We start from the raw sequence: 131,339 nt of genomic DNA, 5'->3' as shown, positions 1-131,339 counted from the left end.
ACGTGTAGGATTTTTCTTGTCACTGTTCCTTAAACAATGCAGTATAACAACTGCTTACATTGTAGTAGATACTATAAATGATCCAGAGATAATTTACAGTGTGTTGGGGGATATGCATATTTTATATGCAAATGCTACACCATTTTATATGAGAGACTCAAGTACCTGCAGATTTCGTATCTGGGGGTGGAGGAGGTCCAATCCCCTGTGGATACTGAGAGGTGACCATCTGCACATGTGAAGCAGTAGGAGATATTTTGTTCTGGCCAGTTCTCAGCTAACGACAGAGGCTTTTATACCAAGACTTACCAATAATTGAACACACACCATGGACTGAACACTGGGCTAAGCCTTCAACTGATACAGCTTGCATCTCACAGTATGAGTGACCATTGGAAGTAGGCCTTTATTATCCTCATCTTACAACTGGAAACTGAGGCCCAGAGGTAGATGGGTACCCAGGATCACATAGTCAGTAGGAATTGGAAGACCCAGGGCCAGAACCTGATCATCCCAGACTATCAAGCTCTCCCAGGCCCCTCTAGCACACACTTTCTGTCTCCCATGACTCCATGGCCCCTGCCCCACAAGTGAATAAATGAAAATTGACACTGAGGCTACAGTCAAGGGTCCATTCCACTCTAGAGAAAGGTCCCTTTCCTGCAGCTTTGTTATGGATGTTCATATTTATGGCTCCTCCATTACTTTTCCCCCCTCTAATACAACATTTCCAAGAAAGTAGGATCATCTTAACGATGGATTATCTTAATCTGGGCTCCCCTAAAAGTAGAGTCTGAGGAAAAAAAAAGCTTAAGTGTGGGTGATCCTCTAAGGAATATGATCCCAGAGAGCAGGAATGAAGGACGGGGTGAAGAAGAGTTGGAGGGAATGCCACTGAGTTGACCACCCCATGGGTGTCTGGCTGCTTCAGCCCCAGGACCTCCTGAGGAGCTCCTGAAGTATGTCTCAGAACTATTCACTGGGGGAAGAAAGGGGAAAACATTTGCCTACTGGCTCTATCCACAGCATATCAGAGAAGCCTCAGGGCAGGAAGCAGGAGACTCCAGATTCTATCAGATTAAGGTCTGTGTGGAACTGGTCACCCATAGCAGTGGCTGGAAAGACAAAGAGGACTGGAAGTGGAGCAGAGATATGTTTGACATGCAGGGTGAACCAGCATTTGCTGAGTTTTAATGTGCTGGCTCATGAGAGGGATTAAAAAGGCAGTTGGGGTGAGACCAACTGGACCCAGTGTGTGTGTGTGTGTGTGTGTGTGTGTGTGTGTGTCCTTGCTAAGCTTGAAGATCATGTACATGGGTGGAGATAAGAACTCACTCCTTCTGGCCACCAGAGGGAGCTTCAGTTTGCTGGGAAAGAAGCTGCTTTTTGAGTGGTAAACAAGAACAGAGAAAGTAGAGGGTATTTGGCAACAGCCTGAATGGAGCTAAGACAGATGGCAACCAAGAAAGGGACATTTTCATCTACTTCAAGTGAGGTTCTTAACCAGGGCCCCACAGATGGGCCTCAATTTTGCTTTCATTATAGTGTGGCTTTAAAGATGATTGTTGCCTAGGAAGAGTTAATAGCTTTCACTGGATTCTCAAAAAGAATCCAGCACACAAAAATGTGTTAAGAACAAATGCTCTGGGAAGAATCTCAGCAAACACATTCAGATAGGCAAAGACTCATCTGGATTCAAGCCTCATTTCTCCATCCTTCCCATCAAGCCAGGGTGGCAGGAAGGTGGCTAAGAGAGAGAAAAGATTAAATGGCTGTTTTGTGTGTGAAATTTCTAGACAGGCCTAAGGAAATTAACCTAGGTTTTTCTTGCCTGGAAGCTACACTTAGCCCAAGATGGCACAAAATCTCTAAGCTGAAATGGACTCATTTATCAGGACCTTTGTTTGGGGCAGGAAGTATGTGTATGTGATCACAAATAGCTATGTGGTTGTGTATATTCACACACCAGTGTGTTCACCAGGTGTCTTAGTCTGTTTCCTGCTGTTATTACAGAATGCAGAGACTGGGTGATTTACAAGGAAAGAAAATTATTTGATTTGTGGTCCTGGAGGCTGAAAATCCAAGATCGAGGGACCACATCTGATGAGGGCTGTTCCTGCATCCTAGCATGGTGGCAGGCATCACATGGTGAGAAGGCATGTGCAAGTGAGCAAGAGGTCAAACTCACTTTTGTAACAAATCCACTGGAGATAACCTGCTTCACAGAAAACGACATTCATTCTAATCACCAGTGATTAGTCCCACTTCCCGAAAGCATTGCATTAGGGGTTAAATTTCCAACACACGAAATTTGGAGGACACAAGCAATAGCATAAGTGTAGGTATGTGAGCTGTGGGCTGTGAAGGAACGGCCTTTGTTTGGGTCAGTATGTGTGCACCTCAATGTTTTGTGAATGATCTGCACATGTGTGCTCACCCATGAGTCCTTCAGGTCTTTTAATGAATTGAGACAGACTATGAATAAGAATTTCACTGGATAAGAATATCCGCAGACATGCCGCTCACACCAGAAATCTGGGAATTCTCCACGCCTCTCTCTCCCTGATCCCTTATCATCCGCTCAGTCCATACCACCCCAGCATCACCTTTCCATCACTGCTCCCTGGACTACTGCTCAGTCCTAATGGCCTCCCCTCAACCCTTCTGGGAAGCCAAAGTGGTGGTCAAATGAAGTTTGGGTCACAAGCTGCCTTCCCGACACCAACAATGGCTTTCCTCGGCCTGGGGATACCGCGCATCTCGCAGTGGTGCTCACTGAAGCCTGAGCCCTGCTCCTCGGGGCTCCCAAGGCCCCGGCCCTGGACGCGTCAGTCCCTCCGTCTGGTCCTATCCTACGCCTCAGGTTTGGCCTCAGAGGCCTCGCGTCCTTGGGGACCTACCGCCCTGCCCCTAAGTCCCCATCGCTGGGATTAGCACAGGATGCGGTAATGGCCACATCATGGGCAAAAACTGTCCGTCAAGTCCCACTCGGTAACCCCTCCCCACCCAACCAGGAGCCAGAGAGACCACGGTTCCGAGTCGGGCACGTCTCTCGCCCACGCAGCAAGGCCACGGAAACGCGCCTGCGCGCGGGGAACAGTAGGAACTACGACTCCCAGGATCATCTTGAGCAGGACTCCATTTCCCAGAAGACTGCGCGGGGCGTCAGCCCCAGAACGGCCTGCGTTTTCGTAGACGGAAGGTGGAGCGAACCTGGCGGTTTCTGGAGGGTTGCAACCGTACGGGCTTCTGCGGAGTGTCTACCTCCAGGGGTCGCTCGTGAGTCAGAGAACCCGGACTTTGGAAGGAAGGGACTGGCCGCTTCCGATCTTAGCTGCGAGGCGTCGCGGTGCCTTGTGGAGCACGAGGCTTGCCCCAGTGTCACCCCGCGGCGGGTGCATGCTCCCTACGCACCCCTAGGCGTCTCCAGGGGGTAGAGGTCGATGGCCGGATGGCTTCCGGCCTCCCTAAGCCCCAACGCATTTCCTGTTGTCTTCCTAACTCAGGCGCCCATATCCCACGGCATTTTTTCCCACTTGTGGTGGCTGCAGGCAGAGGGGACTTGTGTGGAGAGTAACTGGGAGGAAGCAGATCTGTGGTTCCTGTCTCCAAGAACCCAGATTTCTTGTGTCCTCGGTCCACTCAGGTCATATTCTCAAATGCCGGGGTTCTAGAGGTTGTCAGCCTTTTTCCAAGACCTCCAGACCCAGTTTCACAGTCTCATTCCTCAGACTCCAGCCTATGTAGGCCCCTGGGCTATTTTCACTTTTCTCCTTGCTCAAAGCCTCTGGCAAGGAAGGAATGAAGGAAGGAAGGGAGGGAGGGAGAAGAAAGGTACTGGATTGTGAAATAGGAAAGTTGAGGTACAGGGGTGAGAGAGTGAGAGGGAATGAGACCTGTCTTCTCCATCACTGTATCTCAAAAGGAAGAAATACATGTGTCACTAAGCAGGAGGGTGAAGACCATATTTTTCAGAACTATGTTTCTTTATGAGAAAGACAACCTATAGTATTTTAGTGTCTATCTAAATATTTTAAACTGTGCACTTACCCAATCCCTCCTAAAGAGTGACAACCACTAGCAAGATTGTACTCTATCAGACAGGTACATGAGGTACAGACTTTCCAGAGGTATCTACACTTCCTCTGTTAGCAACAACAACATGGCTTTTCCTCCAGTATACAGTGGACTTGCTCTATGAATATTTCCTCTTTTGTCACATAGAATATTAAAGGACATATAGTCAAGGATCAACATTGAGTAAAACAAATACTCTTCATTAAGGATGTTCTTAAGTGAAACTGACTTCCCCACCCCCCATCCTTGCAAATATACCATCCCTCCCTGAGTGGAGATTCCTAAGACTCTTCTAGGGCATCTATGATGTCAAAATCATTTCCACAATAATATTAGTTATTTGCATTTTTCACTGTATTGACATTTAAAGTGGTGGTAAAATTACAACTGCTGGCACCTTATCAGGAATCAATCAGTACAGTGGCGCCTAACTATGATGTGACTGTATTTTTCACTGGTATACTTTTAAGGGTGGGGAATAGGGAAGCCAGTTTCACTTAAGAACATCTTTAATGAAACTGTAAAGAGTATTCACTTTATTCAATTTTGAACCGAGTACATGTCTTTTTAATAATCTGTATGACAAGATGGGAAATATTCATAAAGCAATTTCATTGCATACCAAGGTCCTATGTCTTGAAGTAAAGTAATTCTGTTGTTTTGAGTTGCTAGCTAAACTGGACCCTTTGACTTAAAAAACTGGCAAGAGATGTCTTGGATGTGAGTATTTAGTAGAATTTTTCTAAAAAGTGAACAAAGTGAGGACATTGCTAGAAGGAAACCAACTGACATGATATAATGCCAAAGACAAAATTTGGACTTGCAAGAAAAAAATTAGAATTTTGAAAAGTATCTGCCACTATGAGCTTGACAGCTTCTTAAAATTAAGACTTTTTGCAAATGAGTTTAGTGAGTTGAAAACTGAATAATGAAACATGCAAGTATTTAGAGGATCTGCATAATTCATTGTGTTAGATATCTTTTGTTGCATAACAAATTACCTTAAAACAATCAAGGTTTATTATCTGACAGTTTCTCTGGGTCAGGAATGTGTGAGCATTTACCTAGTAGTTTCTAACACAGTTAACAGTCAAGATGTCTGCTGGACTGTCATCCTCTGATGGCTTGACTGGTGCTTACCTGGCTATTGGTAGGAGGCCTCATTTCTTATTGGCTGTTGGTAGGAGGCTTTAGTTTCTCACCATATGGACCTTTGTATAAAGTTTTGAGAATCTTCACAACATGAAATCTGTTTACCCCAGAGCATGTGATCCAGAGAGAAGGAGCGAGATGGAACTCTCAGTGTCTTTTTATGATCTCAGAAGTCACACTCAGTAATTTCCACCACATAATCTTTTTATTAGAAGCATGTCACCGTGTGCAGCCCACTATCAAGGAGAGGGGGAATTGGGCTCCACCTCTTAAAGGGAGGAATATCAAAGGATCTCTGGACATATTTTAAAACACTACACTTAGGGAATCAGAATTTTCCAAATGATTTATGCATCATGTTACAAAACCATAATGCATGGGTAAGAAAATCTATTCTAAAATCCAGTCCTGTGGATTTTTAATGCGCTGGAATACAAAAAGTTCATTGATGTAGTTCTAGATTTCACATTACCACTAACCTTTAAAAAGCTATCATTTGTTGAATTTTAGTGTAGTATCAAAAGAGAATGCCCACAATTACATTAAAAAGGCTATTAAAATACTCCTTCCTTTTCTTTTCTTCATGTATTTTAAAACATCAGAATGGACTGGAATCCAGCTGTGTTGTGTTAAGCTAAACAGTTAAAAGAGATTTACAAAAAACATCTGGTACCTTGGGCCTGCATGTGCATTGTTTGGCTCTGAATAATTTTGTGCACATTTCACACTTATCTGAGTCTGTCTCTGTAATATATTTGCCTTGTAACCTGAGAGTCCCCAGACATCTAGCCACATATGCAGTCTCATCACATTGCAAATGCACTCAGTTGGAAGCACACAAAGTTCCTGTTGTGGTTTGGAAATGAGGTGCCCCCCCTCAAAAGCTCCTGTGTTGATGCAGGAATATTCAGAGGTGAAATGATTAGATTATGACAGTAGTGACCTAATCAGTCCATCTTAGTCTGAATGGACTAAACTGTAGGCAGGTGGGTTGTGGTTGGAGGAGGTAGGTCATGGGTTTTCTCTAAAAGCATTCATCTTCCCTGTGGCTTCTTCCCTGCTATCTGTTTGCTTCCCAGCTACCATGAGGCAAGAAGCTTTTCTCTGCTGCTGCCCTTCTGCCGTGATGTTCTTCCTCACCTCAAGCCAAAGCAATGGAGTCTGCTAACCCTGGCCGGAACCTCTGAAACTGTGAGCCTTTCTCTAAGCTGTTCTTCTTGGGTATTTTCGTCTCAGTGATGAAATGCTGAGTAATATAGTCACTCATGAAAAGACCTCTGCATCTGTCTTAGAATCAGGCAAGATGTCTATCTATGTCTTTGTCTACCAGATTCTCACCTAAATCCCTCATAAGAGTAGATGTCTAGTAGGGGTTGTCTACCAGTTCTGCAAAAGTCTTACTCGGAATCCACTTAAAACCATTTTTTGGGACCTCATACAAGCATTTTCTAAATGGCACCCCACAACAAGTGCAAAGGCAGCCCTCACACACCAGGCTGAGTGAGGGGACCCTCTCCCAGTGTGGTCACCCAGTGTGACTCCAAAGTCCCCCTCTCTGTGAAGGTCCTGGGCCTATAAGAGCAGGGTTGCCTGATTTCTCTTTCCTCTTCTCTTAGTGGAATTTTCTTTGAAAAGAACAAATGGAGTAGCCAAATTACAAAAGGAGTCCAATGAACAGGCTAAAGTGGATATTTGAACAAAACCTAGTCTTTGACAACATGGAAGACGGGGGAATGATCACTGGGTAGTCATACACAAAAATATCTGCCTCAGTTGTCTCTCTAAATGTGTATTTAAAATTTTTCCATATAAATAAAACACTGTCAGTGTGATTAAAAAAGAAAAATAATGACTACAAGGGGGAAATTGACATATAAAACTAAGAAAGGTTGTCACACCTTGAGGTATTTTAGGCAGATATGCTGATAAAAGAAGCAGACCTATTTCCTCATCAACCCACCATATTCACATATCTTGCATATTTATAAAGTTTATACCTTTGTTGCTGAATGCTTTTCTTTTAACAATTTTTAAAAATATTTCTGCAAAGTTTTAGTTGGCTAATATGTCTGCGTAATATTTTAAAGAATATTCAGTCTGTCTCAATATTCTGTCTCAACCCTTCTAATATTCAGTTAAGAGACAAGGGACACCTAGAAGAAAAATATTCACAATATTTATAAAAGATTAAAAGAGTCTTATTAATTAAATATGAACAAAGAACATCAAATCAAAATCAGAAATATAATTAACCAATAAGCATGCATGGAAAGATTTCCAGCATTACTAATAACTAAGAAAGTACAAAATAAAGCAACAGTAAGATGTTTATTTTTCACAAAGCATATTGTCTGATAGTGAAAAAGAGAAATAGTATTAGTGAACATGTATCTGAGATCAGCTATTTCGTAGAGTTTAAAGTCAGGGTGAATGTAAGTTGGTACATTGTTTGTGACAGGCAGTTTGGCTGTATTTATCGACATTAAAATGCATTTGTCACCCCTGAGGTAGTTGGGAGCTGGGGAAAAGGGGGAAGGCCTGTGGGAATGGGAGGTACACTGGAATGTAAAGAGGAATCATGGGGTTGGGAAGGATTTGGAATTGATGGAGAGTGAGGGAGAGGAACCAAGAAGCAATTGGTAGGTTTGGGAGAAATGAGAACGAATGAGACAGATTAACAACAACTATAGAAACTTGACGAGACAACCAGGAAGGGATGGGTTGGGACTGGCAAAGACTACAAATGTAAAATGGAAGCAATTGGCTTTCAGTGAATGGACCTAGGGCCACTGGCACACAGGACCCATTAAGATTGAGCAAAGTAGGGGCTGGGAATGTGGCTCAAGCGGTAGCGCGCTCGCCTGGCATGCATGTGGCCCGGGTTCGATCCTCAGCACCACATACAAACAAAGATGTTGTGTCCACTGAAGACTAAAAAATAAACATTTTAAAAAATTCTCTCTCTCTCTTAAAAAAAAAAAAAAAGATTGAGCAAAGTACCTGGAGAAGAATGAGGTTTGTTAGCAACAGGAAACACTGATTTTCAAAGTCATACTGACTGTTCCTTGCAGAGTTCTTTTACTTCCTCTCAAGGAGGCTCCGTTATTACATTGTATCTTACTTCTGAAAGGCAGTCCAAGAGCTTTGAAGGCTCCTTAGTTTCAAGCCTCATGGCCTACTGGTTTCACATTCCCCATGAATGATTTTTTTTTCTCCTTTGATGCTGGGGATTGAACCCAGGACCTTGCACACGTGAGGCAAGCATTCTACCAACTGAGCTATAGCCCTAGCCCTTCCCATGGGATCTTAAGGTACAAATAAACCTTCAGCTGTCTTTAGTAGGAACTTCCTTTCTCTCAAAACTCAGTAAGCCTTCCCACATTCTGGGAGGGTGGTAAAGGAGGCTGTCTGTGTAGCAGAGTGCAGATATGCTTAAGACGTACAGGTCCTGAGACTCTTGGTTTCAAGTAGGTATTCCTTTAGAAGGCAGAGTACCCTCTAGTCCTCAGCTCTCTCTGCTTCATACAGTTTCCCACACAGTGAATCACAGGGCAACCAGAAAGCAGGAATATGCAGAGGGCATGCTATTATGCATTGAACTGTGTCTCCCCAAAATTCAAATGTTGAAGCCCTAACTGCCAGTGTTTCAGAACATGAGTGTATTTGGAAGTAGAAACTTCAAAGAGGTGATTAAATTCAAATGAGGTCATTAGGGTAGGCCCTAATCCAATATGACTGGTCTCCTTAAAAGGAAAGTTGGGGTCTGGGGTTGTAGCTTAGCAGTAGAGTGCTTGCCTAGCACGCGTGAGGCCCTGGGTTCGATCCTCAGCACCACATAAAAATAAATAAATAAAGTTATTGTGAGGTATTCTGTCCAACTACAACTAAAAAATAAATATTAAAAAATAAAGGAAAGTTGGACACACATGAGACGTGCTAAGGATGTGGGCACAAAGGAAAAGACCATATAAAGAGGCTGCAAGAAGATGGCCATCTTCAAGCCAAGAAGAGAGGTCTCAGAAGGAAGTGAACCCTGCCAACACCCTGATCTTGGATTCCAACCTCCGGAAATATAAGAAGATAAACTTTTGTTGTGTGAGCTACCCAGTGTGTGGTATTTTGTTTTGACAGCCCTAGAAAACTGATGCAAGCCCTCAAGTCTGAAGGCTGGGGCCTTGGGAAAATAGATATTAATTCACGTCTTCTGGTTAACTCTCACTAGGATTGTTTGGAAATATTCCCTTGTTGTGCGGGGGCTCTGACCCAGGGAACAGATTTGGGATCCTGGCAGGTGGAAGAAGATGCAAGATACAGTTATGCTTTATTCAGAAGTGGCATCAGCTTCCAGCTTCAGTGCTAGCCCCCAGCCAGTTCCATTTTGCCCCCCAACAGCATCAATTCCATATTTTTCCCTTTTTATATACTGTCCAAACAAAGAAACACTGCCAATAGACTATAGAGCCAGTTACCAGTAGTGAATTGGTTTATAAAGCACATGCTCACAAATGTTTATGGCCTCAAGTATGTGCACTGAATCAGAGTGTGTCTGAGCTTGACTACACACTAACCATAACATAGCCAATTCATGGCCTTGGCTACATACTGAAAACATAACATAGCCCGCCAGAAGCCTCTGTGAGGGAACCTAACTAGAGCCATTTGGACCTTCCCCAACACTCCATAAGTGTGGAAGAGTCTCTGTTACACCCCCATATTCATTTTTAATTGAGTATGAAATGGGAAGTTTCATTTTCTACCCCTCTAAAAAGTTCCTGGGTTGAGCCAGTTACCAGTAGTGAATTGGTTTATAAAGCGAATGATGCCCGGCTAATTAGGCTGGGTCCCTCAGTTACTGAGTCTTCTAACTGTGTTCAAGGATTTGGTCCTTGGCTTTGTGAATTCAAAACTTTTTAAATTCAGATCCAAGCAAATAATTTCCACACTGATTCTAAGTAATTTGTTGAGATTCACTGGTTAACAATAAGAAGACTGAAATACTCACGGTAGACTAGTCCTCAACAAAGTTTTTCCATCAGGAAGAGCTAAGTGAAGACCAAAAAATAACGCTACCTTGGAAAGATTCTTGTTCTTTAGGACTCACTGAAAGGTTGCATTCCACGGAGCCCTTTCTTTTGCTTTTCTGGGAAGCCATGGATTTACTGTGCTCTAAGGTCCCAAGGAACCTTATATCAGAAACCCTGAACTGAAGTATTTTGATTAGTTGTTTATATACCTACATTTCCCATTAGACTAGGAGCTCCAAGAAGGAAGGGATGTGTCTTACCTATTGATTTACTTTCTGTAGTATCTAGGCTACATACAGCATGTGTTTAAAAACTAAACAAAACTAGGAGAACAAATGAATGAATGAAATTATGATGTCATATGTCTTTTCAAAGGGACATTAATTCTCATCACTAAACTATCTCCAAACCATAAGCCAGGAAGAATTATCCCTGGGAGAGTTTACTAGAAGCAACGTGTTTCCTATAGACCAAGATGCCTATCAACTAATCCTCCTGACCTGGGCTCCAGATAATCAACACACATTACTTTGGGGTTTGCTCACCTGTATTCGCAGACACTCTAAACAGACTATCTCAGCTGGCGGCCTGACCCAGTTCTCCGGAACAAGGTTGGGGATTTGAATGGGGTCATGTAGACTGATAGTAAATATCCAGCTGGATAATCCAGGGACATGAACCCAATATTTAGAGGCCAGAAGCCATGAAAAAAATAAAAAATTCAAGAAGCTGATTCCTAGGTAAGTCTAAACAGCAGAGGGTCTGTGCTCCTTGTGAGGGCAAAATGGGAGGAAATACAGATGGCCTGAACCTCAAATGTAGATGCTTACATGGTCTTACAGACTAGGCAAAGGATGAAGGAGCAGGTGACAGCTTGTTGTCCCACTGGAAGTTTCTTTGGGCCCTTGTATTCTAAAGAAACTCGCCACATTCAGCAGACCCAAGCTTCAAGATTGCGTCTTTCTTTGCAGAATCCCTGCCTACATTCCAGTTGGTTGTTCAACATGTCTCCTGCGTACTGCTGAATTCTAAGCTCCATGAAGGCAAGCTCACTGCTCTATTCCCCAGTCCATCACCTAGGACAGTGGGACTCAGCAAGTATTTGGTGAATGGATCAGCAAATAAATGCATGAGCTGATGCATGTGTGGTTAGACAGGTGAATGAACAAATCTGTATTGATCCATTTTACAGCGGGCTTTCCTCGTTCCCTCAGCGTTTTGTCGTGCTCTTTGTGATAGGTTTCTTTGCCCAGCCACCTGCTCCTTGATAGCCCTGAAAGCCCTTAGTCATTTGCCTCAAATACCTTACCTTTGGAGACTAGCTTCTTATTAACTAAACCGTTGCACCATTCGCTCCTGTAGCCTTAAATTAATTTGGGTTAATTCTTAACTGTTTCCCTTCTGTACATGTGTCATTTAATGGTTTGCCTTTATCTGATTTTCCCCAATTTCCTGTGCATTGTGGTTTTCTAACAGGAGCTCTCTAGCCGAGGCCTCAGGCAGCCACACCAGATGAGTGTGGGCACTTGAGCTTTCTAGGAGGCCTGTCCTGCTGCCCTGGGTCTCACCCAACTGGTGTCCATCCAAACACTCCACCCAGGGTTGTTTATGTTGCAGAAGGAAGAATGACCTCCCCAGAACCAGTTTTTGAGGAAAAGAAGGGCTATTGATATAGCCAGAGTCCCAGAAGAAGATCACTCTGCAACAGCTACAGGTGGGTTATAGATTTTTCCTCCAACTAGTAAAGCTGTCCACCTTAGCTTTCTTTTCCATGGATTCTATTAGTGTATTTTCTATAAATGTCTTTTGGGACAGGCAAGAAGGAAAGAGTTTAAATTAATAGGCCAAGCTTCATGGAGACCAAGTTTATCTGTCACTGACTCCATAGCATATAACAGAGTGTCTTACTTGTTGATGCTCAATAAATGTTTGCTGTAGGAAGAAAAGAGGGAGGGAAGAAGGGTGGAAGAGAAAGAAAAAGTATTTGCCATTGGGTGTGAATGGAAGGAGCATTGATGTATTATCCAGAAATAACATGATGATAACAGTCTTGTTTTCAAAGTTAATTAGGCACCTTATCGCTAACACCTAGAATCAGTATGCAATTTAAGGCACTTTGCAAAATGAAGAGTGTGTTTATAAAGATAAAATGATAGTAGACAAGCAGAATAACAACAACAACAAAATGTACTCTTTAGAACAGGAGTGGTTATATTTCAGGAAAAACTCAAACCTCTGTAACCTTACCAGTCATTTGTTCTGTATCTATGCTACTTGTCAAAAGTAAATTAAAACAACCAAAAAGAACTCAACTTTTAGTTGGCAAACAGATGTTTTACAGAAAAATGCAAGCTGATCTCGGAGGTGATAGAATTGACTGCAACTGGTCCGTTTGGTATTTAGGAAAGGTCAACTAATCAGAAATGGTGTGCTGAGGAAATTTACAAATATCTAAGCTTCCTGCTGTTGAGAGAGATTAACCGCACAGTAATTCAGCAAACGCTCAGAAATATTTAATCATGTGTCAAGGAAAAACATCTCAGTGCAGGAAGAAACGATTAAGGGAATTAGTGTGTTTTTTTAGCATCAGTTTTTCATTTATTTGAGGTGGTGCAGCTACACAATTCAGGTCCAGCAAGCTGACTTTGAAGAACACACACATTGCAAAAGAACATGCTACCACAGCGGAGGAAGAAGAAAGCAATCAAGATGTATAATTTTTACACAAACTCTTAAGACTAAGAGATTACTTCTTCAGCAACCCAGATAGCAACATATATTAAAGCCGTCAATGCAGGGAAAATTCACCATAAATTTATAGGACCTTAATTTGAGGAACATAAAATGTAGCCTAGGAGAAAATCTAAAAATATCTCCAAAGCAAATTCAGACAAACCTCCCCTTTGGCTCCAGCTTTGCAGAGATTACACTAAGGAAGCATGGGGCTCAGCAAGCTGAAGGTTTTGCCAGAGCAGTTCACACTGTCACCATCAGCACAACTGTGCTGGTGACACAGGTGGACCATGGCTGGCGACTAGTGTGCTCTCTTAGCTGCTGTGGGTGTTGAAATCAGATGACTGAGGCTTCTCATGAGCTGTCAGTCTCACCTGGGAAATTGGTGCAGGCAAGTGGTTGGTTAATGGGTCCCAGATGTCACCAGCAAATGATCATTTTGGCCCTGTCTTTGACCACTTGGACTGCTTACTATTAGAAATGATTTTTATTTAAATCAAACGTTTTTAGACTTAAAATATTTAAAAGGAAATGGTGGGTAGCGATACCTAAAATCATCTTTAGTAGGCTTTTTAAATTTTGGGGGGAAAACACTTCAATAACCAAATAATAAGACTATTTTGAAACTGATTCTATGAGATAGAGACATTCTGGTAGAGAAGAAGTCAGGCTCCTTAGAGCTCATGGGAAAATGTTGGAGTAAATCATATGCTCAGAGGACAGTTTGCTCTTTGTGGCTTTGTTTAAGAAGCAAGTTAATGTTTATATGACATTAGGCTTCAAAGTCCAGGCAATAAGAAGGAAGAGAGAGTGAGAGAGAAAGCAGTCTGTGTGTTTGCTCCTTGCTCCTCCCAGGGAGAGGAGGGTGGCGACACAGCCACTGGAAGGAGGTGCTTATCTTATCACGATACAATAATTTTTTATTAAATTATAAAAATTTATTATGCTAAGACACAAGTGCTATGTTTCCTAATTCATGGAGCAGTTATTCTTCCTGGAGTTCAGGCCTGTTTTTAAAGATAATCCTCTTTTCCACAATCTTGAGTGTGAAACTCAGGGCCACACTTTTTTAGGTAGCACTTAAAAACTTTCGAGTGTGTTGTGTTACAGTCACACTCTTTTGATTTATAGGCATGAGTGCTGTTTGGGAAACAAACTAGGACTTTATTTATCTATGTTAAACAACACAGCATTACTCTTTCAGATACTTTCTTTCTGATTCTTTCCTCTTGTGGGGGGCAAGGGTCACTTCTTCCTGACTTCATGGGTAAGCCGGTCTCATTTATAAAGTCAGTAAGGTAGATAAGGCATGAGGCTCTGCCAGATTAGCCATGGACAAGGCATTCTTCCAGGTTTGTTTCAACCTGCATTTTAGTCTTAAGATGTTGTGTCTTGAGGTATTGCATATTTAGGGTAAATTTAAACATGTTGTATACCATGAAAGATCCCTTTAAAGTCAGGATCCATGGTTGACAGGCCTGTGTGTTCTTAAATAGTTCTCCTTCTGCTGGAAGTCTGCAGAAGGAGCTGGAGAGAAGCTTTCTCCTGTGGAGACAGGGCGAGACTCAAAATGCTCTGCCTCCCCTCAAGGAGGTCAAGCAGAACCCCCACTGCTTTGGTGTAGGCAGTGCATAGTGACTGCCTTCCTGAGGGGACAGTGTGGACAAGGAGTGGGGGGAATAACTTTACTAGGAGAAACCTGACAAACACTACACCAGCCTGGTAGTCAAGGTCAATGTCAACAGATAACTCAGATTGACAGTCTGGACCCTGATAGGATGTGATAAGACGGCACCTCTGTGATCTCTCTTCCAAACCCATAACCCCTGTGTGACCTTGGGGAAAGCATCAAACCCCGATAAAAAAGCAATTCTGTAAAGACTTGATCATTACTCCTCAAAACTGTCTAGGTCATCAAGAATGAGGAAAATGTGAGAAACTGACAAACCAGAGGAGGCTTAGGAGACATGACAGCTAAGTTCAACTCTAAGGTGATAACCAAGATGGTTTCCTAGAACAGACAAACTGGTTTAAGACCAAGGTTTAAGGCTGAAGCCCAGGCTTCAGCTAATAATAATGCATTGTATTGGTATTTGTTCATTAGTTATAACAAATGTCCCATGCTAATGTAAGACGTTATCATCGGGGAAATGGGGGTCAAGTACAAGGGAATTCGTTATACTATCTTCTCAATTGTTTTTCTAAATCTAAAACTAGTCTAAAATAAAAACATTATTTCAAAAAAATAAAAACACTAACAGCTAAGGAAACCATGGATTAAAAAACTACCAAGACTCTGCCACTTTTAAGATTTCCTGAAAACCCTTGAGAAACTTCATAACCACTTCCAGAACTGGGTTGTGCCCCGAGTGGCCATCACCCAGAGTTAATGGGGACAATTCTAGTTGTGCAGCCTAGTTCTTGAAGCCACTTCAAGAAGGGAAAGCCAGAAAGAAGAGGAAGGTCATTAAGCTTTCAGTACATATATCTACCATTTGTTCACATACCTCTGCATCAAGACAGCAATCTCCTCTCACCCAGGTAACTGCCCCTGTCTCCTTCCTGGACTACTCTGTGTCTGTCCACCCTGAGGGGGTCTCTCACACACTTTCCGCACATCACACCTTACATTGTTCTGCCCTTGCCTTCCTCTATTGCTTGGTTGCCAACAGTTCTCTCATCTATAAGTAGAGCCACCTGACATGTCCACCGGGCTCTCCTGCATGCACAGCAAATCTGCAGAGGTGCTCAGTCCCCCTCCAACCTTGCTAAACCCACTGCTCTTTTTTGGGGAGGGAGTGAAAATTGAACCCAAGGCTTTAAGCATGTTTAACACATGGTTTTCCAGTAAACTACACATCCAGCCCCATACTCTTTTTTATTCAATTCCTCTCTCTCTGTCTCTCTCTCTCTCTATCTCTCTCTCTCAATGGATTGAACCTACAGCACTGAGATACATCCTTGAATTTTTCTTTATTTTTTCATTTTAGGACAGGGTCTTGCTAATTTTTATATGGCCTCATTAAAATGCTGAAGCTGGCCTCAAACTTGCATCCTCCTGCCTCAGCCTCCCAAGTCAGTGGGATCACAGGTGTGCACCACCACACTGATCTCACCACTCATCTACTCAGATCAGGGACTTACCCTGGGCTAACTGTCCATTCCACAAAGCTTCTCAACCGCCATACTATATAAATTCTAAGTCTTAAGTGTTTCTGGGCCTTGCCCTCCAACCTCAGTCCATTAATCAGTGTCATGTGTTTCACCACAGAGACAGCCTCAGCCCCCTAGTGGGACCCCCTTGTTCCACTCACGCTGCCCATACAGGGCTGTCTCTACAACACAGGCCTGACCAGGCTACTCCTGGGCTGACAACCCCCAGTCACCTCTGGGACAAATCTGGGCTTCTCAGCCTGGAACACTGAGTTACCCCTTCTTGTCATTCTTATCACTGACAAGAAGATGTCATTCCACACCTGCTGCCATGTTCCCAAACTCACTTTTGCTTCCTCCCAAGTACTGGGAATTCCCTGCCCAGTTTCTCACCCCTCATCCCACCCCAGTACTGGGACTTGAACCCAAGAGGCTCTTTGCTACTGTGCCACATCCATAGCCCTTTTCAATTTATTTTCTTTTATTCTGAGACAGGGTCTCACTAAGTTGCTGAGGCTGACCTCGAACTTGCTATCCTCCTGCCTCAGCCTCCCGAGTGACTGGGATTACAGGTGTGCTTTTCCCAATTTCTTCCCACGTTCTCCTCCTCTTTGATCTTCCACAGTCAACCCAAACTCTCTTTGGGGATTCTCTGAGGCAGTGCCCATCGAGCTTCTCCTTAGTGTTTGTTCTTTGAGGGGCCACACCCAGCCTCTGCCCACCCTCCCTCCACCCTGTTCAGTGCTGGCTCTGCACTCATTCTTTCCTTCAGTGATAAGCTTGTCTCAATGCCATAAATGCAATTGTGAGCAAAAGAGGGGAAAAAAAATCCCTGCCTTTTGGGAGCATCCACTCTTCACACACCATCTGATCTTCCGGCCTCCTCCCTTGGAAGGCCAGAACGTTCTCATGAATCGTAAGTACTACCAAAGCGCTCGGTATTCAGTCGCTGCTCAGAAAATATGACTAGACACAGGAAAGAAGGTCCTGGTTTTGTTCTCCTGTCCTTCATGCCACTCAGTCATGGGAATTAGAGAAATGCCTTCAAAATGCTGAGGAAAAGTGACTCATATGCACTCCATCCCCTCAAGACCTCCTACCAATTTAAGCTTTTCTTTTGTTGTTTTGTTTTTGATTTTTGTTTTGGGGGGTTTTGTGGGTGGAACTCAGTGGCTAGGCAAACACTGAAGGGGTGATGGCATGTTTACTTTGGAGAGAGGGGACATAGGCCCAGGAGAGGCTGTAAGAGTTCCATCCTCTGGTGAACGGATCCTGTGGATGGCAGCCAGTGGCCCCAGAGGGGACGTCTGGCCTTCCCATCAGAGCTGAGTCACTGGCTGCAACTGTGGCTGACAAGCACCGCTGACTGGCAGGCACCACAGGTCGCCCCTGCCTTGGCCCCAACGTTTCAGGGATGAACTCTGGGAAATTCTGAAGCAGGTCCTGGGAAGTCCAGCCCAGCCTTCCTCCACTGATGGGGACATGCAGTGGCTGTCCTCACCCCTATCCGTGCCCTTTTCTGATGATGTCTTTCTCACCTGCCCTGTGGAGTCATTGGGAAGAACAGTCTCTGGAACTCAAGGACCAGGGTGAGAGGGCCACGCTCCATCTTGTCCAGGGATCTTGTGCCTTTATACCCCTGTTCCTGCCACCACCATCCCTCCCCATGTCTTGGATTCCTATGAGGAAGGAAAGAGAGGACATGTGTGGAGTGCCCTGCTAGCTACAGCAGTCTCTTGGTGACTGCATCTCTTGAACTTTTGCTCATGATCCCTCCCATTCCAACCCTATGCATATGAGTGGCGTCAAACCTGATGTCTAATTTGCTTCTGTATTGGCGTGTACATCCAAGCAATGGCGACAGAGGGGAATGTGTGCCTTGCAGAACCAGATGGCTTACAGCCCGGCCTGCAGCTGAGAGGCGAGCAATTGGGCAAAGGCCTCAGTCAGGGGCACACCTGGAAAATCCAGTTCTCTCCAGGCCACCACTGGACAAAGTCAGGCCACTGACCATGTAAGACAGAGAAAGGAAACAGGGACAGAGCTGGCGAGCCCAAATGTGTCACCATGTGGTTGTGTCTGATGAGGGAGCCTGTTGTAGGCTATCTTTCCCCTGGAAGCTGGCAGCACGGGTGTCTCCCAGCAGGATGCTCACCAGCTGCCCTCACTTTCACAGGCCCAGCTCGGCCCAGCACCTCACAGCTGCTTCAGGAATGACTGTCTGCGCATGTGCGTGGGGGCTAGGAGGGGTTTGAAGGTCAATCCATCCCACTCTGGAGCCCTTGCGGGTGCGAGTGGCCCAGCAGGCCGAGCTGGGGAGAGCTCGAGGTGCCCTTCCTGGGTTTGGGTGGAAGGAGAAAGGCCCCAGAAGAAGCCCCCATCTGCTTGGGACGCTGCCCTCACTGGCTGCTGAGCCAGTGTCTGCTGATGGATCATGTGTCCCTGCTCGGAGAGGATTCTTCTGGGAAGGCCAGTGAGTCAGGGCCCCAGGGAGTCCTCAGCTGGGTGACTTCAGATGAGTCACGGACTTCTTGAGGCTCCCAGTAAATGGAAGATAATGCGGCTTGCCTTCACCAGCGGGAAAGCTCGTGACCGTCCTGGTGAGGGAGGGGCAGCCTGGAGCAGTGTGTCACCCACATCCACTCAGCCCGCCCCTCGCCTTTCCAGAAAGTCCACGTCACCAGCATATGTGAGCGGCGTGGTGTCTCGTTTTTGCTTTTGTTTTCCTTTCTCTTCCTGCTGGAATTTTTTTTCTCTCCCAAGTTGAATCATTCAGGGCTCTTGATGGTCTCTGAAATGTGCTCAATTTTCCTAGCCTGTCAATTCAGACTTTGGCTCTATCCCATTTTCTGATTTGAAATGCCCGGCAACTCCAACCAAACCTGGAGTGTCCCTGAGGACACTGGGACATTCCCACCCTTGCTCCAGTCTCTCTTCTTGTCTGGGTGCACCTACCTCTTCCACCCCTCAGATTTGACTTCCTCTTACTGTGAAGTCCTGCTCAAGTCCCCCCTCCTCAGTGGCCCTTCCTGAAGTACCAGGCCCAGGCCATTCCTCCCGTCTCTGCGCCCTGCAGCCCTGGCTGGCCCTTATGGCACCTTCCCAGCTGGCACAGGCTCCGGTTCATGCTTGTTTTCGTCTTATCTGGCCTGCCTGTTCTTTTATTGGGAAGTCTTTTATACTTTGCTGTATTTCCAGGGCTTGGGTCAGGCTGTAATCATGCGTGCTCTGTGATGTTTGCTCTTGTTAAGGATAAAAGATCTGCCGCCCTGAGCCGTGCCCTATATGCTTGTTCCAAGGGCCCCAGGCTTCTAGAGGGAGCAGGTGGCTCTAGGGAATGCAGAGAGAAAAAAGCCAGAGGTCCGCTCAGTCTGTCTCTTCTGTATCAAGGTTTTGAGAAATGCTAATTTAATTTCTTTTTTAAAAAAAGGATGCTGTGCCCAAAATTTGAAAACCACTGGACACCACTGTTGTTTCTATGTCCAACATAATAGACAGCAGAGGAAATTCATACCCATCACTGACAAGTGCACCTTGTAGCACAGAGAAATCATCAGGAAAGGAAGAATTTGGACCAAGTGTGGGCATTTATGCAGAATACAAAAAAAAACAAAAAACCTGTCGTGTGGAAAGAGTTTTCCCGCAATGAGCTTGCGCAGACCACTGGAATTCCCGCTGCAATATCTCACCCACAGAACCCCCTGGCTCTACAGCGAGCAGGGTTTTGCACCCACATCTGCGTGGCACCACGATGCTGCAGTGGATACGGTCACAGTTTCCACTGACAATTGTAAGGCTTTCGTTTCCTCCTAGAGCCACAGTTGAGAGTTTCTTCCCCACCGCGTGAATTTGCTGCATAGATTAGAGTCTGGTTGGCAGGCTTCTCGGCTTTGGCGAGAGGAAGCCAGGAAACATGAGGCCTCATGCGCTGCGCACTTGCATCTGCCATCAAGCATAGTCAGCACGTTCGGCGAGATGCGTGTAATCAAAATGTGTCCTGAAAACGCTCTAAATACTCACGGACACCCGTCTTTCTCAGTAAGGCTAACACAGCATTTTCTCAGCACCAGGACAGAACATATTTTGGTTGAAAACTAAGCGATGTGGTCGTTTTGTTCTCAGGAGCATGTTTTATGAAAACTAAGTATTAGGTCCCTTGTCGGCTACAGAGAGCCACATGCCACAAAGGCCCATGGTAACTGAGTGCCCTGGGAAAATGCGGGTGCCCTCTGACATCTCCTCAGGGAATGTTGGAAAGATGCCTACAACATTAAATCCCTGCCTCCCTCCCCTCCTCCGTTCCTTCTTTTCTCTCTTCCTTCCTTTCTGCCAATGATACAGGGTGAAATTGATGTTAGTTGTATGTGGAACTAGATGCCACAGTAAAAAGATGGCACCCCCATCTGTCCCCCTCCTTTTTAGTGCTTATACATCTTCCTCTATATGAGCATAAGATACTCTTTCAGGTAGGGACAATGTCTTGTGGTCTGCAGTGTCCCCAACCCCAGCCACCACCATCCCAGCCCTTTGCATGCCCTGCATCCTGCTCCAATGAGTGGATTAGGTTCTGTGGCTGATCCTAACTCTGCCGAGCTTGCTTCCTTACCTGAAGCCGACTTTAACTGAGGAGGGGAAAGGGTGCGTACTGCTAGAACTCTCCCTCATCTTGTACAATAGCTAGGTAGAGAAGCCTAATCTTTCAGATTATCCCTCCAAACACGAAAAATGGACTAGCTCAAAGGTGTTCAAACACGACTGTCAGTGCTGGGCGCAATGGCACATTTCTGTAATTCCAGTGACTCTGGAGGATAAGGCAGGAGGATGGAAAGTTTGAGGCCAGCCTTAGCAATTTAGTGAGACTCTGTCTCTAGATAAAAAAGTAGCTCAGTGGTTAAGTGCCCCTGGTTTTAACCTCCAGAATAAATAAATAAATGCAAAATTTTTTAAAAAGACTGTCCATGAGAGGACTGTTTCTGATTCAGTAGCTCGAGTCAGGTCACAAGTCTGCATTTTTGTTGCTGCCAAGGCCACCATGGCTGTGTTCTCCTCACCCAGTGCTGACAGTGCCTGTAGGCCAGCACCATGCTGCAGACCACTGGGTCAGTGCTTCGGGAAGGCCTTGAAACAGCCCCAGCACCGTCGTGCACAAACTGAGGGTAATAGTGACGGCCATGTTGTGTGGATCTTTTGTGAGCAGTAAAGGACTTTATATTTATAGTGTTTCAAACTATGCCTGATACAAAGTAATCATAAGTGTTTTTAGTAACAAAAGTGTTAGAAACCCTAGGCCTGGTACCCTCTAATCTGCTACCTTGGAAACAAATGAAGCAGCTTCCTCAGTAAAATGCTGGGCTGAGATGCAACTGAACACCTGGGCTAAGAGACAAAATAAGAAGTGCGGCTGTTACTTGTGATCATTTCTCCCTGCCCAGGAGCCCAGCCAGCCCACAGGATCTGGAGCACACATGCTGTTTCAGATGGCTGCCACCATTGCTCCCAGCTGCACATTCTCCTCCTCCAATGACCTCTCCAGGGGTCTCTGCCAAATGCTGTCACATGCTGGTGTCAGGCGTCTCTATCAATCATGTTACATCCGTTGTTTCATCATGGCAGTTATCACTATTTAAAATGATTCAATCTCTGTACATCTGTTCGAGATGTCTTTCCCCTAGAATGCCAGCATGTGTCTCCTTCCCTGTTACACCCCAGCTCCCGACACAGTGCCTGTCACAAAGTAGATGCTCAATAAATATTTGGTGACAGCATCAAACACCATGGGGTTGAACAGGAAAATAGGACTCATTCTTTCTGTTTTAACGATCAGTACCATTCTATCTCTTGCAGCTGGGAGCTGCCCCTAAGAGGTGCTGATCTGCAGGCAGACTGTGCTGTGTGGGACTCGATAACCATGGAAAAGGGACCCTCCCCGCTTCCCATGAAGGCTCTCTGTCTTGCCTGACAGCTGGCCAGGGGGACATTTATCTTCATCCTGTGGAAAGCAGCAGGGCTAAGTACAGAGGTGTGGGGTTTGTGCCTGGATAAGCCTTATTCTCAGAAATAGCCATATATTCTAGGATATGTGATAACATAGGAGGCACCACACTCATGCCAATAGCTCTCTTCAAACTCAGGAACCCCCAGCAAGAGCAACTGGCAGAGTTTTCAGTTTATTTCTCTTGACCATCAATTCTAAAATTAATGATTTTTAATTTTATATGTTCAGATGGAACATAGGCTGGGTATCTCAAAGTTCAAACCTAAGACAGGAAAACAATTCTTATTTGTGAGCCAGAGATGAATTTATAAATTCAACCAACCTAAGCTGGGCATGATGGTGCATGCCTATAATCTTAGGAACTCAAGGGGCCAAGGCAGGAGGATTGCAAGTTCAAGGCCAGCCTGGGCAACTTAGTAAGACCCTATCACAAAATTTTGAAAAGGAGGTGGGGTGCTGAGGATGTAGCTTAGTCATAGAGCACTTGCACAAAGCCCAGGGTTCAGTCCCCAGTACCTTAAAAAGACAAAGGATTTATGCAGTTTCCCAAAAGGGCCTTTGTTAGCATCTGGGCTAGGATGCTGGGACGCTGTCTCGTAGTGTGGGACTTTGCCACAAGAAAGGACATTTAACCTTCCCAATTCCTGTGGGATTAAATGCCAGTAGCTCCCTGTCCCAACAGCAACAAAAAGCCCCCTGGCATTCTAAACACCTGAGGGATAAGATAATCATCTGAGAACCTCTAGCTGGGGAGGGAGGTAAATTGCTTCCCTTTACCTCAAATGTGGTATGTTCTAGCATCTCACTTGAGTAGTTGAAAAAATTAATTTAATTACATGAGTAATACATTCTTTTGCAAACAAATATTATAAGTAAATCTAAGTGTCCTTTGATGCCCATTTTCAGTTTCTATTGCTCCCCACATCAGAATATAATGATGCAGTTTCAAGCCCTCCCACCCCCTTTCTATATGTTTACACAGGGGGAAAATCCTGTCTGCAGGTATAATGGAGTACAGTGGATATGTGTGTACTATGCATTTTATCTGCAACTTGAGTTTTTCACCCCCCAAATATGTGTCAAAGATTTTTCCATGTCAGAACACATAGATATGCCTCTTTCTCTGTAAAAAGTATATTTTAGGGCTGGGGCTGGCTCAGTGGTAGAGTACCCACCTTGCATGTGTGAAGCACAGGGTTCAATCCTCAGCACTACATAAAAATAAAATAAAGTTAAAAAAAAAAAAAAAAGATGTACCACATCAATGGGTATCTTAGTGGAGAACTACAAAGGAAACTACTACTCTAGACGAGGCGCTGCCTGTGGTCTGGTCACAGGACCAGATTAGAGAAACGCTGAGCTCATTTCTGAATCATCCCCTGTAGCCCTGCTGCTTTCCACAGGACAAAGCAGGGTCTGGGCTTGAGTTAAAATGCTGTGTCCCTAGGCCTGGGTATTCCAGCCAGTATATGAGCCCACTCTCTGGGTCTGCCACACTGCAGTGAATTCATTTCCTTCCGTAGCCTCTAGCATGGTGTTTTAAGTCAAGAACTGTAGTTCTAAGAGTAGATTTGATGCCTGTCTTAGTCTATTTTCTGCTGGCTGTAACAAAATACCTGAGACTGGGTGTGGTAGTCAATTTTCTGTTACTACCACCCATACATGAGATAATCAACTTATTTTAGAAAAAAGGTTTTATTTTGGTTCACATTTTGGGAGGTTCCAATCGATAACTGATTGACATGTCGCTTTGGGTCCTGTAGCAAGGCAACACATTCATGGCCGGGAGCACATGTTGGGGTGAAATCACTCCCCTCATGGCCTGCATGCAATAGGAGGAAAAGAAAGAGGCCGGCTACCAGGATCCCCATAGGGCATGCCCTTAAAGAGTTAAAGACCCCCGTTAGGTCCTACTTCTCAGAGGTCACCACCCCAAACAGCGCCTTTCAGGGGACCGAGCCTTTACCAGGTGGGCCATGGGGTACACATGCCCTGGGCGAATTGATTTTGCTAGTCTTGGTTCTGGAGGCTGGGAAGTCCAAGTGCATGGTGACAGCATCTGTCAAAAGCCTCAGTGCTGCCTCATGACAGTGTGGAAAGACAAGCCAGCACATGGGGGGGACACAGAGAGCGCTCACTTTTATAATAAAACCACCCCTGTGATAACAGCTTTAATCCATTCATGACCTCATCACCTCTTGAAGGTTCCACCTCCCAATACTGTCATGGTGGCAATTAAATTTTAGGATAACTTTTGAAAGAGACACTCAAGCTGTATCAATGATCCCTTTTTTTCTTCAACTGAGTAAAGCATAAAGGAAGATATTTTCTCTTACGTGGGATCCTAGGTCTATGAATTGAGCACCTAGGGTCAGGAGCCCTCATCCCTTATTTCCAAATCCTCCTGACTGTCATTGACAGTGGCTCTAGCTAGGATTTTTATAGGTGAGAAAACGGAGACCTGGAGAGATTACCCTGGGTAAGCCATACAAATCCAGGGCTTGCTCTCTGATGATAACCTGTGATGCCAGCAATTAATTTATTCACTCAACAGTATTCATGGAGTATCTATAATGTTCTGGGAATGGCACCCAGCATTAGAAGTACAGCAGTAAACCAAGGTGAGATCTCTGCCTTTACAGAGCTGGCGTTTTAGTTGGGGAGACAGTTAAAAAGCAAACAAACAAATACTACAATTTAGGGGACATTAACTGAACATAAACAATAGGTCAGTGAGTAGCAGGAGGGGCTTTTGCTTGTCCCCCAAGTGTGACATTCAAGTAGATACCTGAATGAAGTAAGGAAGTAAGCCAGTGAAATCCTAGGTGAACCAATGTGGCAGAGATCAGAAAAGGCAAAGGCACCATGGAAGGTCATGCTGGTACCTTCAAGGAACATGGGAGGCCCGCAAGGCCAGAATGGAGTCATCCAGCAGAGAGCAAATTGCTAAGATCAGAGAGGCGCCAGACCCAGTCACTTGTGCTTTTCGAGCCCATGTTTAGGACTGTGCGCTGGTTCTGAGTGTGGTGGGAAGTATTTGGAGAGTTTGAACATGGAATGATATGACTTGCTTTAAGTTTTTAGAGAATCATCCTGACTTGTATGTGAAGAAAAAAATTGTAGGTGGGTAGAGGAGATTCAGGACCATCAGGCAGTAGGCAACTGTAGGAATCCAGGGAAGTGAATATAATGGCCTGGGACAGAATGATAAGCTGTGGATTAGAAGTGGTCAGATGTGGGTGTTTTGAAGCTAAAACTGTTGAGACTTTTTGATGAATTGGATAATCTTTAAAGAGCCCCAAAGAATGACTCCCAGATTTTCACCTGAGTGTCTGATTGGATGTGGGACCATTTTATAAAACTAGGAAGCCTGATGTGAAGCGGAAAGAGGGGGAGTGAGTTTACAGAGGGGCTGGGAATCAGAAGTTCTGTTTTTGACACATAATAATTGTGAAGCTTACTAGACTGTCAGATGGAAATATTGAATCAGCTAATGGATCTATCAGGAAGAGTCCAGGAGAGAGATACAAATTTGGGGGTCATTAACATCTTGATGATCTTTTCAGTGTGGCACTTAATAAGCTTAATGGGTATTTAGTTTATTAACTACTTTGTAAAGGTCACAGTGCTTTGTGCTGAAAATACAGCAGCAAGAAAGCAGACAGTGATTATTCTAAGTGGTTTGCTCTGAGCCCTTCATGCCACCAGGAGTGGCCTTGACCTCTGTTATTATTAAGCTTCTTAAATGTTAGAGAAGAAGCAAGCTTAGAGATGATAGAGCACAAACTCTAAAACCTTTATCTAATTTATAGTTGAAGAAAATGAGGCCAGGAGAGATTAGGTAATTTGTTAAAGTCAATTATTTAAAAGTCACTTATACTTCAGAGTTTTAAATTGCTATAACTTGGATGTTAAATGTCCCCCAAAGGCCACCATGTAATGGTGCATGCTATATTCCCAGAGACTCAGGAGGTTGAGGCAAGAGATCACAAGTTCAAGGCCAGCCTTAGCAAGACCCTGTTTATAAAAAATAAAAAGGGCTGGGGATGTGGCTCAGTGGTTAAGCACCCTTGGGTTCAATCCCCAGTGCCAAAAATAAATGCCCCCAAAGGTCCAAGTGGTAAAGGCATGGTCCACAACACAGTGCTATTGGGGTGAGGTGTAAAGTTTAACAGGTGGGTCCTGGGGAGAGGTCTTCTAGTCATTAAGGGTGTACCCTTGACATTGAGGCCTTTCCTCTCTCTCTCACACTCTCTCTGCTTCCCATGGCCATGAGCAGCTTGCCCCATCCTTGTCTCTCTGCCTGGATGCACTGCCTCCCACAGGTCCCAAAACAAGGAAGCCAACCAAACATTAACCAGAATTCCAAAACTGTGAGGCAAAATAAACCTTTCCTCTTTATAATTTGATTATACCAGACATTTGTTACAGTAAAAGAAAATTGACTAACAAATAATGCATATATCCGATCCAAATTGTTCATATTCATCATTTTTATTTGTATTTCTCTTTTGTTGTAAGAGATAAAGCAGAAATTGTGTGGTGAGAAAAATATGATTGAAGACTTTGTCTTAAAGACGTGAAGAATTCAATTGAATTCAGTCAATATCGAATGCTTAAAACTATGCTGGAAACTATGCATATAAGAATGATTACAAATCATCCTAAAACAGCTCACTGAATAGAAAATATTAAAAAATCATACCTATTAAATGAAACTTGAATCTAGACAATTTTTAAAAACTCAATCTTACAACTCAATAATAAAAAGACAACCCAAGTGAAAACTTGGCAAAGAATCCAAATAGACATTTCCCCAAAAAAAATATACAGATGATTTAAAGGCCTGTGAAAAGATATTCAAATTAGCTGGGAAATCCAAATCAAAACCACAGTGAGATATCACTTCGCACCCTCTAGGATGGTCAAAACCAAAAAATACAGACATAATTAGCTTTGGTGAGGATGTAGTGAAATCAGGACCCTCATTCATTGCTGGTGGGATTGTAAACCAATACAATTGTATTGGCAGTTCCCTAGAACATTCCACATGACCCGGCAATTCCACTCCTCAGTATGTACTCAAGAGAAATTAAAACATAAAGAGCTTATAGACAAATACAAACGATTGTATGCCAATACTGTTCACTGCAACTTTAGCCAAAAAAATGGAAACCACCCTAATATCCATCAGCTGATGAATGGATACACAAGATGTGGCAGAGCCAGCAGGGGACGGTAGGGGCATGCAGTGGACTAGTGATGGGTAAATTGCTTAGGGAAGCAAGTTTTAGGTCAGAATGAAGAGCAGACTGAACCCTGTGAAGCACAAATACTGAAAAGATACAGAGCAAGAAAAGGTCTGTGAAAAAAATTAATGGCTGAGAGTGGACCACAAAGAGAGAGTGGATGTTATGGAACACGAGGGAGGGCTTCTAGAAGGATCTGCTTCACAGAGGCAAGTGTTGCAGTAAGGCCATGGTGGAGACCAAGACATCCCCCAACACAGTGAGCCCCTATAACTGCAGCCTGTCTGAACACTCCAGATGGAAATACACCTCAGGACAATTAAGAGGAACTAATACTATGGAATGCAAGTACAGGCTGATATCATGGAATTGTTGTTGATTTTGTTAGGTGTGATATGATACCATAAATATGTAGGAAAATGTCATTATTTTCCAGCAATGCATACCGAAATATTTCAGAGTATAATATCAGAATGTTTGCAATTTATTATAATAACGCAACAAAAAATGGATTCAGATAATTATGGCAAAAGGCTAACAATGGTTAAATCCAGGTAGTGAATGTATGTCTTTTTTTAAAATATTTTTTTTAGTTGTAGTTGGACTCAATATCTTTATTTATTTATTTTTATGTGGTGCTGAGGATCGAACTGAGGGCCTCGCATATGCTAGGCGAGCGCTCTACCGCTGAGCCACAACCTCAGCCCTGTATGTCTTTATTATACAATTCTCTCTACTTTTGGGAAATCTAAAGTAATCCACAACCTGAAAAGAGGCCATGGATTAGGCAATGAGGAGATGCCTGGTAATCCTGGGGACAAAGTGGAGAAGAGGGCCCCACCCAGATCGCAGGGCATTTGATGGAGGACAGAGTTCAGCCCTGAAGGAGAGCAAGAGAGAGAGGCAACAAGGGCAAAGGGAGATTTGTGCACAGGTAGTGGGAAGAGGCCAGGGAGCAGGTGGAGACTGAGGGCTGTAAGAGAAACGACAATTCACTAAGGGATAGAAGGAAGATCTCAGGTAAGGCCTTTAGCTCAGGAAGAAAAAGAAACACAGGTGGGGGTGGGGTGGGGTGGTAGGGAATTATTTGATGGGAATAAAATTGAATGAAAGTGAAGAAGGCTGCATGTGTCCATGGAGCCGTGTCCCATCTCCATGGGGAACAAACACACACCCATGGATTGTTGACCAGAGTGAATGTAAAGTCCGACACAGAGCCACCTTCCATTGTCTCCTGCACCTCAGGAATGACAAGCTGCAGTGTCAGGATCGGTTAAGAGAACACCAGGTGTGGGGTTTGCTGGGTTGGAGGAAGTTTAGGGCAAAGAAGTGAGCGGCTGACCACAGGGGAGCCAGGGAAGGTATAGTGGTAACGCTTTGCACTCAGGGACTTGGTGGGCCATTCCCAGCAACCAAGACCCAGAGTTGGGCCAAACTCCAGTTTAATCTTGTGAATACCTCAGAATCCCAGGGAGTTTCCATCCAAGGGAGCAGGATGGTGGCATCATTGGGGACTTCTGGGCTCGATGTTAGGTCTTGACAGTCACTGTGGTAGGGAGCATCAAGGAGCAGACACACAAGTCCCGGGAGGTGAGGTGATGTAATGAGGCTAAACATGAGTCCTTTCTGGCTACTCCACTATAGGGCTGGGCTCCTCCAGGAATGGGGGAGAGAGGATTGGGGTGATACTCTGAGGAAAGGAAACCGAGCAGGTGGAATATTCTCCCTTGTAGTCAAGATTCCAGCATGGTACCTAATGCATAGACTTCTTGTCCACAGAGGAATTCTGTCTTCCTGTCTACACCAGTAGAGGAGCTATTCTATCCCCTGTTGGTTGAATATTCCAGGCCAACTGGGACGGTCACAGAGAATGCACCAGTATCTTGAGCAACTTCAGTGGAGCTAGGACTGGGCAGAGATCAAAGCATAACCCTCTTTCTGGGTAAAGAAATATCCACAAAATCTCTGCTTTAAACATGGTATAATCTTGAGATGGTTACATGGCTCATATTAATGGAGTTGTCGCTCTTGTCTTCAGGCCCTAGTGACAAGTTCCATTGTGTAAATTACAAGAATGAGGCCACCACTCTCTTGTCAGTGATTCTCAAATTTTTCTACTCAGGGACTTCTAAGGGAAGAGGAGAGAAAACTGGGATCCTGAGAACCTTGAGGGTCTTGGATCTAAACAGCATGAACAATGCACAAAAGCTATCCCATGCTGCCTCCTTACCCCAGGAACCCAGGTGGACTTGGTGTTCCAGTAACAGCAGGAGGAGATCCTCCCTCTGTGGTCGGCCTCAGCTGTGGTTTAGTGAGCTACTGAATTAGTTTTCTGTCACTGCTATAAAGAATCACCACAAACCGTGTGGCTTAAAACACACATTTATTATCTGACAGTTCCATAATTAGAAGCCCAACACAGGTCCCACAGTGCTAAAATCAAGGGCTCTGCAGGGCTGTGTTTCCTTTTGGAGGCTCTAGGGAGAAGCTGTTTCTAGCAGGGTTTCTAAAGCCCTCCTCAGCTTGTAGAAACTACCCCTGTTCCTTGGCTCATGACCCCCTTCCTCCTACTTGAAAGCCAGTCAAGTTGCATCTGTTGGATCCTTCTTCCCTTGCCATGTGGTCCTCTACTGAAAGGTTCTCTGCTTCCAAGGACTCATGTGACTACATTATACTCACCTAGATAACCCAAGCAACCTCTCAGTCTCAAGGTCTGTGATGTTAATCACATCTGCAAAGCTCCTTTGCCATGTAAGGTAACACACTCAGATTCTTGGGATTACAACATGGACATCTTTGCTGGTGAGCATTACTTTGTCTGTCACAGCTGCTATGGCGAGAAATCCTCCTATACATCCTAGGGAAGAAATAAAGTAATTCCCATCTTCCCGAGAGGATAGGCAGGCCTGTTGCATTTCTAGATACTTCTAGAAAGGATCTAGGTTTACTGTATATTGCTAAGAGTTATCAGCCTTACCCAGATTGATACTGAGAACCATTGCAAGGAAAGAAGCTGGATCAGACTTGGTATTCACGTGGGTTGAAAAGATAGGGCACCCATTCTGCAGGAGAGGAAACTGGTGGTTTCTGTGGGAAAGGAAGACCCAGTGTTCCTGGATGGCAGACTTTTTTTTTTTTTTTTTTTTAAATAGTTTCAAGAGGGTTGATAAGGATCAGACCTGGGCATGCAGGTGTGTAATGCCACAGAGCTGCCTCTGGGAATGGATGCATGACAGCTCATATTGGACTCCCAAGAGGGAATTGGTAAACTCAGGCCCTCAGGGATTCAAGGACATTGTATTAAAGAACACTGAGGTTCTGCCTGGCCCCCAGCTCATTCTTTCCTTTAATATGGAAAGCTAAGCAGACCCCATGCTGCGAGGATAGCCTTCTTTTCCCTTCTCCTCCATCTTCCTGTAAGATTCAGAGCGCTTCTGATGATTCACCTTTGACCCCATTTGTTGTGAACTAATTATCCTGGACTGATTATGCAGGGAGAGTACTCTCCATCTTCCCCCTGGACCCTATCTCTGAGCTTCCCTGTGGGAGCACATTACTTCTTCTTAAGCTCAAAAAGACTGCAAAGAGCATGGGGGATGTGTGGGGCAGGAGATGGGTGAGAGCTGGGAGCCCTTCACCTCTCTTAAGTGCCTGCTGAAACAATCTAACATGTAATAGGTTCCCACTGTCAGTTTCCTTCTCTGTCCCTCCCTGGCCTGTTCGAACAGCTCAGTTTCCTCCTGGGTCCTCAATCACCAGATCATTATAGCAACTAAAAACACCCCCACAGATTTCTCAAAGGCCCCCAGGGGTCAGAACCTCTGCTCAGAGGGGCATGAGCAGAAGGCCCAGCCTGCCCCCAGCAGGGGTACAGAGGCAGTTTCTGGTTTAGGGAGGCAGAAGAAATTTTCCTGCAAAAACCTCCATTTGGGCTTCGCTGCTCCAAATAGTGCCTGTGATTTCTTAGCAGTAAAAGACATTACCTCTCTCCAGAATTCCTACTGTCAACCTTTGGCACTGCTGTGCCCAGTGGGGGCTCACCTCGGAGACTCCCCACCCTGGCTGCACACAGAAATCACAGGGACCCCTTAAAGAATACTGAGATCCAGGTCTCACCTCAAACAGTCTGTTCAATTGTCCTGGCCATCTGGCTATTTTAACACCCTAAGGATTAGGTCCGTGACTTACCTAGAAATTGGGCAGGGTAAGCTCAGGGGAGTGGGCAGATGAATGATCGGCGGGGAAGCTTCCTCATTAGTCCTTTCCCTTAATTTATCCTTTAATTTATTTTTCTCCTTCTCTCCCTTCTATTCAATCTTGTCATTATTTAGAATGAATCATACATTTCTCTTCCCTTCATCCTAATTCTACACCATTGACGCAAAAGCCGAAGGTTGGGGGAGGCAACCCCGTCTACAGCTCCGTGTTTTTATTTCCTTTTGGATTAAAGTCTTCTGAGCAAAGGGAGAGTTGTTCGGATGAGGGGAACTAGGTAGGAGATGAATCAGTGCCCAGCTGGGCCTGGCCTGGCCCACCCCACCCAGCCAGCATTAGACCTTCTAGAAAGCACAGGCCAAGGCGCCCTGCTGCCTCACACGCTCTCTGGGTTTCCTTTGTGGCTTGCTGCTCACATCTAAGAAGGCCAAGCCTCCAGCCTTCTCCACAGGACCTATGGATTCCAGAATCTCTCAAAGAAGGAGCTGTCTACCTCAAATGTTTCATTCTGCCATCCGCTAGGAGAAAATTAACAAGGACAGACAGCACTGGACCTCCATCATTAGCTTTTTAAAAGGCACAACCAAAGAATTATTCTTAGATTTCAGAATGTTATTCTTTTATATTCACATGAAAATTACTAAAGAATATGGAACTCAGATGCCATTATGAGTCGTATATGAGTGGCTTACAGGACACTTCATAGTTGTGGGAATGATGTACACCCCAGGGTTAAGACTAGAGACAAAAATAAGAAGGAAATGGTTTACACATCCAAAGGTGGCTGATTGATGTGATTCCTGGTTTAAAATGTTTTAAACATTATTTATTTGGTAGCCATATTAACAGTACTCATGGCTCATTTGACCTCAGTTCAAACAGTGCTACAGAGCTATGCACACATATTTATATGTAGTCCCTTATGTATATTTAACCTAAAGACGTCCATATTATGTAGAATGCAATGTCTACATTGCATATATACAGTATTTGCTTCAGATCCATCCTTTACCCTTTGCCTGCTCTGCTCTTATCTCCTGGGACTGACCTCTGTGTACTGTTTTCCCAGGCTTCCAGCTCACGTAGGTTACAGCTGGGCTCAGCCAATGCCAAGGAGGAAAGGGAAGGCCTTGTCATGTGTCCTTTCCTAAGCATTCAGCTTTGAATGGTGCCTCTGATAGCAGCTGGAGCCTGGTTCCAGCCACCGCCAGAAAGGCCCGCCCCATTCCAGCTGCCAGGGTGACCCCAGTGATGATCTGATTGTTCCTTTAAGCCAGGATTGGGTGTGACTTCCTGCTGTCACTTCCCCATGCATCTCCTATTCTCTGTCACCTGTGTGACCAATTCTCTATATTAAATTCCCTGTAGTGTACACATGTAGTGGTTTCTGCTGCTCTAATTAGAACTTGACTGACACATTGACATGGTTAAACTCATTTTCCTTTAATGTGGATTAGCTATTAGCAAATACCTTCATCAGGATTGTGGTTGCCAATCTCTTATTATTTCTAATTCTTTGTTTGAAGGGTAGTTCTTTTTTTTAATTTATTTTTTTTTTATTAGCTACACATGACATTATAATGATCTTGGCAATTCATACATTTGAATCATTGGGGTATAATTTCTCATTTTTCTAATTGTACAGATTGCAGAATCACACTGGTCATAGAGTCACCTATATACATACAGCAATCATAATGTCTATTCTATTCTGTGAAGGGTTGTTCTTAATTTAATGAAGTATTTACTTGCCAGTTAACTTTCAGAATGCTTAAATGTCATAAATGCTTATGACTTCCACCAACATGAGCTCAAAGCAGTGGCTTAATTTTACACAATATGCTCACATGATAAATGTCATGGAAATAGTGAATCGTAAGCCAATAAATGATGGTTATTCATAATGAAACTTCCACTCTATTTTTAAGAAATAGCCCACATCCATTCTTGAAATCTCATACATACCAATTTCCAGCAATTGGTATTAGAAGGGAAGAAAGAAACTCCTAATTAGCATCTTAAGAGAAATTTATGTGTCATGGAGGAATGATCTGGTAGTTGTTAGAGTAAAATAAACGCTTGTAATAACTTTGGAACTTGGAAGTAATCATCTCTCCCTCTTTAAGTAATTCATTTTTATCATTACTCATATAATGTCTTTCCTGAGCCTTCGCCTAAAATCATTTTCTCCTTCTGACTACAAATTTGAATCAACTATCAACTGTATCTGAAGTGAATGCATTAGCAGCCCATGTCCCAAGCGCTCTCAATGAAAGCAAGTCACTGTGACTACAAAGTCCCTTCTCCCCTCCCTTCCTCATCTTGCCCACACTTAAAAGACTGAAAACCAAGAGAAAAACTCATAGAAGAGCTAGGATTTCAAACATGCAACCCATCCCTATAGCCATGGGAGAGTATATGAGTGTTTGACTAAAGATGGCAGATAAAGTGTGCTTGGTCTGTCCCCACTAAAACCCCCATGGAAATCATAATGAAGGCCTTTGAAAAGTGATGAGCATCCAGCAGGGGTAAAGGAGCTCTTAGCAGGTGGTGACTTCTGGAAGGTTGGTGGTGGATGGAGGAGTGATAGTAAAAGAGGATAAAGGAAACCAAAACCTATACTTCATGAGTGAGGGCTAGAGAGGTCAGAACTGGGGGGAAAGCTTTTACAACACAAAACTGAAATTCATAAACATCAGCTGGGTGAACGGTGAAGCTGATACTAAGGTGATTAATAAAATAGCACACAGGAGCAGTTGGTTCCTTTCCTACTGGCAACAGATAAGCCCTCACTTGCTTCTCCCCACCTCACCCAAAAGAAAAATGAAAAAACAAAAGCCCTCAACAACATTGCACCCTCTCAGAGATAAGACCCATGATACACTGTGATACCTAGCTAAACAGCTGGGTCCCCACCAAGTTACTATAGTAAAAGTAATAGAAGCAGCAAATGATTACAGTGTACCATCATGAGTTCATTATGTTCTAATTCATTGAATGCACTCAAAAACTCTAGGAAGAAACTAAAGCATAGAGTGATTCATAACCAGCAGAGATAAATCACCTCATGGTAAAGTCCCCAAGTAACAAGCCCCATTTAGGTACCATGTTGGTTAATTTTGTGTGGCTGTGACCAAAATAACTGACAAGAACAACTTAGAAGAGGAAAAATTTATTTTGACCTACAGTTTCAGAGATTTAGTTTGTGGCTGGTCAAGTCCATTGCTCTGGGCCCAAGGTAGACAGAACATTATGGTGTAGTGGAAGAAAGCAGCTCAGCTCATGGTGGCCAGGAAGCAGGGAAAGAAAAGGGAGAGAGTCACAGAGAAGATACATCCTTCCAGGGCACAATCTCAGTGACCTAGCTCCTCCAGCCATGCCCCACCTGCCTGCAGTTACCACCCAGTCAGTCCATTCAAACTAGGATGGAGTGATTAGGTTACAGCCCTCACAATCCAATCATTTCCACTCTAAACATTCCTGCATTAACATAGGAATTTTTCTGAGGGGACACCTCATATCCAAACCACAACAGATACCAAAAACAAAAGTTAGAATCTTATTGCCTCATTCTGAAGTAAAGACAACTGAAGATGACCAGGTATTTGAAGAAAGGCTAGAACATGAAATATAGGTTAAAAGTAAACACAGGAATACTCAAAGAAAGAGTAAGGCAGGAGACAGAAGAACAGAGGGAAGAAAGAAACTCCTAGTTAGCATCCTAAGAGAAGTTTAAGAAGATGTTGCATCATGAAAGAACAGGACTCAATGAAAACAAGAATACCAGAAAAACTATGGAGACCATGGATATTTAAAACACATTTGTAAACTGTGTGTGTGTGTGTGTGTGGGTGGGTGGGTGTAACAGAAGCTTTGAACTCACAGAGGGCTAATCCAGGATATTGGTACACAAAAAGAAAATAGATAATGAAAAAAAGAAGATACTTCTCACAGCTGAATGATATGAATCTCTTAGGCATAAAGTCAACCTTTTTATATATCAGAGATAAAGAAAAGATCCTCTATATATTCAAAATCTGTTCTGCAACCAAAACTAAGTCTTTTCTATTCTTTCTGTAATTTATCCTATGTGTTGAAAACAAGTAACAGGGTTTATATTATTGTAGCCATGAAAAAATGTTATTTAATGTAGAGTTAGTAATCATTCTGATTACATTTCTTTTCTATAAGCTTTTTGTTTTGTGGGTTTCTTTCCCTCCGGATTTTGAATTTGCTTTCCTGAGAATCTTTGCTATTATTTCATCCCTCAAGTTTATCTAATCTCTTTCTGTAGTCACAAATCCCTATCAAATCCTCTTCTGTGCTCCTGAAACCTCCCCTACTTGGACAGCTTGCTCTCTTGTAGCAGTATCTTTACTGGATCTGACTGCTTTCTGGAGCCTACATTTGTCCCTTCTGGTCTTACCCCCTTTATTTGCAGAAAGAGTGGCTAAGAAAGTGGGGGATGATGGTGCTCATGGGAGGGGGGAACTGGGAAAGGACTTAAAGCCAGAATGAATTCCAGATTTCCTAATACATGGAAAAAGGAGTCAGCCAGAAGGCAGATGAAAGGGATGATCTTTACCACGAAGCAGTTCTCCAAGCAGGGAAGAGGGTGGAGCCCGTGTTTTCCTAGTTAGAAGAGTGGCCGTGCTGAACTAGGTCACTTCCTTCTGAAGCCATGAAAATCACATCCCTGGCCATGTCAAGCTCACAGGACAAAGAGCTCAGCTATCAAACATACACAGACAAAGCCGTCTGAGGAAACTTGACTGCAAAATTGAGCGTGACGCAGCACCCACAAATACTGAACCGTCTTCAGTATTAGTAATGGTTTGCACTAAAATTTGTGCTGTTACAATAGAATCCCACAGAACAGGTGATTTATAAAGAACAGAAAGGTCTTTCTGATAGTTCTGAGAGCTGAGAAGTCTAAGATCAAGGTGCTAGCATCTGGCGAGGGCTGCTCTCTGCCTCAAAAATGGTATCTTGAACACTGTGTTCCCTTGGAGAGAAGAAAACTCTATACCCTCACATGGTGGAAGGCAGAAGGGCAAAAAAAGCCCATCTCCCTTCATCAAGCCATTAATCCATCCATATAGGCAGAGCCCGCCTAACTTCAACACCTCCCCAAAGGCCCGTCTCCCAACACTATTGCTTTGGGGATTAAATTTCCAAGCATGAACTTTAGGGGACATATCCCATAGCCCCTCTCCAATTCCCACACCAAAGCCTTGAGAAGTAGCAGCATGGCATTGGTAGAACTTCCTCCAGATAGGGAAGGGTCCCTCTCTCATCCCTTTGGTCTCCAAGGATGCTCAGACTCAGACCTTCTCTCTTCCTCTCCCCACCCATCTCTGTCTTTACCACTTTCTCTGTCCTTCTTTCTTTCTCTTCTCTCCCTCTTTTTCTTTCCCTCCAAGACAAGCTTTCAAGCCCCAACCCAACCCTAATCGTCTCCTTTCAGGGAAACTTAAACTCTTTTTCTTCGGGTTGATTCCCTTAGTCTCTTACTTTCCACTTTGCATCCCTAACCTCTGCTCAGCCAAATCAGAGAACTTCCTCCATGTCACTCCCCTTGGAAGGTAGGGAGAAGAGTTCTAGAAGCTTCTTGTTGAACATCTTCATTCTGGTCACTAACCACAAAGCAAGAGTTGACATTGGAGCTCGTGAATGCATCATCTACCAATACAACCGATATTTCGGTTTTCCAGAGGGAATGGGGTGTGGGGAGGGGAGAACAACGGCTGCGAAGTGCCATCGTCTGTGTGTGCGCCTACCTTTCCCCACTGGCTTGTGGAGACCACATCACATGATGCTGAAGCCCACATCTTCCATGGAGTCTTAGGAAATATAAATGAAGACTATAAATATAAATGAAGAAATGAACATGGGAAATGAGGTGTCGAACTAATGGGGTTGCCCACAGGTGTCATGGGACTGTCCTGGCTCACTACTCACCACTGTCTGAGCTGCTTTCTTGGAAACTATCTTCAGTTTCTAGTTGTCCTCAGGGATGCTGTGAGTGTGGTCTTGGAGGACAACCTGATCCTCAGCCAACTTCTGCAGTGACTCATAACCACCTTATGAAGTCAACACTTGTGTGTCTTCTTCCAAATCTCTTCAACCTAGATCCTCCTGATTGGACTTGTTCATTTATAAATCAATAATCCCTTACTAATAGTGTGGATTAAGTCATATCAATGTATAAACCCCTTTAGAAGTTCTACATAAAATACATGCAATACCTCCAGATCAAAGTCAACTTTAAAAAAAATACCATAAGCAGCATTACAAAGAAATCATTGCTAGCCCACAGAACCCCCAACACTGCTATCTCCACAGGAGATTCCTGCTAATCCTCCTTTAACCCTGTGGAATTCCCGTGCAGAAAACCCAGCTGCCTCGTGTCTAAACTCCTCTGCCCAGTGTTGAAAGCCCTCCTCTGGCTAGTCTTGCCCTTCAGGCCCAACTCTGTCTAATTCCCCATTCCTTCCAGTACCCGTGGGCTGCCTCCCAGTCAGGCAGTGACCATTCTCATCTGTGTCCCCTTGTCCAAGTCCCTTCCCCTTCTTTGGAGCAACCCCTCTTTGTCCCCCACCTGTCTCATCCACCTGACTGAAATCAAGAAGTTGGATGAGCAAAATCAGGCAGTGTCCCCCCCAGGGCCCTTCCTCCATGGAGACCTCCCAGCTTGCCCTGTCTTGTGACCATCTGGGCTCCCCATGCGTTAGCTTGTCAATGGTCAGCCCAGCCCCTTTGTGCATTTCATGGCCTATCAATATCTCTCTCCAAAGAGGCAATACCATCCTTCTGGAAGGACCCATATATTTTACTTCTGCCTTTGAATTACCTAACACATTGCTTTTTGCACAGTGGTGTTACTTCCAAAGTCTAATTGAGTCAAAGTAACCCAATCCACAAGGCCTTCACTTCCCTGTTGCTTCTCAGATGATTCCTGAGGAGCACTGGGAGACTAACCAGCCTAATCAAGGCTTAGATCTAGGCCCAGTTCTAGTCCTCATCCGTGGTTCTTCTTGCAGACCCCATTTCTATCATTTTTTTAGAATGTGGAGGAAGCATTTAGCAAGATCCTAAGGACTCGTGTTTCCCCTAAAGTAACATATGTATATTATAAGCTGACCTCTACATGCTGTATAGACAAGAGAGGCTTTCTAACAGGGGAGTTAGAGAAGCTGCTCAAAACGCAGGAGCCCCTCTCTTGGGGAAATTTCACAAATGACATCACAGAGAGAGATGTGGTTAACAGGTAAGAATGGCTCCATCAGACCCAGGTGTGAGGAATGTCCCTTTTCTATATTTGTCTAAAATCGCATTCAGTTCAGCTTCAGTTTCCTCACTCTCCAAGACTGGGGAAGAATGCAGTGTCATGATTCCTGGCTCTCTTTGTCCCCTCCCTGGGAGTGTGCAGAGGCCCCAGGCCTCCATGGGCCCAGGGAAACGGGGTATTCTGATTCACAGATCACAGAGGTTGCCACGAGTGTGACTACTGCATGTGCTAGATTTTCAGCCAGGCAGGCTCGGGGGGCCAGCTTGGAGGGGCTTCTTTGTGCTGCACGCCCATCTCCACTGGCCACAGGTTGTCATTCATGGAGTCCCCTACCCAGTCCCCTACCCAGTCCAAGCCACAGTGTACCATGCCAGCCTCCATAGACAGCCACCTGTGTTCCTGTGGAGATGGTAGGACACAGACCCTTGCCACCCTGGAACCCACTCCCCTCCACATGTCTGTGTGCACACACAGGCACGTGCTCCCCAGCGCTCACAGACTTCTCTGGCTCAGGGGTTCCACAAGTAGGGCTGGGCCACACTCTCTCCTTTAATCACAGTGACTGTCTCTACTATCCTGAAGAAGTCTTTTAAGGTCTGGGTTTCAAACAAAGATCTGAGTGGAGGGACTTTATCCTGGGAACCCAGGAACGTTTCTGTTTTAAAACCTTTGAAGTACAAAGGGCTATTTTTCCCCTGCTAAGGAAAGGGAGCCAGTCCAGAACTAAGGACTCAAGGGTATGGAAAAAAATGACCTTATCACTCTTTTTTTTGCTGATAAAGCCAGAGCAGTAAAAAAGCCCACAACACCAATTAACTTCTCTGCCACTCTGTGCTTCATGGGTGAACACTCAGCTTGTGTGTGTGTGTGTGGGGGGGGGGGGGTGTATGTGTGTGTGGCGGAGGTGGGGGTGGAGTGGCCAAAGGCATTAAGGTTTGGAACTGATGACATCACTGTAAAAGAGAAGCTGCTAGAAACCTGACTTGAGTATCCACAGCATTAACTGAAGTGGGTGTGGCTGAGCCTTGGAAAGGAGGAAATGGCGGTTCAGAAGGTTTCCTGTGCAGCAGGTAGATGGGGCTGGGGTGAGGAACAGCACTTCTAGACCCGTGGCACGGGGCGAGAGGCCTCAGGCTAGCCTGCATGAGGCTGTCCCTAAGGGGGACAGCCTAAGGGCTGTCTCACCTAAGGGCAACAGGGCTGATGTGGCCCTGTTCAGGAAGGACAGTGGGATCAGGGACTAGGCCAGGTTTGAGGGAAGTCTGGGTATTTGGATGACCTTCCAGATTGGTGAACTCCTGTACCTACATCCAACCTTCCGTTCAAGTTCCACCAAGCAGCCAGCAGACAAAAAGCATTTACACGACTGGATGTGGGTCAAGGGAAGCCAAGGGAGGGTCAGATAATGACAATCCCCCATCTCTTGTCTTCCCATAGAGGTGGTGGGTCAGTCACTGCCACAGTGCAGAACTAGCCAAATATGGCTAACATCAGCTCAGGCAACTATGGGGAATTTTAAAAATAAATCCTCAAAGAATTGGAGTAGGGCTTTTAATAACAAAAAAATTCAAATCCATTTGTATAAAGGTAGAAGATCTTTGCAGCCAAGACAAAAAACCTAACAGCCATAAAGGGAAGTGTTCAGCTTCACACCAACGTGAATATGTTATTTATTTAAACACATACGACAGGGGCTGAGATCGTGGCTCAGTGGTACAGTGCTTGCCTGGCACATGTGAGGTATGGGTTTGATCCTCAGCACCACATTAAAAAATAAAATAAATAAATTAAAGGTATTGTGTCCATCTACAACTAAAAATTTTTTTTTATAAAAATGCACACTACAGTTGAAGTCAAAAGACCAATGGTAAAGTGAAGAAAAGTGTATATTCACAGCACGTATATCACACAGACCTAAATATCCTAATACACAATGAGCTCCTGCAAATTGGTAACAGACGAATGAGTCCATAGAAAAGTAGGCAAATGACACATAGATGGTCAGTAAGCCCACAGAAACTATTTGAACTCACCTGTAACACTAACCCTGATGTAAAGCTCACTATCATTCAGGTCTTTTTTTTAGACACATCAACTCACCCAGTTTTTGCAGCAGCTCTAAGGGGTGGACACCATTATGATGTCCATTAAAATCTTGATTTAGACGCTCAACCAAGAAAAAACAGCCATTAAGTGGCAGTGTTCGATTCAAATCAAAGGATTTGTGTTTCAGAGTAACTACTTTTAACTACTGGACTTAGTCAGAAAAAATGCAAATTAAAGGGAAAGTGAGATGCCAATTTTTACCCCATCAGATTGGTAAGACTTAAAAAGAATGATAACTCCAGTGACATCCAAGATGTGGGAGAATATTCCATTTCATATATTGCTCGTTAGAGTATGACATTTCAACATTTTTGAAAATGATCTGGAAACAATCTATTAAAATTAAAAATACACAAGATAATTTGGTCTGGAAACCTCACTTTGGACAACGTATTCTATAGAAATCAAAGTATAAAAGTCAGGATATTCATTGCAACATTGTTCTAACAGCAAAGCAATTTTTTAAAACAACTCCTGGGTGAAAAAAAAAACCCTATTTATTTATCAATTGAGAATGATTGAATGACATATAATCAGCCATACCAAGAATGAGTCAGAGAACTCCTTCCAAACTCTAATTAATCTTGTACCATTAGAACACTTTTATTGGAGTTGTCTCTGGTTTTTATATAAATATGTTATAAACTGAAATTGTACACCCCCATGCTCAGTAAAAAACCAACCTTGCCTTTGTATAATAGCAAGTATCTATAATCGTTGATACAAAGACAACAAAGCAATGTCATTAATTTCTAATGTTGGAAGATTCTAATCCTGAACCAAGCTCTTTATAAAAAGATGAGACCTCAAACATCAGAGAGGCACCAGAGACCACCACGTGACTCGGTTCCCTTTAATGATCATCATGGGTCATCTTGACTTCTTGGAGCCCACAGTTCTGAGCATCCCAAACATCTGGGAACATGCAGGAGATCATTATCTTCAATCTGAACAGATGTTCCACTAGTTGAACTTTTAAAAGTAAATTGTAATGTGTGTTGTTGAATCCCAGTGAGAAAAGTCAAAAGAATTCTCCTTGTCCGCGTTGACCCTGGTCTTCCTGGGTACCTGGAGTGAGAGATGAACATCTTAAGTATAGCCATGGGAAACTTCCAGATTTATAAGTCTAATGGTTTAAGTTGGAATTGGAGTACAGTTCAACCTCCTAAACACCAAGAATATTAACTCTTTTTTTCTTCGTGATGTTGGGGATTGAACCCTGGGCCTCAGGCATGAGGGATAAATATTGTACCTCTGAGCGACATCCCTAGCCCAACACTGATTCTGGGAAGAGGTAAAGGAACAGAGAGTCCTTTCAAGTCTTTTATGACATTGCTTTTATTGATGAGCATGTATTACTTTTGAATTCTGAATAATTCTAATTTTAAAAGTTTGTAGAGGAATCAAAAAAAAGAGAAACCTCCGCATAAGCCGTAGAGGAGCCACCCATTCCCTGGGCTGTTCTCTCCCTTCTGTAGCCCAGGGTATCTCCACCTGGCTAGCACCGACAGCTTGGGCTGGATCATTCTAGATGAGGTGGGGCTGTCCCTGGTTTCTCCACACGCAGTAGCACTAACCCCCACACACCCTCATCCAACAACAAAAAATGTCTCCAAATGTTGCCAAAAATCCCCTGGGGGACAAAGTCTGTCCTTGTTGAGAACCCCTGTTCTTGTCTCAGGGGACACACAGAGCCAGCGCTCACCAAGCTTCTCTAACTGCGTCAACACAGGATCTGTCGATCTGTTTCCAGAGGCTATTTTCCTCCAGAGCCACTAGGGGGAACACTCTGCCACACAAAGGACAAAAGCAGACAACTTTGTTTTCCTCTGCTCCCTGGCTGATTTCTGTTTGTGATGACCCAGTCTTAACTAATAGTATTGGGAGTGACAGTGCCTGTTCCCAAGGCTTGGCCAACTATTTATCTTGTGTTTTGTGCCATAAAAATCAGTGTTTTTAGATCTGATGGGGGAGAGTAAAATGGTCTTTGCTTTTTAAACATTCTTCCTAAGGCAGTTCGATGAATCATACCTCTAAAAAAAGCAACGTGTTTCCGTGAGGAGAACCCGTGGAGCAGCTAGACTGGGGGGGTGAAAAATCCAGTTCTCCTCCTGGCCTTGCCAGTTTGCTCAAGCAATTTGCTTAAGGTCACTCAGTGAGTTAGGTAGTCAAGTGGGGATTTGGACCTGACCTAGGGACTTCATGAAAGAGTTGTGAGCATCAAGTAAGATGGAATGCGTGAGTCTTAAAAAATAGAAAATCCTGCACAGGTTCAGCATGTAGATTTGCAGACTTTGTGGGAATGAGAGGAGGGGATGGCTGAGAGGTGGCACATGGCCAACAGCCCAGTCCTTCTCCAAGGGTTGCCAGGTTCAGGAAGAGACCTCAATGGACCCACATCCACTGATGGAACTTCATCCCTGGGACTCAGTTACCCTTCCCATCAGAATGCACAGATGGTTGCTGAGTGTTTCTTCACACCCTTACCGGTTATTTAAACACCAGAATGAGGCTGGGTAGAGTGGTGCCCTCCTCTAATCTCAGCTCCTTGAAAAAAACGGAGGCAGGAGGGTCACAGGTTCAAGGACAGCTTCAGCAACTTAGTGAGACTCCACCTCAACATAAAATTTAAAAAATGGACTGGAAATGCAGCTCAGTGGTAGAGCGCTTGCCTAGAGTATGTAAGACCCTGGGTTCCAGTCCAAGTACTGAAAGGAAAAGAAACAAGAACAACAACAACAAACCTTAATAAAAGATCTACTTCAATTCTGTTTCCTAAACATTAAAAAAAAATAACCTTTCAGCCACAGTAGGAAATACATTTCTCAGAGACCCAGCTCACATACATATCATAAAGTTGAAACAAAACAAAAGTTCTACTTATAATGGACTTGGATATTTTCTATTTTGCTTTCTTTCACTCTGTCACTTGAAACTAAAGCTGGTCCACTAAATAATGGGTCCTGACCTGCAGATTATTTCCCTTCTTTCTTTCCTTTTGTGCTGGGGATGGAACCAGGGACCTGCTCTTACAAAGCAGGTGCTCCACCACCAAGCCACACCCCAGCCCCAGACTGGAGCTTCAAAATCACGGTACTAGAAGGTTTTGTGAGAAAAGAGGAGGGAACATGAGATTCTTATGCTCAGCTGGGGACAAAGCAAGAGATTCGGCCACCACACATTATTCAGGGAGCCTCAAGCATGAACTTTTCACAGTTTTCCAAGGGCTGATTCCCGTGATTCAGGAAGAACAACAATTCTAAATTCAAACTCTCTAAATGTACTAAATAAGTGAGGTGGGCTATTGGGTAGCAGCCCCCAGGCTGGATTCTCATGGGGGTCATGGTCTAAACCCCACATCATTCAGATGAAGTTTAGATGGACATAATGCAACAACCACAGAATTTTTTTTTAAATCAACATATATTGAGTCCTTACTGTATATCAGATACTGTACCAAGCGCTTTATAGGAGTTAAGGGACCTAAGTTTGTTCCCTGATTTTTCCAGCTCAGTTTCTTCTCTTTCCCCATCAGCAGAAGAACTAGATAGGCGTAGAAAGACCAGGGTGCATTGGTTAGGACTGGGAAAAAAAGTTTTGTAGGAAGATTGGGGAGAAGAAGTGGAGTCAAAGCTGTGGGATGCAATGGGGTTTGCATAGAAGATTTTAATAAGTATCACTGGGGTCTGCATAGTGTTTGAGAGGTGCAAGTATTGAATAAAAGCTAATTTAAAATTTCTTTTTGGTGACTGGATCACAACAACACCCTAAGACAGCACCGCAGGATTCAAGATCACAATAGTAGTACATACACATTGCCTTATTTAATCTGCCTAATAAACTAATGGGGTGGTATTATAATTTCCTGTTTTTTCAGATGCAGAAAAGACTGACATAGGCAGAGTAACCTTAGGGCATCCAGCTAATCAATAGTGGAGCCAGGCTGGGATTTATGTTTTTCAATAGCCAAAGGATAAGCTCTTAGCAGATCCACAAATGAAGATGATTTCCACTCTAAACCATATCAACCAAGAAAAAAAAGTATTTAGAAATAGATTTAACAGAAGTAGGTGCAAGATTGCTACACTGAAAATGGCAAAACATTGTCAAATAAATTAAAGATGTAAATAAATGGAAAAGCCTCTCAGGCTATAAGGTCAGAAGACAATATTATTAAGATAAGAAGAGACCCTATTTAATTGATCTATAGGTTCAACACAACATCTGAATCCAGCTGGACTTTTTGCAGAAACTGAGAAGCTCATCCTAAAAATCATATGGAACTGCAGGGGATTCAGACTAGTCAAATACTTTTTTTCCCCTGCAGGGTTGGAATCAAACCCAGGGCCTTCCACATGCTAAGCAAGTGTTTCTACCACTGAGCCCCATAGCAATCTTGAAGGATTCAAGATAGAATAGGATATAATAGGGATAGAATGCTTGCCTAGCATTCTCAAGGTCCTGGATTTGATCACCAGTGCCACATAAAAATAAAAATAAATCCTGAAAAAGAACAAAGTTGTTGGATTCACACTTTCAAATGTTGAAACTTATTATGAAGCTGCAGTAATCAAAAGAGTGTTACCAGCATGAGAATAGACATCTAGATCAATGGAATCAAATTGTGAGTCCAGAAATAGCTGGACTCTGTGGCACACACCTATAATCCCAGTGGCTCAGGAGGCTGAGGCAGGAGGATCTCTAGTTCAAAGCCAGTCTCAGTAACTTAGTGAGGTCCTAAGCAACTCAGCAAGACCCTTTCTCTAAATAAAATATTAAAAAGGGGTAAAGATGTGGCTCAGTGGTTAAACACCTCTGGGTTCAATCCCCAGTGCCAAAAAGAATCCAGAAATAAGTACTAATACTTATATTTATTGATTTTTTTTACAAAAAGACCAGTATAATTCAATAGAGGAAAGAACAAATTGATTATTTATTTATTTACTTACTTACTTACTTCTTTATTGTACCAGGGATTGAACCCAGGATGTTTAACCACTGAGCCACATCCCCCAACCCTTTTTATTTTTCATTTTGAGACAGGGTCTCACTAAGTTGCTTAGGGTCTCCATAAATTCCTGAGGCTGGCTTTAAACTTGTAGGAAGACTCTCCTGCCTCAGCCTCCTGAGCCACTGGGATTACATACCCAGCTAGATTATCTTTTAAATAAGCTTTATTTTAGATGTACAGAATCATCATGAGAATATTCTTTTCAACAAATGATTCTGGGGCAACCAGATATCCACATTGAAATATGAATTTGTATTTCTACCTCATACCAGAAACAAAATTACCTTCAAGTGAAACACGGGCCTAAATGTAAGAATGGAACCTATCAAACTCTTACAGGAAGACTCAGGTGTAAATAACCTTGAGTCAGACAACTGTTTCTTAACTAAGCCCGAGTGATAGAAATGGAGACCAATAAGTAGAACTTTATCAAAATCGAAAACTCTTATACTTCAAATAACACCATCAAGAAAGTGAAAGCACAACCCACAGACAGGGAGATAATATTTGTTAAATAGTTGTATCCAGAATACACAAAGCACTCCTACAACTCAAAAACAAGAGGACAAAATGCCTGTTTAAAAGATGCACAAAAGATTTGAATTGGCAGTTCACCAAAGAAGGCACACAAATGGTCATTTGGCTCATGAGAAGACACTCAACTTCCTTAGTCATCAGGTAAATGCAATTCAAAACCGCAAGGAGTAGCACACCACACCCACTAGGCAGACTGGACCCGTGCTGGCTAGGATGTGGGGAGAGCAGAACCTTCACGCATTGCTGGTGGGGTATAAATTACGTGGCACTTTGCAGAACAGTTTGACAGTTCCTCAAAATATTAAATATAGAGCTCCCATGTCACCCAGCAACACTACGTCTTGGTTTCTGCCCCAGAGACGTGAAAGCAAAAGTCCACCAAAAAACTGGTGTGTGAATGACCATGGTAACATTATTCATGGTAGCAAAAAGTAAACAAATGTTCAACTGATATAAAAGTAACATGCCATATATCCACCCAGTAGAATATTATTTGGGCATAAAAAGGCCAGGCACAGTGGTGCGTGCTTATAATCCCAAGGGCTCAGGAGGCTGAGGCATGAGGATTGCAAGTTCAAAGCCAGCCTCAGCTGAGAGGGAAGGTTGTGGGGCAGCATTAATGAGGGTGCCAAAAGCGAGGCATTAAGCAACTCAGTGAGACCCTGTCTGTAACTAAAATACAAAATAAGACTGAGGATGTGGCTCAGTGGTCGAGTGCCCCTGAGTTCAATTCCCAGTACCCTGCCCCCACAAGAAAGGAACGAAGTACTAAAATATTCTAAAACATGGCAAACTTTGATAGGTTAGGCTAAGTGAAAGTAACCAGATATAAAAGACTGTATATTATATAATTCTATTTGCACAAAATGTCCAGGCAAGGCAAATCTATTAAGCTGAAAAAGAGATTCACAGTTGCTTAGGGCTGGTGGTGGGGTGATGGCTAATAGGTACAAGGTTTTGGGGGGGATGACAAAAAATATTGCAGAATTAGATCTCTGCCGCAGTCCAGCTGCAGCAAAATAACCGGGGAGTGATGAGCAACTTGTGTAGATTGATACAGCAGGAGTAGGAGCCGTTTATTGTAGGACAGGAGCAGTATTTATACATTCCACACAGCTTATCTAATTAACATAAACTAGATACAGCAGTCAACCAATCAGGAATCTCCACACTTAATGGCTCGCTGGCGCCACCTCACAAACCACTCCCTCTGGCAAAATGCCAGGCGCCATCCTGACTTGTTTATAGAGCTTAACAGATCAGAGGTCACTCAAGTCTGTAAATATATTAAAATCCATTGAATTATGCACTTATGTGGGAAAACCTTATGGTATATGAATTTTATCTTCACTTTTTTCTTTAAGACTGGATGAAATGATAACAGGTAGACGCAACAAGTTTAGACAAGTGTTCTGAGGAATTCCTTGAACTTTCAAAGGTTTTTAAGAAAATTTCTAGTACACAGCTGCATTTGTTGTAGGGAGACAAGGTTCCAGATGGGGTACGGGCGAGGAGGTGCTATGGTACCCTTCTCTATCCCCAAGTGCACGGTCTGCCTGACTCCTGGGGTTGACCCTCACTGTTCATGTCAACCCCAGTGTATATAATGCAAGGATCTGGGTCTCAAACTTATCTGCTCTTTTCCTGTTTGCATTACCCTGCTGCTACCAGGTAACATGAAAATTAATCAGTCTCTATTCATCCTCTCAGAGAAATAAATACCTGCTTATATGAAGCAAGCAAGGCCACCAGGCCTCTGGGGAAACAGAGCTTGGGAGGCAACCAGAGGCATTTTCTGCAGAGAGGGAAGAAAAGAATAAACAATCCTTCTGCCAAAAATGCCTGGAACTTAAAGCACTTTCCTCAGCCCAAGGTCAGGCTCTGTGTGGATGTTGATAGTGAACCTGATCCCTGATCGGTACCACTGCTCCCTGGATGAGAAGCTTGTGGCTTTCTCTCTTAGGAAATTCACCTCTGCTAATTCCACCTGCCAAGGGATTCAGACCCCGCAGAGCAATTTAATTCCCCAGAATGGCAACTGACAGAGCTCCTGGGAATGAGGTAACCGTGCAGTGTCCCCTGTCATTAGAGACATCGACTCCCCGAGCCAAGAAGGGGTCCCCATGGCCAGACACCCCACCCCAGAATGTTGAGGGAAGGTTGTGGGGCAGCATTAGTGAGGGTGCCAATATCTCCTGACCCCCCTCCCAGAGGGGCTGGAAGTCCCTGGCTTTTGTCTTCCTTTTTGGAAGGAGACATTTAACCCCAGGAGAATCACAGAAAAGTACCACCCACAGAATCAGACACCACAGTGGGAGAGGGTACCTCCAAGGTCACCCTTGTCCTGGGCCCAGACACCTCCCCCACGTGGACGGTCCCCGCTCACCATCCCCCTCCTGGCCATTGTCAGGACCCTCACTCAGACCAGGAAGCAGCTGTCTGTGGCAGGACAGTGAGAAGGGCCGGAGACTGCTCTAGATCTGCCAGGTCTACATCTGCCCATTGCTCCTAGCTTCTCTTCCTACCCGGAACCACACCTTCCTCCAATGCCTTCCCAGGTCTGCATGCCTTTGAGAAGGCTACCAGGTCTTCCTTCCCTTGGTCTTCTTGCTGTCCCCAGACTTACCCTTTCCTTTCACAGATCCTCCCACCCATGGCATCCATGAGCCCAGGGCAACAAAGTTAAGCCTGGGCCCCCTCCAAGGTCCTGTCCACTGCAGCTTGTGGACCCTGAATCCACCACACACAAGACCGTGTCCACTCGGTCTTTTTCTCCTGGCTCTAGTTTCTTTTCCCCTCTTAGACCCAAGGATAGACTTGCCCTCCAGTCCACCCTGAGTAGCCCCCTACTTGCCAAGTAGGCCAAGTGTTGGACCATCCAGAGGCCAAGAGGCCAGCTTCACCTAGATAGAACACCCTGATTTGCTTCCTGAGAGGATCTGATTTCAAGTCCTATCTTTGTTTTTATCTTCCTCTCCCATCATTCATTCCAGCTGCACAGCATAGTGGTTAAGAATGTGGATGGAGATCAAACAGTCCAGACTCTGACACTAACTATCTGTGAGGCTTTAGAGAAATGTCTTAACCTCTCTGAGCATCCATTTCCTTTTCTGTAGAATTAGGAATCATAGCTTTGTCGTGATAAACCAATAAATAATCTTCATAAAGCACTTAACATGGAGGCTTAAACATCCCACTGTAAGAATTCAATGTATGTACTCTATTGTTTTATTTTAAAATGATCATTTATTCGTTCTTTGTGTAGCTGAGTCTCCTGCCATACATGGGGACCCCCTTAAATCTAGGAAGAGCTGGCTGGTATTGGCACTCAGAGAGGGAGCTGGGGCCTATGGCTCTAGCACGCGGCAGAGAAGAGCGACCAAGCACGGATGCCGCCCAGGGATTGTGACAAGAATGGTGTCACCTTTCCACATCTCTAAACACCACTGGATTTCCTGGGTCAGGTGGGCACCACAAGGAGGAAGGCAGTGGACAGAGGGGAAAACCCTCTTCTTCCCTGCTTCTGTCTTTGACCGAGAGCAGCCATGGCTCTCTTGCCCAGGAAGGTGATGTCCTTTGGGGAGGCCTTGTGGAATCTGTCTGGACTGTTCCGGAAGTAGGAAGGGCAGTAGGGGGTGGGGAGGCAGCAGGAATGTTCTCCTGGCCCGGGAGAGTGTGCCGAGAGGAGGGCCTCTGGACATCAAAGGTTCCTTTTGTCCCCTTGCGAGTGGCAGGGCAGCCCGGCTGCTGGCGATGACTCAGGCCAGGCCCTGACGTCACCCAGGCTGGGCCACTGGCCTCCCTCGGCAGCCAGGAAACCGGCTGGGGAGTGGCACTCACAGCTGCAGCAAATCTCAAAATAAGGAGGCCGCTGCGTTCTCCTCTCCATCTCCCCACAGCACACCTTTCTTTTCTTCTTCTTTTTTAAGACCTCATGGAAGGTTTTACTTGTAGATCAACTTTCCAAACCTAGGAAGTCAGAATGAGTGACATCATCAGAAAAATATGTGGAGCCAGTCTGGACCAGGAGTGAAGACCCACAGCAGGAACACGGTGGTACCTCCTGAGCCCAGGGAGTGGGCAGCGTCTGGGCTTCAGAGGAGCCAGCGCCTCTGAGTAAGTGAAGGCCCACCCTTGGCCCCCTCACTCCGCGCCCTTCGTTGTGGGCGCCATCTTGTTCCCTGACACCCGAGGCCTGGCAGGCCCAGATTAGAGGGGGGAGCGGGGACTGCCTTTGGGAGACCTTCTCAATACAGGTCCAAAGGGAACTGATCTCTTTTTTTTCCCCACTGGACCAGACAAGAAAGTGGGGGGGAAAACACACACACACACACACACACACACACACACACACACGCTGAAACCCTGGGAAAAATATAGCCCCCCATCAAACCTCTTGTTTTGTCTCCTCTTCTTTCTTCCCCACCCCACGCCTCTGTTTCAAACTGCCAGAATGTTTGTGCAGAGTTCTGGACTGTTTGCTTCCTGGATCTTATACCGACCCGTCAGACATAAAAATAAACCTTGTTCTAGGCAAATATGTGCCCTGTGCGACCAAATGGTATTTCCACACTTAACCTGGTAAAAGATGGCAGCCCTGGTGGGAAACTGTCTACAGCACTTATGTTTTACAGAGTATTTTCTGGTGGTCCTGGTATGTGCACCTTCATTATCGCATACCCTGTTTACAAAGGGCATTTTTGTCAGGGCAGGCGGTACTGAAGATTGAACCTAGGGCCTCACACATGATAGGCAAGCACTCTACCACTGAGCTACATCCCAAGCCCTTTTTATTTTATTTTGAGACAGGTGTTACTAAGTTACCCAGGTGGGCCTCAAACTTGCAATCCTCCTGCCTCAGCCTCCCAGGTAGCTGGGATTATAGGAATGCGCCACCACACCGGGCTCAGAGGGCTTATTTTCATTCCAACTTGTGTCATCGCATCTGGGATGATATTAAACTCAATGTTTGTTGTAATTTTGTGCAAAAACTCTTCCATCTTTGCATAGCCTATAATTTATGAGTTCTAGAAGTTCCTACTCAAGAAATTTAAGTTTCTGAAAAAAAAAAATAGTAAGGCACACATGAGAACTGCAAAGCACATAGGATGATTTTCCTGGCTTCTGAAGTCATCCCCTGAGTCAGCATCTAGTCTTGTATAGCTTACTTAGCACAGTGAATGTGTTCTGCATAAAATCTTCATTAAATTGATGTGGGGGTGGTTTAAAAACGAGTCTTATTTTACAGGCAATAGAGAAACTTGTCATTTACAAGAAAACAGTGGTGAATTCCTTCGTGAACTAGTGCTCTTTGAAATCAACTACCACATTCTAATATATGTTTTTCTTTTTTTTTTTTTTTCTTTTTTAGTAGATCAGTTTGTCGCAAAGTGAGGCCCTGCCATACTTCTGTTCTTCTGGCTGCGTGATCTGAATGCTGTGACCATTAATTTGGTGAGTGTTATTTGTCCCTAGTGGCTGCTTAAATTCAAGTCTACTATTTCTACTTTTTTGTTTTAGGGTAAGATTTAAAGAAAAGAGGAAAAGGCACAGAGATGTCTGCACTTGACAACTGCAGGTATATTAAAAAGGACTGGTATTAAGGAAAGACAAATTGCTATAATAGAATCCAAAATGTACAATGGCTCAAAAACAATAAATAGGAGATTATTTCCTGCTCATGAAACAGTACAGGTCAGTGGAGCAGCTCTCTTCAATGCATTCATTCGGATCAGGGCTGGGACTGCAGCTCAGTGGTAGAGCACGTGCCTGGCACGCACAGGCCCCTCAGATCCATCCCAGCACTACGGGTCAGGATGGGCATAAGGAATGGTCAACCAACCATACAACAAAAAAAAAACATTTGAGATTCACAGATTGAGAGAAGTTCTACCTACTGCAACATGTGGTTTTCACAGTTACCTGGGGTGTCTTCACTCCTGGATGGAAGAAGAGAGTGTGAAAATGTGCACGTGGGCCACGCACGGTGGCCCATGCCTGTGATCCTAGAGACAAAGGAGGCTGAGGCTGGCGGATTGCAAGTTTGAGGCCAGCCTGAGCAATTTTTGAGACCTTGTCTCAGAATAAAAAATAAAGGACTAAGGGTGTAGCTCAGGGATAGAGCACCCCTGGGTTCAATCCCCAGTATGAAAAGCAGTGGGTGGGCAGATGGGAACATTACACAAGGGAAATTTTCATGGGCCAAGACTAGAAGTATAGCATTTCATATCTCCTTACATTTCATTGGCTAAAACTCAGTCATGTGATCATAACTAAGCACAAAGCTGTCTGGGAAATGTAGTCCCTTCGTCAGGCAACCGCTTCATAGTGACAACTATGGAGAGTTCTGGAGAAGAAGTTGTTTTATCTGGCATAGAATATGAGAGAACCTGGAGATGCTCTAGGATAAGGTTGCAGCATGGAGCAACAGGAAAAATGAAACTTTATCAGATATTTAGAATTTTCTAACTGACCCTCTTAGATAACATCTGGCCTATGGGCAAGGAGCAGTGAGGCTTCTCAAGGTGCATCTGTCCACTGCGGCCCTAAGACTTTAGGTGAGCACCTGCTGCTGGGAGGCCTCTGAAACAGGAAGAGCATTCTTCCCCTATTTTTCTTTCCAGGGCCTCTTGCTCTGGGATCCTTCTGGTGTGGTCTCCTTCGTGTTCTGGATCCAAGCATACCATCTGAAATTGTTCAGTGCAATCCTGCTCCCCAACTATAAGCCATAGTGATTTATTGGAAGTCTCCTTGTTTCCTTAACACATATCTCTGTCTGTTCCTGGGGACTTTGAGAGATTATTGTACCTCATCTGTTCCAGATCGTAAGGGGAAATTTTCCCTAAGGAGAAACCTTCAAACCAAATTATTAGAGAAACATTTTAAAGAAGGCTGAAAAGGGCCTAGGTCAAGATATTAATACGACACCCCAAAGGAGTTGATACATAACTCTAACTTTTTCTGTTCAGGAAGTTTCAAAATATTTACTGAAATAATGTGAGGTTATTAAGCCCTGTTTGGAGAACCCTTGGCTCATTTTCTGTTTTCTGTAGGCTCTTAACTGTTGTTGATCTGGGTTGAGTTTTCCGCTCACTGGTAAGTTTCAGTAACCACATGGTAGGTGCCTTATGATGCCCTTCATGTAAAGGCCTCCAATAACAACAAACTTGAGCCTTTGTCTGAGCTGCCAGGTACCTACTTCTCTCATTTTGTCCCCAATAGCTAGCTAAACAGTCTGGTTTCTGATTAAATGTTGCCACTGGACTTGACATTTCTGGCACCCACATCCACACCCTAAACAGCATGCATTGTCCATTGTATGAAAAGGTCGGTCATTGGCCAGTTTGACTCAGCCTCTCAGATAGCTGACGACAGAGCCCAATGCCTGGTCTGCTCTCCGAGTCCTGCTGCCTAAACTCTGCTCAGGCCCCTGATATCAGGAGTGGGCTGAAGAGGAGTGGAATAGAATAACAAGTTGATTTTTGGCAAAAATACTGCCACCTCTGGAGATCCATTTTCCCAGGGGCTGAAAATATCTCCTGAGCTGGGAGCTGACTCTGCCGATAGAGAAAGTCAAAGATAAAGACAGGTTAATGGGGGACTGTGGTGCTTTCTAGAAGCAGAAAGCCAAAGAAGTAAGTTGAGAACAAGTACCAGTTTTCAAAAGCTGGAGCCACGTGGGGATGATCTATTGCTGGAGTCCCAGCCTAACAGGGTCTCCCAGGAAGGGCAGAGCCCAAGGCCCCAGTGAAGGAGGAAAGATGTCAGTGTCTGTGCATTAGGCACACGGGCTAAGCACAGCTCGATAATTTCAGCTGTCATCTGACAGGACTCCTCAAAGCTCATAGTGCGTTGGAATTGACATATGAGTGGTGGCTGGGTGGGGGAGGGGTCAACATCCTGATTTCTAATTTTCTGCTGCATAGTACAGCAGGAAGAGGGGTGTGACCACGAATTCGCATAACCAGAATTTCACTGCTGTTGACACTTAGTGTTTGAAAGAAAGCCACAGATCTTCATGACCATTTGACAGGGTAAACTCACAGACAACACCATCCAGGCAGGGTTGTATATAAGTGCACATTTTATAAATATTTTAATATCTGACATTTTCCCCAATAAAACATCAAAGTAGGTCTCATGGAAGAAGCTAGACTCTCTTGAACTTACCTTAATTTGGGGTTTTATAATTTTTTTCAGTTCTGATTATACATGAGGTGTATCATTCACATTTCAGAGACCATAGTCTTTGCAGAGAGACCTCTGAAGGTCTTAGTCTGGCTTCCTTGACCCATGCTGAGCAGATGTGGAGGAACACAGCAGTCTCATGTGGCTGCGCCTACATCACTTGCTTGTTCTAACCCAGAAGTTTTCTAATTGTCAGAGCGCAGAAGTGTTCCCTTCCCCTGGGTCAGCATTATAAAATTTCTCCTGTTCCTTTTAGAGGGTTTTGCAATAAGCCCGCGTCATATTCACCAAAGCTAAGAATTCACAGTAATGGGGCTTTGTAATTTCTCACGCTGAAATCCCCTAATTTCTTGTCAAGAACCAACTTGGAAAACACCACACTGGAGACTTCGAGTTTTGTTATTAACTCAAGCAGCCTCTGGTTTTCATCAGACTTTTAATGCTTCCTCCCTCCTCTAAAATGGTGTTTCTGAAAAACGTAATGTGGAGGCTCTGTTAGAACAAGTAAGGTGGATGCCTGAAACGAACAGTCTGGGCAACTTAGCAAAATCCACATCCAGTCAATGAAAGTAATCACCTTCATTATGGTCAGTACTAGTGTTTGGGCTTTTGATGTTGCTATTAAGAATCATTGTTTTATCCCAGTGGCTTGGGAGGCTGAGGCAGGAGGATTGTGAGTTCAAAGCCAGCCTCAGCAAAAGCAAGGTGCTAGGCCACTCAGTGAGACCCTGTCTCTAAATAAATACAAAATAGGGCTGGGGATGTGGCTCAGTGGTGGAGGCCCCTGCATTCAATCCCCAGTACCCCGCCCCCACCCCCAAAAATCATTGTTTTGGGGAAAAAAAATTTTTTTTTTTTGTCTTTCTTAATTTTCTTTCATCTGGATTCTTAGCACCACTCCTAACCAGCCAAAGCACATGGGGTAGGTTTCAGTGCCCACTTGGGGAACCTTGACTCTAGGCCAGACGCCTAACTGAGAGGCCGGCCACTAATCTCATTCAGTGAGATGTTTGACCTGGGATTTGCTGAAATCTTCCAGGGTGGATGGATGAGTCATCTTTCTACCAAAAGATGATTCCTGGAAACCTTTGGGGGCTCCTGGTATGTTGGGAAAAGGAGATTTAGAAACCACTCATGGAAGCATTGACCTTGAGTGGGGCCTCCTCTCTTTGTCTGAGAGCCTCTGATCATGAGTGCAGCCCTCAAGGGTGATGGGGGAACTTCTCTCCACATTCCAGATCTGACAGGCATCATCCTAAAACTCAGCAAGGAGGTGGCAAGGTAGCAAATTCTTTTTCTTTTCTTTGAAAAAATTATCTTTTTACTAGAATCATAACTATTCTCTGAATAAAACCTGGAAAATTAAACAAAATATCAAAAAGAAAATAAACTAACACCAAGCCACAATTCAATGTAAATATTTTGATGAAGAAGTGCTTTTTAATTTTTCTTGTATATATTCTTTTAAAAATTATTGAGATGAGCCGGGTGCAGTGATGCATGCCTATGATCTCAGAGATTGAGGCAAGAGGATTGCAAATTTAAGGCCAGCCTGAGCAACTTAGCTGTCTCAAAATGAAAAGCACCCCAGGTTCAATCTCCAGTAGCCAGGGCAGGTTTTGCTCCACTTTCTACTTAACATGTAGCAAACATTTTTCAAAGTCACTAAATGCTCTTTGAAAACACAAGATTTTTAATGTCTACGTTTCCATCGTATGGATACATCTTAACTTATCTTTCCGTGGACATTTTGAATACCGCCCATGTTGCACTGTTATAAATACATAAACATTCTTAAGATAAATCCTGTGGACATCTTAGGAAAAATCCTTAGAAATTGGAGCATATGGTTCAATGACCTGCTTTAGAGCTCCTGATGAGCACTGGTGAATAGGCTCCAGAAAGGTTTCAGTGTCTATTTCCAAACCTTGGTGCCCTTTAGTTTCTCATAGTCAAATGCAGGCTCCCAGGCCATAGTGGCATCAGAACCTCTGAGAGGCATCCCAAGAATATGCATTTTAATTCATCCTCCCAATTCTTACGCACATTAAAGTCTGACAACCAGTAGCATGCAATATTCAACTAGTTCAATGTACATTCAATTTGACAAACATTTATGATATAAAATAAGTAAAGCAGGGCTGGGGTTGTAGCTTAGTGGTGGAGCACTTGCCCAGCATATGTGAAGCACTGGGTTCGATTCTCAGCACCACATATCAATGAATAAAGATCAAAATGGTACAAACTTTGGGCTGGGGTTGTGACTCAGTGGTAGAGTGCTTGCCTAGCATGTGCAAGGCACTGGGTTCGATTCTCAGCACCACGTATAAATAAATGAATAAAATAAAGTTCCATCAACATCTAAAAAAAAAAAGTACTTAAAAAATTGAAATCTTTAAAAAAAAATGGTAAGACTTTAAAAAATTTTTAAAAATCAAAAAATAAGATAAGTAAAGCAACCCCAAACTAGTATATTGTCCTAGCCTCTTTTGTGCTCCTATAACAAAGTACCTGAGGCTGAGAATTTCATAAAGAAAAAAGATTTATTTAGCTCACAGCACTGGGGATTTGAGAGAATATCTGCTCAGCTCTGGCAAGGGCCTCATGATAAAAGGCAGAATCACATGCAAGTGTAGGAAGTGGCACACACAGAAGAGGGACTTAGAGCTGTGCCAGGCTGTCTCATCATGATCCTTCTCACAGGAAGGAATCCCATCCCATGGCCTATATTAACCCATTCTGAGGAATGTGCCCCATGACCTAATTTCCTTTCACTGGGCCAGGCTCCACCTCTTAAAGGTCCTGCCACCCTCAACACACCACACTGAGAACCAAGCCTCTGGTACATAAAGTCCTGGAGGACAAACCATACCCACGCTATAGCACATTTCTCAATCAGAGTTTACCTTGAAGCCTTTTTTTTTTGATTCTGCATTTTGGGATTTCCTTTGGTATGGTATAATAAAAAGCTTATTCTTTGCTAGGGAACCAGGAAACTTATTGTAAATATGAGATCACAGAGGCCAACATGGTTCATTTACTTCCTGGGTGGTCACCCAGACATTCAGTGATGGAGGTTGAACTAGACAAAGACACACCAACCACTGGGTAGTAGACAAAAGGAATCAACGAGAAGACTCACTCCTGAAGCCATCCCCTCATCCCCAGGAGGGGCCCAGATATCCATCCTAGTCACCTAAGGAGGCCAGACCCTGCGCCCTGAGGTGGTAGTACTAAACTAGATGCAAGAGGACCCAGGGCAGCCATGCAGAGGGTGTCCAGGAGGTCCAACCACAAGAGCAGAGCACGGGGGTGAGTCCAGAGTCAGAAACCAAGAGAGCAGAGCGGGGTTAGGCAAGGGCCAGACTAAAACACCTGGGCAGATCTCCAGGCAAGGCAGCCTCGAGATGAGAAGAAGGAAAGCCAGGGCTGGAGGGGAGCTATAGCAGAACTTCAGACAGGAGGGCCTCCTCTCCAAAGCGGAAAGGTTCTGTGGCTGGCCCGCCTCGGACAACAGGGAGGGGACAGCAATGGACCTCAGGGCAGGGACTGAAAATGGAAATTTAGAAAACAATGGTCGAAACAACCATAGGTCCTCCTCACCTTCTAAGAGGAAGTGTGACGCTCCCTCCTGCCTGTGGAACAAGCGGAAACCAGCAGGCCACATCCACCAGTCATGCTTGGTATCTGAGGGCCCCAGTGCCTCCTCTCCTTCCATGACCTCAACTGCTGGAAGGCCCCCATTGCATCATTTGACCTTCAGGTTCTGCCTTCACAGACAGCTCAGCTCCCCAGAGTCCCCAGTTGGTGTCTGGATTCTGTAACTCACCTGTCAGTTTCCTGCGTGGCTCGCTCTGCCCTGACAGCTGCGGAAGCATTAGAGCCAGGCACGCCCCACCTGTGCCATCCTCCATGCTCAGGCACCAGGGAGTTGGCCTGTGATCACCAAGTTTTACTGATTCTGCGTGTGCCGCCATTAACTCATGGCTGTCCCCACTCAGGATGGCTCCTCTCCTGATTCATCCCAAACTCATCCACCTGGGGATCCAGGCTCACAATAAGTATAGATTCTGGCAATGTCAACAGTTTTCCTTAGATCAGAGGTACAACTGATAGAAGCCCGAGAATGACACGGGCAGTTCAAGTCCTATCGGTTTGCCTTGTGCAAAGCCCATGTCCATGTTGTCCTGAACAACGTCCTCGGCTGAGGCACCTCCTCATGATACTCAGAAGAAGTTCTGATTACTCACAGGACTTGGATCCCCAGCCAGGAAAGTCTATGTTGTGACAACGTGCCATCAGATCTAACCCTTTGCGGGCAGAAATTGGAGCTCCATGAAATGCAGACAAGGTGTCTGGACCCTGTTTGAAAATATTGGGTGGTCACAAAGCAGGAAGTTCAAAGGCAAAAACGTATTCAGTGGGTTCTATGATCTGGCAAGTGCCACTGGTGTTCCCACCCTTACTTGTTTATGTTGACTCCAAGTCCCACTTCCCCTCACACTAACTAACTACCTACTAACTAACCAACCTTGGGAATAAAAAGCATTTATAAAATCTTAGGTCAAAGGTACAGGAGGGTGCTGGCCCAGGCAAGCTCTACCCCTTCCCATAGGAGTAGCTGGGCCAAGGACCATTGCCTGCTGGGCCAAGGGCCATTACCTCTGAGAGGCCAGCATCCCCTGAAGGCGATGTGCCACCACAGCAGTCAGAAGCAACTGGGCAAAACTGAAAGCTCCCACCATATCCAAAGAGACCATTCCTGTTTCCCATCATCTAGATGTCAGCACAAAATGCTGTTAGACAGCTACCAGGAACAGTGGGAGATATCTGGGGCCAACTCCCCAGGATCTGAAGACCCCCAAACTGTACAAGCCAATCTTGACTGTGGACCATCAAAAGGAGCCCCTAAAAGAGAATGGCTCAAATTAAAAGTACTGATGTTATTAAATGCTGATGAGAAATGTAGGCAGGATGGATCTCTCATAACCTGTTGATGGTAATGGAAATGCACAGCCATTCTTTGAGACAGTTTGATGGTTTGTTATAAAGCTAAACATATACTTAACCTATTATCCAGCAGTTCCCCTCTTCGGTAGTTACACAAGAGAAGCGGAAGTGGATGTTCATGCAGTAACCTGTACATGAACGCGCATAGCAGCTTTGTTTTTAATAGCTACAAACTGGTGACAAGGCAAATGTCCTTTCACAAGTGTGTGGGTAACCACCTGTGGTACATCCAGAACTTGGAACACCATTCATCCAAAAAAGTGCTCGCTGTTCACCTGCAACTTGAACGAATCCCAACAGCATTATGCTGGGGGGAAGGAGGCCAATCTCAAAGGGTTACATATGGTATAATTCCAAATTCCAAATACCAAATTACAGCAATAGGAACAGATAGGGCTCAGGGTTCAGGGCTGGGGCAAGCATGCAACTAGGGGGTGGCACAGGGATTTGTGATGATGGCGTAGTTCTGTGACCCAACTACGTGACCGATGTAGACACACAATAACATTTCACAGAACCACAGAGACACTCGCAGAGAGCACGTAAAATCTGGGAAATCAGGCAAGATCTCTGCCTGACCTAAGAGTATACCAGTATCCGTCGCTTGGTTTAGACAATGTTGAGGGGAACAATAAAGCATATACTTATTGTACTTATTTTTGTGTGTGGGACTTCTTTTGGATCTATTTTTAAAAGAGAGTTTCAAAAGCAACTTTTAAAAAATTTTTTAAAATAAGTCTTAAGAAAAAGAGGAGGGAGTTCCCCACCTCTGGGGATGGGACTCCTATTGTTTATTTTGCCGCCTTCTAATTTGTGGTTGGGCCTCCACAGGGTCCTGGTGGCTTGGGCCTGACCCTCTGCCTTTCAGAGCTAGCCCACCTCTGATGGAATCAAAGCTCCAGGATTCCAGCACGGAGTGTGAACACGCCCCCTTTCCCCTCCCAGAGACTGTAACTTCAAAGCTGGGTAAAGATCTAGAGATCTAAGAAAGGGTCTCCCAGTGAAAATCGAGGACAAATCATCCTTCAAGCCCCTGCGCAGTAATTTCGTTTCTGGAATGGCTCTTTGTCTGTTCTGCCCTTCACACAGATTATTCTCTTCACCTTCGTCAAACGGCCCCTCCTCTAATGGAGGGAGATTAACCCTTCTCTGCCCCTTTCATTCGCATTCAGTTGAGGGCTTTCTTGTAACAGCACCTCTCTCCAGGCTGGGTGCCCGATGCCACAAGCTGTATGCTACCCAGTGAGGTGGCTGCCTCCCCTTCAAAGCATTGATGCCTCTGTCCAACACCTTTTTGCCAGACTTGGCCCTGGAAAGAAGGTTTTGAAATTAAATTTATGAGGAGCTGCCTGTGTTGGCAGTTCAGCATTACACAAGGCCACGGGCATTTGGGTTAAGGGGCACTCTTGGTGCTCACTACCTTCAGAGCCCTTTCTTAATGAGATTTGAGCTTTATTTACTCCTCTGCTCTGCAGAAGGGCCTCCAGCATCACCTAAGACCAACACTGAGCATTTGGGCTGAGGCCTATGTGGCATCCTGTCCGGACGTGACAATCCACTAACGTACAAGCCACTGTTCCTCCATTACTGGCCTTATTTATTCGGGGGACTCATTTCAAGAGACCATGGTGAGAAGGACAGAGGTGTAAATTTCTTGGCAGGAGGTAAGTTGGCCATCAGGACAACATGCTAGAAAGGTGACAATTTGAATGGTTGACTTTCGTAGGTGTTGGTGAATCTCCTCGTTTTGCACCTTTTGGTTTCAAAACCAGACTGAACAATGTAAAACGAAACTTGCAACTTATTTTTAGCTGTTTATGCTAACTCATGAGATTTTTCTTTGCAAACCAAATAGAATAAAGGTAACTTCAGCTGGCTAAACTTAGTCTGATTGACTTAAAATAGTAGTCAAGTCTAGTTCTCCAATTATTCTTAAGTAATACTTGGTTCCAGGTAATTTTTGACCAATATTTACTATTTTGGTCAAAACTACTTTGAGTTGTGCTTTTTAAAAAAATCAAGTATGCCATAACATTTTCTTCTAAGAGGAATTGAGAAACATCTTATAAACCCTCTCTACAGGCATCTATTCATTAACCATCTAATCAATAACTACTTATTAAATATCTAAGTGACAGGATTTTTTTTAATTGAGCCAATGTATGTAAGAGTAGAATACTAAAAATTAAGGAATATAGCTTCTATCCTGGCTGCTAGGGTCTTCAGGTATGACATTGTCTTTGAACTCAATTTTCTTCTTCCTCAAAAAAAAAAAAAAAAGGGTATAGCTGGGTACCTGTAATACTAACTACTCAGGAGGGTGAGGCGGGAGGATTGAATGTTTGAGGCCAGCCTGGGCAACTTAGTAAGACCCTGTCTCAAAGTGAAAAATAAAATGGGTGGCTAGGTGTGGTGGTGCACACCTGTAATCTCAGTGGCTTGGGAGACTGAGGCAGGAGGATTGCAAGTTCAAAGCCAGCCTCAGCATCTTAGCGAGGCCCTAAGCAACTTAGCAAGACCCTTACTCAAAATTTAAAAAAAAAAAAAAATGGCTGGGGATGAGGCTAAGTGGTAGAGCACCCCTGGGTTCAATCCCCAGTACTGGAAAAAAAAAATTAAAAGAGCATAGATGGTGTTGTCCCCATCCTGTAATTCTAGGAAACACACTCTGCCACCAAGGGCCCGAGGAAATGTTGAGGCACGTTTTAGAGGCCCTGGTGGTATTGGAAGGCCACTATCATTTCCAGCTCCCCATTCCCTGTTCCAGGAAGGACAGGTTTGCACATAGCACTGTGCTCTGCCTGCCAGTCAGTGTGGCTGCCCTTGGTAAACAAGCCACTAAGTCCTTGAAAGACTTCTATGGGGGTTTTCAGCCCCAGGGCCATTCCCTAACTCACCCAGCAAGTTCTCAGGTTTTAGGAAGTGGCTTCAAAACCCAAAGCCAAAGGTGCCACTGGTTGAGGGAGGCAAGAGCTTCCCCTAGTGAGGCCTGCCATTGCTCGAGGCTTCAGTGCCATGGCACACATGAAGCTGTCCCAGGGGAAAGCAGAGACACGAGTAAAGGGAGATAATTCAATACAACAAAAACATATTGTGCTTTTATCTTGAGTCCAGAAGGAGTGAAGGGCTCACTGAGGTTTGTTAAGCGGCTCTGGCTGAGAAGATGAGCGTGCTTGTGGCTCTTGTGAGCTGCGAAGTCATTTATCTCAGAGGGGAGAAAACAAGTAAGTTTGTTCCTTACTTGTTTACATTGAGTCTGGGAATATTTGTTGTCCAAGGTGAAGGAGGACACAAGGAGAGGATTCTGCTCTCACATGAGGTGGATTTATGGATCTGTACAAATGCTTCCTTGAACCCCTTCATTTATATCCCTACCTTCCTTTTTCAATACAATTATCAGCCTCTCTGGAAAGAAAAATCTCAACTTTCTGCTGAATGTGTGTTTTGCTAATTCAGGATCTAGACAACCCTGTTTTTGAGTTGTTCTTCATTCCGTGAGTGGCCAGAGGTCAAGGCAGCTGGTGAGCATGTGGGTAGGGGCATAGAGAAGCTCTTGATCTCCGAGGGCACTCAAGGTCATATTTAGTGCCATGTTTCAAATGCACTGAGAAATGAAAGCAGGAACTCTTTCATTTCTATCTCAAGCTGAGGTAGTGGTGTCCATACTGGTGAGGACACCTGCTGCAGACAGCCCCACAGGAGGATCTGAATTAGGTTAAGGTAGCTGTCCACTACAGCCTCCCTTGAAGCTCTGTCATTTATCACGTTTTCTGTGTGGAAAACCACATAGTTCACATTTCCTTCTTCTTCCAGCTTTTTCCTGGAGAGTGAACCTCAGTTGGTCCCTAAGGCTTGCTGCCCAAACCTTGACACCCTTTCCCACATCTTTCACAGATGCTAATGGATGGAGGTGAGAAAGCCAATGTTGAAGAATGGGAGGTAGCTTCCTGGAGTCTGACATGTCCTGGAGTTTGACATGTCTACACCTCACAAGCACTGAGCAAGAGAATCCTCTCATATTCCCAGGCAGGGTGGAGCTGGTTGATTAGAAAACCCCCTTTGAGAGCCATCTGGCTGCCATATAAAATTACTGCCAATGAAGTGACACAGTCATCTGGTCACAAACACCAGGAGGCCGGAGACTTGGAGTCCAGCACTTGGCCTATCCAACCTGAGAAGGCAAGATGGGCTGGATGTTTTAGAATCACAAATGTACAGAACTGGAAGGGACCTTAGACAGGGAAAAATGAACAGATTTTAACATATAGAATCATTTGTTAAAATGATGCATGGAAAACACTAAATTTGGCAGAGAAAAATCTGTTACCCCAAAGTTAGGCTTTTTAAAAGTCCATTTGGGGGTGGATCAGGAGTAGAATGCTTGTCTTACATGTGCAAGGACCTGAATTTGATCCCCAGCACAGAAAAATATCAATTAATTAATTAGAAAATTAAAAGTCCATTTTAAAAACATATTGGGGAAGTAACGCATAATACCTCGTTAGGTTATTCATACAGGAGAAAAATACTGTTTGTGAATCAAAGCAGGTCAGTCTTGATTGTTGCACTGATTTTTCTTTAATTGTAATTTAGATTAGAATAGTCAAACAACTCAATTTTAAACATTTACAACTACTGAATATATTAGGTGTGAAAGGAAACCAGCCACAATTCTTAACACAGTGAATGGCTGCACTCACTCATGAAGGGTGTGATCTTGTACAAATCACCAGATCTCTCTCTCAGCCTTAATTTCCTCATCTTCGATATGGAAATCCTGGATTTCACTAGGTGAAATCTTGGCTTGTCTGGAAATTCAAACTTCTTCCACCTACTTTACCACATAAAACATTTCCAAATTATGACAATCTTCCTCCCAAATCATTAGCTCTCCACCCTTAACTTCTCCAAACTTGTCGATTCCTCCTTTTTTCTGCTGTCTCTTCTGCCTGCTAAGTCTGGCCTATCTTAAATTCTTCATTCAAAGAATTTAAATCAAAGTGTTTTATCTGGCAAATATTTAATTTTTAAATTTCTGGTTGGTGGCATCCTAGGTACTCAAAATTCCCAGAGCCTGGAAAGTAGACACAGGTTCATCTAAACTAGAGAACTTGTTAATTCCCAGAAGCTAAGGGCCCCTCCACCAGGTATCTGCAAATAAAAAAAAAAATTAATGATATTAGGAGTGGAGTGTGGACATAGAAGGAAGTTTTATTCTCTATGATTGGTAGAAAGACAAACTCTGCAATCCATTAGACTTAGATTCGAATCCCAGTTCTGCTATTTACTATGTGACTAGTAATCTTTATAAAAATTAATTAATACCCACTTTACAGGATTGTTGCATTAGAATTAAATAAAATAATTACAATATGAATAAAATAATTAAATAAGCTAAAATATTGAACAGGAAGTAGATTCCTCATAATTGATAGCTAGAACAGACTTTCAGCTCTTATCAACAGAAAGCAGAAGTTCCTGCCCAGATCTCTAGGCAAGACAGAGATGTTCGGAGTAGGATTGGACTTTCCCAAAAATTTCATCTAAAATATCACCCAAAGGTATTTTCAGTCATTGATAAATTAAGTCATCAAATTGTTTCCAGGGATGAATACAGCAATAGACAGATGTAATAACCAACCTCATAAAAAATAATCTAAGCCTTTTCATTGGAAGAATTTAAATCAAAGTGTTTTATCTGGCGAATATTTAATTTTTAAATTTCAGTTAGAATAGCCTAACCTGATAACAGATGCACCCACAAGTTGACCATCTATACTAGGTGTAAAAAGAAACCAGCTGTAAATTTTAATGTAGCGAATGGCGTAAAGAAATGTGCAAACCGATCCAAATGTTTATCAACCAAGGATTCCTCTGGGACTCAGTGCCCTGACTTTATGTTTTTTTAAAAAAACGTAGAGAGTCAAGCTTTGTTCATACTTGAATTATGTACTTTGCATAAGCCATGTAATTTAACTTTAACCCATAGAACCGAAAATAAAATTAGCTCAGCGTGCAGAACAAGGAGACGGAGAGCAAGTAAGAACGTTAATCAAAGTGAAAGACTCAACCCTCGCTGCTGGCTAGCTCTGTCCTCCATCTTGCTCTTGCCAGATTATTTTGGATACCTTGTGCTTGACTCGTCAGAGTGGCAGAAGCAGGCTCAAATGTTCACTGGGGAAAAGGGATTTGTCTTTTAAGTTAATGTCTGTGCTTACGCCCCGAGGAGGTTAATGAGGTGCACGCAATTTTTAAAAATCATAAGCGAATGCATATCTTTGCCACTTGTAATCATGACAAAGCTGAAGTAATTTAGGTAGGTGTGAGCATTTTTTTTTTAAGTACAAAACAGGATTTACTAGTCGAGAATATCTGCCTAAGCAAGCTAGTCCCTCTGAATATTTTCAGCCATAGTACGTGTTTGTTTAACCCTAGCAGGTTTGGCAAACATACCAGATGTGCTGGCTGAGTGTTTTGGAACATCACAAAATAAACCAATGTATGGCTTTTCAGCTCGTTTTGACCAAGGAGAGATAGGGAACCCCACGGGAGGTTTGGAAATGGCTTGCCCTGGCATCTACTTTATAAGTGCCAGTAGGAGACCAGACCACCCTTCCCTATAAAAGGACATAACACCATACACCTCTCCAGGGAGCTTGATATGGATTACTGTCATTGTCACTGTCATTTATTATCCCAGACAGAGGAAGCAGCGACTTAGTTCAATGTGGTCAGATTCCATAATTGTGAATATTTAGCCTACATAATAATAATAATCTGTGAATGTTTAACATGAAGGTCTAGCTTTCAAATGTCCTTAATGGAGACGTTCTCAACGGATACTGAGTGGCAAATACCTAGGTGTTTGCCAACCTCCTCCTCAAAGGACCCTGCTTTATAGATGGCCTTCTATGAAACCCGTGGCTTGTAACTCAGTGTGATAGTCTCTCTGAATTCTTGGCCCCCATGGTAAAGGAGGAACTGGCCTAAGGACACTCCATTCTAATTTTCTGTCGCTGTCACTGTTAGCCAGAGCTCATAGAGCTATGATGTGGGGGTGGGGAAGATGGCTCCACCATTGGTGTTAGATCAGGAGCTACTGTGTTCGTTAGAGCCACATTTATTTCTGGAGTAGTTGTGAGAGAGATGTGCTCCAAGGAGAAGAGGACTTGCTATAGCTCAGGTATGACCTACCACGGGAACAACCCAACTCGGAGACTAAAGTGCAAGGGCTAGAGGTGGGCAGGGTACTTTCCACTCATTCAGCTAAAAATCACTTCTGTTCTGGGGAAGGAGATAGGAAGTGAGCTAGAAACAAAAGATCCAGTTGTGAAACCTAGTACCTATGTTGAGATGTCCAAATGCCCTCTCTCCTTTAAGAAATTCTGGGGAACTTGAATGTTTGGTTCACCTGATTATTTTCAGCCATTTCTTACAGAAGAGAGAGGCGCTGGAAAACGAGCAACCTCAGAAAATACCAATTCATTTTTTGCACGTGTTAAAATTAATTAACATTAGCATATGCAGTGATGCAATAGGCAATTAATGACTTTGGGGGAGATAAGAAGACAAAAAATGTAAATATTCCATATTCAAAATCCATTTCATAGCATTTTATAAAAATGTTGGCTTATATCCAGGTTCTAAGGGTGGGGGTGGGTATGGCTTCTTTGTAACTAAAGAAACAGAGTGGAAAAGAACATGTTCTGTTTCCTTAAAATAAATGACTGCTTGTTTTATATAGCATGGTAAATGAAATGCTTTTTCTGTTTTGTTTTGTTTTTTACCTGCCGGCACAATCTGGAGAAAATTTTTCTAGCAAGCTACGCTGTTTTCCTCTTTGGGGACATGGTGACACTGGTTTTGTAGCAAAATAGTATTTGCTTATTAGGCATTTCTTTAAAATCCTGAATAAGCAGCTCTTTCAATAGTTTTTGTTCCACATGTTAAACATTTCATTGCAATTTGAGCTTCAATTTTGTGTGTGTGTGTGTGTGTGTGTGTGTGTGTGTTGATAGGAAGCAATGAAAGGGGATGTGCATAAGAATTCTCGAAGGTTTTTTTTTTATTTAAAAAATTAATTCTTCACAATTCTGTATTGGTGTCTCTGCAGAAAGTGATGCCAATTTATTACATACAGCCAAACTAGGTCCCATCAATCTTGAGCAGTGGGGGTAGGGAGGTGTATTGAAGAAGACATGAAATTTGGTGTTTGAGTAGATGAGATTTAATTTTCGGGAAACATTTCACTCATAAAACGGATAGCAACCCAGCGTCGGCCCTGACCTGATGTCAATGTCATCGTACAAGCGTAGCTAAAATAAGCTTCAAAGTAAAACAAAGAACATTGCCTCTCAGCACAACACGATTTCTTCTCCTACAGTATGTACCGTCTAAAGCCTTTCGGTATTCCTATAAATGGCTTGTTACTTTTAAATTTAGCTTTCGAAGGGGGAGGGAGGAGAAAATCATTTTGCATTTTCTATGTTCTGAACACGTACAGTATGCAGCTGTAAGTCTTAGTATTATTTAGGTCAATATCCTAAATATAGCTTTTATTGTTCACGATGGTCAGCTATACATCCCAAGAAACTCAGCATCAATTTATTTTTCTGTACTGATTTTTTTTTTCTGCTGCTCATTTTAAGAAAATTCATTCCCATCTCAATACAATTCGGTCTGAAGCGGTATCTGCCGTTCTGTACTGCAGATACATTCAGCAGGATACATTTACGCTGCTTGTGGTTAAAGGTTATAGAACGGATACAGACAGCTGATCATGCATTCTTCTGCAAGCCTGCCGGCACCGTTTAGGATTTTGAAAAATAATCTAGAAATGCTATACCCTTTATCAGAATCATCCTGTTCTTTGCAATAGCTTAACAGTTTTGGTTTTTGTTGTTAGCAATTCTATGAAATTAACAGCCTATAAAATGCATCCCGGACCAGATACATACTGTATTGAAAGCTTTCTTCAAGAAGAGGATATGACTGTATTCGTTCCAGCTTATTTTCTTCCTTAGCAAAAGGATTGGTTCTCAGAGGCAGAAGGACACATGCAGTGTGCAGCAGCTCTGCTTAAGTGTGTGAAATGCCTTCTACTGTCTGGTTGCAGAATTTGGAGTTTGCTAAACAGTGTTTAGTGATTGGGCTCATCTTGCATCAGCAGTTGATGACATTTTTCTTTGTTCCCTCCTACTCAGTTGAACCAAGACTCTGAGGCTGATATGCAATGTCACTTACAACATTAATCAGATACTGCATTTAAGGTGAGCTGTCCCTTGCCTCCTCCTTCCCCGGTGCTCGTGTGCTGCATGCATTGCGTATCTTGCTCCTGCGAGCCTAAGATGGCAGGCAGGATTAGCCGGGCTTGTGCTGTGTGCATGCTGTGTACAGAATTCATTACACGTTGCCTAGTATTTCAGATGTGAGTATGTAAATGCTCTGTGTGCCATATCATCTGGTAGCAAAGATTTTTTTTTTTCCCCTCTTACAGCCTTAGGTATTTCGACATCACCTTTCATTTCCGATTCATTTGGATATTTTCATTACATTCAAAATACAATTTTACCTTCCTTTTTAAACAAAGCTAAAGAAACCCCACAAAACCCTAAAACCAAAAACAACAACAACAAAACTCTGCTACCAGATGGTGTCTCCCCTTTCTTCTTGCATTTGCTGTCTTTTAAATAATGTATGTTGTATTGTTAATTAATGTGAGTATCAAATTAAACACTTGAAACTTACATGTTTATTATGCAGGTAGGAGGCAAGGTGGAAGCTATTTTTAACTCTTATGCACTCCGTCCTGTGCAAGCAACTTGGGTTCTCAAATTTGTATTTTCAGTACTGGTATCAGTGGTTTGATTTTCAGCAAATGTGACACTGGCCTTTGCAGTGGTCAGCTCCGAGCTTTGAACTCTCAGAGGAGCAAGGGGAAAAAAAAAATTCAACACATCACCTCCTTGGTTGCAGCCTCAGAGAAACCCTGGATGAGAAACTTCTCTTTTCAGTCCTGTTTTCCTGTTGATAAATTCAGTTCCCGTGATCACAGCACATTCAAGCTGTTCTGCGTATGATTTTTTGGTGTGTGTAGCAGTTGCATCTAAAACTTGTGAGCAAGAAGACGGAGAAATCAGTTGGTCTCCATCGCCTTCCATAAAAATGGCTGAGTGTCTTGTCATGCTAGGACTGCATTAAGTGACACATACAGGTAGGTTGAAATTTGCATGTTTTATAGATTTTTCTGAGCCATGCAGCAAGATCATTAGATGCATTAAAATATGACTTTTAAAATAAAAAATAAGATAGCTGTAGTCTTTTGGGGGAAGGGTATTAAACTGGATAGCCTGTCTATTCAGATACTATATAAATGTAGAGCTTATCAAATGATTCTGCTACAAAAGTGAGATGATTCTTTTTTTTAAAAAAAAAAAAAATCAGCTATATGATAGGTGTGGCGCCTCTAGACAACAAAAGAATTTTTTGAAAAGTCTGATGATTCAGCTTCATTTTTGCTTGAAACTAAAAGTAAAAGGGTTTTTAGAGATAATTTCAAAGAGCGCAAATAAGCTTAATAAGAAACATTAAAAATATTAAAATTTTAAGAAGCGGTCTTAAAACGTGTTATATGAAAGATGAAAATAAAAACTTATATGCTTCCAAAACCAATTTGGGATAGTATATAAGGTCACATACACTATTTAGATATGTACATATCATTTAGGGGGATGAGGGGTTACAGTCTTTAATGGGGGAAATATTAAATATAGATGGCCCTCTTAGAAGAAATAGAGCTTCACTAAGTGAAATGGAGCCCCTACAATGGCTCATTACAGACCATGGAGTTGTGGTTCTGTAAGAACCAAATTTTGTCATTTAAAAAATAATAATTTCATGAGCTCTTTCCTTTCAGCTTAACTTCTCAAATATATTTTAGTTTCAAATTAACACTGGGCCGGAACCTGTTTCCTTGGTAACCAAAGCGTATTTAAAAATGCAATAACAGATATGCAAAAGAATGTGTTTTTAAAGGAAACAAATATTTAATGAACCTTGTGCAGTTGTTTCCTCTCATATAGAACCTGATCTGATTTTAGACGTTTTAAAAATGTGGTCTTCAAGCCTTAGAGATTAAACCATATTTCTAAATATATAGAGAAGGCTTGCACAGTGACAAGCTTTCTTCTTCCTCCTTTGTGCTCAGTACTTTCAAAATTAAGGTTTCCTTTGTACTGTGCTCCAGAGTGCAGGTCAAGGTTGGTGCACAGAGGTGTAGTTTCATTATCACGAGTTCACCAGCGCCTCTGAAACAAAAGATATTTCAGAAATTCTGAGAATCAGAAAATGCTCGTGCTCCTGTTTTTCCCCATCCCTCCACTGGTGACCCCTGAGCTCTGAATAGTGAAGGACTCAAAGCCAAACCTACCCCCCCAACGGCAAGTGCACGTTGAGCTTCTATAAAGCGTCTTAGTAGGTGTGTTAGGAGGAAGACTAGCAGCCTGAACCTCCTGGAGGTTTGCTCCCAGTGAAGAACGTGGAGACTCAGGGGCATTTGTGTAAATAGGTGCTTTATTCTAGCAGTTTGCCTACGTTATCTGTACAATCAAGCCTCTTGTGGGCTCCAGAGTGGTGGTAGTTGTTGTTGTTGTGTTGTTTTGAGGCCAACTAAAGTAGTTTGCTTGGAATCTGTCTCTGGCTCAATTACATTAGAACATGATTCATCTCAGAGTGATTTCGTGCTCTAGGCTTCCCACGAAATATCCTTCCTGCAACACCTTTTTTTTTTTAAAGCTGTTTGGAAGCCATTTTCCTTCTTGCCTGTGACTTAAAATGACTAAGTACATTTCGAATATAGTATCCATCAGATCGTGAACTGAAGGGAAATGTCAGAAACCTGATTCAGTATTGCCATTTATTTTAGTAGCAGTAGCATTAACAGTTGCAGCAGGATCCGGCTAATTGTCATTTGCTCTTGAGCAAATAGCGAGCCAGGCATTTGTAATTAAAACACCATTGCTATTCAGGAAGATTACAACTACAAAGTCTTCTATTTTGATAGGCCAGTACAAATTAATCATTTTGAACCCATTTGAATCTTAATTATAAGATTAGATGGATGCGATGTAATTGTTTTTACCATAAAATGAATGCCTGAGAGATTCAACATTTATAGATGTCGATCCTTTTGTTTTTAACTCAGGGATGGTTGCATCATCTTGTAGATTTTCATACCTAATGATTTCTTTTTTAATGGCATTATTCATTTTGGTTGCTCTTGGTCGTGCCTAAAAGAATTTTAAATACAATTTGAGGAGCCAGAAAGCCAAATAAAGCCTGTTGGGAAGTGTATTGTACCATTCTAATAAATAGACTATTCTAATAAATAGACCAGTGAATAGAAGCGTAATTATTATTTATTACTTTGTTGTGTTTCGCCTAATACTCTGCCTTCATATTTCACAGAAATATTTACAAGGCACAAAGCTTTTATAAACTTACCCATTTACAATTATTATTGGATTTCCTAGATTAGCAGAAAATGATTCTTGCTGATTGAAGATGGCACTTACCCCTTTAAACCTCGCTGTTTGAAAGACTATGCTAACCCCATTCACACTTCTTGGCTAAGGTGTTTATACTGGGCAGGCCAGAGCAGGTGGGACAGGAAGAATGTGCAAACAACGGCTTTGTTGTCACCAAAATGAAATGGGCAAACGTGTGGTTTTCTGCCTGGATGCTTTGTAGTGTAAAATTCTCAACTCTCCCCCCTCACCCCATTTGGAGAATGGGAAAGGTTTCTTTCCAAGCTTTGATTCAGTGGGAGTACAGGATTTCAGCTCTTGCTACTACAGTGAGGTTGAGCTATTTCAGCCACTTTTACCGATCCCCCGTATACAGGCTGGTAGTCAGACCGTGACTTAGTATCTTTACTGCTTTGATACGTGAGAAAGATCTAGGAAAAGATCCAGCATCTTTCTCTTTGGTACTAAATCATGCTAACCTCTGGGTTTCTGGTAGCGTGTGGCTCATTCCAACTGCTTCCTTCTAAGAGAAGTGCTATTCTAAACAGCCTTCTTGGTAATTAAACAATTAACACATTTACTGAGCACCTACTATATATCAGACATATTCCACAAGCCAGAGAGAGATAGCAACGGGCAAGACAGACCAGAGCCTGCTTCTCATGGGCCTGTCTGTACTATGGCAGGACAGGAGGTGGGAGAAGTAGGCAAAAATAAAGACGCCAATGAATAATTAAAGAAGAAAAGTGCGAAAACGAAAAATAAGAAATTAAAAAATGAACACAATCCGTTCCAGAAAGGATGGCCACTGGAGAATGGCGGGTCAGAGAAAGTCTCCCTGGGGCAGGAGCACTTGAGCAGAGAGCTGCCTGGTGCGAGGAGCCCACCGAGTGGAGGTTTGATGGGGCCTCACCAGCAGAAGAGGACTGAAGCTCAAAGCCTCAGACTCTTCTTTCTTTGTGTACCTGCGGCTCTCTCAGAGCCAGGTCTGACCACTGCACGACTGAGCCTTACTTAGGTAAGCTCTCCCTCAGTGGGAGAGTGGCCCAGGCGCTGGTTTTTGACAAACTCCTAGAGGTTGGTGCCAGTGAGGTCATTGCCTCTGACCCAGTTGCTACCCTGAAAATGCCTATGAAGGTGAAGGTACCATGAAACTCAGGACCTTGCAGGCCTGGGTAGTGATGAAATCCTGGCACAGATTCTATGCCAACCCAAGAAAGGCCTTTCGGAACAAGAAAAATTCTGGGAAACTTCTTGCTTTGTTTTTTACAAGAGCTCCAGAATTTAAACTCACAACAAAGCACATAGATAGCCATTGAATTTTCTTAAAAGGCAAAATGGCGGAAGGGTCTGTCCCATCTTATCGAGAAGCTCTCTCTATCCTAGAGTGCCCCCCACCAGAGAGATTTATTTCAGGTTTCACCAAAATTCTCTAGCTCAGCAGACCTCTTTGCCTGTGGGTGTTTTGTTTTAAGACCTTACTGCTTAGCAGTGATTTTTCTCTATTCCACACAGCAAACAATGCTGAGAACATTCCTTTTTTTTTTTTTTTAATATTTTTTAGTTGTCAATGGATCTTTTTTTTTTTTAAAAAAAAAAAAAAAAAAAGAAACATTTGAAATACCACAGTTTTAATCGTGAAAGTCTCTAAAGACTTATGTGTTAAAAGTTTGGTCCCAGCTTGTGATGTCATTGGGAGGTGATGAAGCCTTTAGAAGGTGAGACCTTTTATTTATTTATGTGCAGTGCCAGGGATCGAACCCAGGGCCTCCCACATGCCAGGCAAGAGCTCCACCACTGATCCACAACTCCAGCCCCTGGTAAGAACATTGTTAAGAACCAATACTCTTTCATGCCTTTTAAGCTGGTCAGCTAACAAAGGTCAGAGAACAAGGGATGGGTTTGTTCTACCAGTTACAAACCATAAGGTGTCTTCAGAGCCTTCTGGATATTCCAGAAGCACTTCCAGAATTGTTTTATAATTTAGCAGACTTTGCTTAGCATGGTGGAGATGGCCTGCCTGTCTCCTTGTACTTCATTTGGTTTTGAGAATCATCCCACTACATGCAGATAAGCTTCTTCTAGTCCTTTGTAGTAGAACCTTGCTGCTTATCAACAGGGGAGAGGACTTCAACCATTTGGTTCATTTCTTGGGGTATTTGTTGAACATCTACTATGTGACAGACACCACTATAATCTAAGTAGAATGGAATATTGACATGTTGCCTATGGGAGTCCATCCAGGTTCCCACATAAGGCTAGGGCATGATGTGGACAGTCACAATTGTGTGTCCTCCCTGTTGCAGAAAGAAATGAATAGGATGCAGTTTTCTTGGTGGTCTTTGTTACTATTCCCTGAAGTCTAGTCTTCAATTGGGGGCAGATCAGCCCATGACAAAGACAGTTCTTCACTTGGACCTGTGTTTTGTTCTCACCACTTTCTCAAGATGCCTTGGCTCCTAATAAGCCACCGTATGTCTGGCTGCCCTTCTCCAAGCTGGTCTGCCTGCATTGCCAGGTGACCTCAATAACGGCTGCCACTTTTGCATTCATGAGCAGATGTTAAGTTGAGAAGCCCCTGAATGCAGAAATTTGAATTTGTGATGCAGGCAAGATGCTTTTGCTTTTTACCTTCCCCAGCTGACAAGCAGGGTGGGAGTGGGGTTCTCCCAGCTGACTGTCCTGCAGAAGGAAGTAGGCTTTCTGGGGAGCAGGTAACTCAGGGACCAGTTGCCAAATCCCTTGTCTTTTTTAGGTGATCCCAGGGTGCCACTGCCATGGCCCGAACAGCTCCTTGAACGGAAAATGACTCTTTCGATCTTGCAACTGATTTTGCATCTTTTCCTTTAACGGCTTCCTTGCTCCTGCAGCTATTTCTGCTCAGAGTTCGAGACCAGCTCTTGAGTGCAGACTCAGTACATTTGGTCATCAGAGGGAGTTTGTTTTCTGGTCCTGTTTTGTTTATTAAAACACCACCACTATAAATATTCATTCTGTGTTTGAGAGAAAGGTGATGGAGGCTTTCATTGCTTTCATAATAAACCACCTTCTTCTTTACCCCGTGGCTGCCAAATAGATATTTTGAAATTTTTTTTCCCTTTTGCATACTGAAGTCTCCTTCCCGGTCTGAGGCCTTGCTCTAATTAAGGCCTCACAGTGCTGCCCATCTTCCCCAGTGCTGAGCATGACGCACGGTGCCTGCCCCGAGGGCCTTACAAGCCAGTGAGACGAGAAAACAAAAGCCACCAGCTGAGAATGTGGTTAAATCCCAGAAGGGCAGTGCCCTTGTAATCCGCCCCCCCAACTTTTTTTTTTCTTTGTGTCTTGAGCTAAGGAAGGAAAAAGGAGGACGTTTAGTAGGGAAAGATTCTCTAACGCACACATGGTGTTGGGGAAACCATGTGGAAGAGAATGGGGTGCTCCCCTGGGAAGCAAAATGGGGAACCGGCACAGGCTGGAGAGGGCAGCAAGGGGGCAGGTGGGGGCGCAGGAGCTAAGAAAGAAGGAACAAAGGGATAGTCAGGAGGCAGCAAAAAGGAGTGGCTGCTTTGCCGCACCCTGAAGCTGGTGATGCAGGGTGAGCGGGAGAAAGCAGAGGACAGGAAAAGAAGGTTTGGAAGAGCTCCGAGTGCAGGCTGCCAGGCTGTGTAGAGACCGGGTACTGTGATGTTCTGTCTGGTTTCGTCATAATGTTGACCTTGTTGCTGAAGTGTCCCACGCTGCCTGTGTGCAGAGCTTGCCGATTGATGCCCCTAAAGGTGATTTATCCTGGAGTCTAAGTTTCCAGGCCTATGCCCAGGTTCCTGTTCTGCCTGCTGAGAATACCAGTGCCCCCACCCCCTGTTGCTCGGCTAGATCTGAATTGAACTTGAATTGAGCAGCCCTTTTACGCACGCTTTTGGTCTTCTACAAAGCACTGATCGAAGATCTACCCAACCAACCTGCCATAAGCCACAAATTTGAGGAATTCTTTTTCTCAAAGTCACGTTGCCCACGGCAGGCACAATGAGGTGCTTTGGGAGCCCCCAAAGCTGCCTTCTTGCTTGCTTGCTCAGCAGGAGCCTATGCAAATCCTGGTCCTGGTGTCCATGGGGACTCTGGTCTCCAGGGAGGTCAGGCCTGGTGGCATAGTAGCACTTAGTGTTGCCATTGTCCCTGTACTCCTTGCCCAGCTCTTTGGGGAATTCAAACCACGAATTTCAGTTAGACCCCTTTTGTTCTCTCACTGAGAAGACTATGGCCAGAGAAGTTCTTTCCCGAGGTCCTCTGGAGAGTTAAGGGCTTCACTCCCAGTTCTGTGCTCTTTCTGCTAAACCAAGCTGCTCTTGGGTCACAGGGGAAGCCCAGTCCCTTACCAGAGACTGTCAGACTTGCTCTGTTAAGGGTTAGATAGTGAATATTTTAGGCCTTGCGGTGTCAAGAGGCTCAATTTCAACAAATTGAGTTAAAAGATTGGATTGACTTTTATTAGCAATTTGTGAACCAGGCAGCACCCCATCTATAAAAAAGAGAAAGGCACACTGTCAGGCCTGGCAGAAAAATCGGGGTTTATAAGTAGCTTGAGCAGGAACAAGGAAACAGCATACAACAAAAAGCGGATTGGTTCACGCAGGGTTACTTCAGGTTATTTTCCTTATAAGGATTAAAGCAGAGGGGACTTCCTTATCATGCCGCTAAAACTGGCCTGTTTGGGGATTTGTCTTCTGATTTCTCAGAAGGTCAGATAAACAGCTTAATACCAATTAAGTGATGTGAAGCTTTAGCATGAGTGACTCCATTAGAGTTTTGGTCTGTTGGGGTCCAGAGTAATAGTAGTTCATTCTAAATCAATGGCCTCCCATAAATTTTATTTAAGGTGATACGGCAAAACTGAGGACACTGAATGTGTATTTATATAAGAGAAAGTAAATGTCCACAAAGTTTGTATTGATGAGTTTCAAAATGTAATAATATATAATATTAATAAAATAATAGGACTGTGGCTGTGTCTCCATAATAACTTACTTGTGGAAGTTGAAATTTGAATTTTATAAAATACAAATTTTATGTAATATAATATAAACTTTATGTAATATAATAGTCTTCCTTTGATTTTTTTTCTCATTATTTAACAATGTAAAAACCATTAGTAGCTTGTGGATCATACAAAAATAAGTGGCAGGCTGGATTTGACCTGAGGGCTGTAGTTTGCAGACCCATTTTTTTTTAAATATTTTAATACTTATTTTTCAGTTTTCGGTGGACACAACATCTTTATTTTTATTTTATGTGGTGCTAAGGATTGAACCCAGCGCCCACGCGCATGCCAGGCAACCGCGTTACCACTTAAGCCACATCCCCAGCCCCTTGCAGACCCATTTTTAAAATCAAAATTTGCTGCTCTGGGAATCCATTGGCCAGATACAGCCTGCATATGTGTTTTGTTTGACTTGTAAAAATATTTTTAATTTAATTAGTTTCCAGGATTTTTTGTTTTCTAAATTTTTAGTTTTATCCTTTTTTTCTTATTTTTAAAAAAATTTTTCCATATATACCTGTTTTCCTTATTATAAAAATAACATCCACCTACTGTCAATAAGCTGGGACGTTCACATTTTGGCAGTCTTTTATCTGGGCAACGTGACTTTTTTGTTTGTTGAGACAATGTTTTGTAGACAAATTCCTATCCTCTTAATATCATAGTGTCGGTCCTTTCATATCATTAAGTCTTTCATGAATATAAACTTTCAAAACTTCACTATGAAAATCTTAAACATACATAGAAGCAGAAAACTAGTTTAATGAACCACCCCCAACAAATCCCAGACCTCATCTCATTCTATCTCTAAACAATTCAGTATGATTCAGTAAAAGATACAGGTTCTGAGAGAAAACTTCTTTTCTTAGGAAAGATACTTTGGGGGTAAAAGGGAATGATGTCTGCAACTTTCAAAGGGAAGGAAGGAAAGAAAAGATCTAGGTTGAAGGTACACAGGAGATTTTTGCACTATTCTTGCAATTCTTCTTTGAGTTTAAAATTTTTTAAACTACATTTTTTAATATGTAGACTACTAAAAATACATTTAAAAATATGAATTACTCAAAAAGAACAACAACAGGGATAAAGTTGTAGCTTAGTGGTAGAGCACTTGCCTAGCATGTATGAGGCACTGGGTTTGATCCTCAGCACCACATATAAATAAATAAAATAAAGGTCCATCGATAACTAGAAAAAATATTTTTTTAAAAAGAAAAATAACACTATCATATCATACCAACAAGAAACAATAATTCCTTAATAACATTACCTGTCATAGTCAGCATTTGAACTTGTCTAATTAGGTCATTTAAAAAGAAAAAAAAAAAAGGCCAGGCATGATTGTGCACACCTGTAATCTCAGTAGCTCAGGAGGCTGAGGCAGGAGGACTGCGAGTTCAAAGCCAACCTTAGCAATTTCGCAAGGCCCTGAGCAATTTAGCGAGACCCTGTCTCAAAATAAAAAATAAAACAGTCTAGGGATGTGGCTAAGTGGTTGAGTACCGCTGGGTTTGATCTCTGGTACCAAAACAAAACAATTTGTTAGTTCAAGGCACAATTCCAAATAAGGTCCATACAGTGCAACTGATATTCTCTCAAATTCCATTTAATCTACAGGTTTCCCTCTCTTCCTTTTATTCTTACTATTGCTATTTTCAAAGGAAAAAAAAAATGTTGAGAAAATGCTCTGACCTTAGAGTTTCCCCCAACCAGAAATTAGATGAATGCATCCCTTAGTGCAGTTTCAGTCTTAGAGATTACCTGTAAACTGGTAGCTACACCTGGAGGCTTGATCAGACTGAGGCTTCTTCCTTTTTTTAGTAGTTGACATTTCATAGAACTTACATAAAAATCCTAATTTTTTGCTTCCTTGAATATGTTGCCGATCTGGCATTCCCACCTGCAATGATTATCCCAAGGCTGGACAGTGAGCACCCCCACTCCCCATTTCCCACTGCTAGTTAGGTGGGATGGGAATTCTGTAGGGCCCAGTTCACACCACTTAGGTTATCTGCCAGGCTCCCACAGGCAGCCACATTAGTTGACACCCCAGTTCTAAACAATGCCTCTTCAGAGGCTGTGGTGGACGTCAACAGGACCTCACACACAAGAGGCCTTTCAGGAATGTGGCGGAGATGAGAGAAAATGATATGGAAGAGACTTCCTTAAAATGCTTAAAGGGAAAGGGATAAGCAGCCACAGGAGGGGAGTCCTCCTGATAGAATTTGGTGAGAGCCCCGATGGGGAAAAGAAAACCATCAATTAACAGAGCTGTAAGCACAGGAGGTAGGAGTTATGAATTCCTAATCTGAGTGGGAAACAAAGAAAGCAAGTGGGCTTAAGAGACAATGCTTTGGTCTTTTTATATGATATTATGAGGATCCTAAAGCCCCATAGAAAGAGGAGGCGGCCATCAATGTAGAACTGTCCAGTAGTGTTAGTCAGAAAGCAAAAGCAGGCAGTACCAGGAAAACAGAAATTGCATAGGCAGTAAATGACATGAGGTAGAAAACAAGGGCAGCTTCTTAAAAAAAAGGCCTCTGGAAAAGGCTCAAGAGCCACACTGCCGAGATGGTGGAGATTTAAGAGAGGAGATGCTTGAAAGTGCTCTTGGAATTTTTTTTTTCTTCATAAAGGTATTGAAATGAAATTATATAGAAAATATATCACATTTAGTTATCTTAAAAATAACAAATCTTTACAGAAAAGAATATAAATATGACAAGGTAGGATGCTCCTGGAAATTTCCAGATTATTCCCCATACTCAGAAGAATGATTAAGAGAAACTCTGCGCGACTGGTTATGAGGAAGGATGGAAAATTTTGAAGGCCTGGCAGATTATGTAAGTTTTAGGATTCAGTGTTTAACACTGTTGCTGTGATAGTTCAGTTATTAATAACAATTTGGGGAAATCTAGTCACTTCTGGAGAAACATTTGGCTCCAATGAGAAAGAAATGCCACTGTTTGTGAATTTCCAAGTGTTTATAAGGAGCTATTCACTTGCTAAGCCTCTTAGGAAAGCCAGAGCCGATTTCACCAGTAACAAGCTCTTGACAGCGTCTGATCAAGGTACCACCTGGAACAGTTAGCAAAGCAAGAAAGTGGACTGTGGAGTCAGACCTGTGCTTAAATCCCCTATGTCACTCATCATGTGACCCTAGCAGATTACCCATGGAAAATTTCTAGAGTATAAAGGTTGTTTCACACACACAGTGGCTGATTCTCACTGCTTGGATGGGAGGAATTTAGAACTCTGACTACTTGGATTGGGGGGGTATAGCTCAGTGGTAAAGCCTATGTGCAGGGTCCTGGGTTCAAACCCCAGCAACAAATAAATACATGAATAACTCTGAATATTAACTTTCAATATTAGCAACAGCCACAACAGCTTGCAACTAGCACTTGCTATGTTTCAGATACTGTTGTAAATGCTTCACGTGTATTATCTCATTTAATTCTCAGCTTCTATAATATGCACAAATAATAAAAGTAGCCCCATTTTACAGATAAGGAAGCTGAGGTCCAGAGAGGTGAAATAACTTGCCTAAAGTGGTCTTGTAAGCAACAAGACTGGGATTTATACCCAGGCAGACAAAACGTGAAAGCCGAATAGCCTTGTTCTCCCACCTCCCACCTTCCAGTTGCAGAGAAGACCAGAGTGTGATAGGGCATCCTGGCATTTCCCAGCCCCTCTTCTAATCTGTGAGCCTCAGTTCTCTTGGAGGTCTTTGGATAATTTCAGTTTCCAAAGGCCTTAACGAAAACATGTGAACATGCAATTAGACTATGAGTTTTTTAGGTTGGAATCCACCATTACCAACAGGTTAGCTCAGGTTTCATGAAAGCTCTGATTGGCAGTTATATGTACAAAAACATTGCAGTTTTTTTTTTTTAAGTGGGAAGATGAATCATTACTTAATAAATGCTGTTTAGTGGAGTAGGATCTTTCTGAACACGTGACCTGTGGAGAGAGTATAAAGGGTGTTTGGTATTGAAGAGGCTGGGAACTGCTGGGGTACATGTGTATGCATGTTACCCAACCTGTCAGCCTTCAAAACTCTGCCTTTATTTTTAAATGACATGATTCTTTAATTTGACACGGAGTCAATATATTTTTCCTGTATCATTTAAAATGCTTTACTGGCTTTGAGTTAATATCAGAATCTACTTAAATCATCAAAATGATCACATTATTAAAACTCGACTGGGAACGGGGATGCAGAGATGCAAGCCAGTATTCCTAGTTAAAAAGCAGCTGCAGGCCATGCAAAGAACAGACTCTTCTTAATCCAAGTTGTAGCCTGGAAGTGAATCTTTTCTGAAGAAATTTTAAGACTCAGTACCATCAGAACACAAGGAACACGAAGGATTTTTTCTTTTAACAAGTAAACACCTGCACAAACGCACGCACGCACGCACGTTAGCCTGTTAGCTCCACAAGGCAGTTTGCCGCAGGCCCTCAGTAAACATTCAAATGCGCAGCCCTTGGAAGGAGGATTCCAGCAGGCAGCCAGTGCCCTTTATTTAAGGAAGCAGACTGGGTCTTAGGCGTGAAGTACTTTTTATACCACGTTGGGAAAATCAATCTAGGCCTCCCCTGACAGGCCTGGGAAAACACAGGTGACACCCTGTTCCTGAGAACTTGACGCAATTAAAACTGCACAGTACTTTTTCTGAGTCTTGCGTCTGTTAAGTGTGCAGGGTTTGGATCCCGTGCCCAGGACCCTCCTGCAGACCCAGGCCTCGCTCTGACGGTGACGAGGCTCTGTGGCCCTAAAGCCCTAACTGCGCTGCCCTTCTGGCGAGTTCCAAATCGCGTCCTCCGCGAGGAAGCTGAGGCCGCTGCCCTCGGTGGCGCCCGGGGCCTTGAGGGCTCCCCCCGCCGCTCCCGGAGCCCCGCGGGCGGGTGCAGGGTCCGGCCGCGCCCTCCCGAGGCCTCGTCCCGCGCGTGGCGGTCCCCCGGCTTCGGCGCGCCGGGCTGAGGGTCGGGCCGACCTCTCCGGGCGGCTGTGTCCTCTGCCCCACGCCGGGGGCGGGCCGGGCCGGCGGAGCCGAGCCGCCGGCGTCCATTTTCTGGGCGGTGCTGTGCGGCGCCGCGGCCGGACTCGCGGGTCCGGAAGCGCCATGGACCCCCGGGGGAAGCGCGCCGGCGGCCGAGGAGCCGAGCCCCGTAAGTGCCCTTGGCAGGGTGTTGTGCCGGGCCGGGTGGGCGAGGCGCGGCCTGCGGGTCCCGGGCGCGGCCGGCCGGACAGCTCCTCTTCCCAGAGAGAGCCTTCAACCCGGCCGGGAGCCTCCTGCAGGGCTGCGAGCTCCGTGGACGCCGGGAAGCTGCGCAGCCGCGGGGGGCGAGCGAGCGCCCGCAGGTGCAGGGTCCCGCGCCCCGAGCCCCGGAGGGTGGCCTGCAGCCCGAGTCGGGCCGTGGCGACGCATCTCGTGGCCCTGCTGCGCGGCGGGCCAGAGGGGAGCCGGAGGGAGAAATGCACACCGGGGACACAGTGGGCTCAGGTCCAGCGGGCTCGGGCGCTGCGCTGACTGTCGCGCCTCCCCTCCCCGGGGTCGGAACGGGACCCCAGTCCTGGTCCTCCGGGAATGTGATTTCCAGTGCAACGCTGAGCCCCTGCAATTGAACGGAACGTGCAAAGGCAGGGCCCTGCCCCCAGGGGTTTGCAATCTCAGCCTCCTGCTCCTGCTGCAGTTAGGTGGGCTCTGTCGCTACACCACCGCCGCCTGCTCTTAGACACTTATTTGCAGAGTATCCAGTAAATCACCTGAGATTTTAGTTTGTTCGCGAATCCGCTTTAAAACTTCTGCTTTGCTGTAGGTAAGTGCCTAATACATTCTGGACTTCAGCCCTAAATGAACGTACACTCCAAGGATCCATTATAGATGGCATGTGTTATGGTGCCTTATGTATATTTTAAAGGTTAAACCCTTTTCTTCTAATTGTGAAGCTGAACTACCCATGGTTGAAAAGAATGGGGGCGGGGGTTGTCGTGGTTTCAAAGAAACTTCTGGTGAGGTGCACAGTGATTTTCCCAGAGAGTGAGAACCCATTAGAAGATTGTGGAATCCGTTTAGTGGGTTGCTACTGAGGGAAAAAATGAGGGGGAGGGGGTTGTTTAGAATATGTAGTGCAATAGAAAAGAATAGAATAGAAAATAGTGCGCATTGCACATTGTAAGGGTAATCATTGTTTGTGAAACTTTTGGTTTTCAGTTTATATAATGTAATTAAAAATTTTCAAAAAGCTGGTCATTGTCCCAACAGCCGTTGAAACCCTGACTTACTGGTTAATAGTCCAGGCTTTGCAATCATTTGAACCTGGGGTTGAGTCCCAACTCTCAAATCAGCTGTGTGAATTTGAACTGATTCCATGATCTCGCTGGAGCCTGCATGTTTACGTCTGTAAAATGGGTGCATGCTCTGTATACCTGAGAAATATTACGAAGATTACTGGATGCCTCATGTGTCAATCATTTGTGCAGTCCTTGACTTACAGTAGGTGTTCAATATATGCTAATTGCAATTCCTGTTGTCGATGAAGCATCAAGTCCTGGCAGCAACTCATGGGACATTGCACTTTTTTCTTTTCTTTTTTTTTTTAGATCTTGATGTGGAGGAGATGGAGGACTCAGTACCAAGAATTTCCAAGTGATTTCTTCCAAAGCACGGGAAGCTAACTCTGTTAAGGCTGGTCCGTTCTAACTGAGGTAACAAAGCTTATATCTCTCCTTAGTCTACTTGAAATAGAAAATGGTTGTTCTCGAGGAACTAGGGAACTCCTAAGGGTTGTATGATTTATGACAGCTATGTCCCAAGTTTGGGGATTACAAAGTGTCCATGACTCTCAAACAGCAGTTATTAAGGAGACATGACTTGTGAGGCCTCTGTGATGAAGGGGAATGAGGGAATGGGGCTTTAGGACAACCAGTTTCTCATTCCAGTTCTGCCATGGGAGCTTTTATTCATCTTTTCATAGATAGTGGCTTCTCTGACCTAGGGGGACCCAGAGACATCATTGAGGCCTGAGAAGTTGAAGTGACTCTTGAGGGTTAGTTACCTAGTAGACGGGGGTCAAAGCAAGACTGGAATGTGGATCCCTGATGCTCAGTCCTACAACCAGCTTCCTGGCCTGCTGTAGGTGAGCATGGTGCCAGGCATCTAGTATACAAGCGTGAAGAACCCTTCCCGAGACACTTGGGGTTCTTGTAACCAGGAACTGGCAGCCCTGCCTTGGAGGCGTGTACAAAGCCCCAGATGGTGACAGTAACAACTTCCATTTGTCAAGCACTTGTTTATGTTTGTGTGCCAGGCAGTGTACTGAGGACATTCAGAGTGGTATTTTTATTCCCTCCTTACAATACCCCTGGGAGGTAAAACAGAAAAGGTGTTAAAGGGCAGAACTGTGAAAACACAGACAGGTCATGGAGGGCTTTGCATCTCATGCTTCATTTATGGAGTTTATTCTATATGCAAAGTGCTATGTGAGGAACACAAAGTTCAAAGCAAAGTGCCTGCCCTCCAGGAGCTTGCAACCCACATTCCACCGAACTCCAGAGAGGCGGAGTCAGAGGGGCACTGCCTGCCCGGCTGGCTCTCCTTTACCCAGCTCTCAGCAGTCTTGAGTGGCATCTGTCACCGGAACAGACCAGAGTAATGGACATATCCAAGTTCTTGCCTTTCAATTCAGTTTTCATTTTTCCCCCCACCTTAACATATTTTTCCATCCACTAAATTTATGCTGTTTATAAACAATAGTAAGGCCTTTTCTGAGTTCCTTTATTTTTCACTCAACAAATTATTTCTTGAGCTCCTACAAGGCCCTTGGGTTTACAAACCGATTTATTATGTTTTTATAATTGTTGTGTCCAGTTTCTTAGCAGGGAATTATTCAACTCTTAGCAATTTTCTATTGTTACTATGGTGGACCAGTAGCTGTAAGGACGCTGGAGATTGACTCACGTAGGAGAGCTATTTTTTATTTACTTATTTTTATGTGGTGCTGAGAATTGAACCCAGTGCCTCACACGTGCTAGGCAGGCGTTCTACCACTGAGCTACTGCTCCAGCCCCTAGGAGAGCTATTTTTAAAATCTCAAAATCTTTAGAAAGGAATTTGTCATTTTTCTTTTATAAAAATTTTTATTTTTCCACAACTGTTGCCTGCTCATGGGGGCCTTTTTATTTGTATTATTTATTCACAGACAGAAGAAAAGGCAATTAGGCAAGGGGGCTTTCTTTGGTTCAAAATGCTCTCCTCTTTTAGCTTCATAAGCCAGAGGACTAGAGGTGGTCAAAGTAAAGCAATTGAAGAAATACCTTTGTTTGATTTATAAGAAAGTAAGTTAGAAATCTGTGCAAGAATTGTGTTCAGCAATAGCAATCAGATTGCAAGGCTTGAATGCTACTTGTAATAACTTGAGTTCCAAATAAAAACAAATGAGATGCTGAATGTGAAATGCTTTGTAAACTCTAGGAGTTCTGTAAATGTTATATAGCAAATATTTGGGTGCCTCCTGGAAGTATGACGCTGTGCTAACGGGGATGGATAGCTCAGCAGTGAAACAACCTAGAATCTTTCCCATCAGACCCTTATGCAGCTGAAAACAAAATATACAGAAATGCTATATGGTGAATGTTAAAAGAAGATATTCTGGTAACTTGAGGAGACATTTGACATAGGAGGGATGGAGGGAGATGGAGAAAGCATGGAGCATATTCAGGGAAAAATGTCAAGTGCAGCTAGCTGAGTTCGAACTGGTCTGTACAGGCATCCAGTAGGAAGGAAAGCTGGAGAACATTTGGTGCCGAACAATAATGGCCTCAGATGCCAACTAGGAAATTTGAATGTATTAACCCATGCTTTGCATTAGGAGCAAGTGCTTGTGTGTGGTTTGGGGGACATTGGGAGGAGAAGAGGGGAAATAGACTGTTGTAATCAACAAAGGGAAAGCGGGGGAGAAGGAAGGCCCAGAGTGGATGATCATCCGTTGAGGATGAGGGTAGTGAAATGGAATGGAGCAGAGGAAAATGGAAGAACTGACAGAATCAGATGGTCAGGGGAGAAGGAGCAGCTCGTGCTAACCCTGAGCTTCCCAGAGCCGCAGTGCCATGGAGGAAGCCTGGGAGGAGGCAAGATGCTGTATTTCAGAGGCGCTGAGTCAGAAGTGGTAAAGCATGCTGTCCTCCCAGGCTGATGCAGCTTTGGGCTCCACAGGAAGGTCAGGGCTAGTTTTGGAGTCATTAGTATATAAGAAAAGGTCTAGAGGTGGAAGAGAGATTTTCCAGCAGAGAGTGTATATAGAGAAAAAGATTGAGGATGGAGCCTTTTAAGCAAAGAAAGGACCTAGGGAGGAAGAGAGAATTCTGGCGGGAGAGCAAAGAAGAACCCCAGAGGAACATGATTCCAAAAGCCCATGGATGGGGTTTCCCAGTGGAAGGAGCCAGCATGTCAGGTCCAGAGGAGGAGGGGTGGGCTAGGGAGCACCATCAGAAGGACAGGTGGTAGATGTAAATTTGTTGGTCTTTCCCTTTGTACGGTAGTGTGAGATACAGAGCGAATTGAAGTGATTTCATTTTGTACTAGTTTATAGCTTGCACAAATTAAGAGTCACTGTTAAATTTGACTCTAACATGTCCCCAAACATACTTCTGATTACTAAAATTCACTGTTCAACATGGTGTGATAGTGGTCAGACACTGTATTCCACTGTCAGCAAACAGACCAAAGAATCCCTCTTAATAGAATGAGTACATTAAAAGCTACATTTCTGTTGATGCGAAAAGTTTCTAAAAGTAATTTAATTGCATTGACTCCTACCCTATGCTGTGGTATGACGCGCGTCTTTGTGTTCTCATGTGTGTGTGAGCTTAGTACAATGGAATGAGGAGGCTGGGGTCAGATAAATCCAGTTTCACAACCTAACTGGGCCATTTTCCAGGCCGTGAGTGTAGAACAGTTCCTCTAAGCTTAACTTTTTCCATCCATAGCTCACATAGGTTTATTTTGAAGAGGGAGTGATAAGACAGTTTGTTAAAAACTAAACTATAATGGGCATTTAATAAATGTTGATTCTCTTCCCTCACAACCCTGTGTAGATATGAGAATCTATAGGAGGAGGGTGCATTTACACGCACAGCTTGATCTGTACCAGTTTGATCTGTACCAATTCATTTGAATGCACAAATTTTGTCATGGAAAGTGCGCACATACCTCCCATTAAGGCTATTCTAACCTGTGTCAGTTCAGGTGAGCAGCAATTTAGTATGGATAAAAATGCACCTGGGGAATTTATCACAATGTAGATTCCCAGGCCCTGATTCTGATTTAGTGGATTGGGAGCGGGGCCTGGAAATCTGCATTTTGAATGAGTATTGCCCTGACTGCTGATGAAGACGCACAGATAGCACTTTGTTAAAATGCAGAGCAAAAGGGAGGGTCAACCTGAGACTTGGCATGCTGATTTCAAATTCTGTTTCCATTAGATGTCTGTGCTCAAAAGCTTTCAATTTGTATCATTCGTGTGTGTGGATTTTACTTGTAATCATATATCATCTATTGGATTCCAGATAGTCAATGGCTGGTGGTATGATTGTACCTTCCCATAGCTGTCTTTAGCATAACCACAGCAGGGCAGGGTGACATAGCCCTCAAACCAGTTTCTTTTGCTGTGGAGTGAGTGATGACACCTGTCCCCATGCTCGGAGTTTGCAAAACCAGTATAACTTTAGTTGTTAGCAACAGTATATTCACTGTCATGCAGTTGAAATACGTTAATACATTTATCTGTCTGACTCTCTGTCTTCTGATGGATAAACATGCTGTTATATTATTTCTCTCGTCCTCTGTATCTTAGAGTCATAGAATTTTTAGGCTAAAGTTCAAGTTTTTCATCTATCCCAACCTCATTAGATGAAAAATAATTTATCCTTTTTTTTTTTCTGCCTCGTGCTAGCTCTCTGCTTGTTCACAACAAAAAATGCAGACATATATATGTGTTTGGTGTGTAAGCTGTGTATGGAGAATATAAAACATTTGGTTTGTGCTTCTTGAATTATGCTTTATGTTACCCGCATATGCTTTCCAAATCTAATGGCACAATGGAAATATGTCTATTAAAATCATATTGATGGGCTGGGGGTGTGGCTCAAGCGGTAGCAAGCTCGCCTGGCATGCGTGCGGCCCGGGTTCGATCCTCAGCACCACATACCAACAAAGATGTTGTGTCCGCCAAAAACTAACTAAATAAATATTTAAAAAAAAAAAAATCATATTGAGGGGCTGGAGTTGTGGCTAAGTGTTGGAGTACTTGTCTTGCAGGTATGAGGCGCAGGGTTCGATCCTCAGCACCACATAAAAATAAATAAACAAAATAAAGGTGTTATGACCATCTACAACTAAAAAAAAAAAAAAGAAACTATATTGCAGGGTTGGGGTTGTGGCTCAGAGGTAGAGCAATCGCCTAGCATGGGTGAGGCGCTTATTTGATCTTCAGCACTACATAAAAATAAGATATTGTGTCTACCTATAACTAAAAAATAAATAAATAAAACCCAAACTATATTGAGTCATTTCTGCATGTCAGCATCTCGCTGATGGTTCACTTCTTTTGGAGGAGAGTGCTGATGGCCTAGAAACTTTCCTAGAAATGGGGTTTCCCTATTTATGCACACAGCCCCTGAAGAAGAGAGTGGATTGGGCATTTCTGATGTGCATCACCTCAGCCACTTTATTAGAACCTCAGGCCACCTGGTCACAAGGGAATGCTCAACAGTGCAGCCGCCATGGTTGCAGAGATGAGTTTCACGGCCTGTTCTGTGGGACTCCAGAGGCCAGCCTCTTCTGTCTAGGCCCCAGGCTGGCCCCTGGCTACATAGTGAGGGTATGAAATGACTATGTTCCTGATTTTAGGCCAGAGATTTAGAGACCCTCATCCCTGTTGTTATCGTAACCTCAGAATTCTTGACAAGAAAGTGGAGCAGAGATAAGTACAATAAGTTGAATTTGTTCAAAAATATTTGCTACATATCAAACCAGATATCCAATCAGGGTCCCCCTTCGTGAGGCTTCCCTCTCTTACTCACCTGTTCTTATTTACTTTTAATGTGCTGTTACAAGCTTTTCTTTTAGAGTAAAAACACCAATGGATTTCTGCACTGATAAGATCAATCATTTGGTGTCTTGGATAACTGTCATGATTGCTGTGCTGGGCTAAATATTCCCGGAGTCACTGTGCCAGTTGAAAGTTTAAAACAGCTCCTAGGGCACTCGTCCAGAGGTGCTCAGTAAATACTTGTTGGTTACGCGCTGAGGTCTGATGATCTTTACAGAGCACTGGGGAAGAGCTCAGAGCCTCCATAGAGATGAGTTTATGGAGAGATTAAAAGCCTGGGGCTCTTTCCTAGCAACATTGAGAAAGAGAGTGATGATTTTGCTGGTTTGGTTTCCTCACCTGTAACCAGAGAAGATTCAGCTGAATAGTGGCTTAGTTTTCTTCCTGCTCTAAGGTGCAGTAATTCCAATCCCTCTCCAGAAGAAAAGCAGAGGTGCTGGAATAAGCATATAGAAACGGGGACAGTGGTTCTGCCTGAGACCTTCCAGAGGTCCCAATTTCATGACTCTCACCAACTGTCCTCATAGATATATAAATAATAGCTAGGCAGAGCCGTAGCCTACCCTATATACATGTCCGCTTGGAGGAAATGAAGATTTTTATAGAAAGATTGGGACTGGCTGGGAGTCAATCAAAAGATAACAAAGGGGAAGGGGGAAATACATTTATTTTTTTTTATTTTTTTAGTACTAGGGACTGAACCTAGGGCCTTGCATGTGCTATATAAGTGCTGTATCACTGAGTTACACCTCCAGCCATTTTAAAAAAGAAAAGGTTTGTTGGGTTTTTTTTTTTTGTTTTGTTTTAGTTAGTTTTTTTTTTTTCTTTTGTGTGAGAGGGTCTTGCTGAGTTACTGAGACTGACCTTGAACTTATGATCCCATTGTCTGTCTCCTGAGTAACTGGGATTACAGGAGTGTGCCAACATGCCTGGCACAGTGTTCAAATTTTATGGCTAAAAAGAACCTCAGAAATAAACAAGCCCAACCTCTTCACATTCCAGATAAGGAAACAGGAGTCCAGTGAAGTCACACAATTGATGAAAGTGTCCCATGCCCAGTCTGCCATGCAGGCAGGAGATGGCAACCAGCAGCAAAATCTGACAGGGTTGGCACTATTTTGTGGAGAAAGCTGACTGTAATATCTGCTGGGCTTCCATTAGGGCAACAGGACACAGAATTTCTAGCTAAAGCACTTAGATTCTTGCCAGTTAAGGTAGGTTTTAAAAAATAAAATAAAAAAATTCCTCTCTTATGTTATGAAAATTACCAAGCGGTGCTACAATAACTTCATTTGGAGAGGAACTAAACATTTTCACAAGGATTGTGAAGAGGAGGACCCAGCACACACACCCCACCACTTTGCTGGCCACAACTCAAGCAGAGCGTGCATCCTAGGGTGCATTTCCATGAAAGATGCAGTGGCCATTTTAAACTGTGGAAGGGCATCCTGGGATTATCTCAGCAGCCCAAGAAGGCAGGCTTTGTGCAAGGTGAGACCGACTTTGTTCAGCTGTCACTTCCTGCTTTGTGAGTTAGATACTGTTTCTGGGCCCTGTTTTATTTGTTTTGATGTTTTTGGTTTTTTTCCCCCTGTCCGAGCGTTAGAACAAGTTCTGTTTGTACAGTTGATTGCAGTTAGATGATAAGTCCACCAGTTCAGCAAAACCAGAGCTGAATTCATTATCTTGTCAGGCAAGGCAGGCCTGTATCAGAATCGGTCTCCCCAAACGTATAAAAAACATTTTTGTATGAGTGAGAAGATATCTGGTTAGTTCTCATAGGATGGCAATTGGCTCCTAGATACATGTGAAGATTTTCTTTTTTAAAGAGCAGGTGCGGTGTTCTGGTCTGTTCCTGCATAAGTGCATTGGTTCTGGTGTGAACTCAGCAAGCAGGGTGGCTGGGCTGTGTCTGTGGTGCTTTTTGGTGGAAGGGGTTTTAATGTCACCATCACATCCATCCCTGAGCACCCTTGCTGAACCACCCCTCCTGTGGTATGTTTAGCCCTTTCGTTAGATCAGTGTGAATTCCACCTTTGCTTTAATGGGAGGAGGACAGGAGGACTACCTTGAGAAAGCAGAGTCACCAAGATAGACTGTAAAAGTGACTGCGTGGCACAGAATGAAGCCCTCAATGGGGTTTACTGGGACATTAGCAGACTCCGAGTGCTGCAGTGCTCATTAGGGTGTAAAACTCGAAAACCCTGACCTTTAAAATTTTTTCCTGTCAAGGTCTAGCAATCCTGGAGTGTCACTAGCCCTGCCACACTCTAAGTTGACTTTCTGCACAGAGCACCGTCAACGACCTGGGACAGACATTTTTTCCTAAATGGAAATATGCTGCTTATTGAATTTCTTACCCTGTTTGTTGTGCTTTTAACTTCCCAATATTTGTTTTTATTTTTGGCATTTTCAAGAAACCAATTAAAAGCCTTTTTTGTCACATTTGAATGATCTATTTTTAAGACTCTGTGTATAATGAGTTGCTGATGATTTTTTTGTTTTTTGTTTTTTTTGCTTCTCTATTTTAAGAAATAATTGTTGAGGTCCTTTTTTTTTTTCCTTTTATGAAATTTAAATAGGAATCTCACCTCCAATTGTAGCAACCACCTTACTTTAAAAATGACCTGTTTTCCCCATGAGGTTCCCTTGCTCTCCATGAGGAAGATAAAAGTTCTGGCGATTAGTCATTGTGGTATTCAACAAACAAATTACTTTGGAGGCCTGATTCATGTTAGTGGTCGAAAAGAACGGCTCTGGGCATGTCGATCATGGTGGGTGCGCAAGGTAAGTGCCCATCTTCCCAGCAGATCCCTGGAAGCCCAGTTCGTCCTGTGGAAGGTTCCTTACTGGGTGGCCATTTTCTGTGTGCTGGGTCCCCGTGGGGAGCTCCTCCCCCTGCAGCCCGTGAGCATTTGTTCTCTAAAATGAAAGCAGAAACAGAAACTCGCTGTCCCACGGCACAGCCTGCTCTTCAGTTGTTTTTTTTTTTAAGATGAGTATATTTAAAGCATAATATTTCTAAGCAGCATATTGTGGGTTTTTATCTTGCAGTGGGTTTTGGGGTTTGTTTTAGGAGTTTTACTTTTTTTTTTTTAATGCAGACAACTTCTGTATTGACATCATTCATCCTGCTCCCAGATGAGTCCACTCTAGCTCAGGTGGGCAGGGGAGCTCTGTGCATAACTGCCTCCTGCCGGAAGACTGTGTTCTGTTTTAACTCAATTATTTCCTGGTGAACTTGTGCAAAAGCTACCTGGAACTTAGTTTTTTAATATTCTTCTTCTGCCCTGCAGCTATTTGCCCCAGTCCACCTCTTCTATCTAAACCATCGTGCATCCATTTGCAAGACTGGCTGGTTTTTGTAGCCTTTTCATGATAGGAAAGCCTTACTGCCACTCCCTGGACCTCAGACCTGTCTATGGGCTTTCTTGGCACCTTTGCCCATCAGCTGCCACTCCTGAACCCTAGGAGGCAGTAGCTTTCACCTCTGAGGGCTGAGCTGCCATGCCAGGTCTCCCTCCAGAGATGGCAGTATTACCAGTGGTGGCTTCAGACTAGAAACATGGAGGAGGAATTGTGAGAAATGGGACTGCATTCCCTGTGCACTCAGGGAAGGTGTGGACACAGATTTAAATAAACATCCCGGGGCCCTGGCCCATACAAACAGTCTGTTGGCATTTTGTGTCTGAAGCCAGGAAGGAAGCAACTGCTAACGTGAGGCTGTTGATGGTAGATGGGAGGCAAGGGCAGAGCATAGGAAAGGCACCAGCAGCTTTCCTGCAGGGAGTCCTGCACCACCAAAGTTAAGACTGACCGGTAGACGGGGGTTCCACTCTGTGTCCATTTGAGGTCTCTAGAGCAGAAAGTGTACTTCCTGGGGTTGACCACCATTAGTCCCCAGGGCAGTTCTGAGAATTTCTTGAGGGTGCATGTGTCTTGGTGGCTATGCATTATTTTGTTGACCTGGTTGTTTTGAAGCCCCTATAGCCAGGTAGTCCAGGTTCCATTCCTCTGATCTTTGTTGGGTCCTCATGTTTGCATGACACTGTGGTGGAGCGTGATATCCTCTCAGAACACTCTGACCCAATAAGGAGCTACTGAATAAGGCAGTACATAGCTCCTCAATGATTGCTTCCCCATTATACAACACCTGCTAATGATGAATATGGGGCTCATTTTTAAAGGAGGGGCTGGGTGATGGTTTCATGAATTGCCAACTAGGAGCTGACTATCACCTTCTTGAAGGATGACTGGAGCAAAGGGAAGAATTCGCTTTCTGCACTGTACCCCCTAGGAGTCATGTCTTGAGAAATTTTCCCCATGAGAATGAACAAACTGAAGAGACCCTGAGGGAAAAGTGTGTCACCCAAATATATTCCATGAGAAGGCTTCTCACCACCTGTCCCTCATTGATATGGAGCACTTGAGTAGTTTTGAGAGCTTGAATCATTAACTTTAAAAAATGAATCACTGAACAGAGATTGAAACTTATAGGCAGAACAAACTCTAAAAGTGATTTATGATTACTTTTTATGGATTAGAGTCTAAAACTCATATATATACAGGTGCAAGAAGGTAATATGAGTGTTAAATGTGTGCTAAGGTATAAGGAGAGAAAATGGCTAGATTGTGGAAATCTGGGGGACATTCGAATTTTCTAAGAGACCGTGGGAACCTAATGAGACTGCATGCAGCTTGGGCCACTTCACCATCTGACTCATCCCACCAGGCAGGAGTCCACGGTGGCAACCTGCACAGTCTTCTACAGCCCAAGACCAAACCCAAGCCCAAGGAAAAGTAATGGCAGTTGAACCTTCTCCATGTCATAGAACATAAATCAACTACTTCAGATACAAACTGCATCCATCTGACATGGGCAGAGGGATTATGTCAATCGGGTCAGCCCCTATACACAGCATGTGTGTCTGAGGACTTCTGGAGAGGCATCAGACATAGTAGCCTCCATTGGGCTGTTCAGTGCTTGGTGCACTGGTCCCAGGATGAAACAGGAAGAACCCATCAAAAGAATCTCCGCCTTTTCTGAGCATGTCACTCCTGAGGCAGCAGAATGGAACCCAGCCTGCTGAAGCCAACCTGGATGGCATCAGGAGATGGGTGACAGCAGAGGATAGCAGGCATGTCCTGATGGAGCTGCTCTGTGGTATTGACCTACTCCGTCTAAGAATGTTTTTTGAAATATCAAATAGTTAGCAATGTCCTGAGTGTGAGAATTGCCCCATCCCTGCCCATTGACATTTACTTGACCTTCTGCACACCCAGGAATCTACAGTGCTTTCCCTTTCTCCTAACTATCTTTTAACTACTTCTACTGCACTCTTGGGACTAAGTTATAAAAAAAAAAGTCTGTGTGGCTCCTAGCCCAGGGCCTAGCATATAGAAAGTGCTCAGTAAATGTTAGCTTTTGCTATCAAAGACATCTCCATTGCCACTGTTATCATTTCACAGAGGCAAGGAAACTTGGCTCCCTTAAACTGGGTCTAAGCCACTTGGTTAGCTGGACCTCAACATCTCTACTTGATATAGGTGAAGATGGACCACACACAGAGAGATCCTTTCTAGAATCTGTCCAATTCACCCACTTTTATTATAGGAGTTGGGCTTCTCTTGGAACTCTGGCAGTAAACAAAGATAAGATTCTGCATTACAGGTGAGGTTGTGGAGTTTATGCCATGTGGAGTGGCCGGAAGGGGAGTCAGGATGTAGAGTCATTCTAGGAGTCTGTTCCAGGACTAGATGACCAGCAAAAAGCCATCAGCCTGCAGTGTGGTCCTTGGACTAGAGGCAGGGCTTAACTTGGGAGCCCAACATAAGTGCTGAGCCACTGTCCTGGAAGATGCACCTGAGATCCCCTTACACACATTAGTGTATGTAGAATGCTGCTGTAGGCACCGTGGAGAAGCACAGACCGGCCTCTGCAGACGTTGGCCTAAACAAAAGTGCCAGCTTGCCCGCTAGAAGGTGTTTGGGGACTGGTTTAAGGGATGTTTGGCTGGGAGTTGTGTCTTTGAATTCTGCCCTAGAAATGTAAGTTAGGGTGACTTAGATCACAAGTAAGAATCTGATTCTGAAGACTGTTGCGACAGGATTTCCAAGAAGGGAAATTCCTATCTTAGGGGACAGAAAACCTTTGTGTGTCAGGGCACTATCACACATAGTTATAATGTAGGAATTTAGTGGTGGAACAGGTATTGGTGTGAAAATGTGGGTGATTCACTCTCAGTGCAGATGTATGGCACCCCGGTAGGTGATGAGGTATAGTGAAACTTCTTCAGTATTAGTGACCAACAGTAGTGCCTGCTTCTCAGGAAATTTTTTTTTCCTTCTTGGTACTAGAGATTGAAGTCAGGGCTGTTTTACCACTGTGCTAACCTCACCCCCAGGCCCTTTTTTTTTTTTTTTTAAGACAGGGTCCTGCTACGTTGCCCAGGCTGGCATTGAACTTGCAATCCTCTTGCCTCAGCCTCCTGAGTCACTGGAATTACAGGTGTGTACCAACACGCCTGGCCAGCCTAAGAAAACATTTTGAAGGACAGAAATAATCCATTCTGCCAAGGTGACTTCTTGTCTGGACTGAACAGTACTAGTGGCAAGGGGTAAAGGGCTGCGATGTCTTAGGAAATTCTGGATTCATTTCAAATTAACCCAGTTTAGAAAACGAACTAAAAGTCCTTTCCGCCATTCAAAGTTCTTGCCCAGATCTTATAGATAACAAAGTCTGGCTAGTTTTTTTGTTCATTTATGATTTTTTTTTCCATTCCGCATTCCACTTTCAGGTGGTCATTTCCCTGGACTCTTAGTGGCCTGGGGCCCCTTGGACAGAGCAAGCCTTGAGAGGAAGTACAACATGTGTCTGTGCAATCCCTGAAGTGGTTCTGTCTTCCTCTTTTCCTTCTCCTTTTCTTGCCCCTGTCAGGGAATTTAGCTTGGAGTTCTGGATCCACACCCCCTCTCCATTCATCCAATGAGTTATTGCCGTGATACCTGTAGTGGATGGGTGGCGGATACCAAAAGATATGTCCTAGAACTTAGTACTCGTGAATATGACCTTATTTGGGGAAAAATGATAGGTCTTTGCAGATGTAATTAAGAATCTTGAGATGAGATCATCCTGGATTAGCAGACAAAACCTAAATCCAATGACAAGCATCCTTAGGACAGACACAGAGGAGAGACCCACACAGAGGAGGTAGCCATGTGAAGACAAAGGCAGAGATCAGAGTGACACTGCTATAAGCCAAGGAAAAACGAACCATCAGAAGCTGGAAGAAGCAAGAAAGGATCCCCCCACTCCCACCTTCAGAGAAAGCACAGCCCCGCTGACACCTTGAATTGGGACTTCTGGCCTCTGGTATGATGACATAATAAATTACTGTTGTTTTAAGTCACCACGTTTGTGGGAATTTGTCACAGCACTTACAGGAAACAAGCACCATGTCCAAGCCTTGCCTCGATCCACAAGCACCTGAAAGCTTATGAAGACTCAGATTCTGGGGCCTTACCCCAGTGTGCCGATTCAGGCAGTCTAGAGAGGCATCGAGAAATGAAAGTCATAATAATTCCATGATGCTGGTGTGTCCACCCCCAACCCTCGAAGCTCCGTCTTTGACCCCATTTCTTTTCATGTCGTTCACTTTCCCTGGGCAAGACCCATGCTCGAGTGTGCAGCCACCGCCTCTGGTCAGTGCACTGTACAGCTTCCTTTCAGCCCTGTGCTCCACTTTGGGGAGCACAGACTTCTTTACCCTCCTCCCAAACCAGCTCTTTGATCTGGGTTCCCTCCCTGTTAATGGCACGTCTCAGCCACAGACCTGGCAAGTCAGCTGCCCATCGTCCCCCACTCCCCTTCAATTTCCAGTTGGTTGACTCTGTCATCCAAATGCTTTCAAATCATCTTCTCTTCCTACCTGTCGTCTTGCCTTCCTTCCAGAACCCTCACAGACATCCTTCTCACCAAACTGCTCCCAGAATGACCTGTCTGCAACTTTGTTGCAAGATTTTTTTTGTCGCACAAAGATTTTTCAGGTCGTTCAAGCATCTTATAGTTGTCCACGTTATGCATCATAGTCACCTGGAGGTTTAAAAAAATCTCAATACCCAGATCCCACCTAAGAGCAAGTAAATCAGCAGCTTGAGCTGGGGCCTTCAGCACCAGTGCCTTCTCAAGTTCCCATAGGTGATTCCAGATGCGGCGAGGGGCTGAGCACCATGGGGCCCGGGGTAGAGTCCAGTTTGCCTGAGGTTGAAACTTCCTGATCAGGGCCCTGCTGATCTCCTTCCTCATCTCCAGGCAGCTCCTGCACCCACCCTGAGTAGCAGCTATCCCCCACCCTTGGCCTTCCTTGGGTGTTCCATTCCCTTTCAGGTTTCCTTTCCTTAGCGTTGACCTCTGCCTAGAACAGATGCCCTTTCCCTCCTGGATTCCAAGGACATGCTCCCTTTCCCCAAATTTTCTTACCCCAATTGGGTTTTAGGCTGTTCCCTCCACAGCCCTAGAGGCTCCCAGTGCCTCTAGGAAGTGCCTCCTCCATTGGACTGGGGGCTCCAGAAGGTGGCAGAAATGGGGAGGAAGGAGTTGGCTTCTCTGATTCTGCCAACAATGCAATCTGGCTTTAATGAACATATTCAAAATGTATTACTGGTAGTCACATGTGATCCCATTAATTGAAAAGTTACTGGCTGAGGTCTCTGTGGTCATTGCTTGGTTTATCACAGTAAACCTCTTGGCTATTATTCCCATTTTACAGGATAAATTAAACAAAATGCTCTGCGATCAGATAATGCAAGGCGACAGGAACACGAGGCAGAATGCATAAGCCATCATTTGGTCAGCAGCGTGGTAATAAAGCATGTGCTGACTGGAAAAATCTGCTTTATTAGTAAATATAGGTAGTTCTTTCAGTGGCCAATATACATTTCACTCAGAATTTGGCATAAAACAAGCACAGACATTAAATATGCCAGTCAACAGATGAGACGGTAGTTTATATTTATTAACCTTGAGATGACACAAACATAGTCTTTCTTTTAAGAATGTTAATGAAGGGCTGGGGTTGTGGCTCAGTGGTAGAGTGCTTGCCTAGCATGCTTGAGCTGTTGAGTTCAATCCTTAGTACCGCATAAATGCAAAATAATGATATTGTGTCCACTTAAAACTAAAATAACTATTTATTTTTTTACTTAAGAATGTTAATGATTGATTAGAAGCCCAAAGTCACAAGATCAGGATAACAAAACTCAGCTTTGCCAGTTGCTGGCTATATGGTCCTGGGACTTCAGCTTAATTTTTCTGAGACTCAATGTCTCGTCTTTGGAATGAAAATATAATCTCATAGCCCTTAAGTGTGTCCTGAGAAGGAGAGTGAGAAGGAGAGTAAGGTGGTGCTGCGAATACAGGTAATTTGTCAGGAATAGGACAAGAATAAGGCCGAGTGCTCTTGTCTTTGTTCTGTGTCTGGGTCCAGAAAGTTGGCCTTTGGGAGGAGCCAGGATGGGAAGGTGGTGTTCTGCTGGGTAAGCGGATGTGGGCCAGAAACAATGGCAGGCTGTCTGAATTCCATGGCAGGGTGGGGCACAGGGATGCTGGGACGTGAGCCCGAGAAAAACAAATGGGCCCAGCTACTTAGGAGGAAGAGGGAAGGGTACAGAATGGTTAGAAAAGTTAATCTAACTGTGTTTATTGAAACAACCGAGCAGAGACAGTGTAACTGTTTGGGGTTTTGTATTGAGTCACCTGCAAATGCTCAGAGACCAGAGGCTATGGATCAGCACCAGGAAGCTTGGCTTCTTGTTCTTTTGCTCTTAGGTTGTTCCCAACAACTGTTCCCAGCAGCTCTGAAGCTTTCTGGTCTTACCTCAAAGTCATTTACCTGTGGTCTCAGCGTCTCCACTGTAAATGTATCTAAACATATTGGTGTGTTACCACGGCCAAAGCTGCACCTCCCGGTCATGTTCTGACACGGTTCCTTGTGTTCAGTCTTCTTTAAGGAAGACGCCAAGACTTTATCTCTCTTATTCTAGCATATTGAAGAGTATTTCCTAAGTAGGCATCAGTACAGAAGTACTGATCTTGAAGCATGATTCGACTGGGTGAGAAGAACCATCACATTCAGCTACAGTCCAGCCGTTTGGTCACTGACACCACTGTCCTAATCTGGAGCAGGGATCAGTGCTTGGGTCCCCCCCAGGAGGCCTTTGTACCAATGCATCCCTAGTAAACAGCCCCTGTAGGCTGCACAGCTCCTGGAAGTCCTGGCTCTTAAGCAATCAGTAGATGTATTTTATGATAGAACTGACATTCTGAACTATTTCAGCAGGTGGGGAAAGAATGGACCCAATGAACACGGTTAAATTTAATGAGAATAAATAAGTGAGCTTTTGAGTTTCACTTAAAAAATTTATTCCTGGAAGTTTGGAAGCCAAAAACGGGAGGCAGAAAAGAAGGAAGGAAGTGAGAAGACCATGTTCTCCACCCCTGCAAAAAGTTTGTATATTAAAAATAAAATGAATAATGGAGCACCTACTATCCACTGTGCATTTACCAAATGCTCATCTGCCCTCATTTAATCCTCCCAACGATTAGCTTCCTTTTATAGAGGAGACTGAGGCTTAGTGAGGTCAGGTACTTCTCAAGGTCACATTCAGTAAGTGGGGGCCCAGCATCTGCCATTGGAGGAGCATGGTTGGTAAGGCTCAGAGAAGTCTGGATGCCTGTTTGGGTTACCTCATGTGATCTTCAGCTTCTCTGTAAAATTTGCAGGGGAATAGCTGAAGGAGTTAGAGCCCAGGAAAAGGACATGGTGAACCCTCCAAGGGCTGTGGATGGCAGAGGGCCCTCAATCACTCCTTGGTAAAGACCTGTAAGGAGGACAGTCCCACTCTGGGGGGTGGTCCCATCCCTGATCTGAACAGTCTCTGAAATCCACGTGCGGCATATTCTGAATGATTTGCATGTTCACTCCGCCATAGCCCAAGCACTCTTTGCTGCTTGTATCTAAAACGCCCCAAGGTTGGTCCATATTAAAGCAGCGCTTGCTCATCTACTCCACTGTTTTGGGAACAGTTTGGGTAGTGAATTTGCCGGCTCCTAAGGACCCAAGAACTGTGTGTGTGTCTGTGTCTGTGTGTATATTCAGCACCATCTTGTGGACACAGAACTGGGAATGGGCTGTGGTCACCAACTGTGAAAAAGCTCTAAAACGCACCCTGAAAAAGCTGCCACCAGGGCAGGGATCGTGTTTGTTTATTTATTTTCTTAAATTTTTAAAAATTTATTTTTTAGTTGTAATTGGAAACAATATATTTTTATTTTATTTTTATGTGGTGCTGAGGATTGAACCCAGGGCCTCGCACGTACTGGGGAGCGCTCTACCGCTGAGCCACAATCCCAGCCCCAGGGATCATGTTTTTAAGAGAGATTGCCTACTCTCCAAGCCAGGGAAGCTGACATTAATGACTCTAACCCTATTGTTAAGCCCAAGATGCCTAGAAGAGCAGAAGGGACAGTTGGCAACTGTCCAGGAGCCAGGACTTCCAGGAGCTGTGCAGCCTACAGGGGCTGTTTACTAGGGATTCATTGGCACAAAGGCCTCCTGGGGGAGACCCAAGCCCCTTCCATCTTGCCCTCCCCCTGCATCCCACGTCCAGCCTCCCTCTCAAGCCTCACCTCTCCGCCTCAGACCTCCCTCTGCCCTGCCTTCTTTCCTTGCTGGTACTGATGTCCCTCGGTGTCACTCACCTTATTGTGCATAAAGGTCTCCTCCCCGCCAGGTGAGGATGGAAAGGAATGAGGTGTGAAGAACACTACTCCCAGCCCAAGTTCCTAAGCATTCTGATGGAAACTGGCTGCCTTGGTGTTTCTGTGTGTAAAGAAATCAGATAAAACTCCAACCTAGGTCTCAGGGCAGTCTGACTCTGTCCCTTCGCCCCGGTAGGAAGGGCCAACATGGGGCCTTCTCTCCGCAAGGCGGAGAGGCTCCTCTCTGGCTGCTCAAATCCCATCCTCTGAATAGTCTTCTCAGGAGGAACACAGGCGTGATATCCTCAGTGGGCACGCAGGGCTCTCAGGAGCAGAAGAGTCACTAATTTTGTATCATTAATACATAGCTATTGACTATATTTATCATAATATTACATTGCCATGCATGTACCTATTCTTTGAAAGTGTTCTAAGTATATCATTGTACTGAAAAATATTCACATATTCTCCCAAGGCCTTAAAATAGGAATTCTTACTGTATTACTTATAGTCTCCTATTTTCTAAATGTTTGTTCTTCCTCTTACCTTTCCTACTTAAAAAAAAAAAAAATATATATATATATATATATATATATATATATATATATATATGTTGTAAATGGACACAATGCCTTTATTTTATTGATTTTATTTTTGTGTGGTGCTGTGGATCAAACCCAGTGCCTCACACGTGCAAGGTAAGCAAGCACTCCACCACTGAACTATAACCCCAGACCTCCTGAGTACTTTTTAGCTTTTTTCCCTTCTTTTGGGGCCAGCCTGACCTGAGCCCCCAGGTCCATCATAGTTCATCATGCCTGGACTTCCTGGAGGCTCTCAGAGCCTGGGGCTCTGCAGGCCCCTCATCACTTCAGCTTCAGGGAAGGCCCCACTTACAGACCAACCCTACTTCTAGTACCCCTTCAACCATCAAGCATTAGACTAGTTGCTAGTATCACCGTAAGATGAGCTAGAGGAAGGAGTTGTAGGTATTGCTCTATGTTATCTTCTAGAATTTTCATGCAAATTGATCAGGTTGAAAAAGGGCAATAGACTGAAATTCTATTTTTTATGTATTATCTCACTCAATCCTCATTAAGATTGAGGTTGCACTGTCATATCTACTTTATAGATTTTGAAAAATAACAGGTCTAGAATGTTAATGAACTTGTCCAAGTTCTTACAGCTAGTACATTAGCAGAACTGGAATTTGAGCCCAGACACTGTAAGCAAAGGCCCTGCTTTACTCTTAGAGAATAAAGGTTACCAGCTGCATAGGGAGAGAAAAGGTGGCCTGGGAGAGCAGGGGAAAGGAAAGCTTGAACCTGTTGACCACACCTGAGCCTCGCCTATCATGTTAATCAAGGACTTTGGTGGAAGTTTGAATCAGGGTCTAGAATAAACCGCATGAATATGCTGCACCCAAAACTGAACACAAAGGTTTTTTGGTTTTTTTTTCTTAACAAAAAAAACTCATGAATTCATGGAGACTTAAAGAATTCTGAAATCAAAAAACCAAAACCATAAAAATTCTCCCTAAAATAAATTGTAACCAAATGGATATGTTCTTAGGTTCCTACTTTTAGAGTAAGAGTTAGGATGACCAAAGACTTTGCATGCCAAAGATCCCTTTGCATGCAGAGAGAGGAGCAGGTGTGGTGGTGTGGTCTAAACAGACTAGAGAAGTTACAGCAGAGTGCAGGGGAAGGGAAGAGAATGTCACCATCCACAACAGGCACATGGCCCAGTAAACAGATGACACCCCCGCTTTGTTTATACTTGTCAATTTATAGCCACATGCGAGTGACCTTCTGACTTAAGAGGAAAAGCACACATAATGGAAATTTATTGATGATCTAAGTTTATATTTTAAATGGATTATTTTGGCCCCCTTCTTACCAGGCTTTTTACCCGAACAGCTAATAAGGAGTCACCTTTAAAGATTTTTATTTAGATTGTTCATGCCTCTTTCACAGGCTTAGGACAAATGCCAACAGTGCCCCTAATGAAAGAAAACCCTTTAGATGATATTTATGAGTAGGTGCCACTTGTGCTGTGGGTCAGTCTTGGGTGGAAGAATGGTCAGCTTGTGAGCGCCTCAGGGCTATCAAGCAACGTGAAGGGTCTTGGGTGACTCTGAGCACACGTGAGAGGTAACCTTTATCCCCACCATTGGGAATTTCACATTCCCTGATTTGGGGAGCCAAGACTTAGCTAGTACTTGCTCCTACTGATGTTTGTGACTAATAATAATCATGTATTGGTCATAATAGTAATAGTACAGCTAATGCTTATGGAGCCTGATTTTATACCATCTACTGCTGAGCGCTGTATGAGTCTTATCATTTCATCCTCATGTACCCTAGTAGCTTCTGTTAGGAGCTCCGTTTGGCAGATGAGGTGCAAAGAGTTTAAGAAAGTTGCCCTGATCACGATGGAATCAGGGCCGCTGACACTGAGATCCGGGCTCTTGCCACCTTTCCAGACTGGACACTGTCTGCCTTCTCCTAAGTTCTCCTTAGCTACAGCCCTGTTTTAGGAAAGGACCAGTACAGTGTTTTGGGGTCTCTTCCTTCTCCTGGTTGATAACTTTAATCTTACTCCCTTTCTGTGCCCCTTCCAACGGCCACCCTGTTACCATTAACATATGACACTCGATAAATCGTAGGGCGAGGCCTTCAGTAAACATCTTGAAACAAAAAGTAGACAAAATTAAATTGATTAATACTTACGAATGGCAGACATTACATTATATTGAAGTTTATTAAGAAAATGAATTAAAACGAGAATTTTGTGGAAAATACTGAACTGCCCTTAATGTACCTGGCGGTACATGTGGCATTTAGGAACATTTTGGGGAAATGATCCCTGTCTGGCAGGGGTTGTAGGTCAGCGGTGGAAACACTAAGTTCTTTGTGCTGTCCTGGGGCTCCTGAACTTGAAAGAGAGTGGTTTTTGAGTCATCCTGCATCCCAGCACCGCCCCTCACTAGCTAAACGATCTTGACCAAGCTCCACAGCCTCTCTGCATCTGCTTTATCATCTGAAAAATAAGATTGCTGTGAGGCCTAAATGGGCCACTGGATGTGGTGTGCCCAGCAGTGCCAGGTACATGGACGTCCCCATTAAGTGCGAGGGTACAGCACATAGCTGACATGTCTACATGATCTTCCTCCTGCCAAAGAATAAGTTGACATGGACTTTGACACATTTGTGGAGGGATGTGGATGTCATTTAAAGTAACTTTTGGAAGAGCTGCCCAGAGGGCTCCAACACAGCAGGAGCCAGAGTAACCCATTTCTTTTCTTTTTTTAAACATTTATTTTTTAGTTATAGGTTGACACAATACCTTTATTTATTTATTTATTTATTTTTTAAACTGTGGTACTGAGGATCGAACCACTGCCTCACACATGCTAGTTAAGAGCTCTACCTCTGAGCCCCAACCTCAGCCCCAGTGTACTGAGTACAATGTACTCAGAAGTCACAGGCAGCTAGCACACTGCACAGCTCAGGAACAGTCAGCAGAACACAGAGAGTAAAGCACACAGCAGAATGCAAAAAGCACCCCCGCTCAGACCCATCTCCCAAAACAGATTCAGTGTCTGCTGTCACCCTGTTTCAAATCCTTCCTGAGAACCACTGGGGATGCGCCCATTACCACGCTCTTTCCCTCTTGCTCTGGGTTGCCTGAAAGGAGAAGGGAGATTATGTGTGTTTCTGGAGTGGGTGTTTTACTGGAGCACAGGGATACTCAAGCACCCATAGTTCTGTGACCCAGAAGCAAATCCCAGGCCCAGCCCCATCTCCAGATCTGCCTCTCAGGAGAGGAGGCCGGGTGAGGGAGGCAACGCAGCCGGAAGGAATTTAGAAGTGGTTACAGGGAGTGTGAAGCCATGGGAGTGCCAGAAGGGAGGATGTCACGTGGACCCAAAGTCCTTCCCAAGCCATTAAGGCCTGACCCTGCACCAGTGTGCTGCCAACTTTTCATTTTTAGTATTTGAGATAAAAGTTGGTTGACAATTCAGTCTAAGTCCCCAAGACAAAGACCCAATTCCTGGATTTTGAGCACAGTGTATCAGGAGAATGTGAAGGACTGTTCCTTGCCTCATTTGATCCCAAGCAGTGACAGTGAGTGACATTCCTGTGTTTTGAAGCTGTGTCAATGCTGTCACTCGTTTGGGCAGTAAGATCCTTTGCAGCTCAGCTCTGAGCCACCAGAGCTTGTTGATTTGTGATTTGCGTGATGTTGTCGGTGTTCTTGTTTTCTCCTTTTCCATGTCAGGATGGCTTTCTTGATTGTATTGATAGCTTGGTTGGGAATTAGCAGGGCAGTTCACATTGACCTAACGCTGGGTCCTAAAAGCTTGCCAACACGCCAGGTGTGGTGCTCCTATAAAGCTCAGCGGTAGTGGGGTGCTTTTTGGTTCTGCATTCATCTTGGGAGTGTTTATGAGCACCTCTTACGTAGCGTCGCAGAGCTGATTGCTAGGGAAATTGGGAAGCACTCTCAGCCCTCACAGAAGTTTTACTCTGTGGTAAGGCACATGTTTGTCAAGTGACTTTTAACAGCAGTTATAATAAATACTGGAAAGAAAAATGCAGTGTGAGTACATAGCCGAGGACCTAAAGGGTCAGGTGGAGGCCAGAGTGGGCGGCTGCCTGGGCCAGAGGGCACTCCAGGCTGCAGAAGCAGCATGTGAGCAGGGCCTGGGCACATCCAAGGAACAAACAGAGGCCCAGCGTGGGCTAGAGTGGCAGGAAGTGAGGTCAAATCACAGGGGATTTTATAAACCTTTGTAAGGACACTGGGATGTGGGTGTAGGGTTCTGATGAGCCTCGCCAACCATGTCCCTGCTCCTTACTGATCAGGAGAGCCTCCTCCCCAGGTGCTCCTCCAGCGCTTCACACCCAGTGCTCTCAAGCTGCACCCTGACTGGCTGGTCCCGAGCACAAGCCTCATAATCCTGAGCCTGTACCGTGGCCCTAAATGAGAGGGTGGATCTACATACTGACCACTCACCTTCCTGGTGTGTTCCCTTCAGACCAGCCAACCTGGCTGTATGGATGTTTTCTGAGCTATGGGACAGATGCCGTGACCGTCTGTATGCCAGGCAGTACCTGGAGGACACCTGCTGCATGGCTGTTGTGTATCTGGCCAGCCATGAAGGATTCCAGGCGCAAAGTGCAGCATCCAGCAGGGTTCAGATTGTCCTGGGAACTGCCGCTGGGATCAGGGGCTGCCTGCCTTAACTCTGCATCTCAGCTTCCCTTCTTGGGGTCCTCTCTGGCACATTCTTCAGTATCTTTCAGTGATTCAGCATGTGACTCAGGCTGGCTGTCCCTGAGGACCTACCTCTTCAGTACCAGCATACGTCTATTCCTGCTTCAGGCTTCCTCAGGAGCAATCCTGCATAATAAGCCTGCAGTTTGGACTCTATGCGGGCCTTTTTGTTCTGCCCGCTCTGCCTCGGTCCCTGCTGTGTGTGCAGGTGCACTTGAGGCTGCAGAGTGCAATCCTGGTCCACCAGCAGGAATTCCATGCCCTGCTGGGAGCCAGTCACCCCTTTGGACTCAGTTTCTACATCTGTACTCCAGACACATTAATACCATCAGCTTCCATATATTGAGCATTGAATCTGTTAATTGATTTAATTCCTCAGTATGTAGTGATATTTCCATTTTGCATGTGGGTATAGGGTTCTGAGCCATGACCTGTGAGATGTAGCTGTGAGCAGTGAACAGGATAAATAAGGTCCTGTCCCCTCTGGAACTTACTTTCTGGCAGGCAGAGTGGACAGGAAACAAGCAGACAGATACAGTAGTCTCCCTTTATCCAAAGTTTCACTGTCCACCCCTCTCAGTGACCCGAGGTCAGCTGTAGTCTGAAAATAATACACAGAAAATTCCAGAAATAGTTCCTAAGTTTTAAATGACTTTTATGTTATGGTTTATTATTTAATTATTATTATTATTCATCTCTGACTATTCCTAATTGGTAAATTCAATTTTATCATAGGAAAATTTATCTTGGAAAAAATACAAGGATTTGGTTCTATCCTTGGCTTCAGGCATCCACCGAGGGTTTGGGAGCATTTCTCCTTTAGAGAAGTGGGGATTGTGGTAACTGCAATTTGAGGTAAGCAATAGGAAGGAAATAAACATGATGACTGGAGGGCAGGTAAAGGAGGGAGCAGGTAGCAGGAATGGTTGTCCCCAAGTGACATTGGAGCATGCGTGCAGTATCATAGGGAGCCAGCCGTGGCAGTACTGGAACCAGTGTGTTTCAGAGGCCCCAGGCCCAGAAGGGACTCTCGGCAGGTGCAGTAGGCAAAGTGGGCACAAAGAGTAGGTTGGAAGGGAACAAATGAATCTGAAGATGGTGAGGGGACCTGTGGTTGGCAAAGGGCCTTAGGCCACGGTGGAGTCTGGATTTTATCTAAGGCTCGGGGAAGGACACCTGAAGGGCTTTCAGCAGCACCTGAGTGGATCTCATTTGTCAGAATTACCCTGCATACTGCTTAGAGGTGGGACTACATGAGCAGTTCCCTCCCAGCCCCCTGTTGGGCAGGATACAGGTGAAGCTCAAGCTACTTGCAGCTGATACTCATCAAACTACTGCTGTGCGCCCGGCACTGCACTCGGTGCCTTTTGTGTACATTACCCCATTCACTCTGTTCTCCCCAGTTTCTGGCTCATCCAGGAAGAACCCATGTGAAGTGTGATGCACTTCTTGCAGGAGTCCACAGAATCCAGTGCGCAGGGCCTGGGATGGGGTCGGGGGCAGTGGGGAGGTGGATTTAGATTGTTTAACACTGCAGTGACAACTGGTGCACTGTCCATTTGAGAGGAACCTGTCCTTATTATTCTTGTTCAGAAGCCAGAATGCACAAAGGCTTCCTCCGCCCTTCCCAGGGGACAGCAGTCAACTGGGGAAAGTAGGGTTAACTCAGCCAGCCCTTGAGGTTCCCAAGAAAATGATATTTGGTCTCTGAAACCAATCTGTTAATGATAAGTTGTTCCTACAGTGAGAAGTTTCCAGGGATAGGAATCCTGTCCTTAGTCCCCAAGATGTCCCAGTGAAAACTGCCTCCTACATTCGGAACTCCTGTTGGTGGAATTTGGTTGAACCAAGGACACAGCACACGAGGTCTTCAGAGACAGGTTCTCCAAGCCTGTTTGCCAGGTTTTTTGAGAAAGCAGGTGTCCAGACAAGCTTGATCATGAGATGAACCCAAGGTCCTCAGGCTACCCTTAAACGCTGCTGTGTTTCAAAATGAAAAAAAATGTAATAAGAAGAAACCAAGGACCTTCTCCCCCTTACATCTTTCCAAATAAGTTACCTAAAATATTTAAGTGGCCCGTTGCATCATTCATGAGTTTCACCATACTCATTCTCACAGCCTGTGTGCACGCAAGCACAAGCCTGGAGACCAAGTGTTTACCTTTTCCAGGTAATGGGTAAAGTCGACCCAGCCAGCTCTTTCTCTGTGGCACGCTCTGCAGCCTTCTGATGTCGCCCTTTAGAACCACCCAAGTTTCAGTTAAAAAAAAAAAAAACAAACCCACACACCTCCCCTGGCACGCCATGCCTTCTTGAATCTGACAGCTTACGTGCATTAAACCCTGATACATGCTCTTCTGTGCCCTTTCAGGCCCCATTTAGAAGACAAAAGCAAGAGGATTTTCCTTTTCCTAGACACAGCTCAACTCTATAAAGGGCTTCTGTTTTGTAATCTGTTTTTGAGATCTGATGCATGTGTTTCTAACACCCTGTCACGTGAGGTCTGACGTAGGCACCCAACATGACCGTGAGCAAATGTACTGCAGAAATGCGTGTGGGACGCTGCAGCCGGCTCCCCGAAGCAAAATGTCCTCTGTGAGAAAACTCCCCGCAGGACTAGCAGACCCATGCAGTAGAGTCCACTGCGACACAGAGCCCACTCTGGCCCCATATGGACTGTGAGTTTGACTTTTGCAGGACTGCAGGTCAGTATCCTAATACAGTGCGTTCTTTTTTTAGTTAGGGTTTATTTCTAAGTTTCTTTTTATAGAGGACGGCTCACAGTAGAGAGAGGAGGAAGTTGTTCTGTTGATTCCGTTTTATTATTTATCTTAGGAATTGAGCAGCCAGGGGACTGGCGAGAGGGCTCTTGGCCTTGTCCTCTGATCAGAAGATTTAGAAAAAAATGGGGTTCAGTCTGGCCCTGGAAAGGAGCCAAGTGTAAGTGACTTCCAGTTCTCACAAGGGAAGTACACTGGAAAGTTACTTCACTGTCCTCTCTGTTGTGTCTTAATGATATGCTAATAAAGATATGCTGATTTTTATTAATAAGCCTTTAAAGGGCTACGTAATAGGTATGTAAAGTTTATGTGGTAACTATCATTTTAATTTTTTTTTTTACTTCCATATAGTTTAGTAAAATTGCCTGAACTAATTGGAAAGAAGGTTTAATTATGCTGGAAGTACTGGGAAGTAGCTGGTCAGATCATTGCCAAGAACTGCTTCCTTTGTTTTCAAATTCAGCCTCAGAATGAGTGAACCAAGGCCTAAAAGCAGCATTCTGGACACAGCAGCGGGGCTGATTTGAGTAGAGGAGTGGATAGACTCATTTGGGTAAACAAGCACTATGAACAAGCTTGTTCTTGAGACTTGGAGGGCAAGGACGCAAGCCATGACAGATTGTGCCAACAGAATCATGGGCAGCCACCCTGCAGATCAAAGAACAATCTTCACCTCAGTATAGTATGGACAGGCCCGTGGTCACCTGGCTTTGAATTTGGCCATGCTCAAATTCAAGAGCTAGTTAGTAATCACCTTAACTTGGCAAAGCAATGACAGGTACAGAGTGTGTGTTTGTGTGTACAGTGGGTGGGTGTATCTGTGTTTCCCCTGTCCCTTGGTCTCCCCATCTGTCTCCTGGGAATTTCTGCTTTGTGTTTTACTGTACTTTCATTCACTTTCTCTTTAGTCTTTTTAGGCTTATAGACAACTTATTGAGCAAAATAATTCGCTGGAGGCAGAAACTATATAAAAATTATCGTAAACATTTTCTTACTGGCTAGCACAGCAGTTCTCAAATTAATTGGTCCCAAGGCCCCCTTATAGAAACCATTGATGACCCAAAGAGCATTTGTTCATCTACTTTTTATCTATCAGTGTTTATCGTATTCAGAATTTTAAATGAAAGTAAAAAAACTTAACTAGTGAAGAATGACAACGGTAAAACAAATTGCAAGATAAAATAACATTTTATTAAAATGACTATCCTCTAAGATGAAAAAAAATAGTGAAAAGAATGGTATTACTTTAAATTTTTATAAATATATTTAAATTTGGCTTAATAGAGAGACAGCTGGGTTCTTATGTGCTCCTACACTCAGTTGCAAATTCAGCATGTCAGTTAGTTGAAGTACGTAAAGAAAATTCAGCCTCATTCCAGTAGGCATTTGGAAAAGGAGGAGTTTTTAAATAGGCTCTTCTCTGAGTTGTAGATACTTTTTGATACTACACCAAAACTTGACAAGTGGTTGTTTCTTAAGTAAGTTGCAACATGGAATCTGAAACCATACCAGTGAACTTTTAATGTTCTGTTACATTTAAATCTACTAGTTTCTTTGCATGGTTTAGCCTAGGCATGATTTTTTTTTTTTTTTTTTTGGTTGCAATATGCATTGGTCATTGGAAAATATTGGTTGACTGAGTTAGGCAGATTTGATCTTTCAACTTTATCACACAGTAACCAAAATTCACATTTGTTAACATTACCCTCTGCCTCATCAAAAAAGTCACTTGTGTTGGAAAGTATTGCTTGTGGTGGATAACGGTGTTTCCAAATTTTTAATTTTCCCTTTAAAACCAAATCTTCTTACTGGTGACAAAATAACTGTATCCTTGAGGTGACAAGTGGTCTTAGTCCATTTAAGAAAATGTTTGAGCAAATTCATGTCTCAATTAACATAGTTTTTCTATCAGTCTTTCTTTCAAGTAGAGTTGGTGTTCCATGAAAACAATTAGCTAATTCAGCTCACAATTCAAAGAACCCCCAATTCGCCGGATGCAGAGCCATGGTGGTGTTTCAATGTGTGCGAGAAGTGTTTCACATGCCCCTCCCACTTTACCTCCCTGAATATTAAAATGCATAGATCTCTTCCAGGATCAAGACTTAGTAAAGTGAATAATTTTTACTCTTTCAATTGGGTGTGACTGACATGATACCTGCCAAGTTGCCAGGGTTTTACCCGTCATTGCTCTCATACATCCCTGCACATCTCAACATCCTTTTTATTAAAGGCAAATAATCTTCGTATCATGTGAAAATAGTTTTGATCTCACAAACGCAGGGAAGGGTCTTGGGAGAGAGGTCCATGAAACCCTGTAAGAACTGTCAGATTAGAAGAATGCTAGGGAGAAAAAAAGCTCAACAAGAATTTTTATTTTCCTAGTCATTTCTCTGTGTCTGTAGTAGAATCTGGGTTCATTTAGGTCTGATTTTTAAGGCTGTAAATCAGGGCGTGCTGTAAGCACATTATGTAATTTAAGCCACTTGCTGTCCTGGGTCTGAGAAGCCAGCTCCTCTTCACTATCAGTGTCACCAAGGATGTACCATGCCTGTAGGTGGAGAGAGGACAAAGAGGTAAGACTGTCCCTGCATTCAAGGAGCTCATAGGGAAAGATACATGTGAACAAATGAATGCTACCACGTGCTGGGATGATCGTGTGGACCAAGAACTAGAAATGCCCCAGGAGGAAGGCTGTCCTGATGAGCTGTCAGCTGGAGGACATCTCAGGATTGCCAAGCAGGGGTACTCGGGATCAAGAGAGAAGGATACTGTCAAGAGGAGAGGCGGTTTTTCTCTGGAAGCTTGATCCAGATGGAATGTAGAGGCCTTCTGAAGTCCTGAGAGAAGGAGCCCAGGATGAAAAGAATGTGTACCAGGTGCTGTGCCTCACGGGCTCCCGTTGGGGAACAGGGAGGCCAGGCTGGAGCAGGGGCTGCTCCCTGCCTTCGCGCACATCTGTACTGTTTGGATGTCTCACCATGAACAGAGATTTATATTCTTTTTTTATTTAGCGCAGGAGATTCTAAAAAACAGATGGGGCATAGTCATTTTAATCATCAAAAGTATGTGACAGTGCCCGTGCTTGCATTGCATGTGTGGGTATTTTTCATTAAGGCAGGAGTATGCAGGAGACGGCAGCAGGAGATTCCAAACGTGCTGATTCACTGGAATTTCCCATGGCGTTTTTGTGAAATATAATTATAAAGGATGCTTATCGTGTGTTTCTAAAATTCTTTAAAGCACTTTATATGCTTACAAGGTATATTTTATATTAATACACACAGACATACATCAAATTTTTTTTATATTATTTTTTAGTTGTAGTTGGACACAATACCTTTATTCCATTCATATATATATATATATATATATATATATATATATATATTTATGTGGTGCTGAGGATCGAACCCAGGGCCCCGTGCATGCTAGGCGAGCACTCTACCGTTGAGCCACAATCCCAGCCCCATATATCAAATTTTTATATTAAAAAATATATATATATTACAATACAGAATGACCATTCATTCTGACTTCCTGGGATACTGTCCCAATGTTTACCTATTTTCCTGGCATTCATTGTATCTTTTTTCCCAAGTTTCCTGTTTTGGGTGTTGAATTATGTGTTCTCCCTATTTATATGTCAGTGTTTATTATAAAATATATTTGAGTGTGGCATATGTTCATATATATTTATAAATTCAACATGCATTATACATACATTTGGCTAAATACATATGTATGTGTGTATTTTTAAAGTGTATTTTAAAAGCTGTTCTGGCTAAAGTAACTAACTCAGGATGATAGTAACATAAGGCAGATAACCATGTTATCTAACTATAAATCAGTAGTTTTTTTATAACGGCTCACCCAAATTTTTTTTATCTAGGACATTTTTTGTTAGCCTTTCTCATGCATATCTATTCAATTTCAGTAATAGCCTTAATAATAGTGAATTAGGGGCTGGGATTGTGGCTCAGCGGTAGAGTGCTTGCCTAGCACAGGTGGGACCCGGGTTCGATCCTCAGCCCCACATAAAAATAAAGGCATTGTGTTGTGTCCCTCTGCACCTAAAAAATAAATATTAAAAAAAGAATAGTGAATTAAGTATACAGAACTTGCCTTGTAGTAAAAATTAAAGTAAGCTACATGGAAATTACTTTTTTAAACTTCTTTTTAAAAAATATTTATTTATTTATGTATCTTTTTAGTTTTAGGTGGATACATTAGTTTGTTTTTATGTGGTGCTCATGGATCGAACCCAGTGCCTCATACATGCTAGGCGAGCACTCTACCACTGAGCCACCACTCCAGCCCCTGGAAATTACTTTTAATCTTGCTGGACATGGTGGCACACGCTTGTAATCCCAGCAGTTCAGAAGGCTGAGACATGAAGATTGTAAGTTCAAAGTCAGCCTCAGCAACTTAGTTGAGACTCTGTCTCAAAATAAAAAGGGCTGGGGATGTGGCTCAGTGGTTAAGCACTCCTGGGTTCAATCCCTGGTACCAAAAATATGTATATGTATATAGTCCTTTTCTGAAATCTGTCCTGGGCTTTCCCCAGGCTCCTAAGGCTTCTGTTTTGAGTTACTCTGTGTGAAGAAATACAGTGGAGCAGGTTGCTTTAACTTAAGTGCTAGTTCCGGTGAAAGTGACCGTGGTCCTTCCCCAGGAGCTCCATTTGGGTATAACTCTGAGGTACCTCTGCCGAGACCTGCGGGTCCAGTGTTATTTTACTTCCTGTTCTTATCAGTCGTGCAAACTGAACCTGCTGAAGAGGCCAGGCTGGCTGTGTTCCCTAGAGATGCCACTTGCGATAAGCGCTCTGGCAGGTGGTGTGTGCATAGGGGCACAGCTTCTGGGCGCCAGTCTGTGCCATGCAGGCAACAACCCCAGTATCACCTATCTTGCTGTTTTTCAAGAAGGGACATTTTAGTTTTTAATCAAACCTTAGAGGTTTTCAACATTCATTCCTTAGCTAAATTTTTCAAAAACTTGGGAGGCTGGGGATGAGGCTCGGTGGTAGAGCACTTATCCGGCATGTGCAATACCCTGGGTTCAATCCCTAGTATGGGGGTGTGGAGGGGACAAAAAAACAGAAAACATGGGGGTAAAACAGAACCTTTGGAGAGCAGATTTGCCCACTGCTTGCACCCGCTGGCCCACATACTTCAAACTCATTTCTTCATTCTACTTGGGATGCACAGAATATGGCTTTCAGCTACAGCGCCTTCTGAGATCACCTAGTGAGCTGGACAGCTGTGCACTGATGGCATTTGTGACAAAATTTGGTGGTTTAGGCAGAGTGGAGGAGTTAGAGCTTTAAACTGCATCCTCAGCAAGTTAGGCTGCCTTTCCAACTTGCATTTGCAGATTTGGGCTCTTTGTTTTAAGCTGTTAGATGGGCTTCTAGGTTGTACACTTGTTGATGGCATGAAATTCTGACTCTTTTCTTTTCTCCCTTTGTCCTTATCTACATACTTATGAGGATCCTGCAGAGGTTGATGTGCCTCTCCGCCTGCCTGCCTCACACCCCTTCCCCAGCCAGGCTCCTCTGAAGGCCCATAACCTTCTCCCTGCCCGCCGGATCCTGCATTCCCTGGGTATCTTTGTTTTGCAGTGTTTCATGGACACATCTTATTTCCCCTGCTACCTCACAAGCCCTTGAGGGCAGAGTTTTTGTTTTTCTTATGCTCTGGGTTTTAGTATCAGCCCTTAGGCCTGATTCTGGATGGTTGATTCATTACCATGGAGAAGGTGAGAAGGAGGCTCTTCATGTTCACCCTATCTATACCTTTTCAGTTTGGGATCACGTGAATGTGTTACTCACAAAATAAAGTCATAAAATTATATATGGATTCCAGGATCTCTTCCCACCTGTGCTAGTATCTCTGCAGGGAGAGATGGGCCCTAATCTGTAAATTTGCATTGTGTTAAAGCAGCCAGGTGATTTCGATTACATAGCCGGGTTTGGGAACCACTGTCTAAGAGCATGTGGTAGAAATTCAGAATTCAGTGAGCATTTTTTCAAGGAGGAATGCCTTCTACTTAGCAGTTGTTCAGCAAATATTTTTTGAAAGAATTAAGGTAAATTTTGAGTTTAGATACTACCATCGCCTCATCCAACCACTTTCTCAGTAGAGCCATCTCCTGTTGCCCAGGCACTTCCTGCGACTGGGGAGGAGGGACCACTAGGACGGACCACCCCCAGGTTGCCTCCCTCTGAGCCTTAGAGCATGCTACAGCCAGTCTGATTTTTTTCCTTTTTTTTTTTTTTTAATTCAAACTGATTATGATTTTCAATGGTTTCCTACAACCTGCAGTGTAGACTTTATTGTAGGGGTCCTCTGGAGTCCTTTAGGATCTGGTCTGGTCCGACTCTCCCTTTCCTAGCCTGCCTCAGTCAATAGGCGCCGTGTACCTGGCTGCTGCAGACACAGGATGGGCAGCCCGCACCCTTCCTGCCACCACCCAGGCCATGCTCACTCCCTGAGTGCAGTCAACCCTTGTATCGCTTTTTTTTTTTTTTTTTGGTTGTTTTTTTCCACAGAGTTCCTTCTGCTCAGAACATCCTTCCCACACCCTTGTTTGTTTACTCATTGAAGCCAGCAATCCAAGGTCCCATAAATAAGTTGTCACTTGGCCTTTTTTTTTTTGTACTAGGGATTGAACCCAGGTTCACTTAACCAGTGAGCTATATCCACAGCCCTCCTTAATTTTATTTACTTATTTTTAAAATTTTGAGACAGGGTCTTGCTCAGTGGCTGAGGTTCTGCATAAGTCTCCTGAGTCACTGGGGTTATTTTATATTTTATATTTACCACCTGTTAAGGCCTACCGTCATGGTTCCCAGTTATTAATTGACAGTTCTCTTTCAGCCCATCTCTGAGCTCCTTGAGAACAGATATTTGCTTCTTTCCTCTCCATCGCTCCAGTCTCCAAGCACCACGTGACTATGTTCAGTGTTAACATGTTTGTTGGATAAAATTGATATAAAAATGAAAGTTGTTTTTTTTCTTTTGCATGTGTCAAGGCGAATCAAGGCACTACTTCTTTTTTTTTTTTTTTTTAGTTGTAGTTGGACACAATACCTTTATTTATTTACTTACTTATATGTGGTGCTGAGTATTGAACCAGTGCCTTGGATGTGTTAGGCAAACACTCTACCTCTGAGCTACAACCCTAGCCCCCAACTTTCCTTATAAGGAGACCAGACACACCTGTGTACACGTGTGCGCACTCAGAGTGAGGTAGGGTGGGGATGGGTCTTGTTATTCTTTCTTTCTTTTCTTTTTTCTTTTCTTTTTTGTGTGTATGTGTGGTGCTGGGGATTGAACCTATGGCCTTGTGCATATGAGGCAAGCACTCTGCCAATGGAGCTATAGCCGCAGTCCCTTGTTGTTCTTTATATAGATCCTACACTGTGAGCCTGAGATGGCCAGAGCCTACTAAGTGACATTACAGTGAGGGATGACCAAAGTGGCAGGGTTCACATTTACCCAGTACACAGTGACCTGAGATCCAAATGAAAGAAATACCCTGACTATGTGTGGTACTTTGTTCTAGTACCTTTCATTTAAAAAACGTGCTAACAACAACTCAGTATTTTCACTATCCAATGTTAGATCATCTCTGCAATTAAAAATAAAACAAAAGCCTCTGTCAGTGGGACACACTGACCAGCCACCCCTCCACAGAGTCCTGTCAGAGCCACATGTTAGAACTGCTCCTTCATTTCTTGCTGGTTCTCTGGGCAGACAGCACCCTCACATACAGATAGGGACCACTTGCTTAGGGAAAATTCTTTTTATATTGTAATTTTCCTGCTTCACAATTTATGAATGGATCAGATCATCAGGATTGTCTTTGGGAACAAATGGGAGGCTTGTGGCAGGAACGGGACATTGCCCAGCTCGAGGGGGTCAGTGCAACATGCTAGAGTGGTTATGAGACCCTTGGCATTTGGAAAAACAAACACTATCCTCTCCCCCCACCACCACAAATTTGGACACGTATACACAGTTACAGCTTGGGAGGGGGAAGGGGAAACAGAGCATTCTGGGAGGATTTCCAACCACGATAACTATTAGCAATGGTATGAGAACAGGCTGGAGGGAGAGAAAGATTTAGCTCTAATATTGACTCCAAGTCTTGATTTCAATTCAAAATGAGATTTTTTTAAAAAAAATGAATTTTCATACTAAAAAAAAATTTTTTTCTCAGAAGTTGTGAAGCATCTAGAAATAAGCCACTCGTGGAAGGGGCTCTGACCATTTTTCTCCTCTTGTTTCAGATGACAGTCATGTCCCTTTCCAGGGACTTCAAGGATGACTTTCACAGTGACACAGTGCTCTCCATCTTAAATGAGCAGCGCATCCGGGGCATTTTATGTGATGTCACCATCATTGTGGAAGATACCAAGTTCAAAGCCCACAGCAATGTCCTGGCCGCTTCGAGCCTTTATTTCAAAAACATCTTTTGGAGCCACACAATCTGTATTTCCAGCCACGTCCTGGAGCTGGATGATCTCAAAGCCGAAGTGTTCACAGAAATACTTAATTATATCTACAGCTCCACAGTCGTTGTCAAGAGACAGGAAACGGTCACCGATCTTGCAGCTGCCGGGAAAAAGCTGGGGATATCGTTCCTGGAAGATCTCACCGACCGCAACTTCTCAAATTCCCCAGGTCCTTATGTGTTCTGTATTACTGAAAAGGGAGTGGTCAAAGAAGAAAAAAATGAGAAAAGGCACGAAGAACCAGCCATCACCAACGGGCCCAGGATCACCAATGCATTTTCCATCATCGAGACAGAAAACAGCAATAACATGTTTTCCCCTCTGGACTTGAGGGCCAGTTTCAAAAAAGTCTCTGACTCCATGAGAACAGCCAGCCTTGGCCTGGAGAGGACTGATGTCTGCCAGGAGGCCGAGCCGGTGCGCACGCTGGCCGAACACTCGTACGCCGTCTCCTCCATCACCGAGGCCTACCGAAGCCAGCCTGCGCGGGAGCCCGAGAGCAGCTCACCTGCCAAGGCAGGTAAAGACAATTGTGAGGCTCCTGCCGGAAAACCGAAAACATGCCGAAAGCCAAAGACGTTCTCCATACCCCAGGATTCTGATTCAACCACAGAGAATATACCACCCCCTCCAGTGACCACCCCAGAGGTTCATCAGGAACGAAGTCCCCAGCCAGCTGCCGTTCTCCCCCATTCCAAATCTCCCAGCAAGGAGGGTGACATCCATTTTTCCAAGGAAGATGAAAATCAGTCTTCTGATGTTCCTGGGCCACCAGCAGCAGAGGTCCCCCCGCTCGTTTACAACTGTAGCTGTTGTTCCAAATCCTTTGACAGCAGTGCTCTGCTCAGCGCCCACATGCAGCTGCACAAGCCAACCCAGGAGCCTTTGGTATGCAAGTATTGCAACAAACAGTTCACCACCCTGAACCGACTAGATCGGCACGAACAGATCTGTATGAGGTCAAGCCACGTGCCCATCCCTGGAGAAAACCAACGCTTTTTAGAAAACTATCCCACCATCGGACAGAACGGAGGTTCCTTCACAGGTCCAGAACCGTTACTCTCTGAAAATAGGGTTGGTGAATTTTCCAGTCCTGGAAGTACCTTGCCAGACACGGACCACATGGTTAAATTTGTTAACGGGCAAATGCTCTACAGTTGCGTTGTGTGTAAACGTAGTTATGTGACTTTATCCAGCCTCCGAAGACACGCAAATGTCCACTCATGGAGAAGAACATACCCTTGCCATTACTGCAACAAAGTGTTTGCGTTGGCTGAGTACAGGACAAGGCACGAAATTTGGCACACAGGCGAAAGGCGGTATCAGTGCATTTTCTGTCTTGAAACTTTTATGACTTACTATATCCTAAAAAACCACCAGAAGTCTTTCCATGCTATAGATCACAGACTTTCCATCAGCAAAAAAACAGCCAATGGAGGCTTGAAGCCTACTGTCTATCCATATAAGCTTTATAGGCTCCTGCCTATGAAGTGCAAGAGAGCTCCTTACAAGAGCTACCGCAATTCTTCCTATGAAAATGCTCGAGAAAACAATCAAGTGAATGAGTCTGCGCCTGGCACCTACGTCGTTCAGAATCCACACAGCTCTGACCTACCTACGTTGAATTTCCAAGAGAACGCCAACGCCTTGACCAACAGTCCCGCGGTCCCTTTGGAAACGTCTGCGTGTAAGGACACACCCACTTCTGCCAATGCACAAAACGCAGAGGGCACCAAGTGGGGAGAGGAGACTTTGAAAATTGATCTTGACAACAACTTTTATTCAACTGAGGTGTCGGTTTCTTCCACTGAGAATGCCGTCAGTTCTGACCCCCAGGGAGGGGAAGCGCCTGTTTCGTCTCTGAGCAATGGCAGTGAGAACTCAGCCTCTGTGATCAGCTACAGTGGCTCGGCACCCTCCGTCATCGTGCACAGTAGCCAGTTTTCATCAGTGATAATGCACAGCAATTCCATTGCTGCCACGGCCAGCAGCAACCAGAGAGTCCCCGGAGAGCCGGCTGTCAGTCAGCCCCTGAAAGATGACAGCAAGCCTGAGATAGATAAAATGGGCAGATCTGCAAGCAGACCCAAAAGCATTAAGGAGAAAAAGAAAGCTATTCCGCCTAACAGGGGAGAGGTACCAGAGGAACCCAAATATGCTGCTGACCCCGGAGGGTCGTTGAGCAAAACCACCAACATCGTTGAAGAAACCAGTAAAATTGAAACCTACATTGCAAAGCCTGCTCTGCCTGGAACCTCCACAAATAGCAATGTTGCCCCCCTTTGCCAAATTACAGTGAAAATTGGGAACGAAGCCATTGTGAAAAGGCACATCCTAGGATCTAAATTATTTTACAAAAGAGGGAGAAGATCTAAGTATCAGATGCAGGAGGAGGCGTTGCCGCAGGAGAGTGACCCAGAGACCCACAGAGACAGCCCACTGGGGCTTTGCCCATCCGAGTGCGTGGAGATGAATGAAGTGTTCGATGACGCCAGCGACCAGGACTCCACTGACAAGCCGTGGCGCCCTTACTACAACTATAAGCCCAAAAAGAAATCCAGACAGTTGAGAAAGATGAGGAAGGTCAACTGGAAGAAAGAACGTGGCAGCAGAAGCCCAAGCAGCCGGTGTAGGTTCCCAGCAGAACTGGACTGTGCCGTGGGGAAGTCACCTCCAGACAAGGCCTTTGAGGAAGAAGAAAACAAAGAGATGCCCAAGCTGCAGTGTGAACTCTGTGACGGAGACAAAGCCTCCGGGGCGGGAAGCAACGGAAGGCCCCACCGGCATCTCACTTCCAAGCCTTACGTCTGCGAGCTGTGTGCCAAGCAGTTCCAGAGCCCCTCCACACTCAAGATGCACATGAGATGCCACACTGGGGAGAAGCCGTACCAGTGCAAGACCTGTGGACGGTGCTTTTCGGTGCAAGGGAACTTACAGAAACACGAACGCATCCACCTGGGGGTGAAGGAGTTCATCTGCCAGTATTGCAACAAGGCATTCACTCTGAACGAGACCCTCAAAATCCACGAGAGAATCCACACTGGGGAGAAGCGGTACCGCTGTCAGTTCTGCTTCCAGAGTTTTCTGTATCTCTCCACGAAAAGGAATCATGAACAGAGGCATATCCGGGAGCATAATGGGAAAGGCTTTGCTTGCTTCCAGTGCCCCAAAATTTGCAAAACAGCTGCAGCTCTCGGGATGCACCAGAAGAAACACTTATTCAAAAACCCAAGTCAGCAGGAGAAAACGGGGGACGGGAGCCAGGAAAACTCAAACCCCTCGGAGAATCAACATCTCATGGATTCAGAAGATGGTGATCAAAAAGATAATGCACAGACCATTGTTGAAAATGTCCTTTGAGTGGCAATAGTTCGAAAAATCTTCGGAAAGATAAGTTGGTGGGGATTTTTTTTTTTAAGTTTTTTGTGTTTTTTTTTTTTGTTGTTGTTTTTAAGTTTAGAATTTTGTTTTTGTTCACATAATAGCAGTCATGAAGGAGTGAAATGTATTTTAAAAAAAAAAAAAAATCTCATTTGTGAAAACTCCAGAAAAAAGGATCCTAATATCTTTCTTCTATGAGTTTTAGCATTAACTTCATAAAGTGCACAAAAAATAAATAGCTGAATCCTCCAACATCCCAAGTATCTTGTGAAAGTTCATGAAGTTCTTAGCTGTGGTATTTCTACCAGTGAAAGAGGAGTTTAATTTTAGCCTAATTTAAAACTTAATAGTAAATGCTGATAAGAGCTGGCTGCTGAACTGTCTTTAATCACTGGAGAAAATAAGGGTCAGATATGAAGATGGCATCTTCAAAATATGTGAAATGGTAAATGAGCGATGACAGTATTTATTCCCATCTGGCTTCTACACTCTTAAAATGTGTTTAAATTAATGGGTACACAGGAAACACTTCACAATATAACTGAAAAATACGTGTGTCATGAGGAACCTAAAGTAGGACAGTATCTAGAACGACTTCTGCAAATAAACCTTGTAAAATACACATATGAATCCCAAGAACTTTGAACTGTCCGTATCCCCCGTAGAAAATTCTGACAAGCAATAGATCTGCCAATGATGGGGACTGGTGTACAAAGGAGTAGACTTGACTGAAGAGCATGCGTTTGCTTTTAGACGGAATGTTGTGCTGTTCCCTTGAATTATGGCTGAGCTGTTACTAGAACTAGTCTAATCAAGTCACAGAAAACATAGGTCATGCCTTATCTGTGGGGGAAAGCCTTCCCAGAATTTACCTGTGATTTTACCTGTGCTGTACCTTACTTTGCACTGGCCTCACCTCAGAGAATGAGAGAGGGTCACATTCTTCTGAAACTCTCTGCAGTCTTCCAGCCGTCTTAAGGCCACGGCCATGGATGTGGGGATCTGTTCCAGACAGACTTAAGGGTGCAAGGAAACCTGACATTTCCCATTCCACTAAAGGAGTGTCCAGGAGATGTAGCCAGGCATACACGTGCTGGTGAGAGTTACAGCGAATCCCTCTGATTACTAGCCTTCTTGGAGATCAATAAGCCCACACATCCATACTAGTATAAAATGGAAGGACAGCAGGACACCCCCAGGCCCATGAATGACTTGAGCAGGCAAGGGGAAAGGATAGGCTTCCTCACCTCAAACAGTAGCTTTGTTTTTGAGGGTTGGGGAGGTGGAGTATAGAGTTCTGCCCCTTAATTATATGACTCAGAAATCTATCCCCCAATTCAGAAGCTTTGTGTTCATTTCTGCAGACACCTAGGCCCCTTGCTAAAAGCCCACGTGATTCTTTAACGTTCTTTTACACTGACCCGTCCCATCAACATTGCCCTCAGAAATCCAGTTGTGCTACAAGATATTCTGTCATGTGGACTAGGTTTTGGAAAGCTGGGACTTAACGATTCTTATTTTCACAACTGCCAGAATAGAGGGAGAGAGAATACATTCCTACCCTTTGATCACCAGTGTGAGCAGAATCAGAATCGAGTTCAAAGGTGACCAGCAGCCATCCATGTTCATTGGATTGACAGATGGAAACCCAAGGTCATCCAAGGTTGGAAGGTTATCATCATGAAGAAGTCGCTCAGAGGACTCGGTTTTCTCTTGACAAGTGTGATGTGTCCATGAAGAAGACTTAGTATGGATTTGGGTGGGCGAGAAGACATTTCAACACCCAGAAAAGGACATGATTGAAGTTGACCTTTTTATACCGTAGTAGTTTGCTGTTAAGTAACCCCAATATTGTATCTGCATTTATCTTTTGTTCATCTACTTTCACTTACATGCAGTATTATATAATAGAGGAAAATGGGAAATTGCAAGCAAACTCAACTTTATTTTATATGTTGTATATATGTATACCTGCACCATCCGTTTGGGTTTTGTTAAGGAGATAGTCACAAAGGGCTTATGAAAATCACTTTCAGATTGATAATTAGAATACTGAAAAAGCAACCCTGTGATCCACTGATTTGTCTCTCATCTGAGTTAGGATTATGAGTCAATAAATTATGTATTTTAGTTATTTTGATTTAAAACTATAAATATAAAATTATTACATGTAGTGAAGTCTCCCAACCCTCACATGTGGATATTTTTTAAGTGGACTCGTATGCTGATAATTCTAGACCAAAGTAAATATGGCAGAATATTTATACATGAAAAAATAATTTTGCAAATATTTTCTATAATTGTATTATTCGTTAAAAATGTTGATAGCTTGTGTTAGTTTCAGGGAGGGGTGTATATTTTGATAAAAAAAATACTTGACTTTGTAATTCTGTATATTCTATACAATTTATAGCAGAGCCGTTTTAAGACAACCTTGTCACCTTTTTTTTGTTAATTGTGAAAATTTTATTATGAGTGATGTTTAAGTATGCATCGAGTACATAAAGACCAACTAGAATTAAAGTTAAGTGTAAACAGTGAACATACTGTATGCTGTACAAGATATATTGTAATTTGCTGTTTTAGCATCTGTATTTTGGTTAGAAGATATTATTAAATGCAGATGTTAAGGGTTGGAAAAGTCTAATTTTATTTTTAGAAATAATGAATATAAATTTGTTTTTGCTTGATTAAAATAGCTTATTCCTACATTAAGTCTCTTTTCAAATGTTTCAGTGTTAATCCTTTTGTGCAGCTGTTTCACCTGTGTGAATCACAGCTCTGTCTCACATATTGTTCTTTCAGTATATTTCTGTGGCCGAACTTGTTTATGCCTCTTGATGTCCCGATTTACATCCTTAGGAAACAAATGGATTATGACATTTAAAGGAAAAGCAGAATAAGAGACAGTGAGGTCTTCCAATAATGGAGGGTTTTGAATAGGCCTGATCTTGTAATGATGCCTCAGAGAGTGGAATGCTGTCTTGGAGGTCTTCTGCTCACCCGCAGGAAACAAATTACATTGATTGAGTGCCAGCTGCTTGGCATATGTCTTTACCTGGGCTCTTTCATGAACAACCCCGCCCTGAAGTAGTCCTCCTCCCCCTTCCTATAGTGATATTGAGAAGGTCCCACAGTCAGCCAGAGCGAGCCAGGACTCCAACTCGGGGTCTGCCTGTATTTGTTACCTCTCCACATCTTAGAGAAAAATGCTGAATGGAGAGTGAAGGAATGGAGAGTGACAAAGCAGTGCAGCCTTAGGGGTGGTTGTTGGCATGGCCTCTCTGCAGCAGGCTGAAGGAGGCAGCCATAAGCTCAGCATCACCTGATTCTCTATAGGGATGTTACCTGGTTTTATAAAACCGGTTAAGAGTTTTTACATTTTTTTAAGACTATGGAGTAAAATTATAATGCAATTATAAGCTAGCAATTTTTCACATGAAGAAAAAAACTTCCATTGTCACAGACCATGTTCCTGACCTTAGCTCATCATCTTGCAAATGCATACAATTAGTCACAAATGTATAATGGCCAGTGTCAGTGGCTCAGGCAGCACTATCCGTTACCAACACAGGGAAAATAATTCACATTTCTGGCTTACTGATGACTGGCCTAGCATCAATTTTGTATCTAAAGGGCAATTCAAACCAGACTCACCAAAACTTTGATAACTGTTGTCTACTAAAACTAACTTCATTATCTACTGAAATAACAGAATTAATATTGAAAGAACTTGTAACAGTTGAGAAAAGTACCAGAATTAAAAGCATAAAAATAAATCATGCAAGGCAATGCTGTTTGTACCTATTTTTTAAAAATTTATTTTTTAGTTGTACACAATACCTTTATTTTGTTTGTTTATGTGGTGGTGAGGATTGAACCCAGGGCCTCGCGCATGCTCAGTGAGCGCTCTACCGCTGAGCCACAACTCCAGCCCTGTACCTATTTTTTAATTAGTTCAGGTCTCTTCCTATTGCTGTCCTTTGCTGTCCCCTGATTGACTGATCCATCTCTGCTTCCTGTCCCCATGTTTCTCTGCAGAGGCAACAGTTCTTCTATTTCAACTTCATCCATATCTAAAAAGTCTTCACCGTTCCCCTCCTCAGATCTTGTCCATCTATTAATTGATCTTCCAGAGACAGACGCAACCCTTTTTAGTTTGCACCCTCTGACCCTGGTTCTTCAAACAAGATGGTCAGTCAGCAAATGTCTTGGTGTGCAATTTTTTAAAACTGTACACTCAAAATTTGGACAACAGATGGGAGGACTGATTATAACAGAAATATTGTCATATTTATTATCTCATCAGTGACACTTAAGACATTTATTTGTTTTCAATGTTTTCCTGGGAAATCAAAATGACTTTTTTCTTTTTTAATATTTATTTAGTTTTCGGCAGACACAACATCTTTGCTTGTATGTGGTGCTGAGGATCGAACCCGGGCCGCACGCATGCCAGGCGAGTGCGCTACCGCTTGAGCCACATCCCCAGCCCTGACCTTTTTCAATAAATATAAAATTTATGATTTCTGAGTAATTATAGAAGTAAATGTTTTCCTCCTGTTATAAGAAGCTTTTGTACACAAATTCTAACAATATAACAATGCTCATTTGTGTAGAATTTAGACCCATTTATTCAGAATGTTCTTAATTTTGAGTGTTGAGCATTTTATCGAGGCTATGGCTACAGAGGTAGCCTGAGTGTTCAAGGAACTTAAGTCTAGTGAAGGATTGAGGAAGCGATAGATATTTATGAAGCCCTGAGCTAGAGAAGTGGGATTGAGTGGGCCTTCACCAGAGGGGACAGGTCCAAGTTGGAGTGGTTAAAACAAAGGAGCCACGGTGGATTGTAGGCTATCCCAAAAGCCTTGGGGTTGGGTTGGGGACCTTGGAAAGGCAGGCAGAGGTCACATCATTGGAGCCTCACAGGCCACACAGGAGAGTTGCTGAGGCAGGCCTTGAACTTGCAACCCTCCCTGACTCAGCTTCCCGAGCTGCTGGCATTACAGGTGTGCGCCCTGCACTTGGCCAAAAGGAAGCATTTTAAACCTAACTATACGATAATCACACTTTAAAAATTAGTCATTCTTTGATATCAACCTATAAGTAAAAACTTACCTTTTTTGGAGGGTGTGTACGGGGGATTGAACTCGGTGGCACTCGGCCACTGAGACACATCCCCAGCCCTCTTTTGTATTTTATTTATAGAGACAGGGCCTCACTAAGTTGCTTAGCAACTCGTTTTTTTGCTGAGGTTGCCTTTGAACTTGCGATCCTTCTGTCTCAGCCTCCTGAACCACTGGGATTATAGGTGTGTACCACCAAGCCTGGCAAAATTTCTCTTTTTTTTAATATTTATTTTTTAGTTTTAGGTGGACACAATAACTTTATTTTACATTTATGTGGTGCTGAGGATCGAACCCAATGCCTCATGCATGCTAGGTGAGCGCTGTACCACTGAGCCACAACCCCAGACCCTGGCAAAACTTCTTAATAACTTGAATTAGAATCCAACATAGGTCTCACACTGCAATTAGATGGCATGTCTCCCTTCTAATCTGTAGCTTCTCCTCTATGTCTATTTTTCTCCCTTTACAAATTAGTTTTAAAGAAATTAGGTTGTTCACAGTGTCTGTAGTAGCAAGTCAACTTTCTAGTTGTTATATTCTTCCACTAGGAAGCACAGAATATCTTGCTAAGACATTGGAGGGGTTTTGAAGATAGATTTGATGGGCTTCGCTGGTAACTTAGGTTCCAGGGAGTTAAAAAAAAAAAAAAAATGAGAGGGGGAGGAATGAAGGATGACTCCAGGTTTGGGTGTGAGCAATAGGAAGGATAGACAGCAGACAAATAGACACATGGTGCTGAAGTTCAGAAGAGGAGGTTGACTTGAGATGTGGATTTGAAAGTTGTGTTTTATTCATTCAAAACATACTTTAATTAAGCACTGGGAATACAACAGGAGAGCAAAACAGATAGTCCCTAGAGCCTGTGACCTGGAGGAGAACACAGAAAGCTAAGTGATCATACTCACCATAGTGCTATGAAGAAGAGCCACTCGGTGCTAGGAAGACTTCTGATGGGGTATGACCTGGTCTGGAAGCTCAAGGAAAACCTTCCTCAAGGGACTTTTGAGCTGAGATCTGAAAGACGAATAAGAGTTGGAAAGGGACAGGGTTTGGTTTCTAGGTAGAGGGAATGGCATACACCAAGGTCTACCCTGGAGAGAACACAGGGCATCGGAGGCCAGTCAAGGCCAGAACACAAGAGACATGAGTTTAAGATCCAACTGGAGGGCAGGAGCCACAGCACACAGGGCCTTCCACGTCATGCTGAGGATCTGGACTGTCCGCTAACAGCAAGGGAGAGCCACGGAGGCTGGAGATGTAGCTCAGTGGTACAGCACTTGAACAGCATGCAGGCCTGGGTTCCTTTCCCAGCACAGAAAGGAAGGAAGGAAGGAGGGGAGGGAGGGAGGGAGGGAAGGAGGGAGGTGGGGGAAGGAAAAGGGCGAGGGAGGGAAGGAACTTAAAGCCGTTAGAAAGTTGTCACAGTGGTCAGGGCTGGATAGGATAGTGGCTTGAATTATGTGGTGGTAGTAAAGATGGAGAGAAAAGAGAGGACTTGAGAGAGATGTAGGAGATTTAATCAGCAGGACTTGATGTTGGATTGGATGTGGGAAGTGAAGGCTAGGAAGGGATCAAGGGTCACATTTTGGTTTTAGAATTATTGAAACTATGGGAATGTGAGGCATTCCCCATGCAGCTTATCTGAGGAAGAAGCCAGAATCCCAGATAATACCAATATGTGAAAGCCGAGTGACCCAGAAACCTATACATGAGAGTGAAGCCAGAGGAGGAGGAAGAAAGTTGGGGGAGCAGCAGCTAAGAAGCCAGAGGTGGAGATCCACTCAGAGTGACAAGTGCCTCAAGGGGAGATGAAGCCGGGTCAGGAAATCTGGAAAGTGCCCTTTGCACCCAGCAACTACAAGGCTGTTGGCAGTGCTGTGCTGGTAAGTGTTTAACAACCAGCTCTTAGGTGAGAAGGGAAGCCCTGGTTTGTAGTATTGGCCAATTTCAACACTCCCACTGTGGATGGTTTTAAGGCACCTACATGATGGCACTGCACTTGGCGATGGGAAGAGGGGCCTCCAATTGGCTTATGAGAGCTGGTGCGAGCCTGCTCCAGTGACTCAGTGGTGATCTTGGCAAGGGTGCTCCAATATGGTGGTGCAGGAGGAAACAGATGGAGGGGTGAGGGTGGAGACAGCGAGTGAGAACTCCTGCTTCAAGAAGCTCAGCTACGAAGGGAGAAGAAATACAGAGAAAAAGGTACCTGTGAGTGGAACCTGTGGTCTGAGGAATACCAGGGATGGAGCAAAGGAGGAGGAGGAGGCAACGGAGTTGAGGACATTGAGAGATTGGTTGCAACAAGGACCGTGGAAGTTGGATTTAACTTTAAGAGGCACAGTTAGTTAGTTTGTTTTTGTTTCTTGTTTTTCTAGTACTGAGAATTGAACTCAGGGGCATTTAACCACTGAGCCACATCCCCAGCCCTTTTTTAATATTTTATTTTGAGACAGGGTCTCACTGAGTTGCTTAGGGCCTCACTAAGTTGCTAAGGCTGGCTTTGAACTCTCGATCCTCCTGCCTCAGCCTCTCAGGCTCTTGGGATTACAGATGTGCACCATCGCACCCAGCAGAAGCACAGATTAATGTCTAACAGAACAAAACATAAATGGAGGAGTCAGGATGAGGTGTCTCAGTAAGACTGAAGAGCTCCCCACGACTACTTTCCCAAGTGTCCTTCCTGTCCATCTGTCACAGTGGCAATGATTATTGTCTCTGTTTGGAAGCTGTGGACACTAAAGGAGTTAGGGGCTTGCCCAGGCTCATATAGCGGGACCAACTCTGAGCCTGTTGGTCTCCAGGACTCTATTTTCACTTTCATCAACTGATCTACGTTGACTAAGGTATCTTTTGGAAGACCCAGAACAGAGTGACCAAGACGGTTCTTTCCTCAGAATAAGTGTTTATTAGCTTGAGAGTCTAATGCCCTCGGAGCCCGAGGTCACTCATTTCTTCATTCGACATATTCTATATGGCAGTTGGCATTCGTTATAGTTTGGACCTGAAGTCCCCCAGCCAAACTCATGTGTCGAAAGCATGGTCCCCAATGCGGCAAGGTTCGGAGGTGGAGCTTTTAGGAAATGAGGGGCTGTAACCTCACCAGTGGATTAATCCATTTGGTAAGTTAATAATTTGAATGGACAATTGAGTAGTAACTGTAGGCAGGTGGGGCGTGGCTAGAGGAAGTAGGTCACTGAGCATAGCCTTGGAGACTGTCTGTCCCTGACCCTTTCCTGTCTTTTTCTTTCTCTGCTTGCCAGCTGCCACGAGTTGAGCAACTTTCTTCCACCACAGCCTTCTGCCATGATGTTTTCGCCCTGGCGCCTCTGACCATGACCTGAACCTCTAAAACTGTGATCCATGGTAAACCCTTCCTCGATGGGCTTGGTGGCTCACGCCTGGAATCCCAGCTATCAGGAGGCTGAGGAAGGAGCATTGTGAGTTTGAAGCCGATCTGAGCAATTTATCAAGACCTTGTCTCAAAATCAAATATATAAATACTGGGGGTGTAGTTCAGTGGTGAAGCAGCCCTGGGTTCAATCACCAGTGCTGCAAAATAAACCTTCCTCTTCTAAATGGTTCTTCTCAGGTTATTTTGGTGGCGGTGATGAAAATCTGACTAACGCAGCATTGCCAGGCACTATCCTCAGTATCTAGTGACTATGAACTCATTTAATCCCCACATCAAGCTTGTGAGGAAGGCTGTCTGTGTTTATTACAGGTGTATTTTGCGGTAAAGTGCCCTAAAACTTAGTGACTTAAAACACCCATGTATCACATGTATCGCCCATCTCACATGGTTCTGTGGTTAGGCTAGGATCAGCCTCATGTGTAGTTCTAGTCAGATGGTGGTAGGGCTGCAGTTGCCTAAAGGCTTGGCCAGGCTGGCATCAAAGAGGTCAGAGTTCATCCCAGATTCAAGGGAGTAGAGGGGTGGACTGTCCTTCTCAATGGAGGAGTGGCAGGTGCATTCAGGGAGGGAAGGAACTGATGGCAGCATCTTTCCAGATGAGCTACTGCAAAGGATAATCCTTAATGAGAGAGTCAAGGCACAGAGAAGTTAAATAACTTACCCAAGGTAGCACAGCTGGTAAGTAGAGAGACAAAGGTAATCCCAGAGAGCTGAGCTCCAGAGCCTGCTAGGAAAACAAAAGGTCCTGGGGCCCACAGCACAGCTCCTCATGGCAGAGTTACAGTGGCTAGGGGCACAGTAGTAAAGCCAGAGAGCTCTGGAGTTACCTGTCAGGTATTTGAGAGAGAAGAAATGTTAAAAATATTATGAATGGAAAAAGATCCCAATGACTATCTAAACAAGGCTTTTTCTTAGGTGGGGGGGTGAAAATATGGTCTCATGTGGCCCAAAGCAAATGGAAGACCTCTTACTTTTGCTTTTGTCTATCAAATCAGAAAGAAATGGAATATGTAAATGTGTGTGTGTATTGTTTTTCCTTATACATAATTAAATTATGGAACTTTTAGTCAGCAACTCAAAAAGGCCAGATATGGGGAGCCTAAGGCTCGGAGGAGAGAGTTAGAATGTAAGCCCTAGACCCGCCTCAGGAAGGATCTTCAAGTTCCTCAGTGCCCCCTTGCTATATGATATAGTGGCCTGAACATCTGGGTCCTCCATTACCTTATGCATGTCCTGGCCCCTCTAATGAAAGGGCAAGGAAATGACATGTCTGCTTCCACGAGGTGAGTCACTTCGTAGGAGCAGGGGGGTGCTGCTAGAATGAACTTGAGTCATCTCCGGAGCAGCCGCTTTCTCCTCCAAAGTCTGAGAACCGAGACCGTGCACAGTGTAGGAGAATAGATTAAGAGCATTGAATTAAGAGCCCTTAGCCCACTGGATAACTTTTAAATATTGAGACACATGATATACAGGCCTCCATTTGTGTGCTTGTCCCCAGCCCTGCAAATGTTGGGAGTGGGGGGCAGTGGGTAGCTGCCACCACTCCCCAAAACATCTGACTTTCCACCACGCTGCCTATGGACAAGCTCCTGGCCACGTTGAAATGTCCATTCCTACCCCATTTCTGTCAGCACAAGGAGTCATTTCTCCTAATGCAAAACCCCTTCAAACACCTCTGTCTTG

General features: G+C 43.9%; 1 protein-coding gene and 4 long non-coding RNA genes across 6 annotated transcripts; 3 read left to right on the top strand and 2 right to left on the bottom strand.

Moving 5' to 3' along the window:
* The first annotated feature begins 3,207 nt into the window (after window positions 1-3,207).
* On the top strand, window positions 3,208-11,308 carry LOC139706795 (uncharacterized). The gene is made up of 3 exons (XR_011708440.1): window positions 3,208-3,279; window positions 6,309-6,420; window positions 11,225-11,308. It is a non-coding gene; the product is annotated as an uncharacterized lncRNA (long non-coding RNA).
* A 30,099-nt stretch (window positions 11,309-41,407) lies between these two features.
* On the bottom strand, window positions 41,408-68,861 carry LOC139706730 (uncharacterized). Its single transcript, XR_011708380.1, has 2 exons — window positions 68,698-68,861; window positions 41,408-42,063 (listed from the first exon to the last, which is right to left on the bottom strand). It is a non-coding gene; the product is annotated as an uncharacterized lncRNA (long non-coding RNA).
* LOC117794698 (uncharacterized) lies at window positions 49,756-51,898 on the bottom strand. Its single transcript, XR_004618548.2, has 2 exons — window positions 50,937-51,898; window positions 49,756-50,512 (listed from the first exon to the last, which is right to left on the bottom strand). It is a non-coding gene; the product is annotated as an uncharacterized lncRNA (long non-coding RNA).
* On the top strand, window positions 50,506-124,907 carry Zbtb38 (zinc finger and BTB domain containing 38). Its single transcript, XM_071615597.1, has 6 exons — window positions 50,506-50,659; window positions 51,915-51,997; window positions 68,944-69,009; window positions 69,503-69,953; window positions 83,889-83,993; window positions 117,510-124,907. Exon 6 carries the CDS (start codon window positions 117,510-117,512, stop codon window positions 121,092-121,094), a length of 3,585 nt encoding a protein of 1,194 aa, XP_071471698.1. The 5' UTR covers window positions 50,506-50,659; window positions 51,915-51,997; window positions 68,944-69,009; window positions 69,503-69,953; window positions 83,889-83,993; the 3' UTR covers window positions 121,095-124,907.
* Window positions 124,908-127,648: 2,741 nt separating this feature from the next.
* On the top strand, window positions 127,649-129,820 carry LOC139706731 (uncharacterized). 2 transcript variants are annotated; one of them, XR_011708382.1, is made up of 2 exons: window positions 127,649-128,127; window positions 129,505-129,820. It is a non-coding gene; the product is annotated as an uncharacterized lncRNA (long non-coding RNA). The 2 variants fall into 2 exon arrangements; XR_011708381.1 differs by lacking the exon at window positions 127,649-128,127 and adding an exon at window positions 128,140-129,363.
* Window positions 129,821-131,339: the final 1,519 nt, after the last annotated feature.

Source organism: Marmota flaviventris, chromosome 8, assembly GCF_047511675.1.
Source record: "Marmota flaviventris isolate mMarFla1 chromosome 8, mMarFla1.hap1, whole genome shotgun sequence".
NCBI lineage: Eukaryota > Metazoa > Chordata > Mammalia > Rodentia > Sciuridae > Marmota > Marmota flaviventris.
Note: the sequence above shows the minus strand (reverse complement) of the source record. Positions and strands in the feature narration are given on the sequence as shown.

Coding starts and splice junctions, on each gene's coding strand:
- Zbtb38 (XM_071615597.1), top strand. CDS start 117,510: ATGACAGTCATGTCCCTTTCCAGGGACTTCAAGGATGACTTTCACAGT.